This window comes from Eleginops maclovinus, chromosome 9 (genome assembly GCF_036324505.1).
Source record: "Eleginops maclovinus isolate JMC-PN-2008 ecotype Puerto Natales chromosome 9, JC_Emac_rtc_rv5, whole genome shotgun sequence".
Taxonomy (NCBI): Eukaryota; Metazoa; Chordata; class Actinopteri; order Perciformes; family Eleginopidae; genus Eleginops; species Eleginops maclovinus.
The window spans coordinates 297,014-406,317 of record NC_086357.1 but is presented as its reverse complement, the minus strand read 5'-3'; the positions used below and the strand labels follow the sequence as shown (position 1 = coordinate 406,317).

Genomic DNA, 109,304 nt, shown 5'->3' with positions numbered 1-109,304 from the left:
AAGATAACTGCTGTTTACCACCTTCAGGGGGTGGAGTGGGTGAGCAGGGCTGGCCAGTATAGAGCCTAGACTGTTCAGTGTTCTGGCCCCTGCCACCAGCTGGCCTTCCTGATGAGCTTGTCCACTCTGTTTTTGTGAAAAAGCTTCAAATAGCTCCAGACACATCTCTGTTAGCACAAAATAACCATAAATCACGTTCATACCTTTGTAACCATTTATTCGCCTGTCTCACTGATGCCATGTCTTTATAAACAAGATCTGTTAGGGACTCTAACCCGTGGAGGAGGCCCCTTGGTGCTGGAAATCAGGAGAAGGAGACCTTCCTGGCCAGCTCCATGGGTTGGATAGCAGGATGGCAGTTCAGGTAGATCTTCAAAAAATCTAGTGAAAAAGTAAACAAATAAACAAACATGGCACAGACATCCTTTTAACTATATGAACTATTGAAGTATATGAACTATTAATTCTCCCCAAATATTAAACTGATCCCCAACAATTAAACTGATCCCCCTTTCACTCACCACTAAAGGTCCAAGCGCAAACCTCCTTGCCAGAATGGCTTGATCACCACCATCAGGAGCATTCTGTACATTGCAAAGCAATGTACCACAGCTGCTGGCCTGAAATATTTGTGCACCTCCAAGCTCAAACAGGACTGCATTGAGGTAATCCAGTGGATACCTGAACTTAAACATACAACATAATTAAGACCAGAGAGCAGCATTAAGCAATTAAAATCACTAACAACCTTCTCCTTCTGTTGTGAGTAGAACCTTTTCTCTCTGATCCGTGGCAAAGGAGGGCACAAATACAATCCAAGCGCCATGGAATTCACGGCAGCATTAAGGGGGCTGAGTGTGTCGCATATCATGACATCACTGTCGAACACCTCCAACTGTGAGGAAGATGCCGGATTTCCTCTTCTGGCCAACCTTCAACTCGCCGCTCCACCTTCCAGGACCAATGAGGATATGGAGGTGCAGGTCATTGTAGACAACATTGTTATTATGATAACAATAACTATGGGTCAGGAATAATACAAAGTAAAATACAAATATAATGATACAAACTACACTGATATATAACTAAAATATAAATGCACAGGCTACAATGTGCAATACAACCTAAATATGCCCTTGCATGTCTTGCGTGTGAATTAACATTACTTCCACTTACCTCCATAGAGTGAAATGTTACCTCAGCCCACCACTCCATCCCCCGGGGACCACAATCCAGCCACCCTCACTCTCCAGCCCAAAACACTGCCTACAGAGGGGACCACTGAGGAAATGGTGGCGCAGGATATTGTGGAGGACCAGGTCATCTGATTATACAACCAACACACAGTCACTGCATTTCACTTGCATAAAATCCTAACTAACTACATTATCAATACACTGATATATTATTAAAATATAAATGCAAATTGACAAGCTACAATATGCAATACATCCTATATATGCTCTTACATGTAAACTAAGATTTTTTCCGCTTACCTCCATAGACCATTGGTGACTGTATCCTCGAAGAGGGGCTATTTTATGTTGCCGGCTGGTTGGTCAGGATGCTGCAGAAGGATCAAGCCATCCAGGTCTGTCATCACTGTGAAGTGCTGCTGCTGGGCTCCACACTGCATGATCACAGTTACGCGTCTCCACAGGAGCACCCATTTCTGGAAGCCAAACGCTTCACTCCCAACGCGAATTTGATGAGGCCTTCAACCAGGTTCTTTAATGCGGTGAGGGATCTGGAGGAGGCATTTGGAAGAAACATCAATACCTTCTGGCCAAAGAGTGGGGTACGACAGAACCTTGAGAAGACACTGGAGGGAACAGAGGCCTTCAAAGAGTTCCACAGAGACCACCCGGAACATGCCCTTTTAATCGAGGAAATCTCGATTAAAAAATGTACAATGTGTAGGCTGGGGGCAGAGATCCGGATAAGAAACAGGGGCCTCTCTGCCATCAACGAGAAAAAGGTGGCAGAAAAAAAAGTATCTACATTTACAAGTTAATTAATACAGTATAAATAAATGAATGCAGGCTTGTTTTTGACTAGTCTGCAACAAACCATATCAACCTTTCTGTGTCTTTTCTCTTGAAGGTTTTTTTGTTTTAACTGCTTTGATAACAGTAGCTCGTCATGTCTATGACTGGTGTAAGTTACACAGAACTATGAGCATGTACATGAATGATATGTGAATGTGACAGAGATAAAATGATAAGGTCACATGGCGCCGGGAGCACGAAGATCTATGCATCTCGTCAAATATCGTTTAGCTTTAGCCTAGCTCCCATTTCTGATCTCACTTACAACTTTGGATGGATGACTAAAACAATATGTTAACATTATATAATCGACAAACTGTTTTCATACACGCTTGTATTAACTCGTCAGCATCATACTTTCACCAGTTAACCACACACTTTTATTGTCAAAGCTTTTTTTTTCTGCTGACCATATCTAACGTTAGCAAAGTTCCCTCTGGTAATAGTACTCACAGTGCTAATATAGCCAACTGAAGCAACCAAATAACGTATTTTTTCAAAAACGACATATTCACATCAGAAAGTCTTCATTAACACTTAATTGTTTGTTAAGATTTATAAATTATGAGTATCAAATAATGTCACACCTTTTCAAAACATGTAGAGCCGAGTTCAAATCAGTCCCACGGAGCCAAATCAGCTGCGATCGTATGCAGCTGTTGCTGCGAGGGAAAGGAAAGGGAAGGAGAGACACAAGGTGCCGTAAAGCAATTTATCACGCATGACGTCATCCGATTTACAAAAACCTAATTTTAGTCAAAATCAAGCGAATATAAAATACTAGCTATGTGTCGTTTGTGAGGATTATCCATTCCATGTTTAAAAAACTATAGCAGTGATTTAAAAAAAAATTATATCCAAAGAAATGTAGGAATCTATGGGTGGGGCTCCATAGGACCACATTCATTCTGCACTGGCCCACCAGCGCCCCCCAGGTGCAGTACCATACCGGAACGGTTTTGAGAGTGAACGTTCTCGTCAATATTAAAAGTTCTCTGGTATTATTGAAACAAGTAGAAACCAGACACGGGTTGTTTTTTTTTGTTTTTAATTTTGCTCCAAAAAGCTCAAAAGCATCAAAAAAAGATGAATCAGCTGCGATTTTTACTGTTATGCCTCAACTAACTTTGATGAGGGATAGAAATATGTTCTTTTCGCACTTAATAAATATGTTCTTCATAAGACTGATATAGTTGGAATAGTAGTCAGTTGCAATTATCACAAGTACTATGACATACTTGTTGCTGTGTACTTATTGAGTAATCCTCTGTCAGTGGTAGTGACCAGGGTGGGAATTTCACGGCGGCCAATGACAGCCATGGCCGTCGATGCCCCTCGGTCTGGCCGTGATGCCCTGAAAATAATTGTACATCCTACGGCCATCATGGCATTTGTGGCACTGATACTGTTAAATCTCAAAGTTGCTTTAAAAGCGTTAGTGCAGTGGTCTGGTCTCTGAACTGCATTAGTCATTGTAGCTTGGATTGGTTGCGTGCACGTCGCATGTCATACGTCGCATCATTCAAATCTATCTGCATCAGACAACAACTTGAACTTGAAAACGGGAGCGCAACTGAGAACAACTGAGAAGCTAGAAAGATATCGATAGATATATAGCTGACTTATTTAGTGCTTAACTGAATCAAACATTTCTGTTTTTAGTACCACTTAACGTTAACGTAAGACAGGAAGCTGACTAACGTTACGCTGACTAGCTTGGTAGTTAGAAACTTATTAGCTAACGTTACACTTGTCTGGCTCGTGCTTTAGTATTGCCTAAGCTAATTAGCTATCGCGTAGCTAGCTAGCTAACCAACACTGCGCCATCGCCTTTTCAGAACAATGCCATGACTGAAGAGGTTGCAGCAACTGAACGAAAAACGTTTACGAGATGCGGCAGCAAAGTGCATGCGACTGGATGACTTGAGTGAGTGAGTGTGAGACCGAGAGGTGGTCAGCATCAAGTTGATTGAAAATGGCACACCGGTTTCCGGTTCCGCCACCCTCCGAGATGGCAGCCTAGAACACGATCTCCTCCGACAAAACTTTAAAACGTCCTGTTCAGTGCTCGAATTACGTGGGAGCCAGAGGGAGCCGAGCTCCCATAGAGTGATGACTGGCTCCCATGAAAGCAACAAAGTCAAATGTTTGAGGGGGTCTCTCATATCTGAAGGTGTCTGCCATATATTGCATTGTAATTTAATCGTAAACAACACTCATTATCCATCCCTTTGCGGTCTCCAACCATTAAAGACGTTACATTAAAATAGGCTAATACCGGACGTGCTTATACGCTCAAGAGCGCAGCATACTGCACTTCACCACCACACCACTAGGCTACGTGAGCAAACTGGATAAGATCGATTTGACAGCACTCGCAAGTCCGAAGAAGTCACATAAAAATGTGCTTTTGAGGTAAAGACCAACAACACATCTTAAATTTAAATGTAATTGCCAGTTATGCCGCCGAAAAAAAGGCCACCTGCACCGAATTCATATTCGGCCCTGACCAGTTTCGGTTTTACCACTAAAAAAACAAAAATAGTTGCAGATTTAGAATCAGAAAATGGCCTAGCAACAGCTAGTTCTAGCCAGGCGCCTAACTCTACTGAGCCAGAGGACGTTGTGGCTACAACCAGTCATCATGATGTTTTAGCTGGGACACTTACCAATGATGATGAGGACGTTGAGGAGGAATTGGACGGAGAAGAGGCTGCGGAGACGGGGTCGGGGTCCGGGACCGATATGGAACTGAAGCACCTGCGCCACCTGCCTCAGAACTGGGGGCTCACACAGTGGCAATCGTGGAAGGAGAGAAATCCATGGTTGTGTACAAGTGGGGTGCACCTTTCGGATGCATGGGTTAATGGGACCGTCAGTAGCTCATTGCAAAAGCAATTACGTAAGAAGATTTACCTGCACCGGGACAGCCTTGCTCATAAAAGAGCAGTGGAGATAGCAGAATTAAAACAAAAAGATGTTCTGCCCACCAAAGTTGTAGAGCTGAGTTTGGCTGCCATCGACGTTACATCAAGCTCATTTAGGGCGGCGTACACTATAGCCAAAGAGAGATTGCCATACACCAAAATGACGCCGATCATGACAGTTAATGAGCTTAATGGTGCAACAGTGGGCCCTGCACACCGCTCCGATCACTCCTGTGCTGCTATTGTGAAACATATAGCAGATGAAATGAAAAGAAGACTTGTTTCCCATATCTTGAAACTCGACTCACGTATCAGCATAACGTTGGATGAAAGCACTGTGCATGGACGCTCCTATATGATTATCTACATGAGGTGCGATGTAACAGGTAATGGAGACGTAGAGAACGTGTTTTTGGACATTGTTGAGTTGGAAAAAGGAGATGCAGGATCTCTTAACAATGCGTTAAAAGACAGTCTTCAAAATGTGGGGATAGAGGCAGAATTTCTTAAGAGGAACTTCATCAGCATAGCCACAGACGGAGCCGCTGTCCTTACCGGTAGGCATACAGGACTCATTGAGAGACTTAAACAAGACTTCCCTCGACTGCAGGATGTACATTGCCTGGCACACCGATTAGAACTAGCTGTTAATGATTCTTTGAAGGCTGTGGCTGGGTGCAACCATTTTGACATTTTTATTTCAAAGCTTCATAGTCTGTATCACCAATCCACCAAAAACGCACGGGAGCTTGAAAATGCTGCTAGGGAACTAAACATGCAGATTTTAAAAATAGGCAAAGTCTTCACAATCAGGTGGGTGGCAAGCAGTTTCCGGACAGTTAAAGCTGTGGTGAAAGATTTTCCTGTTTTGGCACAGCACTTTACAATGGCCAGCGAAGATGCCTCGCGCAACGGTGTGGAGAGGGCGAAGTATGGTGGCCTACTCAAGCATCTGACATCTACTGGCTTCCTCTCCGATTTGGCAGTGATGAAAGACGTCTCTGGTGGATGGCAGCAGACAAATCCATCAAAACCATCGAGATACTGTCTGCTATGAAAGAAGATGCCGGTAAAACGAAATCCAAGATTCGCGCAGGCATAGCAAGTGGTCGGTTCAAAGGCGTTGTGCTTAGGGAAACGCAGCCTAAGATTAATAAACCCCAGTTTTATCAGTCCATCCTTTATAATCTCAGATCACGTCTTCCTGACAGTGAACTTATTGCCATGCTCAAGCCTCTAGATCAGCACTTTTGGCCTGCAGAGATGTCAGACCTAATGCTATTTGGAGAGCGCGAAGTGGGGAGATTCGCAAAACTCCTCTGTGAATCTTCTACCGAGGCTATCGAGGAATTCCGAGATTGGAAGCTTCAAGGTTCTCAGGGGAATACTCTTAAGAAACTTATCGTCGCATGCCGCACTATACTCCCGACCTCAGCGGAGTGTGAGAGGGGTTTCTCGGCTTGCAATGACACAGACGATAAAACTAGGAACGGACTGCGTGCAGCGAGCCTCACTGCCCTGCTATTCATTGACTTGAATGGACCTCCTATTGAGAAATTCAACCCCGTGCCGTTTGTCCACTCATGGATTAAGAGTGGCCACCGGACATCAGCATCATGGATTCCTGGGCGCAGGCCCCAGCCAGCTGAGAGCAGGGCAGTTTGGTCTCTTTTGTCTCCGTAAAGCCCAACAAACATGATCAGAGCATCGAACTGAATTGTTACATGATGGGTGAGTTTTGTCTATATATGCGTTCATTGGGTTACATTATTTGACAAGTCCTGAGAATGTCATGTTTGCTGTTGAACTTGTGCTTTCTTCTATGTTGTTTGACAAAGCCATAGGCTACATAATGCATAACAGTTCACAGTCTAGCCTGTCCCTAAACTGAAATTCAAAAGAATATGTTTAATCTATTTCCGTAAAGCCCAACACGGTCAAACATGATCAGAGCATCGAACTGAATTGTTAGGCCTACATGATGCGAGTGTTTTGTCTATATATGCGTTCATTGGGTTACATGATTTGACAAGTGCTGAGAATGTCTGTTGAAGTTGCGCTTTCTTCTATGTTGTTTGACAAAGCCAATATAGGCTACATAATGCATAAGTTCACAGTCTAGCTAAACTGAAATTCAAAAGAATATGTTTAATCTATGTATTTGTATGTATTGCGATATTGGAATGAAATAATCAATCAATAATATGTTTAAATTAAATGGAACCGATTTCTGTAAAACAAACCCCAAAAAATCTGTCTGTTGTGTTGTGCGTGTAAGTTGTGTCTACCGTGCGCAAAAGCGCCATTCGCACCTATTCGCGGCTATTTAATTGACATGATAGGTTATGGGGGGGGGGCGGGGAGTCCAACTTGTTTTTATAAAATAGAGAGACCCCCTTGAAGACAAAAACATAATTCGAGCACTGGTCCTGTTAATAAGTGATTAAAACCTGTTCAGTGAGACAGCAGGACAACGAGGGAAAAGAGTAAGAAAAACTCAGCAGAAATAGGAAGAATCTAACGCCGACGGAAAAAGATGGCCGACGGCAGAAAGTTAATGAGAAAGTGAACGTGGAAATTATTCTGGAGGAGATTTTAGCTTTCCGAAAAGAGACCAGCCGCCAGCTGGGCAATAATAAAGACGAGCTTAACAAGACAAACCAGAGAATCGGGGAAGCAGAAGACTGCGTTGACGAGGTGGAAACCAGGCTGCAAACGGTGGGGCAAGTGGTGAGAAACATGCTAAAAATTCAGAGCCAACACGAAGAAAAGCTAGTTGACCAGGAAGGAAGATCGAGAAGGGAAAATATCAGAAGATACAATGTACCTGAAAATGAGGAGGGGAGTTCGGTGAAAACTTTTGTGGAGACTTTTCTCAGAGAAAAACTTGACATTCCCGCGGCCACAGAGCTCCACATTGAGAGAGCGCACAGAGCGCTCGCGCCAAAGCCCACTGACATGAGCAAGCCCAGGTAGATCATTGTCAAATTCCACCGGTATAAAACGAAACATGAATTGCTACTGTAGGAAATGTTCTTTTATTCGAAGCCCAGGAGTCGATTAAAAGAAACGAAGCGAAGCCCCTCATATAAGTTTCAAAAGGAGTATTTAATAAAAGGATGCAGCAGTAGGTTTTAAAAAAGTTTCACAGCTGTGGCTCAATAGCCCGGTACACATGTCCACAGGCCGCTGACTGAGTGGAGCTCATCAGTAGTTACTGTCTGGCGGTCCGGAACAAAAGAGAGCCCGGTTCTATAATACAAACATGTTTTATAGAACCACCCCTTTCCGGCCATAAAATAAACAACTTTGAAATAAGACGTGCTCCGGTCTCGTGCTCTCCTTGGTTGGTAGCGGGGGCTGGATCCTGTCGGCCGCTTGTCACATGGGGTTCTCCGGATTCTTCTATAGGCTGACGTCGTCGGGGGCGGGTCCTCTTATGACGTCGCCATCGCCATCTTGTTAGTGATGTCCTGAAGCTCTCACCTACGATATTCTATTATGCAATCCTTCTGAAGTTTATCAGTTATTAAACACGCAATAGTATCATTGCAGCATCGATGAGTGAGATGTAGAGGCGGCGTGGTTAGTATGTAACGCCACGCGTCCTTCTCCCATCCATCCATCCTTCCATCTTCTCCTGCTTTTCCGTCAGGGTCGCGGAGGTAACAGCTCCAGCAGAGAGCCCCAAACTTCCCTTTCCCTGACCACATCAACCAGCTCTGACTGGGGGATTCCAAGACGCTCCCAGGCCAGCGAAGAGATATAATCCCTCCTCCTGGTCCTAGGTCTACCCCTCGGTCTCTTCCCAGCTGGACGTGCCTGGAACACCTCCCTAGGGAGGCGCCCAGGTGGCATCCTCACTAGGTGCCCGAACCACCTCAACTGGCTCCTTTCAACGCGAAGGAGCAGCGGTTCTACTCCGAGTCCCTCCCGGATGACTGAATTTCTCACCTTATCCCTAAGGGAGATGCCAGCCACCCTGCAGAGAAATCCCCTTTCAGCCGCTTGTATCCGCAATCTCGTTCTTTCGGTCATGACCCTGAGGTATATCTTGTAGCGATGTTTGTGAAGATGATGAAGAAGTCTCCGGAGACACCAGTTTGTATATAATAAGGTTTATTACAACAGCATAGTATCATACCCCAACACGGGCAATACGAGGTTCCCAGAGCCAATTGTGGAAGTCCCCAGAACTATTTTTGTGCATGCCATTTATAGAAGAAAATGAGTGTGCGCAACCAAAGTGCGTGTGCTCACATGAGGTAGTCAATAACAATGTGTGCCCCACTAAGGTGACCTAGGTCAGTTCATAGGGGCCTCCTAACATGTTGTTTTTCACTCTCCTACCACCCAACATTCCTCTTACCCAACCTATGACCTCAGAGAGTATCTACCTTTGTATATCACCAGATTTAATACACCACATATTCCCCCCTTCGAGACTACACAGTGTCTCGAAACTAAAATAATAAACCATACATGACTACAATTCTGATATAGATAACAATTCCTCCAATACATGCTTTCTACAGCATAACTTTAACACTACTACAATTTTATGGAGTGGGGGAGCGAAAAACCCGCCCGGCAGCCATCTTCCCAAGTTACCCTCAAACAAGCTAGACAGGAAAATTCTCCCAGGGCCCCTCTGCCTTAGGCAACCACACAAAGTATTCCAGACCTATCAAAAGGAGGACCTCTAATTATGTATAACAATATGTGTAGAATGTAACTTAAGCATAATACATATGGAAACCCCAGAAACCAAAATCAAAACAATGTCCAAATTCTGGCTGGTCGCCCATCGCACCTTCCAATGGACCTTTCCCTGCCTAGACTCAATTTCCCTAGGCGTTAAAGAAAAAGAAAACATCTGAGGTCCCAATATATCTACTCAATATCAGATAACATCATTCCTCACACATTGGTACAGAGACAATATTATGGACGTTTAAGTATAACTCATACAAATATATGTAAGAAAAAGACACAATAGTGGTTCACACTGCAGCTCCTCTGCAGCAGCGTTGACGACTCTCAGTGTAGTGTCGCTCATATGTCGAATCTGAACACTTTGTCACAGCGTCCTTGTTCAGAATCCTTCAGTCCATTGTAATTGTTCATTTTGAGTGTCTGGATCCCTCCAGTGTAAATTCCCCCCTTGTCTTTATGGAAGGAAAGAAAAACAAAAACCAGTATCTTTGCAGAAAACAACAGATGCAAAGTAAAACATCAAACACTGATTATAATGTCAGATTCACAATATCATATTATTATAGGTTATGATTTCCATATTCCCCCGAAACCTAAAACCCCCAGTATAACTACCAAATGACAACACTCTAATAGATATAAATGTCATGAGTATATCAGAATCAGATGTTCAATATGGATATTTCTCCAGTAGCTTTCCTTCTATCCACACTTCCGCCTCATCGGCATCTATACTAGCCACCTGTAATAATGGCATCTGAGATGGATCACCAGGCATCACAACACCAACCCATCTCAGTATCATAGCCTTTGCAAAGGTTAATAACAGCGTACAGAAACAAAACATCACACATAATGATATGAGAACTGCCACCATGACTTGAACCAATACTGCTCCTAGCGGTCCGAATTTGTCCTGCAACCAAGCATTTGCAGACCATCCTGCTCCTTGTGATGGGCCAAACGCATCCCTTATGTGCTTCAATGCGTCTATCACACTAGTTATATTGTCCGAACTATCTGGAATTAACGTGTAACAAGCTTCTCCGGTTAAATTCAACGCCACACATAGGCCACCTTGTTTGGCCAAAATATAGTCCAGCGCCATATCATGCTTTAACAATGTCAACCTATGGCTCTTTTGAGTATTGGATAAGAAGTCAAACCCCCTTTCATTAGCAAACCCCTGCAAGGTATAAGTGATATTATCAATGTGATCTGCCAAAAGTGTCACACCATACCATGGAAATAGCCCTATACCCCATTTTTCTCCTATACTGATCCTCCAATGGTAGGACTCCAAATTATGAAATTGTGCCAACTCCCTTTTCCTTCTACCTTCGGAGAGACTATTAGATTGATTCCTATCATGTGTTCCCCCCTTCTGCATAGAAAAGATCTCATATGGAAGTTTCAATGTTGCCATGTAACAACATCCTGTCCACCCATATGGCAAAAATACGTATATATATGCCTTCTCGCCGCAGACCCACCAAAAGTCTTTGAACTTCCCTATAGTCACATTACCAGGCAAAAACTGATCCTTCACCAGCACCGTTCTATGCTGTTCGCGGTGTGGGACATACAATTTCAACTCATACTGTCCATTGCTAACCGTACGGTCACGCCTCTCCAAGGTTATCAAATACTCATCACAGTCAGATATTCCCATAACCATGCCTGGTCCATCATAAGTTTTGTTTGAACAAAAACAGGTGCTGGCCCTCAGAGTTTACCTCCATTGCCTCAGGGACCGTTGTTAACCTATTTTCCTGCTGAGCAAGCAGATCCGTATAAGGTAAGTCCCTTAACCAAAAACAATCTGATCTGGGCCAAAATAAACTCTGTCACAATGACATCACCGTATCTGCTTCTGATTGCTGCTTATACAACAACCACGATAAGGCATAAGATTGACATTTAGCAGTTAAAGGTTGAGGCACTGTCTCTAAAATCGAAAGCCATGTGCCTGGTGGAGGAACTCTCACCACACATGGACAATTAAATCCTCTAACCGACCTTATGTAATGGGTCAACTGCTGGAACCATAAGTTCCTACTTGCCCAATTATCTTTCATTTGTAACACTGAAGAATCGAATCCATATGCCTTCCATGTCGCGTCTCTCTTTTGTACTGCATGATATTGATCAGTCCGATCTTCTAGTAACCTATCAAAATCAACAAACTCCTCTTCCAGATATAGACTAACCTCCTGAGCTGTCACTGATGAATCAACTTCCTTCTACTCCCTCATCTGTTCTCCAACTCCAAAAGTCTCATTACCACTGTCCACACCAGACTCTATCTTGAAGAGTAGGTAACTTCTCCATTATGTCTGACATATCCGTATTCTGCCAAGGCTTGTACTCCAAATTCTGTCCACGAACCATTACTGGAAGCATCTTCTTAAGTGTTCCTTTTCTTGGGCGAAGTGAATATCTATTCAAATCTATCTATTAAAAAAAAAAAATAGTCCAGCAGCGGCTCAGTAAGTAGGGTTTGGACTGGGAATCGTAGGGTCGCCGGTTCAAGTCCCTGAACAGACTTGAAATATGGAAGGTGGACTGCTACTTGGAGAGGTCCCAGTTCACCTCCTAGGCCCTGCTGTGGTGCCCTTGAGCAAGGCACCGGACACCTCCAATCCCCCCTCCCCATTGCTCCCCGGGCGCTGCACGATAGCTGCCCACTGCTCCTAGTACTAGGATGGGTTAAATGCAGAGGACTAATTTCACTATGTGTGCTCTGCTGTGTGCATGTATGTGACTAATAAAGAGGGTTTCACCCTCAGATTCTATCTATATCTTGCATTTAATTCTCGGGATTGTTTTCCTTGCAGCTCTTCCTTCTCCGTCCGCAGTTCTTCTATGTGGCATATCAACCTTCTTTTACGTTCTAATGTAGTGGCTAACTCCAAAAACACTACACTTTCGTCGATCATTTCTTCGGTCTGTTTTATAACGTTCTTTCTGTCTTCTTTCCTTGTAGTACTGGATGTTGTAGGATCAAATCCTATGGACGTCGAGGGACCCTCGCCCCTTGAATATTCATCGTTGTCTCCAATCTCACATTCACTAGATTCATCATCTCTCGAGTCCTCTTCGGCCTCTGTGTTATCTCCTCTCTTTTCCGCTTTAGCCAGCATCCGCCTGACTGCAGGGTCATATCCGCCCCTAGCCTCTCCTTGATCACTCTGGTCATCATCCTCGGAGTTCCTTCTCCTGATCCTCAGTTTCCCCCCAGTTTCCAAACGGGTCGTTTTCTTCATACTTTTGGTGCTTGGATACATTCTTATAGTTGTTTTTGTTCATCCCGTTTCTATTACTTGGTCATCTTCATCTCGGATGCGATAACCAGCCCTTTGAATGATCACTGGGAGCTGGGGATAGAGTTCCTCAATGGTTGCCTCCTTCTTATAAGGTGGAGGGCTCTTGATTGGATCCGTATGTGAAAAAGGTGTATTAATTTCCGCTGCCAGTTTTTGTATTTCCTTTGCATTTTTACGAATTACTTCTGCGCCTCTATCATTCTTAACTTTTGTTACTTTTAACCGTTTCTGTCCCTCATTTTCAAACAACTGAAGAATGCAAAGCTCTATCTGTCTCTTTTCTTTACGTTGCCTCCCTTTCTTGCCCTTCTTTTGGTCAGTTTTGTAGGTAGAAACGAGCACCTGCATTGTTTTGATTACATCGAGGTTAAGCGTCCCTTCCACTGGCCATGGTTTTTCAATATCAGGTCAACGTTTGTGCCATTTCTCAGACATCTTTTCAATACCTTTAATTAAAGGATTATTCTTCTGTACTACATCCCCAGGAGAATTACATTTGGATTGGTAGTTTTAATGTTCTTTTTCTTCATTGTGCCGGGTGTTTTACATTCCCAAATCCTAAATTAAACCCAATTGCTGAGACTTTTAAACTACTTAAAGCTATTTAAATCACTTCTCCCTCTCTTTTTATTTATTTTATTATCATCAATTTTTCCATAAATATACCACTCAATCAAACCAATCAACCAATCAATCAATCAATCGATCAATCTACCAAATTAATCAATCAATCAATTAATCGATTAACCAAATCAATCAATCAAACCAATTAATCAATCAGTCCAATCAATCAACCCAATCAATCGACTAAATCAATCAACAAAAATCAATCAATTAACTAAATCAATCAATCAATCTTAAGTGTTGTCCACTTAATTCATTACTCGATTGTACTCTACTATTTCAATATAAAAAGATATAAAAAATGACCCACTTTAAGGGAATGAAGAACTTATCACCATAAAAACAAAACCACCACAGCAAAGCCACTAGTACTATAGTCTGAACCGACAACCAATAATACATGCCCATGCATTCCCAAAAGAGTCAAGCTCCAAAACTTAACACTTGTATAACTATTTCAAATGTGTTTACTCAGTCCGTTGCTAAGCCTCATTCCAAACCAACTACAGCAGGTATACTCGTGAATGCAAATCCTGCATTTTATTAACCCCAATTCGGTTTAGAAGTGTTTAAATACTCATATAATAAAATATATGAAAGTACACCAAAGGTATATCAGTGATGGTAACTATAAATGAACACACTTGAATATAGTCAACAAGCAGGTAAAAAGAGTTGTGGATAAGAACTGCACTGGCCTAGATTCAGACTGGATTGGTGCTGCACCCTCTGTCGTCAGCAATCCTCAGTCCATATCGTATCCTGGCCAGGTTTTCACATCCTCTGCAGCCCCCTGTCTGCGTTTCAGCTCCCCCACATACAGATGATGAGGAGGAAAGAGGAGGCCCCTCTTTCCCAACCAAACTCAAACAGAATAAAATAGAAAAAAGAAATTGAAGTTGCAGCTCTTCGTTTGGCAAAGACAAACTCAATAGATAACCAGCGTCTGTATATTACTTCAAAAAGTTACTTTATAGGCCTGCGTATGCATATAAATATCTCAAATGATCTCTTCATTTTTCTTCAAAATCATAAACCTCTTTTCTGGGGCCTCATACACTTTAACCAATTTAAAATGTTCCCTTAACAGAGACTCATCATTTGTAGCAGATTCGAAAATGTTCCACAGAAAGCTCATCAGTTTTAGCCAAATAGAAAGTCCTCTGAGAAAAAGTTCATATATATATTTACATATATTTTTTAGTGTTTCAAAATGTCCTCTTCTTGGAGGCTCATATCTTTTACTAGTACGAAATCAAAACATCTTCTTCAAAGAGGCTCATATGTTTTAACAGTACACAGAATCATTTTCCTGGATTTTACTGAATCTTTTCTCTCCTCAGTATCTCTCCCTCAGATGCAGCAGAGCCCAGCTCCGTCCAGCACCCCATAAATTCAGTATTATTCCAAACACACAGTAGGCATTCAATCCTAACTCTCACCAAGGCCTCTCATTCATACCTTTCCCTATAGCATGCTTTTCCTTGACGCTCCTATTATCCCTTTATTTCTAAATTTCTGCTACCTTAATAGGTGTAAAATACTCAAATGACTAATCCCAACATTTGTTCGTCAACAAATGCCAAATAGAAACCAATGAATTTTGAATGAATTTCCCGCAGTGTCTACTTTACAAATGTCTTACCGTTAAGAAGCTGGGGGCCCATCTTCGTTAATCTTGCACCGTTGTGTAGCTCCCTTTTTCGCTACTAATTAGGCTTATTCTACCCTTTTGCTTTTAACTTCACTTCCTTTATTTATACCTATATTCCTTCCTATTCCTGTTTCCCTACTTCTTTTACTTCTATAACACTCCCCCCTATTGCGTCGTGCACTATGCAATAAATCCCCAATTTAGAACGGAGTCTCACTCCAACATCAACACAAACATGGCATATCCCCACACATCAGTTCGCCCGGTGCGAACCAGAGCAACACACACTGTGTTGCCTCTCCAGGCATTTAATATTATTACATTTATTTCTTAAATAATTACTTTACAGTTTAAATTAGCTAATGTAAAAATTAATATTATTTTGTTGTTTTAGTTTTTGCGACGACGTCACTTCCGGTTTAGTCACTTCCGGTTCAGTCTCTTCCGGCGATCTTCCTGTTGAACTTAGCTGGGTAGAAAGAATGGCCGACATGTGCATCGGAACATAATCAATCAGCATCCACTTGGAGGCATCAGAGTGGCAATGCCGTGAGTTGTTTGATTGTTAAAGGACATGTTGAAGATGTTATATTATGATGGATTTAGTTCGAAAAACTGTTTGATGTGTTGTATACAAGCTAAAAAGTGATGCAATTGTCAATCAGAATGCCTCATTTCAGTATTGGACAGTTTCTGTTGTTATTTATAACTATGCATAACGTGATGTTAGTCATAAGGTTGTCATAAATAGACACAATATTTTTGTATTATTGTATTTGCAGTTTTCACCGTCTGTTGATGAAGAAGTGAAAGTAAAAGGTCAAGCTTACTACGACTTTGTCTCATTGGCTACGGTTTAACTCAGTGTTTAGTCAGAGTTTCGACACACTGCACGAGAACACTACAGTGAAAAGGCAGCATTGGATGTTTTGAAGTGGTCGCGATGGCAACAAGCAACAGGTCGGCTGTCGGCAGTGCTAGGAGCAGCAAAACATCAGCATCATCAGTAAGGGCAGCCCATGCTCGGGCTGAAGCAGAAGCAGCAAAGGTGAGAGCTTCATATGCCAGCCAGGAGGCTAAGCTAAAATTGGAAAAGGCTGCTAGAGAAGCAGAAAGAGCTACTAGAGACGCTCAAAATAAATTGGAAACTATAAGGTTAGACACAGAGTTGGAAGTGCTAACCCTTCATAGAGAAGCTGACGCAGCCATAGTGACAGCTCGAGTGTTGGAAGACGCAGAGGCGATGCAGTCTGTTATCGAAGACGGGAAATCTGAATCCGAAAAGGGGAAAATCGAACGCACCAGTGAATACGTTCTATCCCAGATCAGCCTTAAAAATCGTTCTCCTTCCTCACCCTTACCCTTTGCTCCCTCACTCAAAGCAAGGTCACATGACAGCTTCATATCATGGCATCCACCTGTGGAAGACGATTCACAATTACAACCTGTCAGCAGGGAAAATGCAGACATCAAGCAACCGTCTCCACCAGAATTATTTGACCCAACTAAAACTGAAACAAAGGCTAAGGTTAGTAGAGCCAACCCCACCATGAATGCTCATGCTCCGTCGTATACTCCACGACATTTCCCTCAAACTGGCACACCCACGTCCAATTTAGGGGAGCCTTTGGCACAGTATTTGGTACGAAGAGACCTTGTGACTTCAGGGCTGTACCAGTTTGATGACAAGCCCGAGAATTATCGTGCATGGTACTCCTCCTTCTCAAGTGCAGCCAACGAAGTCAACCTAACAGCAACCCAACAGTTGGACCTCATGACCAAATGGCTTGGAAAAGAATCTAGTGAACAGGTTAAACGCATGCGATCGGTGCATGTCAACAACCCCAATCTGGCTCTAGACAAAGCATGGGAACGGTTGCGTGAATCTTATGCTGCCCCCGAAGTCATCGAAAAGTCAATGTTCCAGCGCCTGGACAACTTTCCTAAGATTTCAGCCAAGGATCACTTGAAGTTACGTGAGCTTGGGGATCTACTTGCAGAGATCCAAGGTGCTAAAGAAGATGGATATCTGACCGGCTTGTCCTATCTGGACACCTCTCGCGGGATAGGACCAATCGTGGACAAACTCCCTTACGGGCTTCAGGAGAAGTGGGTGTCCGCAGGGTCACGGTACAAAGAAGGAAGCGACGGGCGTTTCCCCCCCTTTGAGTATTTTTGCAACTTTGTTAGCTACGAGGCAAAAAAGCGTAGCGACCCTAGCTTCATTCATCAAGGCAGCACCACAACACCCACCAAACCTGACAAACCATTTTCACGGAACTTTAACACCAACAAACCCATCTCAGTGCACAAAACGGATCTTTCCACAACCAACGACCCTTACAAGAACTGCCCGTTACATAACAAACCCCATCCCCTTAAAAGGTGTAGAACATTCAGGAATAAACTCCTCGATGATAGAAAGGCCTTCCTCAGAGAGAAAGGAATATGTTTTAAGTGTTGCGCCTCCATCTCTCACCTTGCCAAAGACTGCAGGTTCTCTGTGAAGTGCTTTGAATGCAACAGCACCAGTCATGATACAGCCATGCACCCTGGCCCACCTCCTCAAACCGTCAAGGCTCCTTCACCGTCACGAGAGTACGGCGGGGAGGGAGAAGACGATCCCGACATTGCTGTCGTTGGAGCAAGCTGCACAGAAGTTTGCAGTCCAGGCCAGTGGAGCCGCTCATGCTCAAAGATGTGTCTCGCAAAGCTTTACCCCAAGGGTTCAAAGGACATGGCCATCAAAGCCTATGTGATCCTGGATGACCAGAGCAATCGCTCATTAGCAAGACCAGAGTTCTTCAAGCTGTTCAGTGTGAAGAGCAAACCATTCCCGTACCATCTCAGAACTTGCTCCGGCATCATAGAAACATCCGGCAAGAGGGCAGAAGGATTCGAAATCGAGTCACTGGATGGCACAGTGCTCATTTCTCTCCCACCACTCATTGAGTGTCATGAGATCCCGAATAATCGGTCTGAGATTCCAACACCGAACGCTGTTCTTCATCAGCCTCATCTCCATCACATTGCCGAGCACATCCCTGAACTGGACCCAGAGGCAGAAATACTACTGCTGCTCGGAAGAGATGTCCTTAGGGCACACAAGGTAAGGCAGCAGGTCAACGGACCGCATAATGCCCCCTTTGCCCAACGTCTGGATTTAGGTTGGGTAGTGATAGGAGAAGTGTGCTTGGGTAATGTACATAAACCAACAGTCAACACGTTCAAGACAAACGTGCTAGACAGCGGTCGCCACTCAATCTTTCAACCCTGTACAAGCTTCATGCATGTCAAGGAGACGCCCCGTAGCCTTAACAGGTCTGGTACAGCACCAGAGAGTATGCTAGGACAGACAGTGTTCAACCGTACTGAGAACGACAACAAACCTGCTCCATCAGTGGAAGACACCATCTTCATGAAGATAATGGACACAAACGTCTACAGAGACGAAGCTAACAGTTGGGTCGCCCCACTGCCCTTCAGAGAACTACGCCAGCCTTTACCAAATAACAAAGGGCAGGCAGTCAATCGGTTCGCATCCTTGCAACGAACCTTGAAAAGAAAACCAGAAATGGAAGAACAGTACGTGACATTCATGAAGAAGATATTTGCAAATGGACATGCAGAGGAAGCACCATCGCTGACAGAAGGGGAGGAGTGCTGGTATCTCCCAACGTTTGGGGTTTATCACCCACAGAAACCCAATCAGATCAGGGTTGTCTTTGATTCCAGTGCCCAGTACTCCGGCGTCTCCCTCAATGACGTGCTCCTCACTGGACCCGATCTCAACAACTCCCTCCTTGGAGTGCTTTTACGCTTCCGGAAAGAGAGGGTTGCAATTCTTGCAGACATCCAACAGATGTTTCATTGTTTCTTAGTGCACGAAAACCATCGCAACTTCCTCCGGTTTTTGTGGTATAAGGACAGTGATGTGAACAAGGAAGTTGTTGAGTACCGGATGAAGGTCCACGTCTTTGGCAACTCACCATCTCCTGCTGTTGCAACTTATGGGCTACGAAGAGCCATAAGAGAGGGCTCACGAGAGCATGGAGCCGATACTGTCGCGTTTGTAGAAAGACACTTCTACGTGGATGATGGCCTAATATCCCTACCATCTGAAGCCAAAGCCATCGACCTCCTCCAGCGAACACAGGCCTCTCTCGCAGAATCAAACCTGCACTTGCACAAGTTCGTATCAAACAGTCCAGAAGTCACAGAGGCTTTTCCACTGGAAGATTGTGCTCCAGTCGTCAAAGACCTGGATTTAAGTGGAGAAACTGCACCCACACAACGGAGCTTAGGTCTACTGTGGGAGATCACGTCTGACACGTTCACCTACTCTGCATCAACCGTGGATAAACCATTCACTCGACGTGGAGTCCTATCCACAGTCAACAGTATTTTTGATCCCCTGGGTCTACTGGCACCTGTCACGATCCAGGGAAGAGCCCTCCTTAGAGAGCTTACCTCTGAACTATCTGACTGGGAATTCAACCCTCCGCACGCCTCTCATATGGGAGGTTCCTGGGAGCGTATGATCGGCGTTGCCAGAAGAATCCTCGATTCAATGTTTCAACGGCAAAACACTCGCTTGACCCATGAAGTGCTATGCACACTAATGGCGGAGGTCATAGCGATCATGAATGCACGCCCACTCTTACCTGTGTCTACGGATCCCGAGAAGCCCTTCATACTTTCTCCATCCATGATCCTCACACAAAAGTCGGGGGTTCCACCTCCCCCCGGAGACTTTTCCGACAAAGACCTGTACACAAAACAATGGAGGCAAGTCCAGGCCCTTGCAAACCAGTTCTGGACCCGCTGGAGTCGAGAATACCTACCTTCGTTGCAGCACAGACAGAAGTGGACAGTGCCCCGAAGAAACCTTCAGGTTGGAGATCTGGTTCTGCTCAGGGACAAGCAGGCCGCTCGCAACTATTGGCCTATGGCCAGAGTCAATGCCACTTTCCCTGGGAAAGATGGACATGTAAGGAAGGTCGAAGTGAAAACAACTGACCAAGGCAAGGTCAAAACCTTTCTCCGGCCGACTGCAGAAATTGTTCTGCTCCTTCCTAAAGACTGATAGACAGACTATATTTAAGATCTGTACAAGTTCTAAGTGACCTCACATAGGTCAGGCGGGGAGTGTGTTGCCTCTCCAGGCATTTAATATTATTACATTTATTTCTTAAATAATTACTTTACAGTTTAAATTAGCTAATGTAAAAATTAATATTATTTTGTTGTTTTAGTTTTTGCGACGACGTCACTTCCGGTTTAGTCACTTCCGGTTCAGTCTCTTCCGGCGATCTTCCTGTTGAACTTAGCTGGGTAGAAAGAATGGCCGACATGTGCATCGGAACATAATCAATCAGCATCCACTTGGAGGCATCAGAGTGGCAATGCCGTGAGTTGTTTGATTGTTAAAGGACATGTTGAAGATGTTATATTATGATGGATTTAGTTCGAAAAACTGTTTGATGTGTTGTATACAAGCTAAAAAGTGATGCAATTGTCAATCAGAATGCCTCATTTCAGTATTGGACAGTTTCTGTTGTTATTTATAACTATGCATAACGTGATGTTAGTCATAAGGTTGTCATAAATAGACACAATATTTTTGTATTATTGTATTTGCAGTTTTCACCGTCTGTTGATGAAGAAGTGAAAGTAAAAGGTCAAGCTTACTACGACTTTGTCTCATTGGCTACGGTTTAACTCAGTGTTTAGTCAGAGTTTCGACACACTGCACGAGAACACTACACACACACACCCAACCCAACAAATGCTCACCGGACTGTGACGCCTTGGCAGGAGATGTGTTGTAGAGTCGCCTGAAGATCGCAAGACGGCCAAGTTTGTGACGCCAAATCTGATGTATATCTTGTAGCGATGTTTGTGAAGATGATGAAGAAGTGTCCGGAGACACCAGCTTGTATTTAATAAGGTTTATTACAACAGCATAGTGTCATACCCCAACACGGGCAATACGAGGATCCCAGAGCCAATTGTGGAAGTCCCCAGAACAATCTTTGTGCATGCCATTTATAGAAGAAACCAACCAAAGTGCGTGTGCTCACATGAGGTAGTCAATAACAACGTGTGCCCCACTAAGGTGACCAAGGTCAGTTCATAGGGGCCCCCTAACATATTCCAGATGTTATTTTTGACTCTCCTATCACCCAACATTCCTCTTCCCCAACCTATGACCTCAGAGAGTATCTACCTTTGTATATCACCAGATTTAATACACCACAACCCATCTTTCATGACCATAGGTGAGGGTAGGAATGAAAATGGCCCGGTAGACAGAGAGCTTTGCCTTCTGGCTCAGCTCTCTTTTCGTCACAACGGTGCGGTAAAGCGACTGCAGTACCGCTCCCGCTGCTCCGATTCTCCGGCCCATCTCACGCTCCATTGTTCCCTCACTCGAGAACAAGAGGTTTCAAGGTTTCAAGGTTTCAAGGTTTTATTGGTCATATGCACAGCATATACAACGTATATGTTGGCAATGAAAATCTTATATCCCATGCTCCTCCAACAACTCAACATACATGGTGCAAATAAGATAAATAAAAAAGTGCAAAAAGAGAGAAGAATATTTACAATAACAACAATAAAGATTTGAGGATGTGAAATATATACATATGTGGAATATATTGAAAGTATTTAAATACTTTACACTGTTGAATGAGGAGGTATGGACAGATGCATATATTACGTATAACAGATGTATATGGCAGATATGTATAATATATAGATATGTGTACTATAAACAGATGTGTATAATATATATACATATATATATATTATACACATCTGTTTATATTACACACACATATATATATATATATGTGTGTGTAATATAAACAGATGTATATGGCAGATGTGTATAATATATAAATATATGTGTGTGTACTATAAACAGATGTGAGTAGACATTCACAGAGCTCAGGAGTTCAGCAGTCTTATAGACTGTGGTATAAAACTGTCTCTGAGTCTGGTGGTCTTGGTCCGCATGCTGCGGTACCGTCTGCCAGACGGCAGTAGACGGAACGGATTGTTGCTGGGGTGATGGGGGTCCTTTATTATCCTACTGGCCTTCTTCCTACACCGCTGGGTGTAGAGGTCTCCATGGATAGCAGCTCCGTCCTGGTGATGTGCTGAGCAGTTTTCACCACCCTCTGTAGAGTCTTACGGTTGAGGGCGGTGCAACTGCCATACCAGGCGGTGATGCAGCCAGTCAGGATACTCTCGATGGTGCACCTGTAGAAGTTGCAGAGTATCCTGGAATCCAAGTTGAACTTCCGCAGCCTGCGGAGGAAGAAGAGCCGCTGTCGAGTCGTCTTGGATATGACCCTGGTGTGATGTGTCCATGTCAGGTCCTCAGTGATGTTTACCCCGAGGAACCTGAAGCTGCTGACTCTCTCCACAGGAGTCCCGTCGATGGTGATGGGTGTGTGTGCCTCTCTCTGCCTCTTCCTGTAGTCCACAATCAGCTCCTTTGTTTTGCTGACGTTGAGTTGGAGGTTGTTGTCCTGGCACCAAGATGTCAGGACTCTGACCTCCTCTCTGTACGCCGTCTCGTCGCCGTCTGTGATCAGGCCGATGGCGGTCGTGTCGTCAGCAAACTTGATGATGGTGTTGGAGCTGTGTGTGGCCACACAGTCGTGGGTGAACAGGGAGTAGAGGAGAGGGCTGAGCACACAACCCTGAGGAGCTCCGGTGTTGAGGGTCAAGGTGGAGGATGTAATGTTCCCCATCCGCACTGCCTGGGTTCTGCCCATCAGGAAGCTCAGGATCCAGTCACAGAGGGCGCTGTTGAGCCCAAGGTCCCTGAGCTTAATGATGAGCTTGGAGGGCACAATGGTGTTGAATGCTGAACTGTAGTCAATGAACAGCATTCTCACATAAGTGTTCCTCTGGTCCAGGTGGGAGAGGGCAGTGTGGAGGGTGAGGGAGATGGCATCATCCGTGGACCTGTTAGCCCTGTAGACAAACTGCAGGGGGTCCAGTGAGTCAGGAGGGAGGAGGTGATAAAAGTTTTGACTAACCGCTCAAAGCACTTCATGATGATGGAGGTGAGTGCAACTGGGCGGTAGTCATTGAGGCAGATGGGTTTTGTCTTTTTGGGGACAGGGACAATGATGGACTCTTTAAAACATGTGGGGACTACAGACTGGAGCAGTGACCTATTGAAAATGTCTGTGAAACACATCTGCCAGCTGAACTGCACACACCTTGAGAGCACGGCCAGGGATGCCATCAGGTCCAGGAGCTCTGTGTGTGTTGATGCTTTTCAGAGATCTACACACATCTGCACTGGTTAAAACCAGTCAGCAGGGATCCTGGGCCTTCTGTGCCTCCACAGCCGGGGTCTCTCAAAGCGTGCATAAAATGTGTTCAGTTCATCTGGGAGAGATGCAGACACTTCCTCAGCACCACTCGTTGTCCTTTTGTAGTCTGTTATTATTTTTAGTCCAGACCACATATTTGTAGTTAAACTCCACCTTGTCCCTGTATTGTCTTTTCGCACTGCTAATAGCTCTCCGGAGTGCATACCTGGAATTCCTGTACTCATCCAAATCACTGCCGCTGTGCGCGATGGCCCGTGCTTTAAGTTTAGCTCAGACCTCGCCGTTTATCCAGGGCTTCTCATTTTGGAATGTCCGTACAGTAATCTGCGGCACGATGTCATCGATGCATTTGCCGATGTAGCAAATGACCGCGTCAGTGTGTGTGTTTATGTCGTCCTCCTCAAACACACACCACTCCGTGATGCCACCCCGAGATACTTGAACTCCTTCACTTGGGGTACATGTGATGTTATTTCTTTTTTAAATATTGCTTTTTATGCTCAAATATGTACTTTGGCATTCAAAATTCTCCAGGCTTTGGATGTCTGTGAAAAGTAAAAACAAAGGGGTAGAACAGCATCAGCCAACCCTAGCTTCGTTTGGAGTAGCAGACTTTTCATAAACTTGATGTTCTTCACGTTTGAGGTGAGGGGAAAAAGCTGTCTGTTTGTTCCTTTTTGTTTCATACAGTTATTTCATTGTTTTACTGTCAGTTTTATTACAATACATGGTGCAGGTCTATATTAGTTGTCGTAATTTTCTTTAATGAACACAACACTGATTTCACATTGTTATCAAAGATTGTTATCAAAGACTCTGTGATAACAATTATTTTCTTTATTAAGAATAAAACATTTAAAAAATGTTAAAAAGAAAAGTAATAAAGTGCGATGGATCCTGGATTCGTCTCAACAAATCCATTGATTTGCTGACGAGTTCCTGTGGAGACGAGGTAGATCTGTACAGGACCCCTGTGCTGAAGTGGTCATGATGTTCATTAATGACTGTCCCAATCCCAGTCTTGCCATGTCATTCCAGCTGAAGGCACCTGAGCAGTGGACTGCATCCAAGGTCCAGGGGCGTTTGGGTAGTCACACAAGAAATGAGAGGAAGACAGCAGCTTAGTCCCGACAGACTGACTGTTCGTCAGCTTGCAGACAGAGCCCTGTGGCCGATTCCTTCCATCTTTCAAGTCCAGGCAGTGCACAGGCTGCCTTTGGGACATGTCAGTTGAACCACCATCCACCCGCTCTGCCTGCTCCTGTGCAGTACTGCAGTCAGCCTCAGCTGACTAGTGGATCAACATGTACAGTGGGGCAAAAAAGTATTTAGTCAGCCACCAATTGTGCAAGTTCTCCCATTTAAAAAGATGAGAGAGACCTCAACTATGAGAGACAGAATGAGAAAAAAAAATCCAGAAAATCACATTGTAGGATTTTTAATGAATTTATTTTCAAATTATTGTGGAAAATAAGTATTTGGTCAACAACAAAAGTTCATCTCAATACTTTATTATATACCCTTTGTTGGCAATGACAGAGGTCAAACGTTTTCTGTAAGTCTTCACAAGGTTTTCACACACTGTTGCTGGTATTTTGGCCCATTCCTCCATGCAGATCTCCTCTAAAGCAGTGATGTTTTGGGGCTGTCGCTGGGCAACACAGACTTTCAACTCCCTCCAAAGATTTTCTATGGGGTTGAGATCTGGAGACTGGCTAGGCCACTCCAAGACCTTGAAATGCTTCTTACGAAGCCACTCCTTCGTTGCCCTGGCGGTGTGTTTGGGATCATTGTCATGCTGAAAGACCCAGCCACGCTTCATCTTCAGTGCCTTGCTGATGGAAGGAGGTTTTCACTCAAAATCTCACGATACATGGCCCCATTCATTCTTTCCTTTACACGGATCAGTCGTCCTGGTCCCTTTGCAGAAAAACAGCCCCAAAGCATGATGTTTCCACCCCCATGCTTCACAGTAGGTATGGTGTTCTTTGGATGCAACTCTGCATTCTTTCTCCTCCAAACACGACAGGTTGAGTTTTTACCAAAAAGTTCTATTTTGGTTTCATCTGACCATATGACATTCTCCCAATCCTCTTCTGGATCATCCAAATGCCCTCTAGCAAACTTCAGACGGGCCTGGACATGTACTGGCTTAAGCAGGGGGACACGTCTGGAACTGCAGGATTTAAGTCCCTGGCGGCGTAGTGTGTTACTGATGTTAGCCTCTGTTACTTTGGTCCCAGCTCTCTGCAGGTCATTCACTAGGTCCCCCCGTGTGGTTCTGGGATTTTTGCTCACCGTTCTTGTGATCATTTTGACCCCACGGGGTGAGATCTTGCGTGGAGCCCCAGATCGAGGGAGATTAGCAGTGGTCTTGTATGTCTTCCATTTTCTAATAATTGCTCCCACAGTTGATTTCTTCACACCAAGCTGCTTACCTATTGCAGATTCAGTTTTCCCAGCCTGGTGCAGGTCTACAATGTTGTCTCTGGTCTCCTTTGACAGCTCATTGGTCTTGGCCATAGTGGAGTTTGGAGTATGACTGTTTGAGGTTGTGGACAGGTGTCTTTTATACTGATAACGAGTTCAAAAAGGTGCCATTAATACAGGTAACGAGTGGAGGACAGAGGAGCCTCTTAAAGAAGAAGTTACAGGTCTGTGAGAGCCAGAAATCTTGCTTGTTTGTAGGTGACCAAATACTTATTTTACCGAGGAATTTACCAATTAATTCATTAAAAATCCTACAATGTGATTTCCTTGATTGTTTCCCCCATTCTGTCTCTCATAGTTGAGGTATACCTATGATGAAAATTACAGGCATCTCTCATCTTTTTAAATGGGAGAACTTTGGTGGCTGACTAAATACTTTTTTGCCCCACTGTATATTAACTGTACAAAACAACGTATGTTCTCATCAAAAGTGCAACTGAAACTGTGCAACTGTATGATGATGTCTATGTGTATAATGATGCATTTGCATTTTTGCATTCACAATCCGTACATGTTTATTGTCACACCCTCTGTTCTGTTTCGCTCTGCCTACATTTCACTGATGGATACAGTGAGTCTTTAACTTCCCAAAGCTTTTGACAAAGAACTCATATTCAAGCAGGCATTTCTGATATTATATATGAATGCTTACCACATTAGCTGAAACATCCCATTATAATACAACATTTGTGATTTAGTATTTACTGTAGCTTGAGACTCCAGAGTAGCTGGGAGACTGGGTGATAGGCTTCCCTGCGCTTCCTTTTGGTCATTCTTAGGAAGTTTTTCCTTGTACGATGCGAGGGCCCTAGGACAGAAGGGGTCGTATTCGTATTCATATTCTGTACAAACTGTAAAGTCCACTGAGACAAATGTAAAAGGTGTGATATTGGGCTATATAAATAAACTGTGATTGATTGATTTTCTGGGTCAAAAATACACAAAGCAACATGAATTATCAATGTGTGATGTAGAAAGTTCCCTCATTCAAATTAGCTTTTCAGCATGGCCTCTTAATTTCCTGTGAGTTATTACATTGACTATAGCTGGTAACTGATTCAAATACGGCTCATCTGATATAATCTTAGACTCAGCCACAAACACTACAATGGAAAAGTAAAAGGAGCTGAGCATGGATCTGAAAAAGTGGATCATTGACTTCAACAAGTCAGGAAAGTCACTTGTAGCCATTTCAAAGCAGCTACAGGTCCCGATATCAACTGTGCAAACACTTGTTTGTAGGTATAAGGTGCATGGTATTTCATTTTGTTCCTGTTAAATTAAATCCCATCATAAATCATGACCTGGGTCCTTGTTTTACTGGGGGAAACAAACTTTTAAAAACATATCACTTAATGAATCAGGGTCTTTATTTCTTAATGTTCTTAAAATACAGAAACACATTTTCAGTATTTACACAAATCCAAAAGATATCAATGACGGCTGTAAATGATCAGGGATAATCATTAGATTGATCTCTCTCAGATAACGTGAAACACAGAAGGAGGCAGAAGATGAATTGAGTAAAAACATAGTCTCCATACACACTGCTGAGGCTTGAGGGCTTATATCTTAAAGACGAGTTATCCAACATTTAGAATTTAAATTAAAACACTAAAATTCCATCCTTTAGAGGCAAGTTCTCTGTCAGTTTGGAGGTAAAAAATAAAAAGGGAAGATATAACAATAAAAGAAACGTCACTCATTTCCTCTTCGACTCTTCTTGTGACTCTTTTTTGAACTCCTGTGTTGTGAAAAAAAGAAAAGAGTTTGAATGCAGATCATTAAACTAATTGTTCACATTTCCTTAAATAATTCACACTGAAGATATACAAAATGAGGCACAATTATTGAATAATATGTTTGTTTTAAAACAACAATTATTGACTTTGGCTTTCAAAGTATATATAAAAAAATAATGTGTTACATTGGATAAGGTGAGTGTATCAATATATATATCAAAACTCAGACCTGCCCTATGATTGAAAAACTATATCCAGGCCCACAAATGCAGATAGAAAATGTGTTATATTGCGTGAAGACAATAAAAAATAAAAACCAATAGCTCCACTCACCTCTCTGGGGACTTTGAGTGGCTGCGGTGTCTGTGGCTTCTGTGGTGACCTAATAGAAATCAATGAGAGAATAAGTAGCAAAAAACCATCATTTACACTCACAATTATTTTTTCTTTTCACCTAATGAATTAGGTAATATGAACCTCTTCTTCTTTTAATCCCTGTAGAACTTTGAACGTGCCATCCCAATTGAAGGAATAAGGCTCAGCAGAGTTTATAAATACACAAAATCCAAAATGGTGACAAAATGATCAGTTGTGTTTCGAAGCGATTATTAAAAATAATTATTTTTAAAAAGTCCAAATAAGATGTGGCAGAATAAAAAACTTTCCTTATTCCTTAAATATTGCATTAACTGTAGGTCACAGTTTAGTGCAAATACAATTTAAGAAGCATCATTTGCAACGGCACACAATAAAATCCAACACATTCATTTATACGTAAAGATGATGTTCACGTGTTGTTATATGAGATTATATGAAGAGTTCTTTATAATTTGTATCAATTGACAAACATGAGGGAGCAGAATCTTAAAGGTCCCTTATTATGCAAAATCCCCCTTTTGCTGTCTTTTATACATAAATATGTGTCCCCGGTGTGTAAGGAGACTCACAAAGTGTCAGAAAATTACAACCCTCTCTCTTTTCCTCCTTACCCACATCTCTAAAAACAGGGGTACAGACAAGATGATCCAGATTTGCTTTGGTTGTGATGTCATAACCGAAATGTGGGCTGGCTTTACATTGAACTCCTGGCAACGTCCCGCCCACGTGACACGTCCCAACCTATTGTCCGCATTATACATTCACGAGCTGAATCCCCTCTGCAGCACCTCTGTGTGTGTGTGTGCTCAGCAGGATGTCTGTAGGAGGGACTTACAGTTGTTGTATATAATACATATAATGTCTCTGTTCTAGTGGTAAACACTGAGAAGTGTTTCAGAAATAATGCTGGATGTGGTTTGGAACATTTTAAGGCGTTTAATCACGGCACCGCTTAGCTGAGTTTCTCCGTTATAAACTTCTCTCTTCAGACAGAGAGATCTTGATGCTCAAAGGGGCTTGGCCAGCTTCAACTCATTTGCATGAAAGCGACAGTCACAGAATCAGCACTTTCGAAAACGGGGCTAAAACAGAGGGATAGCGGAAATGCTAAAATGCATGATCTGTTTGGTATTTATTTAAATATATTTGAGACCTATAATATATGCCATAAAAAACCATGATAGGAGACCTTTAAAGAAAACTGAGCATATTATGACGTAGTGTTTTTCTCAGTTCCCACACTAGAACCTACCAGGGGATTTGGAGCGGTGGCGGCGGTCTCTGGAGCGGCTGCGGTGGCGGCGGGGGCTCTTGCTGCGATGGCGGTCTCTCCGGGGCGATGGGCTATGTGAGTTCACAACAAAAAAAATATCAGCGTGAGCCTGAGCTTAAAGTATTATATTTAAAAAGGTGACAAAGGTGTTTAGCCAAAAGCAAACATACGTTCGCCTCTTTGGAGATCGGCTCCTCCTGGAAAATAAATCAAACCCACAGACGGATAAGAGCTATATTCACAATTATTAAATCCATTTACAAGAATGTAGTTATTTTTGATCATTGAAACACAAACCGTCTTGGGGAGCGACTGCGTCTGTAACGTGGTGAAGGAGAGCGACGTGGTCGGTCGTCACGGTAACTTTCACGACGTCTGTGGGGTTCAGGGGTCTGGAGTCTCTCTGGCTGCAGCGGGACATAACACACATTTTAGAACATGTGCAAAGTGTATGGTCATACACTTTAACATGCCCAATTGACCCAGGTCAATAGCTGCCAATTGTAATCATTGTTATTGTTGAACTTCCGAGCACACAGGTATGTGCTCAACAAGGCTTATTAAATTTCATTACCTTCTCTTCGTCCTCTTCTTCTTCATCACTGCTCTCTACCTCGTCCAGATCCTCCTCCAGAGCGCTGATACGTGTGTCTAACATCTCAGCCTCCTCGAGAACGTGTCTCTTCTGTTTCTCACAAACAAACATACACCTGAATACTTTAATCAAGCCCTGTGTGCGTGCGTGCATGTGTGAACAGATGTGATGTTAACATACCTGAAGCCGAGGAAGAATGATGTCACACATCCTCTCTGCGTGAAGGAGCTCATCAATGAACTCGTCAACATGCATCAGTTCAAACTCTATCATGATGGGGAAAAACAGAACAATTAAAATGTGTATATAAACAGTACTTAAGTGTCTCTAAACACTACCTAGAATTGTATTTAGGCCCAATCAAAAATTATTTAAACAACCGTGGCAAGACCCAGGTCCAAATGCAATGTGACATCCCTCTGTCTCCCCCTTTCATAGACATCACTGAAATAAAAGGCACTGGTTGCACAAAAACAATCTTGAAAAAAAAATGACAAGCAAAAACTACCGTGGCAAAAAAAAAATATTCTAAAAAGAAAAAAAGGAGAGCATGATTGAGCTTAATTAAAGTTTTCAGAAAACTTTTCCAAAAGTTTGTAGGGATTTATTTCAGGTCAACACAACTGTTTTAGTCTAAAATAGCAATGTGATTCGAGGCAAGTAAAAACAGACAGGAAACACAAAATTGTCCTTTGCCCTGACCTGCTGAACAAATTCAAACTGTTTCAAAACCCTTTTTCTTTCTTTCTTTGAACTGAGGGATGGGAAGCAGCAAATCAAAGTCACAGCGTATTTCTTATTCTGCTCAAACTTCATGGTTTTATTAAAGATGGTGTCAAGATATTTAGACTGGTTAACAACACCCCCTCATCACTGTGTAAACAACTGTGTCTGTCCTAATAGGCTTCGTCCAGAAATCAAAGGACCCCCCTCTTTGACCCAGCAGGGCATTGCCAAAGCACTTCTTAAAACACGGAAAGTGTTCCTGTTGAGACCATGACAGGAGAGCAGTGGGTCAGAATGGATGCTCTTACAGTCAGTGGTGTAGAGAATCCACAGGAAGAGGCATAGGAAACCAGCCTGTTATCCTGTACTGGTGTACAGTGTCTTTAATAAAGAGTCAATGGTTAGGACGATCTTTGGTCTTTCTTTAAAAACATATAATACACAGAAAGAGACTGTGGTCCATTTTCTTGGCATGGATGTTAAACACAGAAATAAATCCACATATAGGAGCCTGTCTCTTTTCAATACAGGTTTATTCAATGTTGTGTAAACTTGCTTTAATTTAGACCCTATATAAAAATACTAAATCAGATGTCTTCTTGGGAGGTTGGATATTTCCTTTTCTTTCATCTAGGCTAGCACTTTTTTACTGATTTCTCTTTTTGTGCTAAGCTAACCAGCTCCCGGTTGGTTTAAAAAAATGTTTAAAAGACAGCAGGAACAAGGAACCACGGGTACACACTTCTAAGGATTTATATGCCTACTGTGAGTTGATAAATCAAAAGCTCACCTCCGTTTCTGTTCTGACTCTTGACCTTTCTGTAATCGTTGTACAGTGGCTCCAAGTATTTGTAGCAATCAACAGCAGTGCCAGTTAACCTCATGTACATCGCTCCCAGTAGACGAACATATCTGAGAACAAAGTGAGAAAAATATTATGACGGTTGTGAAGATACACAGTAAGCTGATTTTTCTTGACCTGTCAGGGCTTTTCGTCTGAGCCTCTGGTCATTTTTAGAATTTGTTCTTTGTACCTAAACTAGTTTACAGAATGATGGTATTCTTAAACCAACACATCGACTAATCACACACGTGTCTCTCGTTGACTGGCATTTCAGATGCAAAAAATAAAAATCACTGATTCAGATTTTTAGTAGTAGGTAGCACATGAAATTAATTTGTCTTTGTGTTTAAGTATAACAAAAACCTTTCATAACAATAGCTTTGCCGTTTTAGCAGGAATATGAAAGACTTTGCCGTTTAGCATAGTGAAAATATGCAATATACAAACATAAACGTGCAAAAGATATGTTTTTATACAAGCCATTAAGACAGATACAACGTGACAATGTGCAGGCATTTCTCCTATGTTTTGTTTTGATGAAGTGAACATAGCACCAGGCATATGTTAAAACTATTCTTTCAATAGATTGTGGTGGAAACTCACTTGAAATCCTCATTTTTAATGAACTCAACGATGATGTCTTTTTCGGGTTGAATCTGCAGCATCTTCAGAGTGAGGCAGAGGAAGGGAGTGGGCTTGATGTTTCCTCCAAACACTCCACCAACATACTTCAACTCCATGGCTTTATCTACAACCAGCTCAGCTGGGAATGACACAACATGCACACATTACATATTTCAATGTATGAAATACAAAAGGAAAAATAAGAAAGTGTTGACACAAACCTGGAGGATAATAAAATACTATTACAAAAATAATCAAAGTATGTGATCGGGGGTGTGTTAATGAAAGAGTGTTGGTCATTCTATGGTAAAAGCAAACTAAAACCACCACCTGTATGAGGCACATGAATCAGAATCAGAATCCCTTTATTCGTCCCACAGAGGGGACATTTAAATTTGATACAGCAGCATATGCATTTAAACAAATTTAAGATAAGAAAAACACACAATTTCATTTCAAAATCATCACTGTAATACAATAGAGAGCCCATGTATATTCACTTCATTATTCATCAGGCAAAATATAAAATAAATGATGGTTATTACTTAAAGAAATGAGGGTTTCTGCATTAATTAGCTGATTTCTTTAGTTAAAAAATTAGTTTTTATTTTGTAACCGCTTTATATCCAGGCAGAAATGGGTAGATTACTTTAGTGATAACTTAGTGTTAGGTTGTGTTACTTTGATGAGCTATTGACATACTTGTTGTATTTTACATTTTAACAGACCTAGAGCATACTATAAGAAACGGTTCCATAGATATTATCGAGATTCCAGACGACAGGAGGCTAACGGTAGCTCTCTGGCTAACATGCCAACGTTCCTCACCGGTGAGACCGAAGCACTCCTCCTTCCAGTACTTTGACTCGTATATTCGAGTCCTGATGATTTTCTCCACCAAATACTGTGGGTTGGTCCCGTGTATACTGTTAGCATCTTTAACAGTTCTGTTGGCCATTGAAATACAATAAGTTACTTTTGCTAACAACGAAACAACAACGCTGTGACTAACCGATATGCATTTCGGCCCGATTTGGACTGCGCAAGCGCCACGTACAGCAACCCAAGTAGGACATTTGACACAGAGGCGTTCCGCAAAGCAGACAAAAAACATTGAAAGAGGGGTGGGGCAGGGCTGCACTCTGTCTATGTTGTATTCTTTAGCCATCGAGCCTCTGCTCCACAAGCTCAGAAAACACCTGAATGGTATCAGTTTCCCCAACTGCAGTGTGTCCTTTGAATGGTCTGGTTATGCAGATGATCAGATTGTGTTGGTCAATACACAAAGGGATATTGACATTTGAATGGACATTGTGAAATACTTTGGTTTTATCTTTTCTGGAAGAGTAAACTTGGGGATAGAGCAAAGCTGTGATTGTGGGGGAGAGGCTGGGTGCCCGGGGGCTTAAAATGGAACAAGGGAGGTCTAAAATATCTCAGGGTCACAAGGCACACACCAATAAAAACTGGGACAATGTCCTGGAGAAGGTTCTCATAATGTCCGACAAAGGCCGTACCTTGATCCCGAACTAGCTCATCTCTTCAGCCCTCTGGCACGGCTGAGCAACCCCCCCTGCCTCTCTCCTGACCCAAATACAACAGATTTAAATTGATTTCTTTTGGGACAAACTACACTGGATCCCACAGAGTTTCTCATTCCTACCCAAAGAAGAGGGAGGAAAGGGCCTGATCCACCTGGCAAGCAGGGGTGCTGTTTTCTGCCTCCAGTTCATCCAGTGGCTGTTGACTCCGTGCACTGGCTACTACAGGAGCCTGTTCTGTGTGGGACTCTCTTTCACTCTGGCAAACGTGGTGGAGCTGTCTGGATCTGGGCTGGATGATCCCACTGAACTGTGATCAACACAGCAGTGGAGGACACATGTCCTTACTGCTCCCACAGAGAGACTGTGTTTCACTGCTTTTATGAGTGTCAACATCTTGTTTCAATCTAAAAAGCTGTTTCTAACAAGTGTTGAGAGGTTTTTAACAAGCATGTTTTTATTTGTGACTTTCATTACACTCAGAAAAAACAAATTTAATGTGAGATGTTCTCATGTAATTAATTAATTAATTAATTTGTGAAGTGTTTTGTGTGTGAGTACACTGAAAAAAGAGTGATAAATAAAGTTGATTTCAAAAATCTTCTTTCTGCACAACTTGGTGCATTGCCGCCTCCCACCGGAGAAGGAAGAAAACTGTTATTTGAGACCTGATATACATGATATACAGTAGATCTGAGGTCTTCAGTTTCATACACGCCATCTCCAAAGTAGCGAAAAATGATTTAAAAAAAACCATAATACGCACATGAGGTATGAAAATGCCAAATCCTACTGTTTTAAATAGTAATTGAAAGTTCTACATCAATCTATGTCCACAGCCAACGAGGGAAAGGATATTTCCTGTTTGGCAGTTTTTCATTCAATTCTCCAAAGGTGAAACTGGATTTAATACATTTTAGGTTTTCCGGATCTTTCAATCTGGTTGTATTGTTGTTAGGGCCCATGTAGGTTTTTATGTGTGTGTGTGTGTGTGTGTGTGTGTGTGTGTGTGTGTGTGTGTGTGTGTGTGTGTGTGTGTGTGTGTGTGTGTGTGTGTGTGTCTGTGTGTCTGTGTGTCTGTGTGTCTGTGTGTCTGTTCTTATCAACTTGATGGTATGTACATATTTACATGTTTTATTATCAGTCTAATTGAGCGCCTGCACTTAATGACTTCTCAGAAAAATATCTAAATGCCTACAGGGAACAGGACATGAACATTTCCATATTCATTTGTATTCTTATTTTAAGCCACAAACTATTTTCTTAAAACTTACTTATAATCTTAAACTGTTATATCTGCACTTTCATCCTAACTTGCAGAGTATACTCTTTACGTCCATGATGGAGATCTTTTAGTCTCCCGTCCGGTAGCTGGCAGTACGCTTTATCTTTGAAGCAGCGAAGAAGAAACAGCAGCCTACGTTTATTTTCGCGGGAAATCTTGTCTGCGGTGGTGTTTTCTTTGGAGGCCGTTTCTTTCACAGCTTAACTTTTTCCTATCCGGTGTTTGAATTAAATCAAACCGAGCTTTTTTACCTATAAATTATTGATTGTATTGTTTTATCTGAACAGCAGCAGACAGCAAGGAAACAGGATGAAGTATTTCACCCGGCTGAGAGTCAGACGAGTCTACAAGTGGCGAGGAGAGCCTATCAGTTTCAACAGGAAGTTAAAAACATGTGAATATGCGTGAGTGTATTTCAGTAGTAACTTCTAAAGGAGAACCCTTCATGGCGGAGGAAGTATCGTATTATCGTAGTATTGAGTATAGTGAAATACTCCGCTACAAGTAAAAGTCGTGCATTGGAAACCCTCGTGAAGTACACGTTTTTTCTTTATGCACTTTTAGTGGTTTAATATATATATGTCTGGAGAAATGTCACTGCAGCATTATAGTGTGTGTTTCATTTCACTGATGTAGAACTTCTTTATATACTGTTGTGTAGTTTGATTTGAAACAGTTCATCATATCGTATAAGATGATCGTACTGTATGTGTGTAGCTCTGCTGTAATGTAAAAACACGTTCCTCTCAGAAGTCCTGTTTCCCGTTTTCACACTGATGTACATTTTCTAGTTGATCTAAAGGCGTTTAGGTTTATATCTTCAGTAGAATTGTCAACACATGAAGGAACATTTCGTATTTTAGTTTATCCAAATCAACATATCTGGAGATAGTTTAATCTGTTTAATGTAATTATTATTACATGTATGCTTCCTAAATGTGTTCATATCTTTAATGTTGAAGGTGATCAATGTGGAGCTGATTTTAATGACATAACTGCTTGTTAGTTTAATATGTGATGATACATCAGCTTTTATTTGGTGGTAATGTTTTTTTAAATTAATAACCTGAATATGTGTATATCCCAGCTCGTTGGACATTAGTGTGGAGGGTCTCCCCCGGGTCACTGTTATTGAAACCGGCCAACACATCCTCATAGAGGGAGAAGATGAAGACAACCCATATGTGGCCAAAGTCATCCGGCTTTATGGAGACGGTAAGAGACTCGATGCTATACTTGACTTTGTCCCCAAAGACGGTACTGAAAATCTTTTTCTATCTCACTTTGGGTTTCAGAGAACGGGAAACAAAAGAAAGTGGTGGTTCAGTGGTTTGCTCGTGTGTCTGAAGTGCCTTTGAGCAAGCTGAAGCTGCTGGGCAGAGAGCCTCACCCTCAGGAGATCTTCTACTACCAGGGCCGCAGCTGTGATGACGAGGTGAACGCCGAGTCCATCCTCAGACCTGTGAAGGTGAGATGCAGTGACCTCCGAGAAGGGTTGGGTATTGTTTCAAATTTATCGATTCCGATTCTGCTTATCGATTCCCCGTTTTGATTCCAAAATGGTAAAAAAAGAGGTCAAATGTTTAGATAACAAAAATATCTTTATTCTTTTAAGCGTGAACTGAAAATTTCACAAACTAAACAGTTTTTACTAAATGCATATAATACAAATGTAGTACGCAGTACCAGTGCTTTATGTTACACTGGGTAGCAGCAGTGACACCTTGTAGTAGACAAGCAACATAACAAAAGGAAACCCACACAACTCCTCTCAGAGCCTTATCAGAAAAGCTCAATGTCTTTAAATACGTAAATTAGTAGTACCTGAGATAGAGGCAATGTTGAAACTTGTCTCGAAAATACTGGTGTTCAAATGACCCAAAGAAAACATAGTCGTATTTGTGTTCTAATTCTCCCTGTAAACTAATGTTACATCATTAATAGTCAACTTTAAGAACTGTAATGAATACTAATCACTCATATTCCAGGACAACACAATGGAAAGCAGTAGCGGTTGAACCATTTATGGATAATAACGTTTTGAGCTGCATGTTGTATGTTTATAGGAAACCTACTGACATAAATCATACAAGTCACATTCGAGAAAAATAAAAGTCGGTCCGAGCAGCAATAGGGCCCACATGCTAGAACTAAAGTGCATTCAGTGCACAGCACCTAGCTGCCTGCAACCAAATAAACAAAGTCAATAAAACAGAGAGTATGTTAAAAATGTATGCAACTCCACAGTTCTTGTTAAGAAAAATCAGCATATCATTCTTTTCTGGTAGTATGTGTGATCTTTCTGGGCAAATAGTGTCTCCAGCAGTCGAGAAAACCCTCTCGCTAGGGGTTGAGGTAGCCTGCACGCACAAATACGGAAAGGCCACTTCTGATAGCAAAGGATATGTGGTTCTTTTGTTCCACCACCACGCAGCAGGGTCATCAGATGTCATGGTTGGTGGCTTCTCTTGGTACATCTTCAGCTCTCTGTCAGTCTGGTGCTGGATGGACATGGTGCTGTTTGATAAGATTTTCATCTTCATCATTCCAACGAGTTCTCACATCAAGAATTAGGGAGTGTTGAGGCAGATCGATAACACAAACAAGACAACCAGATTTAGAAATTAGATTATTTTTTATTTTAGTTGTGTGTGTGTGTTTTTTAAATGTGCATTGTTTGTTTTTGAGCCTTGTCAAATATGTTTTGTCAAATATATATTATTTATATTGGTTTGTGACAGACAATAAAGTTATCTTGTCTTATCTATATAAGAAGATCCAGTTTTTATATGGTGTAGTTCGATAAGACATACTAAGATTTATGTTATGTTACTTGATTTGTGTTAACAAATCAAGACCTTCAAAATGTACATAAGGCACTAATGAGCTGTCCTATAAAAGGGTCAAATGAAGTAAACTGGGGGATGCTTACTTAGGACTTGTTGCTTCTCCCGGAGCACAGTCTTTCCAATGGATGAACACTTCATCCAGACAACAACATCCCTGATCTTCCATCCATTTTGCCACTGATGCCAGAGAATAGAGACTTTGTGCCCCAAGATTGAGTGTGTGTGCAAAACGGCCTAGCTTTATGAAATGTAGCCTTTTTATGGCCACATCCATGTTTACTGCGTTATCAACAGTGACCGCCACTATTTTATTGATTATGCCAAATTCCTGCAGAATTTCACCAATTTCTTCAGCCACCACTTGTCCTGTTGGTGCTTTGTAGGCTGCTTTTGGTTTGAGAACTTTTTGTCTCATCTTTCCCTCAATTATATAGTGTGCGGTCACTGTTAGGTAATGGTCTTGCAAAATGCTTGTTTGCTTACACCACTTAGCTCAGATACAATGTTTGATTTTTCCACCTCATATCAGGCAGGAATCAACACTCATTGGTTAAGCTATCTCTCGAGGGAGGCGTGTACTTTGGATTTAGGGCCTTGGTCATTTCCCTGCAAAAAAAGATTCAACATAACAGTATCTGTTATTGTACAAGTACCCTACAATACCACAAACTTTTTTTTTTAAAGCCTTGCATACCTAAATGACGGAGATTCGACCACAGAGAAGGGATGAAGCCCTTTTACTACAAATGCCATGACCGCTCTGTGACATTCCTCCGTTTTTCTTTGGTCAGCTTTCCTTTTAATGCTAAAGAGAACGGTGTGTCGCGGTCAGCTCTACCTGTCTCTACTGGACATAGCGGGGTGCTACTAGTGCTAGCTGTTGATACCATACTCTGGCTCGGAGACCGCAAGACATCAAAGACGGTACATTCTTTGATATCGATGCCGTGCTGCCTTAAATGTTTGCTCAAATTCGAAGTGCAACCTGACGAACAGCTAATTAACTTCCCACAGGCTGTGCCCTTGTCTTTGTCTTCTTTTTTTTTTAGCGTAGTGAAGCCACACTTTGGAGCGTTTACCGCGTTCCATCTTTGATAGTGTTGTGACTGGGCCATGCTGCATGCTGGTATCGTAACAAATCACACTGTTGCGTTGATGCATGACGTAGTCACGTTACGTATACAGGTCCTGTCAGATAGCCTACGTCCGTGCAGATATGTAGCCTTTCTTTGTAATACTAAAGGATTACCGCGTTTAAGAACCATTAAGCCGAACCAAAATAATATATTTTTTATGGGTACCCGGTACCCAGCATTTTGTTATAGGTTCTCATTTGGAACCGAGTTTCGGTTCCCAACCCTACCGCTCAGTAACATGTCATTTATTCAGAGCTGTTTCTTTATGAGCTGGACACGTGTGCTTTTGTTAACTGCTGTTCAAACAACACCAAATTCTAATAATTAAAGAAATAAAAGCCTAAGCAAATTATCATAAAGCAAGGAATTCACTGATTGTTTTTTTTTCTTTCCCAGAAAGAGTCCTTTACTGGGTCCTTATCAGAGTCAGATGTGATACTCGTGTTTACTCAAAGGTTGATTAAACTTGTTTCAGACTGATGCATCAAAATAATACGTTTAGCCTATTCCATCGGCTGCCTTAAGAACTTTACTGGATAAAGTTCAATCTAACCATAACAGAGGAGTTCAGTACAAAAAGGATTGGACATTGATTGAATTTATTTTACCTCGATCACAACACAATGAATTATTCCCAGGAGGTTCCCAATACGTATTATTCAAAAAGCTTGGGAAAGCTCGATTAGAGCTGTGCATCTTCGCTGGTCTTTCGATTCGATTACGATTATTCTGTCAAAGATTCGATATCTCAATGCATCATGATGCATCTACAATTTTCTTTATTACTGCACATGGCTTCTTTTTCTTCAATGAATACAAGCAGTCAGATAAATATGAACTATTTAGAAAGTGCTTCAGAAATCAATAACATAAATGTCTTGACATTAAATTATAAACCAAAGTAAATAAATTGTATAGGTCTAGCCTCCCTAATTGTGAAATTGTTCTATCCTCAAAAAAAAACCGAATACTTCTGCAGTTCAGCTGCAGCTTCTAGCAGCTGTGTTCAACTCAAAAGGACACGAATGTCCTTAACGTGGCATCACAAACTTGACTTTAGTCGGCAGACAGCAGGAGTATTTACAACAGCATAATGAAACAAAAACACACTTACATTCTCTGTCTTACTGTTACATAAATCCCATGCATTTATGAGATTAAGTTAGACTCATCGTATCTCAAACAGAGATCAACATTTGCGTAAGTAAATAAGTTTTTATTTATATATATTTTTTTTAGATCAAGCACTTTTTGAGTATTTATAATTTGAATTCAGCAATATTTTAATAGTCGGAAAGCCAAGACTTAAAAAAAAAAACCCTGTCACGGACCGTGCCGTGTTACTATGGTTACTATCAACATGTCACTCATTATTTTCAGGGGGGCGGGGACTGAGAGGAGACCGTTAATCGCGGAAGTTTTTCTCCTGCCTTCAAACACTTTACGCAAGTATTTATTGTCGGAAGATCGCGAGAAGACGTTCATACTCCAAGAGTTGGTTATATCCACCAAAAACCTGACATGACGGTAAACGCAAGTTTTTTAAAAAACATAAATCCAAATGTGTCTCTGATGAGCTGCAGCGACACAGACTGATTCATTGCGGGTCATTCTGCCTGTTGATTGTGGGACTGTGTTGCTTCTGTTGGTGGATAAAGCAGACTGCTCGGTGTTTGGTGTCGCTGTGCCGCTGTCACTTCTGTTCCGTGATCTCTGCGTCAGCGTCACCGAGTGACAGACTTTAAGCGTGCATGCTTCCCGTTTAATTCATAAAATCCATAATGTGCCCACTGCCCAGAGGTCCGCTTGGGAATGCACCTTGATGTTTATGTAAAAAAAAGAAACGTTATTGTCCTGCCGCGGCCGGAAAATCAAGAAGCAACGTTGCTACGCTATAATCGATTATGTCCTGTCACTGCATCGGTGCAGAATCGTTCATGTCCGCATCGTAGAAACTATTAATTTCAACACCCATAAGCTGTATATTAAACATGACTGACCTAGACACAAATAAATGATAGACTCAAAAACAATATTATAACGATTATTTTATACAATTTAATTTACTTTAAGTTCTTGAATTTGTAAGAGCTAGGGATGCACCGATACATCGGTGAGACATTGGCATCGGCCGATGTTAGCCCTATTTACCACCATCGGCACATAGGTAAATAAGGTGACATCACCGACGGCAGTCGCGGATGTTTATGTTTTGCTACGTGACCGAGAGAAGTCGCTTTAGTCGTTTTTAAATCTTCAGGACTTCAGGAGGCCGTTGTTTATATTTGTGACTTTGTTATACTTGCTGCTGTTTCCAGAAACTTACTATAATAATAATAATAATAATAAAAAATCACATTTATATAGCGCTTTTTATGGCACTCAAAGACGCTTTACATATTGCCCTATCAAAACTATGCATCAGATAATTTATTCATTTATACTAGGGTTAAAAACAAAACGGGTTAAAACAAGAAGAAGACAGTGGGAGTTAGGTGGGGAAGGCTAGTGTAAAAAGTTGTGTTTTTAGTGCAGACTTGAAAGAAGAGAGGGTTGGGGAGACTTGGAAGTGGGAGGGAAGCGAATTCCATAGGGTGGGGGCAGCAACTGAGAAGGCCCAATCACCTGAGGGATCGGGAGGGGGCATGGTGATGGAGGAGGTCAGCAAGGTAGGGGAGGGCTAAGTTGTTGAGGGCCTTGTAGGTGGTGAGTAAGATTTTGAAGTTGATTTGGTGTTTTATTGGAAGTCAATGAAGTTCACGGAGGACAGGTGTGATGTGTTCTCTGGAGCGGGTAGCGGTGAGGAGGCGTGCAGCAGAGTTCTGGACATATTGGAGTTTATTGAGGACTTTGGTGGTGGTGCCGTAGAGAAGACTGTTGCAATAGTCGAGCCTGGGTGTAATGAATGTATGGATGAGGGTCTCAGCAGCCGTAGTTGACAGGTAGGGGCGGAGGCGGGCGATTTTCGGAGGTGGAAAAAGGCGGTTTTGGTAGTATGGTTGACATGGGGGAGGAAGGAGAGAGTGGGGTCCAGGATAACTCCAAGGTTACGGACTTTGGTGGAGGGGGAGATGGTGGAGCCGTCAATGTTAAGGGAGAAGTTCTGGGTGGAGTGGGTGAGGGAGTCAGGACCAATGATGAAGATTTTGGATTTATTGGAGTTGAGTTTGAGAAAATTATTTTGCATCCAGGTCTTGATGTCAGTCAGACAGTTGGAGAGGGTTGAGAGGGTGGAGGCAGTGATGGTTTTGGAAGGGAGGTAAAGCTGTGTGTCATCGGCGTAGCAGTGGAACCGGAGACCATGGTGACGGAGGATCTGACCAAGTGGAAGCATGTACAGAATGAAGAGGAGTGGACCGAGCACAGAACCCTAGGGGACACCGTGGATGAGAGGAGCAGCGGCTGATTGACAGTTGTTGATGGCGATGAATTGATGTCTGTCGGAGAGAGAAGATCTGAGCCAGGAGAGGGCAGTGCCAGTGATGCCGAGGGTGGATTTGAGACGGGAGATGAGAATGGAGTGGTTGATCATGTCAAAGGCAGCACTGAGGTCGAGGAGGATGAGGATATTGAGGGAGCCAGTGTCAGAGGATAGCAGATGGTCATTAGTCACACCGAGGAGGGCGGTTTCTGTACTGTGTTTTGCAGCGGAAACCGGATTGGAAGAGTTTGAACAGGTCGTTGGAGTCTAGGTAGGTGATGAGTTGTTTGGCAACAACACATTCCAAGATTTTAGACAGAAAAGGTAGATTGGAGATGGGGTGGTAGTTGATAGGGGAATCAGGATCCAGGCCGGGTTTCTTTAGTACGGGGGTGACTGATGCAAGCTTTAGGGAGTAGGGGACATGGCCGGAGGAAAGAGAGGAGTTTACAGTGGTTGTGATGAGGGTGGGGAGATAGGCCTTTCAGAAGTGTGGTGGGGAGCGGGTCCAGGTTGCAGGTTGATGATTTCATGGTTGAGACTGTGGATGAAAGGTCCGAGGAGGTGATCATGGCAAATGTGGAGAATGATCGACCGGTGGGTAGGGGGGCCTCAGGCTCCGGTACTATGGCTCGCTCAACCTCTCTCTAGCTCTTACACATGCACACACTTATCCCCCACTCTCTCTCTTAAAGGGATAGGCTGCCTTAGTCTGCATTATGCTACTATTACAGTTTACATAGTAAAACATCGACATCAGTAAGAGCTGATGTGTTTTCCATGATGGAAAGATAGGAAAGGTTTATGAAGATGAGACTTGGTATTCTCCGTAAGGAAAAAAAGAAAGAAGAAAGTCTGTAAGGTGGACAGCAAAGTAATGTCATGCTAAAGTAGTGTAATTAGTAGTGTGTGAGCGAGTTTATCAACACCACTGAAATAGATGTTTGCTTTTTAACCCTTGAGACATTTTAGACGATCCCTCTATGTCTCTGTCCTGTGCCCACAGGTACAGCGTCTGGATGGAGCCGCTCCGTTCCCAGACTCTGAAGACCAGGACACCCTGTATGTGAAGCTGTCCTGGGACTCAAAGAGCTTTAAGGGGGTTGACTCTGCTCAGGTGGATTCTGATCTTTCTCCAGATTGCTCCTCTTGTCCGCCTCCCTATTCCAGATCCTCCTTCCCCCCATCAACCCCTTGCTCTCCTCCTGCAGCGACTCCAGCGTCCCAAGGCCCGGCTTGGCGCGCCCTACCCACTCCGGACCTCGACATCATGCGCCGGGCAGCTATTGGGGAAGTGAGAAACTACCAGGCCACAATGAGCGCAGGGAAACCCAGACTTGCAGAAGCAGAGTCGATGCACTCTGCCACCAAAAGGTCGGCCTCAAAATGCCTGAGCGCCAAGAGGAGGAACCCCTCTGCAAGAACGCCCGGCATCCGCAAGAAACTAGAGCTTAGCAGTGAGTGTTGCATGCATACACGTTCTTTGCTGGTGTTAGTATTAGCAGATTTGAGTTATTTGCATATACAGTGGGGAGAACAAGTATTTGATACACTGCCGATTTTGCAGTTTCTCCCACTTAGAAAGCATGTAGAAGTCTGTAATTTTTGTCATAGGTACTCTTCAACTGTGAGAGACGGAATCTAAAACAAAAATCCAGAAAATCACATTGTATGATTTTAAAATAATTAATTTGCATTTTACTGCATATCTAAGTATTTGATACATCAGAAAAACAGAACTTAATATTTGGTACAGAAACCTTTGTTTGCAATTACAGTAGGGGTGGGCGATATGAGGTAAAATTCATATCACGATAATTTTCACTGTCCAGACGATATCGATATTATATCACGATATATGAGGGGAAAAAAATCTGAATCACATTTGAATAGCCCTTCTTAGTTACATGACATTAGTTGAGGCAAAATATGTATTTTAACATCATAAATCGACTTGGCTTACTTCGCCGTAAACTCTCTCCCGACATTCCAAGTAAAGTTGAGGCAGGCATTTCTGGCTGAAGTACTTGCGGCTCGGGATCTCGTACCTTGGGTCCAGAGTTTGAAGTAACTTTTTGAAACCCACTTTCTCCACAGTTTGGATGGGTACCATGTCCTTCGCAATGTGATGGGTTATAGCCTCCGTGATGTCTCTCCATTTCTTGCTTGTCCGCTCATAGCGAGTACCGGCAGCGAATGATGTTTGTAGTGATTGCTGAAGCGATTGAGTGGAAGTCTGGCTTGTCTTTGGTCGAGCTCCTGGGCTGATTGCTTCTCGCATTTTGATGCAATCTGCATATTCTCGTACATGCATCGTTTTAAGGTGATTTAATAAATTGGTGGTGTTTCCACCTTTCGCTAAAACAGCACGGCGACACAATTTACATAAGATATTTTTTTGTTCGAGGTCGGAGATCTTAAAACCGAACCAGTTCCACACGACAGAGGTGCCCCCTTTCTTTTTCACCAATTCGTCATCCTGCACCTGGGTATTCTTTTCTGCCTGTTGACTCATCTTTAATTTTCAATGTCTTCTTTTTCTTCAATGTCTTCTTCGTCGTCTTCGTCTTCTTCTTCTTCTTCTTCTTCTTCTTCTTCTTGTTTTGGATCCACTATTGCTAGCACTACTTCCGCGCAGCAAAAAATGCTTGCAACTTCCGCTCATAAAAATAGGTCTACACCGTAAATCCTCAAATTGTGGCCGAGTGCTTTTATTTACTTAGGCTGCACATCGCACTGGCCTTTATTTGGGGCAGGCTTGTATATGGACCAGGCCTTTGTTTCTTGCTTACCTTCTGTTGTATTGTATTACTTAAATCAAATAATGGGCATAATTACAGTAGGCTAATATCACTCACTGCATACGCATTTAGCGTTGTGCGTCTCCTCACTGAAAAACCATTCTGCTCAAGCCAGCCCCTGCTTGCTAGAAGTTACGAAATCAGTCACGGGGGAAAAGATTTCCAAAACTTTGTTCTAAACACGCTATTATGCTTATCGCGGACTAAAAAATTCCGTTTCACATCTACATTCATGATTCTACTAGACATTGTGATGTCCTAAGATAATGTCATGATTTTGATCGTTTAAAATTGCTTTCGCGTTGCCTGTGGAGTCTGGATTGTTCGCACGTCTTGCATGCCCTTATAAGGAGCTCGTGGAGCGTTTTTGTATGGAAATTAGGTGCACAAGCACTCTGTGCACAGCTGTTTTAGGAACAGACAGGCTGTTTAGGAACACGTCCAGGCATTCATTAATCCAGCGGAGATCTGTTGTTAGGTTAATCTTCCGAAGCCCGTTTGAATATACTTCAGAAGACAAAGAATGTTCGACAATGCGACCCACTATGAACACCAATTTATGAATTTATGAATACCGCGGTATCAACGATATCTCAAAATTCATATCATGGCGCAGCACAATACCGGTTTTTACTATCATACCGGTATATCGCCCACCCCTAAATTACAGAGATCAGACGTTTCCTGTGGTTCTTGACCAGGTTTGCACACACTGCAGCAGGGATTTTGGCCTACTCCTTCATCCAGATCTTCTCCAGATCCTTCGGGTTTTGGGGCTGTCGCTGGGCAATACGGACTTTCAACTCCCTCCAAAGATTTTCTATTGGGTTCAGGTCTGGAGACTGGCTAGGCCACTCCAGGACCTTGAGATGCTTCTTACGGAGCTATTCCTTAGTTGCCCTGGCTGTGTGTTTCGGCTCGTTGTCATGCTGGAAGACCCAGCCACGACCCATCTTCAATGCTCTTGCTGAGGGAAAGAGGTTGTTGGCCAAGATCTCGCGATACATGGCCTCATCCATCCTCCCCTCAATACGGTGCAGTCGTCCTGTCCCCTTTGCAGAAAAGCATCCCCCCCCAAAGAATGATGTTTCCACCTCCATGCTTCACGGTTGGGATGGTGTTCTTGGGGTTGTACTCATCCTTCTTCTTACTCCAAACACGGCGAGTGGAGTTTAGACCAAAAAGCTCTATTTTTGTCTCATCAGACCACATGACCTTCTCCCATTCCTACTCTGGATCATCCAGATGGTCATTGGCAAACTTCAGACGGGCCAGGACATGCGCTGGCTTGAACAGGGGGACCTTGCGTGCGCTGCAGGACTTGAATCCATGACGGCGTAGTGTGTTACTAATGGTTTTCTTTGAGACTGTGGTCCCAGCTCTGTTCAGGTCATTGACCAGGTCCTGCCGTGTAGTTCTGGGCTGATCCCTCACCTTCCTCATGATCATTGATGCCCCACGAGGTGAGATCTTGCATGGAGCCCCAGACTGAGGGAGATTGACCGTCATCTTGAACTTCTTCCATTTTCTAATAATTGCGCCAACAGTTGTTGCCTTCTCACCAAGCTGCTTGCCTATTGTCCTGTAGCCCATCCCAGCCTTGTGCAGGTCTACAATTGTATCCCTGATGTCCTTACACAGCTCTCTGGTCTTGGTCATTGTGGAGAGGTTGGAGTCTGTTTGATTGAGTGTGTGGACAGGTCTCTTTTATACAGGTAACGAGTTCAAACAGGTGCAGTTAATACAAGTAATGAGTGGAGAACAGGAGGGCTTCTTAAAGAAACACTAACAGGTCTGTGAGAGCCAGAATTCTTACTGGTTGGTAGGTGATCAAATACTTATGTCATGCAATAAAATGCAAATTAATTATTTAAAAATCATACACTGAGATTTTTGTTTTAGATTTCGTCTCTCACAGTTGAAGAGTACGTATGATAAAAATGACAGACTTCTGCATGGTTTGTAAGTGGGAAAACCTGCAAAATCGGCAGTGTATCAAATACTTGTTCTCCCCACTGTATATCAGTTCTGGCCGATCATTTGGCCAAATGAATCACTGTTGGTAGTCTGGAATTTTTAAACCACAGCTCTGATCAGTATGCACTCTGCGTATCAGTGCTGACAATGACCCATATTTTAGTGTAGCTGTAACATGTGAAAGTTTGCCCTGGCTGGACAGCAGGAGTCTTCACAGTTTTCAACCATTAGCAGCCAGGTCACAAACCTTTTGTTTTCTCCACTGTACACTAAGATAATTCTGGATAACTTTCACATAACTCGAGATAAGAAGTTGGAGGTTCAATCGGAGGAGCTGAAAAGGAAATGCGGAGAAGCCCTAAAGCATAATCCATCCATGTATGAAAAAATAAATGGCCCCATTTTCACCTGTAAAATGTCCCTCATACTGACACAAACCAGACTCAAACTATCCAAAACAAACAGACAACAAAGACAAAGAAACAAAGAGTCAAACACATTTACAAAGAGAGGCAAAACAGCTGCTTTGAGACACAAAACCACAAAATGATGTCTAATTAAAAAGATACATAAAATGACAAAAAAAGAGGCCTAAACAACTCAAAACCGACACATTGATGTGCAACAACTACATAGAAGCATTACTAAAACCAGAAGTGTCTCTGAAACTACACAAAGACACAAAACAATAAATAAAAGTGAATAATAATTAAAGCATATCTGCATTACCGGATGGGTTTAGACAGTTAAGACGGACATATCAATGTACTTTATAAGGTGAAATTACCAGGTATAACTACCTGTAATAACATATCTTTTTTTGCTTTGCTATGATTTTACATACCTTTCAGTGTTACTGCTAAAAAACCACTGTTTTACAACAATAACAATATATATTCAAAACATACATCAAAACTGTTGTGGTAACTACAGGCCTGATTTATGGTACAATAAGTTATGATTACGCAGTTTTGGCATTTTCATTTATGATATGCTCATTTTGTTTTAGAAATCCTGAACTCGTGTATTCTCTGCTGGTTTTGTCAGGTCCAGAGAAGAGGTCTGTGATCGCTGAGGACCTGAACCAGCTGCTGGACGAGGACTCAGAGTCGGAGCTGATGTTGGCTCAGAGACTGTCGTCGTCTCCTCCTCTGGCTGTCATGCTCAAACACAGCCTCACCCCCCCAAGGAAGAACCTGAAGCCATCTGTCCTCCTCAACAAAATGTGTCTGTCTGAAATCAACAGTTCTCCATCATCAGACCACTCCACCAGGTCAGCGTCGCTCTCGAAGCGCCCACAGTATATCAGCAAGAAAACAAATCCCTAATATTTATTTCTCATGCAAAACTCAAACATTATTGAATCGTTATTTGTAGCTGTGCTAGCAGCACAGAGAAATATGTCAGTCTTTATAAAACATATCTCAACAATTGGATGGATTGTGATGAAATGTGGTTCACACGTTCCTATTTCCCCTGGAATTAATTGTAATAACTTTGTGATCCCCTGACTCCTTGATCACCAGGTTGATCTTGGTAGTGATCTTAATATGTCCAATAGTCAAGACAATTTTAATAATCGGCCAGTCTACACTGAATTATTTAATTTTACCTAGACCCAACATAACATCCTCCCAGTGGCCTTCAGAACATTTAGAAACCAGGACCCTGTGGCATCTGAGCAGCTGCTTCAGATAGATCAATGTGAGCCCTGTCCAAAGGTTTAAGAGTGGTTGTAAAATGAAAAAAGTACAAACAATATACCTTGTGTCACTTGGCTGTAAAGTGGTTTAAAAAAGCTGGTTTTCCACAGATTTAAGCAGATATAACTGCTTTAAACTGCTCCTGTGTTTGATAAAAGTCCTCAGCAGGGGGAGTTGGTGATGGACGAAGTGTTACCAAATATCTTTGTTAGGACACCCAGGAGAAGAAATGCCACACCAAAGAAACCCACCAGGGGGCAGAAGTGAGTCCGTCAAGTCCTCAAATCATTTCTATTGGGGCACAACAAAATCATGTCAGAGAAGAAATTACGAAAACTCTTAGTTGTTATTTAATTTGATCAACTTTGATGTCCCTCTGAGGTGTGAGTCAGCACAGCGGGGTAAAGGTTTTGTTTGTGTTTACGGTCACACAAGTGTTTATTTGGGTTCATTGTTCTTTAACTAAACACTATATCCACAACAATGCAATGTGTCTTTGAACAGAGCTACCACTCCCTCAACAAAAAGGCAACTGCAAACACTGAAGGAACCCGCCCTGGAAATGCTGTGAGTACATGTATATATTTAAAATTGCTGTCAGATGGAAGAGACGGTCGTATGTGTTAAACAAAAGTTATTTATTTTAGTTTAGCTGCTGATTCCTACTCAATCTTTGATATAAAGCAGACAACCTGTAGCACACAGGCATATTAAATTCAGTGGGTCCTACACTTTTGCAGGATATCTATCTCTAATGAACATTCTTAATAAATGTCCAAAACCTCATCACATGTATAGAAGGAAAATAATCATGCTCCTTAAAACTGCAGTTTCTGTCTGAGAGGAGATTCCTCCTGTTTTTACAGTATCAATGTATTCCAGTAAAAGGTATCTCTACATCTACAAGTACGCTTTAAACTAGAGAGGATGATGCATAAAATGTCATTCTTTTAATGGCGATAACTTGCCTAACTACATATACAGTAGGCTAAAATTAGCTTCCTACAGCTAAGCCACTGGTTTCATTGCAATGTTATATTTCATGTTTACATCCACAAATGCACAAAGATAGAGATATATATATATATGGTGCTATGGGCCCCCCCTTGGACAATTGAGGTAAAATGTAATTGATTAGTAGTGTAGTTTGCACACAGGGCAAATCTGTGTTTATGAATGATAGGAGAGCGTCAGTCTTCCAGAAACAAAAGAAACTTTGAACGCATAGCTTCTGGGTTATCATCTCTGTACCTGACACATATTGTTGTTTTTTCGTACTGTTACCTTTCGCACATTCCTGCAAACAGCTGTAATGTTTTTCCATTTCAATAACAGATATGTTGTAGTTACTTCTTGGAATATTTCTTCATACTTTTATTGTGAATTTAAAAAAATTACATCTATGTTTTTTGACTATTGTAGTACATCATTCTTTATCGCTGCACCTTGATTCTAAGAGACAAAAAAAATCTACTACACACAACACCTGAAACCTTTGTTAGCGGCTTATTATAAATCTTAGCAAACCATTCAAACATGACCGATTTGACACTGTTGCTGTGTTCAGTGCTGAGGTGGATAATGAATCCTCACCGTTTGTGGCGGTCACCGCCACACCGAGGAGCTCCAAGAGAAAGTCGGCCCAGTTGGTGTCCTCTCGAATCAGAAAACAGCTGTGAGTGCAGAAATCAAGTCCTCCTAATGGATTTCCCAGTGCCCTGATTAATCAATTCATGTTATCCTGGAAACATTCTGAGAACTCAAGCTTCACTCTCTGTTCGATCAGGAATCTTCTGGACAAGCAGGACCTCAACTCAGACGGAGAGGACGAAGACGAGTTTGTTCCATCCAAAAAGGAACTCCAGAGCAGCAGTGAGGATGATGATGATGTGGAAAAGGAGGCAGGGCTAGATAGCGATGAGGAGGTGGTGGTTAAAAAAGGCAGACATACTGCGGCAGGGTCTCGTACTTCTCGCTCCAAGCAGAGAACTCACACCTCCACCAGAACGCCGCGAAGAACCCCAAACAAGAAGGTACAAGTCTTGAAAACATCTGAAACGGATAGGATGGTTTCACTGTGTTCTTGTATTTCCTCACCTTGTTTCTTTTAACTCTGTTGGCAGTTCACACCCGGCACGCCACGGACTCCTCACCACGCCACTCCCAGCATCCCCTGCAGGTTGAGACCAGCACAACAGCCCGCTAATGTTCTAGAAGAGGCCAGACTGAGGTGTGATGTAACTTCAAATCCTGCAGCAATCCTTTGACATGACCAATGTTTAGATTTTTACAATTTATAATATTTGTTTAAATATATTATTACTTGGTTAGTTAAATGTCTGTAAATTATTATTATTAGTATTATTTCAAAATACTAATTCCCCAAATTGTGTAAGGGGATGTCTTTTTAAAATGCGTTATTTTGGCAAAGGCACAAAGTCTTGCCATGAAGCCGAAGTCCATATGTCATTAATTTACCTTTTGTAAAGTTGCTGAGAAAATGTTAAAAAAAAAACAAATGACCATTTATTTTTCCACTTAATCTGCGTATTTAATTCTCAATATTTTTAGTTTAAATGTTTATCTTCAGGCAGAAGGCCTGCACAGTTAACTGAACATGTATCACTTGTTTGTATTGTTAATGTTTATTTTGTAATATTTGTTAATGTGAATCAATGTGTCTGTTCAGGCTGCATGTGTCTTCAGTGCCAGAGTCTCTGCCCTGCAGAGAGCAAGAGTTTCAGGACATCTACAGCTTTGTGGAGAGCAAAGTTGTTGACGGCACGGGGGGGTAAGATTCAGATCCCAATCCTGACTTTTGTCCCACAGTTCACAAAATCTGTCTATAATATCCAAAAATAGTAACAATTGCAAAAGGCTCTGCTTCAAATATCGGCTTTTCTAAGCTCCTGAACTCTGATGGACTATGAAAAAAAAACCTTTCCCCACACCATGGTATATATATTTTTTAAGTATTGTTTTGGTTTTCTTACCGCAACACTTGGCCCAGTCTTATCCTGTGAGTCAGTTTGCATGTGAGCTGATGAGCTGTTTCTGAAGTCCTGAAGAAATGAAACTACCAAAATGAAATAAGAAAACACAATGGAATAACCCCCACATTTAAAAGTATGTCTATCCATTCAGTTTGGATCAGTCAATAATTATCCCAATCAATGGCACTGGAATGTGAAGAAATCCCTCATTACAGTGCCTCTTCTTTAGAATAGCTTTAACAATTTGAACATTTGTATTTACTTGTGTTAATATGTTATTGCTTATTTTTCCGTTTATTTCTTGTGCTCAGGTGTATGTACATCTCTGGTGTGCCAGGCACGGGTAAGACAGCCACAGTTCACGAGGTGATGCGCTGTCTGCAGCATGCCACCGATGTGGACGAGATCCCTCCTTTCCACTTCATCGAGATCAATGGGATGAAGATGACAGATCCTCATCAGGCCTATGTCCAGATCCTTCAGGTGAGGACCGTGACACCACACCAAAAACAAAGAGGCATGCACAAATGATTTGTCGTATATTTTCTAAAGGTCAATCTGGTCAATAACCAGTAAAATGAACAATAATGTTTTTTTGATGGATATTTAAACCTACCAAAATGTTGGTGCTCCATCAGGTCTAACCTTTTTGCTTAGAGTTTTTTTTTTTTTTTTCATCTCTTCACCTCCTCCTCGATTATTTTTTTCAAATTACTCACATTTTTACTTTAATACAACAAAGTAATGTGTCCATAAGAAAATGGAACGGACACATTTTATTTTTCTGAGATCATTTTAGAATGAAAAACGACACTTACCATTGTTTTGCTTGGCCAGCTGGGAGCGCTGCAGCCCAGATATACCAAACTCAGATTTAGGAAGTCAGTACCGTAATTTCCGGACTATTAAGCGCACCTGAATATAAGCCGCACCCACTGAATAAAAAAAAAAAGATGTATTTTGTACATAAATAAGCCGCACATGTCTATAAGCCGCAGGTGCCTACTGGTACATTGAAACGAATGAACTTTACACAGGCTTTAACGAAACACGGCTTGTAACAGAAATGTAAAAAATAGCAGTAAACAGTAGCCTACCAAGAAAGTCATTGGTCACTATCTTCCTCCTCCTGTGCACTGAAACCACTGAAGTCATCTCCTTCGGTGTCGGAGTTGAATAGCTTCAGAATTGCTTCATCCGATGTTGGATCGTCTTCATTGTCGCTCTCGTCACTTTCATCCGGAGGCAAATTCCCCGCTGAGCTCATGCTGCCCTCTTCAACACGCAGCAGTCCAGCCTTTCGAAACCCGTTGATGATAGTGGATTTTTTGATAATGCTCCACGCTGTCAGGACCCACTGGCAGACTTGACCATAAGTTGCTCTTCACATGCGGCCCGTTTTAGTGAAGGATTTCTCCCCACTTGTCATCCAAGCCTCCCACTGAACACGGAGCGCCACCTTAAATGCACGATTTATACTGATGTCGAGTGGCTGCAAATACTTTGTTGTGCCCCCAGGAATCACAGCTGGAATTAGTTTGTCCTCTTGATGGCTTCTTTCACAGTGTTATGTGGGCCCTCATGCTGTCCAACACGAGCAAAGCCTTGTTCTTGTGAAAGAATCCTCCCGGTCGCTTGCCGTAACACTCCGTATGCCATTCATGCATTAGGCCTTCCGTCATCCATCCTTTCTTGTTGACTTTGACAACAATTCCTCTCGAGAATTTTTCTTTTGGCATCGTCATGCGTTTAAAAATCAACATCGGTGGAAGATTTTCTCCCGATGCCGTGCATCTCAGAAAACAGGTGAAGTGCGTTTTTTCATGCCCAGTTGTTTTCAGTGTGACTGATGATTCGCTTCAACTTGAAAGCTGCATCATATGCATTTCTCCGTGTCTTTGCCATGATGAGGGTGACAAAATGACTACTGTAATCAGAATGATGGGAAGTTTGAGCATGCTCGATTTGTGACGGTGCTCAGTTTTTTGTCTATTTTTTTTCAAAATCCCATTTTGGCGGCATGAAGCTTATGAAAGCGGGAAAAATCCATAAATTAGCCGCGTCATTGTATAAGCCGCGAGGTTCAAAGCGTGGGAAAAAAGTAGCGGCTTATAGTCCAGAAATTACGGTACTAAAACACTATATTTTGTCTTTTCCCACATTATTTTCTTTATTCCCTTAACCCAGTGGTTCCCAAACTTTTTCAGTCAGGCCCCCCTTGGGTAATTGGAAATATTTTCAAGCCCCCCCCTACTTACATTGGTAGGATTCATTGTTTTATAGTCGACATGCATTACATTTTCTCTGCTAATAATAACAAGACACAAAGATCCAAGTATAATTATACATTTTATTATGGGTAGAACATAAACAAAACCCACCTTACACGTTACTGGAGTGACAGAGCTGCGAGTTATGGCGGTCGATAACTGTGCATTTCTACACCGCGTTCCAAATTATTATGCAAATTGGATTTAAGTGTCATAAACATTCCTTTAATGGTTTTTCAATTAAACTCATGGATGATATTCTGTCTCAGGGCTCTTTGGATCATTGAAATCAATATCAAACACCTGTGATAATTGGTTTGCCAGGTGAGCCCAATCAAAGGAAAACTACTTAAGAAGGGTAGGCCACAGGTTTCAAGCAATATGGGAAAGAAAAAGGATCTCTCTGTGGCCGAAAAGCATCAAATAGTGCAATACCTTGGACAAGGTATGAAAACATTAGATATTTCACGAAAACTTAAGCGTGATCATCGTACTGTGAAGATATTTGTAGCTGATTCAGAGCAGAGACAGGTTTGTGCAGATAAAGGCATAATGAGGCAGAGCACGGAGCATGCCAATTTGTTTCTGCCAGACAAATTCATCGGATTAAGAGAGCAGCTGCTAAAATGCCATTACAAAGCAGCAAACGGGTATTTGAAGCCGCTTATGCCTCTGAAGTCCCGCGAACCTCAAGGTGTAGGATCCTCCAGAGGTTTGCAGTTGTGTATAAATCTACTATTCGGCCACCCCTAAACAATGCTCACAAGCAGAAACAGTTGCAGTGGGCTCAGAAATACATGAACAGGCTTTTAGGTAGGTGGGCGTCCCCTGTACTAAAAATAATAAGAAATTAGACGCCCTACTTTTAGGCAAGACGCCCTAAAGACGCCCTAATTTTTTCCTCCGCTGTTTTCCCCGGTAACTTCCCTGAATGTGATCAAAATTCGCGTGGACGGGCGCTGTATTGGTGGAATATCTGATATCTCTTTAACCTTTTTCGCGGGAAGAAAGTGCAGGTAAGCTTGAAACTTTTAACAATCTTTACAAACATGACAGAAAGCCTGATAACTGTAGGAGTATTTCAGAGTTTTTCTGGCTTCTTTGGTGGCAATAACTGTCGATGAACCGGGGGAAAAACAACAACAAAAACGTCAGGACGATGCGACCCGTGAGAACTGTAGTGGGGAAGGGGGCGCATGACGGAGATCAAAATGTGTATAATTCCTTTGAATAATAGGGAGCCTTTACTTTTAAACGATCGATAAATGGATGTTGTTTGTGGACAACAGTGTACTTAATTCCCACTATTGACATATTTACAGTTGAGAATGTCCTTTATAATATTTGATTGATTTGATATGAAGGCTAAATGAAAATTATTTCTTCAAGTTACTGTGAAAGATGAGGAAAAGTGGAAGAACACAGACAACGATCTCCAGCTTCTTCCAGCAGAGTAGTCATGTAAGAATTGTTTTGTTGTGCGAATGTTCAAAGGTGTGAAAGTCAGAAAACCATCACAAACACATAGCTAATACAACTGTATGCTAAGTGTCTTGCATAAATATATGATATAGATTAACAAAATTGAATAAGTAGACATACAAGATGTATGTGACAATTAAGTTGTACCTTTTAGTTTCAGTTACACTCACTGTTCTTTGTATTAACTTATGAAACATATTATATTGTATATCAATCAGTGTAATTATAATATTACCAACAAATGATCTGTTCTTCCCCACCCCCCGACACACACACATACCTCCTCCAAGCCTCAGCAGAAAAATAATGTAACAAAGAGATAAAACGTGGCTGTATTCCACAAAATGTGCACCTCAAAATGCAGGAAATAGTGTTTCAGAGAGTTATGAATTTCAAAACATTTCGGGGGGGGGGTGCCCCCTGGCCCCCCTACAATACTCACGCCTGCGGCGCTCGCACGTTGCTAGGCCATTGAAAAAAAATTGGACACCCTGTAAAAAAATCCTAGCTAAAAGCCTGTACATTCAAACAGTCTTGTTTACTGATGAGTGCCGTGCAACCCTGGATGGTCCAGATGGATGGAGTAGTGGATGGTTGGTGGATGGCCACCATGTCCCAACAAGGCTGCGACGGCAGCAAGGAGGTGGCGGAGTCATGTTTTGGGCCAGAATCATGGGGAGAGAGCTGGTAGGCCCGTTTAGGGTCCCTGAAGGTGTGAAAATGACCTCGGCAAAGTATATAGAGTTTCTGACTGACCACTTTCTTCCGTGGTACAAAAAGAAGAACCGTGCCTTCCGTAGTAAAATAATCTTCATGCATGACAATGCACCATCTCATGCTTCAAAGAATACCTCTGTGTCATTGACTGCTATGGGCATAAAAGGAGAGAAACTCATAGTGTGGCCCCCATCTTCCCCTGACCTCAACCCTATTGAGAACATTTGGAGCATCCTCAAGCAAAAGATCTATGAGGGTGGGAGGCAGTTCGCATCAAAACAGCAGCTTAGGGAGGCTATTCTGACATCCTGCAAAGAAAATCAACCATAAAGTCTCCAAAAACTCACAAGTTCAATGGATGCAAGAACTGTGAAGGTGATATCAAAGAAGGGGTCCTATGGTAACTTGGCCTGTTAAGATGTTTTTTGTTTTTTTTCTAATGCCGCAAATTCAACAAATGACCATTTTTAGTTTAGTTTTACAACCTATATGTTGTGCATAATAATTTGGAAGTTTTTTTTAGTTTTTTATTTTTGAAAAAAATACTGTAATCATTGGGAGGTTTTTTCAATAAAAATTGAATTATACTCTAACGGTTGATGACTTGAAAATTATACTGTCATTTGCATCGACTATTTTGGAAAATCTGAGAAAAATATAATTTGCATAATTTGGAACGCGGTGTACGTCTGAATCGGATGCCTTTTGGCCAGGTGTTTGGACAGGTTAGGCAAAAATAATTATGTCCACATTAGTGTTGTCACGATACCAACATTTTTGTTTCAATACCGATACCAAGAATTGCGATTTCGATACTTTTCTCACAAAAGGGGAAACCGTCCTAAATATCAATGGGGTGAAAAAATCAGTCAAACAAACTACTTATAGTAGATGAAGCACATTATTCAAAAGTTTACATTAACTTCGGACAATAACACGGGAGAAATAATTGGAGTGCTCTCCCTCTCCTGACAGCCAGTCGTATCCGTCTCATGCAGCTCGATGATCCAGTAATGAGTGACCCGACAATGAAGAATAAACATATTTATTCTGGGCCCAGGAGCAACATCGCGTGTTTTCAGTCGGTTTATAATTCTTTCTCTTTTGAAAACCTGATTTGTTTCCAGACATTTTGATTTAGCCTAGGCTACCAACTAACCGACCGTCGATCTCACGTCTTGAGCCTGCGATTACTCCCACTGGGGGAGAGGGGGGACTTTTGATACATTTTTTAAAATAAATTGTTAACGGCCAAGTCTTTATGTCCTTGAAAACAACTTTTGATCACAAACAGCAAAGACTGTTTATAGCTATGGCTCTGTAAAGTGAAGCAGTTTTCTTGCTCTTTCTTGGCTGCTAGTTCAGGGAGTTTTGGTCATACAGTGATGAGATAAGTCAAGTCCCAAGTAAAGACAGAGAAGGGCAAGTCGAGTCCGAGTCACCTCAAAGCCAAGTCGAGTCCAAGTCCCGATCTTTTTCAAGTCCTGAACTAGTCAGTGTACTCTTCACTTAATATTGCAATTATTAGACTATCGATCATAATTTTAACATATCAATCTACTCTACAGTCTAATTTTATAAATACAGATTGAAATATGTTCAATGTTTCTGTATTGAAATCTTTTACGATATACACATGCGCCCTAAGACCTTCAAAGTATCGTGAGAGAAGAAGTGAGAGTGAATATTGGGTTTGGATTGTATTAGCACGGAAGGCACCAGTGTGACCATAAAGTTATTAAAGCGCCTTGACCAGTGAGGCATATGAGCTGAGTGGATGTCTGAAAGCAGTGCTTCAGCATGCCAGTTACAGTACGTAAACATTTTCCTTTAATTACAATGAGACTTAATATTTCAATAAGCAATGTTTAATCTGCATTACAAAAACAGCAGAGAGAGAAAAATAGGGGCAGTTATTTTACGGTTCGCATCGGGAAAATGAAAAGTGTGTGTGTGTGTGTGAGTCTGTGTGTCCCAATTGCATCTTTTCCGTAGGTGAAATCAGTGCCGGCGCTATGGGGGGCATTCGAGGGCCGTGCCCCCCCTAGCGCTCATTGATGCCCCCCCCTACCACAGGACTTACCTCGGCAAAAAAAATATCCCTTTTAGTTATTCTTTGAATATTAAATGTGCAAAGTGTAACTTAAATGAAATAAAATAAAATTAACGGTGAGAACGCATAATTTTGGTTGTGCATGCATAGCAGGCTACTAGGCTTGGTCAACGCTCATTGGTCGCTGAATAAACTTGATACATTTGATTTCGCATTCTAAACATAACAGTGAGCTGCAGCGCGCAGAATCCATTTCAAGTTGTTGGTTTGAAATTGAAAAGTTTGTCCGTCTATATCATAATGCAGTTGGCCTAATTATTGACAATGGATTTACGAAAATGGCTTAGACCTCCACCTCCTCCTCTTCACCAGCCTCTTCCAGCAGTAGACTCTGACAATCCAGCCACCAGTACAGCCACGGTCTCTGAGAGTCGACCTGGTCCTGGCCCTTCGGCTAACGCTAGCTTCGGACAACCGCCAACGGTCTTAACCAGCGCAGCGCAACGATCTACAAGCTCGCCTAGCCAGCGGACCGTGGTTGATGATCTGGGGACTGACGGGCCTGTCCAAATTGTGTTAAAACAGTATCCTGTAACTGCTACAATGGTAAGGGGCGATCATTTGTTGAGAAATGGTTTCACAACGGAGAGTGGTTGGAGTATAGTGTCAAGGCAGACACAGCATTTTGTTTTTGCTGTCGGATGTTCAGCTGCACTAGAAAATCTGGAACATTGGATGCCTTCGCTAATGTGGGCTATCGTAACTGGAAACACGCTATGGCCAAAGACCGTGGATTTCATAAACATGAAACTTCGAAGGACCACATGTCTTGTTATGCAATGTGGAAAGAGAGAGAGATGCATCGCAATACAGAGAATGAGGTATCAACCCTTGTCAATGCAAGCCAACTGAAGAAAAACCGGTATTATGTGTCGTCACTAATCGATATAGTTGGGTTCTTGGTTGGAAACCAGTTGCCGCTACGGGGGAAGGTTGATGCTTTGGATGACATGTCGGAGGAGGGGTCTGGACTTTTCCTTTCCATGCTTAATTATACCATCCACAAGGATCCTGAATTGGCTAATGTCGTGAAGACAATCCCTCGCAATGCCACTTACACCTGTCATGATATGCAAAATGAACTAATAAGAACACTCAGTAGTGTCGTGACAGAGGCTATAGGTGACTCCTACTATACTTTGAAAGTTGATGGAACGCGTGACCCCACAGGATGTGAAAATATTTCCATTGTGCTTCGGTTTGTGAATGATTCATACGAAGTTACAGAGCGTCTACTGTGCATCGCTACTTGTCAGAAAGGTGACGCACAGACATTAACTGATACCGTTCTCACAGAGCTGAACAAGGTTGGCCTGGATACCTCAAAAATTCTGAGTCGGGTGTATGATGGAGCTTCGCTTATGTCGGGGAAACGTGGTGGTGGTCAGAAAATTCTACAGGAGAGACTTGGACGTGAAATTCCGTATGTGCACTGCCTCAACCATCAGTTGCATTTGGTTGTGGTCCATGTCATGTCTGCAGAGTCTGCACTTTCAGAGTTTTTTGAGGTTTGCAATTCCCTCTACAAATTCTGTAGGAAGCCAACGGTTGCTATGCATTACAAAGGTGTTCAGCTTAAACGTCTTCTGGAGCAGAGATGGACAGGGCATCTTGCCACTGTCTCAGTCATTCGTAAGTCTTTCAATGACATCAAATCGATTCTGACCGATGCTGACACAGTGCTGAACTATGGCGCAGAGACGAGAATGGAAGCTACTGGCCTACTACGCGAGGTGTCTGAGCCAAGTTTAATGTTCCTTGTCAACTTAACCCACGGGGTCCTTTCTCTATTGGATCCACCGAACAAGCTTCTACAGAGAGAGGACACTGACTTGTTGACGGGTTTAAGTGTTGTGGCGAGTGCAACAGCATGTGTTAAAAAACTGCGTTGTGATGAGGAGTTTAAGCAGGTGCTGGATACTGCCACAGCCACCAGCGAGTCACTGAGACCTGGGCCCAAACGGAGACGCACAGAGAACACACGGATGGATGGTTACATCGTTATGGGGCCTACAGGAGGATACAGAGCCAGAGGTGATGATGACTGCGAAACTGAACTTCGGAGATTGTACTACAACACGATTGATTTGTTGGTTGGGGAACTGGAGCGTAGATTCAGCGAGCGCAACTCACAACTGGCAAGTGCACTTGCAGCACTAAATCCTGAAGGTGATCATTTCCTTGATGTGAAAGCTGTGAAGCATATTCTCGACCTGTCACAATCAGTTTTAATTGACGCTGAGTTCGAAGTTGCTAAAGAGTTTTTAATGTCACAAAAGCAAGCAATGGAGGGAGACTGGACCATACAGCACATCATCTCAAAGTACCACAACCATCTGATTGCCATGCCCAGTGTGCTGACTGCTTTTAAACATGCATTAACATTTGGTGCATCTACAGCTATGTGTGAGAATTCATTCTCCACTCTGAGAAATGTTTTTTCGGAAAACAAACGCTCAATGTTACACGAGAGAAAGGCCCGGTTGGTACAGCTTGCAAGACTTGACTCGCAAATGCACAAGCGAATGGAAGGACACAGTACTTTGAAAGTTCAGCAGCAACACTCGTCGCCTGCAGCTCTTCTGACCGTAAGTTGTTGTTTGTTAATTTCACTTGTTGAAGCCAGCCCTGGCTTTCATGATAAGGCCTAAGCAGGTGAATTGTTGATTAACGTTTACTGGGTCTATCTGCATTTGTGTTTTATACTCGGCTGCCTGTAAAATACATGGGCTTATGACATTTCTGCCTGGTGTGTGGCTTGTCTGTTAGGCTACTTGCTGCCCGAATGCGTGCCTAGGCCATATGTCGTGATGTCAGCCCATAACGTCCGGTCATTTTACCTAGACCTAATATAGCTATGTTGTACAGGGCCCTGTTTATGATGATGAGGTTGTCTAAATGTATATATGTATATAACCAGCCTACCGCCTACTAAATGGTTTTCTGGAGGTGCATTTAAAACTATTTCTGACATGTCAGAGGTGGGTAATCTGTTGTTGTTGTTTTTTAAGTGTCGCGAACGGAACGCTTCAGTTATGTGCCCGGTGTAGCTTCCCTGAGTGACATGATATAGAAATTAGCAACAACAAAAAACGAAATTCGCTAATGAAATTATTATTATTATTATTATTATTATTAATAAAGAAAAACATATTTTGTTTTTAAAATATTTATCAAACGGCAGTGCCCCCCCACTGCTGAACCAATGCCCCTCCTGTAGATCTGCTCTGACGCCGACTCTGGGTGAAATCGTGAATATTAATGAGGGGAGAGCCGGGAATATCCAATCACGTTGGTTAAGTCCCTGATCCAATCCAAAAAGGCCAAAATCCGCCACATGAATCCATCGCTCGCGCTTGCCTGCCTGCTTTCGCACTTCACGTTCTTCGGGGCTTCGCAAGTTCGCATTGCAGGGAAGGATGTCCATGATCAGGAAATTTAGTTTTTGACTCGAGACATGTCAAGTCATTACAAGTAAAAGAGGCAAAGTCCGAGTCAAGTCTCGAGTTAATAGTATTCAGGTCCAAGTCGAGTCGCAAGTCATGCCGAATTTGATCAAGTCTGAAGTCATTAAAATCATGACTCGAGTCTGACTCGAGTCCAAGTCATGTGACTCGAGTCCACATGTCTGACTTATACCAATGGAATCTGTGGAATCTCAGGTTTCATATGATATGTGGTTTGTGTAGATAGCATGAAGTACTGATTTAGACGCTTGGTGTTGGAATTATGTTTCTTTTTGGTAAAAATGGTTAATATGGTCTTGTAGCTGAGTTTCTTCCAGTTAAATGGGTATGCCACATTAATAGGTTGTTAAATGTTAACATGCCCTGAGACGCTGTTTCTTACAAGTCGTTGCGTCTGGGCTTAAGAGGTTAACGTGTTGTGAATGAAAAACCATCGCCGTATTTCTGCACAATTTAGGGAAAGTTAGTGGGCATACAGCCTAAAAGCTTGGTAGCGTAGCGTTAGCTTGCAACTTTGCAGAGGCAAGCAGTTTGCTTGCGGCTCAACTTCCACAACAGCTCCACAATTCAGTGAAGTGTCGAGAACACAACCATAATTTGGGTTTTTGCTCCGGGGGAATAGTGGTAAAAATAAATGCATGCGACTTGTTCTTCACATGTTCTTCCTTTGGTATGGCAAACAAAGAAAGTTTTGGTTCGCAGTGAAACTGGTAGCTTCTCCTCGCCATGGTTCCTCTGCTCGGGTCGGCTTTACGGAGCGGCTTGCACTGCTATTGGCTTATTCAGTTCCGTATCACGGGGAAGTCAGTGAGATATGGAACTGAACCAGGAAGTAAAGAAAGGAATCCAATCGAGGCGTTTCATGCCGGGGGGAGGGATATGGGAGAGAATCTCCCTCTGGCCTGAACTTTGGGATTTTAGCTTTTGCAGACCTATGAATGAAATGGGGGGAATCGTTGTGTTGTTAACGGCAGGATTTCGTGATACCTTTCTATCGGTATCGGTGCATCGTGGAAACACTAGTCCAAATCGAGCCATGCTCTCTGTCAAAAGCCAGATGCATTTTGGGAAATGTAATACCTTTTGGTGTGTTCTTTTGTGTTTACTGACTGAGCCGTCTGGTCCTGCAGAAACTCACAGGTCAGAAGGCCACGGCAGACCACGCAGCAGCTCTGTTGGAGAAGAGATTCAGCAACCCTGCGCCCAGGAAGCAGAGCACCGTGCTGCTGGTGGACGAAGTCAGTTTCATATTAACAAGCTTTTATTTTGTTGCAATTTCCCCAAAACAACTATCTTTATCTCCTAATAAAAATGTATCATGATTCTATCTCTCTATCTGTCTTTCTCTCTATCTCTCTCTCTTTCTCTATCTATCTCTCTCTATCTTTCTCTCTATATCTCTATATAGAGATATATATATATATATATATATCTCTATATATATATATATATATATATATATATCTCTATATATATATATATATATATATATATATATATATATCTCTATATATATATATATAGAGATATATATATATATAGAGATATATATATATATATATCTCTATATATATATATATATATAGAGATATATATATATATATATAGAGATATATATATATATATATAGAGATATATATATATATATATCTATATATATGTATATATACATGTGTATATATATGTATGTATGTACGTACATATTCATCGCACCCATTTTGCCCACCGTAGTATCATTTTGACACAATTCTTTTATGATAGGAATCCAAAAGGCCTAGTTGTTCGACACCAGAAGATCGATGTGATCCCTTGACGGCATGTTAACCATCTATAACCCTTTGTGTGGTATAGTTGGACCTGTTATGGACCAGGAAGCAGAACGTCATGTACAATCTGTTTGACTGGCCGACACGGCGCAACGCCCGCCTGGTTGTGCTGACCATCGCCAACACTATGGACCTGCCGGAGAGGATCATGATTAACAGAGTGGCCAGCAGACTGGTGAGGAAGCTAACCCTGTCCTGAGGAGCACTTTATCATCAGTTCTGGGATCCGTTTACACTGTCACTGCTGTTTTGTTGTCTTGTCTAGAGGAATTAATTCTAGTTTTGTCAAAAATGAACATGGTTCTCAATTTTTTTGTTGAAATAGATGGAAATTCTCATAATTTTTAAAAAGCTGAAGGCTGTATTTATACCACCAGTCGATTAGGTTGCCAGTTTTAATTTCTTTCAGGCAAAAACAGATATTGCATGTGTACCAAAAACACAACAGATCTTGCATTTATATTATGCCCATCAATATTTCCAGGTGCAGACAAAGAAAACTTTTAATTTGACTTGTTTTTGATTTGAACATCACAAGAACAAACATACAAAATTACAAAACCAATACAGAAATGATTGCCAAGATCAAAACAGTGAATACAGCAGACAAAAAAATAATAAAATATAATACAAATAAATGAGAAAGAAACAACAACAAAAAATGCAGTCATAAATAATAACAATTAAGGGAATGAAAGAATAAACAAATGAATGAAGATAACAGGTAGGATAGTTGAGGGCCTTGATCATATGCATTATTGTAGCAGCAGAGCATCACAGGCCTCCAGCTCTTTAAAATGTTCCTGAAGCCGTAAGATATGTGATTTTCTCCATTTCATATAACCCCAAACCTTCAGGATCCCGTTGTTATACAGTGGGGCAAAAAGGTATTTAGTCAGCCACCAATTGTACAAGTTCTCCAATTTAAAAAGATGAGAGAGGCCTGTAATTTGTATCATAGGTATACCTCAACTATGAGAGAGAAAATGAGGGGAAAAAAATCCAGAAAATCACATTGTAGGATTTTTGATGAATTAATTTTCAAATGATTGTGGAAAATAAGTATTTGGTCAATAACAAAAGTTCATCTCAATACTTTGTTATATACCCTTTGTTGGCAATGACAGAGGTCAAACGTTTTCTGTAAGTCTTCACAAGGTTTCACACACTGTTGCTGGTATTTTGGCCCATTCCTCCATGCAGATCTCCTCTAAAGCAGTGATGTTTTGGGGCTGTCGCTGGGCAACACGGACTTTCAACTCCCTCCAAAGATTTTCTATGGGGTTGAGATCTGGAGACTGGCTAGGCCACTCCAGGACCTTGAAATGCTTCTTACGAAGCCACTCCTTCGTTGCCCTGGCGGTGTGTTTGGGATCATTGTCATGCTGAAAGACCCGGCCACGCTTCATCTTCAGTGCCCTTGCTGATGGAAGGAGGTTTTCACTCACAATCTCACGATACATGGCCCCATTCATTCTTTCCTTTACATGGATCAGTCGTCCTGGTCCCTGTGCAGAAAAACAGCCCCAAAGCATGATGTTTCCACCCCCATGCTTCACAGTAGGTATGGTGTTCTTTGGATGCAACTCTGCATTCTTTCTCCTCCAAACATCACGAGTTGAGTTTTTACCAAAAAGTTCTATTTTGGTTTCATCTGACCATATGACATTCTCCCAACCCTCTTCTGGATCATCCAAATGCCCTCTAGCAAACTTCAGACGGGCCTGGACATGTACTGGCATAAGCAGGGGGACACGTCTGGAACTGCAGGATTTAAGTCCCTGGCGGCGTAGTGTGTTACTGATGGTAGCCTCTGTTACTTTGGTCCCAGCTCTCTGCAGGTCATTCACTAGGTCCCCCCGTGTGGTTCTGGGATTTTTGCTCACCGTTCTTGTGATCATTTTGACCCCACGGGGTGAGATCTTGCGTGGAGCCCCAGATCGAGGGAGATTAGCAGTGGTCTTTTATGTCTTCTATTTTCTAATAATTGCTCCCACAGTTGATTTCTTCACACCAAGCTGCTTACCTATTGCAGATTCAGTTTTCCCAGCCTGGTGCAGGTCTACAATTTTGTCTCTGGTCTCCTTTGACAGCTCTTTGGTCTTGGCCATAGTGGAGTTTGGAGTATGACTGTTTGAGGTTGTGGACAGGTGTCTTTTATACTGATAACGAGTTCAAAAAGGTGCCATTAATACAGGTAACGAGTGGAGGACAGAGGAGCCTCTTAAAGAAGAAGTTACAGGTCTGTGAGAGCCAGAAATCTTGCTTGTTTGTAGGTGACCAAATACTTATTTTACTGAGAAATTTACCAATTAATTCATTAAAAATCCTACAATGTGATTTCCTGGATTGTTTCCCCCATTCTGTTTCTCATAGTTGAAGTGTACCTATGATAAAAATTACAGGCATCTCTCATCTTTTTAAATGGGAGAACTTGCACAATTGGTGGCTGACTAAATACTTTTTTGCCCCACTGTATATGTCCCCACTGATCATCTGACATGTTAATCCCGAGGTCCTGGTCCCATACAACTCTAAGGGAGTGTAAGCAAGTAGGATTTATCTTAAAAATGTTATCATATATAATGGAGGTGAGCCTCCTTGAATCGGTCTCTAGTGATAGGAAAGAATCAATCATCGAATCAGGGGGTCTGCCTGGAAATTGTGGGTATTTCTTTCCCACAAAGTGCCTGATCTTAAAAAATCTGAACAAATGGGAGCTTGGAAGATCAAATCTGCTGGCTAAATCCGCAAACGATGAGAAGAGACCACCAGCATAACGATCATTAATAGACCGCATATTCGCTTTTCTGGAGGTTGAGTTTGTAGCCGGATAGCTTCTTAAATTGCGCTAAACTGCTTAGAATTATAGGACGATGGACTGGAAATATACAGTAAAAGGTCATCTGCATACAAAGAGAGCTTATGCGAAAAACCGAAACGTGTGATGCCCCTAAATCCTTCTTCACTACGCAGTCATATAGCTAGAGGCTCGACGGCGAGCGCAAATAATGACGGAGATCGAGGGCAACCCTGTCTATTTCCGCGAGAGAGCGAGAACAAACCCGACCTAACACCATTGACGTTGACTGAAGCTACGGGAGCCGTATAGAGGAGTTGAATCCATGAAACAAAGTCCTTGCTGAAACCGAATTTGTCAAGTATATAAAACTGATGTCCCCACTCTACTCTGTCGAAAGCCTTTTCCGCATCCAAAGAGAGAACAACTTCAGGGGAATTAGTAGAGGGAGAATAAATAATGTTAAACAACCTCCTGGTATTAAAAAATGACTGTCGTCCCGAGATAAAGCCTGTCTGGTTGGGATTGATTAGGCCTGGCATCACCCTCTGGAGACGGCTAGATAGAACCTTAGACAGGATCTTAAAGTCTACGTTTAAAAGGGATATCGGCCTGTAGCTGCCACACAAGAGTGGGTCCTTATCCTTCTTCAACAACAGAGTGATTGAGGCCTCCGACAAAGTAGGCGGTAACTGGCATTTCAGAAAGGCATCATTGAATACTCTCACCAGGATAGGGGCAAGTACAGAACAAAACGTTTTTTTAAAACTCTGTGGTGTAGCCATCAGGGCCAGGCGATATACCACTCTGTAAAGATTTGATAGCCTCTGTAACTTCAGAGATGGTTAATGGAGATCCCAGATCACCGGAACCACTCCCATCGACTTGGGGATAAACTAGAGTGTCCAAGGGGTTAGGGCTGTCCCAATCCTGTAGAGAACACCCTGAGGTGTATAATTCAGAATGGTATTTTGAAAAGATATTACTGATTTCAGCAGGGTCTGTAGTAATATCACCTGTTGGCGATTTCACTCTTGGGATCAACCTGGAGGCACCTGCCACTCGCGATTGATATGCAAGCAGTTTGCCTGCCTTATCTCCCTGCTCAAAAAATTGTTGCCTGGTTTGCAGAAGTTGCCCCTCAATCTTTCCAATTGACAACAGATCATATTGAGATTGAAGCTGAAGCCGTTTTTTATACAAAATAGAGGTGGGATTAACCGAGTATTGGATGTCTAAATTACGGACATCAGCTGAAATTTCTGTCAATTTGGATTGCTCTGATTTCCTGAAATGGGAGACAAAAGAAATTATCTGACCATGAAGATAAGCCTTAAAGGATTCCCAAAGTATATCACCGCCAATATTCGGAGTATCGTTTATCTCGAAGAAAAATGTGATTTGTGTTGCAAGGAAAGCCTTAAATTTGGGTTCGGACAACAAATGAGGACTAAATCTCCAGAATTTAGAGGGTGGTCTACCATGGGGAAATTTGATTACCACAGAAGTGGGTGCATGGTCGGAGATAACTATGCTATGATACTCACAGGAGAGATCGTTATGTAATAGTTTATTGTCAAGTAAAAAGAAGTCTATCCGTGAGTAAGTGTGGTGGACATGTGAAAAGAAAGAAAAAACTTTACTGGTGGGAAACTTAGTCCTCCACGGGTCCCTCAAGCCCAGCTGGTCGGCGTGAAATTTTAGGACTTTAGTCAATTTGGATAGAGTAGACTGCTTGGCGGATGACCTATCAAGTTCTATATCCTGGACCAGGTTAAAGTCACCTCCAATTATAATTTGATGGTCATTGAGATTAGGTATAGAAGTAAAGAATTTGGATATAAATTTGTCATCATCCCAAGTCTGTGCATATAGTGAGGCCAGGACCACAGGAGTATTTTGTAGTTTGCCAGATACTATGACGTATCGGCCGTTTGGATCAGATATAGTAGTGTAGCCCCTCTAGCCCTCTCGGAAAAACCTTGAATGAAACAGGTGACCCATCCATGGCCTCTTGACGCGAGACATTTCCGCCGTACGGAGGTGCGTCTCCTGTAAAAAGCAGATGTCCCCTCTAAGGTGTTGCACCCCTAAATCATCATGTATTGGAAAAATATTTTGCATGTGTTGTTTCTACATATATTGGAACACTTTTAGCACCCAGCCATATCAAAATTCAAGAATTGTGTTTTTTAACACACCACCACCCAGTAACGTGGCAAGCTAGCAGATGGGCCAACTATCATTACTGTGTTCTATAGCAGAGTATGTTACTTCTGTTTAGCGGCAAGATATTCCTTAGCTTCCTTGACAGATGACAGCCGAACTTTGTCTCCATCCTCCGTCGTAATCATCAGCTTGGCCGGGTATTGGAGAGTGGGTCTGAGTCCGAGCTTATACAGCTGCGCCATCACCTCTCGGTACAGAGCTCGCTACGCTACCAACTCGAGTGCGGCGATAGCGGTTTTAAACTCTGCCGAAAGTGACACTTTATGGCTCTCCAACAAACTTGTTAGCGCCGCCATGCTAACGTCGCCCACAGCGACGTCTTCCTTAGGCACAGAGTCTTTCCTGGAATGCTTTGTAGCTTTAGATGCCATGTCTTATCAACTTGATACGTCTTATCAACGTATCAAGTTGCTCAGCTATTTTATACAGATTTGCAAAGTGTCAAGTGAATAACGGGGTTTTTACATACCAAAAAGTTGGAAACGAGGGAGCGGGAGGAAAACACGTCTACTCCTCACTCTTAATACCGGAAGTCCGTTATGAAACAATTCAAGCAAATGTGTGACTCTATATTGGGACCACCTTTTTTGAGCCCTACATCTCTGAAAGATGGTACAAAATCTCCAAGGTAACCCATATCAGTAGGAGATGATACTCTCTCAGTTAAATATAAAAATGTCTGTATGGTATTCCACATTTGTAATGTCCATTCACCCATTTGGAACTTCTTTAAGGGTTGATCTGAAAAAGGAATTACCTTAATGGGCAGTGAGCATAGACTCTAATGAATATTAGTCCATCTTATATATGTATGGTCCTACATACATGAAATAAGGGGCCGCAACTGTGCAGCCCAGGAATAATACGGACATTTGGGAGAACAAGCAATTGATAGTGATCAGGTAGTCACCTGCTCGCTACCCATCATTTTTTTTAAAGAGCAGCTCACTGCTTCAGCGGCATAATCTGCTTTTCTGTTGTTAAACAGTGTCAATTACATTTAAAAAAAACATTTACTTATTTGGAAATATACACCATGGGACGTTGCTTGTGACAGTGAATTACTCCCGTGAGGAGAGGGCAGGCTGAATGCCGGTGGACGGACAGTGTGTCACTCCAGCGGCTGAACCATAGTGGCAAACTATTAACCCCTGCACTCTGGATAACAGTATAATCTTGGAAAAGTCATGCTTCCCTTTTGTCTGGCCTCTTAAAAATAAGAGCAACTTGAACAGCACTGACGCGGTTCTACTTTGTTATTGTGAGCGGTGTTACCGAGAAAATCAGCGATGTATCAGGGATTTCATGACGTTGCACAACTTGGGCTCTGGGCGGTGGTAAACCAAACTGAACTGATTTTCTGGAAATAGAGAAGCAATAATTCTCGCTCAATTGAATCCCCCCCAAAAAAGAATGTTCTACAATAATTTCAGTTCAAAAATGATTTAAAAGCTATGGGGAATCAAAACAAAGGTTATTGCTGAAAGGGTTTACTTGCAAGTCACACAAGTCAACTCATGGAACTCCAAGTGAACAAACAGTGGTGTTACAACCTTCATTTAGTTGAATCAAATTCCCAGTTTGAACACTTAAATCTCTTTTTTAAATGATTAGGTCCTTTTTAATATGTAAAATGCACTAATGGCTGAATCAAGAGTTATTTTCCCATCTCCCTTCATGTGGCGTGACATGGTACTGGGAGGGGGTTTTTAGATGAAAGCCGGATGATCCAGTGATTTTTGTCCTGAAAGTTGGAGATGATTATCTAAATAAAGAATGACAGGTAACCTGACTCTTTGCTTGTCTGAATGTTTCTAGGGTTTAACAAGGCTGTCTTTCCAGCCGTACAGCTTTAAACAGCTTCAGCAGATCATCACGTCCCGGCTGAACAAGGTGAAGGCCTTTGAGGAGGACGCACTGCAGCTGGCGTCCAGGAAGGTAAACAATCTTACGGTCCTGACTTGAGCTCATTCAAAGGCACGTTCACTAAACTTCTCCTCTCCCCTCTCCCAGGTGGCCGCTCTGTCGGGCGATGCTCGCCGATGTTTGGACATCTGCCGCAGGGCGACAGAGATTTGCGAACACTCTGCTGCAGACACAGGATTGGTGGGAATGAGTGACGTGATGGATGCTCTGAATGAAATGTTTTCCTCCGCTTACATCACTGCCATCAAGTGAGACTCTTCCCTTGGTCACATTTATGACAGAATTATAGCGGGCCGATGAGGTGACTATTGTGTGTCTTCAGGTGTGTGTCGGTGCAGGAGCAGCTCTTCCTCAGGGCCATCATTGCAGAGTTTCGGCGGCTGGGATTGGAGGAGGCCACTTTCCAACAGGTAAAAATCTAACAAATGGTTGGTATGCTTATTTTATATTTTGAAACTGTAAAATGCTGTTTTGACGTTGTTCGACTCCAATCTTTTTTTTACTAATTTCAAGAAACATTTACATTTTTCAGAGGTGCTAGTAGGTTGATATATATTTTTTATTTTGGTTAGAGCCAGGCAGGTGGTCAATTCGATGAGGACCACCATACTGTGACCTCACAAAACACTTTTTGGGCCCTAACTTCAGAGCGTTTATGTTTATCACATATTTACAATGTTCAATAGGATGAAATGATGAAGTTATGTACAGTGGGGCAAAAAAGTATTTAGTCAGCCACCAATTGTGCAAGTTTCCCATTTAAAAAGATGAGAGAGGCCTGTAATTTTTATCATAGGTACACTTCAACTATGAGAGACAGAATGGGGGAAACAATCCAGGAAATCACATTGTAGGATTTTTCATGAATTAATTGGTAAATTCCTCGGTAAAATAAGTATTTGGTCACCTACAAACAAGCAAGATTTCTGGCTCTCACAGACCTGTAACTTCTTCTTTAAGAGGCTCCTCTGTCCTCCACTCGTTACCTGTATTAATGGCACCTTTTTGAACTCGTTATCAGTATAAAAGACACCTGTCCACAACCTCAAACAGTCATACTCCAAACTCCACTATGGCCAAGACCAAAGAGCTGTCAAAGGAGACCAGAGACAAAATTGTAGACCTGCACCAGGCTGGGAAAACTGAATCTGCAATAGGTAAGCAGCTTGGTGTGAAGAAATCAACTGTGGGAGCAATTATTAGAAAATGGAAGACATACAAGACCACTGCTAATCTCCCTCGATCTGGGGCTCCACGCAAGATCTCACCCCGTGGGGTCAAAATGATCACAAGAACGGTGAGCAAAAATCCCAGAACCACACGGGGGGACCTAGTGAATGACCTGCAGAGAGCTGGGACCAAAGTAACAGAGGCTACCATCAGTAACACACTACGCCGCCAGGGACTTAAATCCTGCAGTTCCAGACGTGTCCCCCTGCTTAAGCCAGTACATGTCCAGGCCCGTCTGAAGTTTGCTAGAGGGCATTTGGATGATCCAGAAGAGGATTGGGAGAATGTCATATGGTCAGATGAAACCAAAATAGAACTTTTTGGTAAAAACTCAACTCGTCGTGTTTGGAGGAGAAAGAATGCAGAGTTGCATCCAAAGAACACCATACCTACTGTGAAGCATGGGGGTGGAAACATCATGCTTTGGGGCTGTTTTTCTGCAAAGGGACCAGGACGACTGATCCGTGTAAAGGAAAGAATGAATGGGGCCATGTATCGTGAGATTTTGAGTGAAAACCTCCTTCCATCAGCAAGGGCACTGAAGATGAAGCGTGGCTGGGTCTTTCAGCATGACAATGATCCCAAACACACCGCCAGGGCAACGAAGGAGTGGCTTCGTAAGAAGCATTTCAAGGTCCTGGAGTGGCCTAGCCAGTCTCCAGATCTCAACCCCATAGAAAATCTTTGGAGGGAGTTGAAAGTCCGTGTTGCCCAGCGACAGCCCCAACACATCACTGCTTTAGAGGAGATCTCCATGGAGGAATGGGCCAAAATACCAGCAACAGTGTGTGAAAACCTTGTGAAGACTTACAGAAAACGTTTGACCTCTGTCATTGCCAACAAAGGGTATATAACAAAGTATTGAGATGAACTTTTGTTATTGACCAAATACTTATTTTCCACAATCATTTGAAAATTAATTCATCAAAAATCCTACAATGTGATTTCCTGGATTTTTTTTCTCATTCTGTCTCTCATAGTTGAGGTATACCTATGATGAAAATTACAGGCCTCTCTCATCTTTTTAAATGGGAGAACTTGCACAATTGGTGGCTGACTAAATACTTTTTTGCCCCACTGTATTCATTTTAGACAGACATGGATTTAAACATTCTCCTTTTCTTTAACCAAAACTGCCACAGAAATGCCCTGTCACAATCCGTCAATATTATAAAAATTATGTTATGTCAAGTTAATGGTGTTCCTGGACTTTACCCTCCATATTAAGAGACAAATAAGCACCGCTTTAGTGGCTGGATATTTGACTTTTTAACCTTTTCTGATGTTCTCAAAGTTGCACGAAAAATATAAACAGCTCCCAGGAAAATGTTATAAGTGCCCATGTCAACAAAACATCAGCAATCATTTTATGCATGCTTCTTAATTATATTAAGATATCTTTGGCTCTCGACTTGCTGTAACAATGTAAACGGATAAAGGTGTTCTGATTCTGAAGTATTTGTCCTATGCTCTTGTGGGAGGTATCGATGTACTCGGCAGAGAATTCCGCTTTTGATAATGATGATTTGCCCCACCCCTAATATTTAGCCACACCCTTTTTCAAAACTCATAAATCCCTTTATCTTAGACTCTTGTGGAAGGCATCATTGTACTCAGCAGTCATGTATGGTTTAATTGGTGACACTATGCCCCACCCTCATAGTTCAGCCCTGCCCCTCCCTTTACTCATGGACCATATCATAGCACTCAGCAGGGAGGTTCTGTTTCATTTAATTTAAAGATGAATACGTAAAATCAGTTCTTAAAACATTTTCTCCTCCAGTTTCAATAGATAGATGTCCTGATCCTAAAGCAAAGAGTAAATATCTGCCCCTCTGTTTTTCTGTTTCCAAGGTGTTTGTGCAGCATCAGGCCCTTTGTCGGGTGGAGGGCCTGCAGCCTGTCAGCGTTTCCGAAGGTCTCGCTGTATGTCAGCGTCTGGGGGCATGCAGGTTACTGCTGTTGGAGCCCAGCCGCCTTGGGGTTCTGCAGCGAGTCCGCCTCAATGTAAGCCAAGATGACGTGCTCTACGCCCTCAAGGCCGACTAAAAGAGATTACTTCTCACTCATTTATCTAAACTACGTTACATAAATAAGTTAAACACACTAATATACTGAATCCAGTTTCTAAACCTAAAGACTTTTTTGCAGTTGTCTTTATTTTAAATGTGTCAATTCCCCAGTTTAATTTTAGATTTTTCTCACTCTGCAATTATTTTTAACATTGTAACTGCATCTTTTTTTATTTCTCAATACCTGAATATGCAATAAAAGTATTATTATTAGCAACTCTTTATTATTTTCTTTTTTGGAATGTTAGTAATCAGTTGGGCCAGCAAGGCCTTCTCTGCTCCACTATCACAATAACATGTATTAAATTATTTCCTAAAGTCTATTCTCCTCATGTTATAGCTTTGCTCTGTGTTGTGCTCAGTTGCGCTGTGTCCAGTAATGGTTGTTAATGTTGGAGCTTTTATCCAATCCTATTTCAGTCAGAATGTGTGTCAAAGTACACTTCGGCATTTTCACGTCCTTTGCTTTTCAGCGCTAGCAACACTAGCGTGTGTAGCGGTAGCAACCTGCTGGCAAACTGCAACTGTAGCGGCCTTTGCAACCTGTAAACATGTAAAATATGTCCGTTTGGATTTTACAAGTCTCCTATTATGCTATATTTGAACAATATGTTGTAGGGCCATATCTATACAAAACATGTCTGAAGTGTTTTGCTCAAAATACCAACCAGATCCCCCATAGTAGCATGCCTCATCCTCCTCTATTTCAGCCCTGTTCCTGAAGTGTTGATTCTGTGACTGTCGCTTTAAATTTGAGCTGACCTGAAGCTAACTACGCCCCTTTTGAGCGTCATGATCTCTCCTCTGTGAAGAGAGAAGTTACTAACGGAGATACTCAGCTAAATTGATTAAACGCCCTATTATGCTCCAAACCACATCAAGCATTATTTCTGAAACACCAGCCCGGCCAAAAAAAAGGTCACAAGCCTGTGGGGGCAGTGCTATGATCTGGGGTTACTGCAGTTCGTCTGGTGTAGGTTCAGCAACGTTGTGCCCAAAGAATGAGGTCAGCTGACTACCTGAATATACTGAAGGACCAGGTTATTCCATCAATGGATTTTTTCTTCCCTGATGGCACGGGCATGTTCCAAGATGACAATGCCAGGATCCATCGGGCTCAAATTGTGAAAGAGTTGTTCAGGGAGCATGAGACATCATTTTCACACATGGATTTGCCACCACAGAGTCCAGACCTGAACCCGATTGAGAATCTTTGGGATGTGCTGGAGAAGACTTTGTGCAGTGGTCCGAATCTCCCATCATCAATACCAAACATCTTGGTGAAAAATTAATGCAACTCTGGACAGAAATAAATGTTGTGACATTGCAGAAGCTTTTGGAAACGATGCCACAGCGAATGCGAGCCGTAATCAAAGCTAAAGGCGGTCCAACGAATATTAAAGTGTGACCTTTTTTTTTGGCCAGGCAGTGTAAATACAAAAACTTTAAGTCCCTCCTGCAGACATCCTGCTACACACACAGACACACAGAGGTGCTGCGGAGGGGATTCAGCTCGCTACTGTACATGGGGGATGATAGGTTGGGACATGTCACGTGGGTGGGACGTTGCTAGGAGTTCAATGTAAAACCTGCCCACATTTCCAATATGAAGGCATAACCGAATCAAATCTGGATCAGCTCGTTTGTACCCCCGTTTTTAGAGATGTGTGTAAGGAGGAAAAGAGGGTCGTATTTTCTGTATTTCTCCTTACACACCGGGGACACATTTATGTATAAAAGAAATCAAAAAGTGCATTTTGCATAATTGGGTACCTTTTAAGAGGTCACTCCTAAACTTCGGTTTTGCTTCAGCAGTCCTTACCCTGACCTATCTACTGTGAATCTATTCCTTCTTTTTCTTTAAGGTAAATGGACGCTTTTGTCATGTATTATTAGCCCACTCTTAGCACTGTTTTCCATGACATTTGAAAAATATATTGTCGATCAATGTACAATTTGATGTTATTCTACTTGATGTGGGATAAAGTCCCCTGCTATACAATACACCCAGGAAATCAGAAGTCGTTTTGTGTTTATATAAAAGGTCGATATTAAACAGTTTCAAAAAACACTACAACATTTCACAAACACTACGACATTTCCAAACACAACACAGACAACACTTCTTCTGTTATTGGTTGTTTGACGCTTTGTGATTGGTCTCAACCCAACAGCGCTACATCCTTCCTGTTTGGTACTATTCTGCTGTGTCAGCAAACATTTTAAACTGAGTTGGAAAAATGGAAGAACAGATTCAAATCTTAAGGGAATATTTTAAAAAAAATGGATATTAAGTCATCCTCGACATGCTGTCAACCCATCACAACATCAACATGTCCCTTAGAACCCTGAAAGTGTGGTTCAAGGAGTTCAGACTGAGGAGACGAGTCAACAAGTGAAGTCAGGAGGGCCATCTTACCGGAGCTGCTGGGACCTGGACAGATGTTTGGCTATAGAACTATGTGGCTGACATTAAAGCAGAAACATTTTTAAAATAAATAAAAAATCCCAGTTAGGGAGAAATAAAGTACTTCTGATGTTAAAAGGGAGAGTAATGAGGATGCTTCGTGAACTCTACCCACGGAACATTGTCGCGGACATGGGGTCCAAATTATGTGTGGCACGTAGATGGATATGACAAATTAAAGCCATTTGGCATTGGGATATCTGGCTGTATAGACGGCTTCTACCTCAAAATCATGTAGCTCAAGTGTGGACCAACAAACAACAACCGAAAGAATACAAGCAACTTCGTTGACTATCAGAAATCACCTTTGGAACAGGCACAGAATCCGGCCCTCCAGACTTGCCTCTTTTCCGGGTAGAATTCCTGATGAGCTGTATTCACTACCTGACAGGTATATTATTTGTATTTTGTAGTTAATAAAAATGTCATGAAAATAATTGTATTACATACAGTAAGCTTATTTCTGCCACACCAGAAAAAGTAAAAAAAAACCTTCAGTGTCATGTTATGATTGACTTATTTTTATTAACTTAATTTCATGTGGGCTTACATCATATAGGCTTACCACAATAATAATAATAATAATAATAATAATAATAATAGTAATAGTAACCAAGATGGCCACAAGACACATGAGGACACACAACAAAGAACATTACAGAGCATTTAGTTTACATCACAGAAGTGTGCTGTTATGATACAGTATTCTCCTACTTGGCTGCCAAGCATCTCCTCTCAAGCATCATTATAATACTAACTGTTTTATAGGCTTTGATCACGAGACTGGCTTTGCTCTGGATGAAGCATCAACCCACAAGACGGGCATCAGACAGCAGATCAATGTGGTGATCCAGACATCAATGACTATTTTCAGCAGGCAATGCAACAACAAGGACTTCAACATCCAGATACCTGGCAAGCAGCATCCCAGCTGTGAATTACACTGCACGGAACAGCTGGGATGTGAATGGGATAGTCCCCTTCAGTTGGGCAGCCATGAGCCCTAACAGAGTTGGCAGGACTTTGCATCTTGGGCACAAGACCTTTGAGGATTTTGCCTTGGGCGATGGGAAACAGTGACTTTTTTTATTACTAATACTTTTCTTTTTGACATTTTTTAAATGTTTTATTCTTAATAAAGAAAATAATTGTTATCACAGAGTTCATAAATCTGTGATAACAATGTGAAACAGTGTTCATTCAGTGTTCATTAAAGAAATTACGACAACTAATATAGACCTGCACCATGTATCATAATAAAACTGACAGGAAAACAGTGAAATAACTATGAAACAAAAAGGAACAAACAGACAGCTTTTTCCCCTTACCTCAAACGAGAAGAACATCAAGTTTATGAAAAGTCTGCTACTCCAAACGAAGCTAGGGTTGGCTGATGCTGTTCTACCCCTTTGTTTTTACTTTTCACAGACATCCAAAGCCTGGAGAATTTTGAATGCCAAAGTACATATTTGAGCATAAAAAGCAATATTTAAAAAACAACTAACATCACATGTACCCCAAGTTAAGGAGTTCAAGTATCTCGGGGTCTTGTTCTCGAGTGAGGGAACAATGGAGCGTGAGATGGGCCGGAGAATCGGAGCAGCAGGAGCGGTACTGCAGTCGCTTTACCGCACCGTTGTGACGAAAAGAGAGCTGAGCCAGAAGGCAAAGCTCTCTGTCTACCGGGCCATCTTCGTTCCTACCCTCACCTATAGTCATGAAGGATGGGTAATGACCGAAAGAACGAGATCGCGGATACAAGCGGCCGAAATGGGATTTCTCCCCAGGGTTGCTGGCATCTCCCTTAGGGATAAGGTGAGAAGTTCAGTCATCCGGGAGGGACTCGGAGTAGAACCGCTGCTCCTTCGCGCTGAAAGGAGCCAGTTGAGGTGGTTTGGGCAACTACACTCACAGAAATAATTTATAGGATTTATGTAATTGAATTACATGACAAAGTTCCATTTAATTTTTTGAACATAAACCTACCTAATAAACTTCACATGATGCATATACATCAGTGTAATAAAGCCTATTCATTTGAAATGCATGATCACCAGGTTTATGTATTCAGTATTAGTATAATTTATTGAATTTAAATGCATATTCATCAGATTATGTATTCAGAATACATTTAGTATATTTGTTTGAATTACATAGTAATTAAGTTACTTATTCAAGATGATTCATGTTTATGTGTTTGAAATGCATAACAATTAAGCTTAAATTCAATTAAAATGCATTAGATTTATGTATTTTTGTGATTAATATCTAATTATTTTTTCTATTCAACAATATCTCAATGATGCATACAATCAGACCACCTTGTTGATTCAACACATTTATTAACATTAAAGCACACCTCTTCTTTTCACACATGGTACAGACACAGTACTCTGCAGGTAGTGTAGCTCTTCAACTTAGTCAACTACTGCTGCAGATGGAACATGTCAAATGTTTTCCAACTTTGATAGAACAGAGGCAAGTTAGGAAGGCTAAACAAAGTTTTAACTCATCACCTGACAGGAACGTAGTTAACTGAGCACCTGCCGTTTCTAACTTTCTGTGTGTTCGTTATGTGTGAATCACAAAAGCAATTTGAGTTTGAGTGCTTGTACTTTGGGGGAAAGCTTGGACGATTCCAGGTCCATCAGGATCTTCTGGTAAACTTCAAAAGTATTCTTCAAGCTTTTTGGATAGCTTAAATTAAGTGCGTAGATCAACCCATAAAGCATCACGCATGCATGGTTGATACTCTGGAGGTTGTGGAGAACTTCGACCCCTTCCAGGACCAAACCGACATCTGCAAAGCGTCCACCAGGACCATCAGGATCATCACTCTCAGCTTGAACGGTGTAGATTGCCATGGTCGTCCCTGCGACATCTGCCTCAGCCTCACGGCATTCGATGTACTGAAAGATGGAGGGAACAGAGAACAATGAGCTGTGTCACCCTAACCTTGACCTTTGACCACCACATTCTAAGCAGCTTATTATTGAGGCCAAGTGCGTGTTAATTTGAAGAAATTCCCTGAAGGCACTGTAGATATAGCATTCATGAGAATGAGATGGACACAAGTTCAAGGTCACAACGACCTCAAGATCTTTGACTCCCTAATAGCCTGAAACAAAACAAAAAGTCCAAAAGTTACATTATGTATAAATGGAGTTGTACATTCAATGATCATCAACTATTTAAATATGATAAAAAGTGGTCACAATGAGGGTCGCGTTAAAGAATTTCAATACCATTTTTACCGTGTTTGTGGGTCTGTGTCATAATGAACAGCATGCCGTGTCACATTGCATAAAAGTAATACTCTTAATCCTTTAATTTTGTGAATTTGTTATGGTGCAAATGAAACATAAGATAGTAACTTACATGTTCATAGGTTAGTCCTCCTCTGAGGTTAAGTTTCCGAGCTTCTTTAGGATGTAAGGATTTCCGGGGAGACAAAAGAGACTGCACTTTATCCGATGAAGCCTTTGACCTGCCACAATACAAATTGAGTCAACAAATCATCCCAACTTAAAATGTAAAAAAAGGAAAAATACAGGACCAGGAACCCATTTTATTCAGAGATATGTGAACTAATTGAAAACATTCTCATCAGTAACCAATATCTGAAAAAGCCAAATAAGAAACTGTTCTTTGATACAATGTAGGGGAGAAAGGACAGTAGGACAGAGGCAAAACTCTTCTGTCCACTCATTATTTCTCTCCACTGACATAATGCGCAAACACATAGTTCGAATATCTGTGTTTTTTTTTAGGGAATATTCGAATGTCATTTTTCAGCAATTTTGACAGCCCTAATGGATATCAGCCCTAAATACACCACAAGGTAGGGTAAAGGAGGAATACAGGAATGGCATTATCTTTGTTAACTACGGGCCAATCACAGAAAGAGGGAGGGAGAGAGACAGAAAGGAGAGAGTAGGGGGAGAGAGACAAAGTGTGATAGGATAGAGAGAGAGAGACCGGTTGATCAGTCTTGTGCTGGTTAGAGTTCCAGTCAACATGTCCACTTACTGGCAATAACTTCAAGGAAGACAAGAAAGCTTCCCTCTCTCTGATCAAAGGCCTTTGAGTTCGTAAGCAGACAGTCCACAACATGCATCCTAGTGACACACACACACACACACCCATAAGAATCAAGCTGTTCAGAATCAAGAATCAAAACCAACCTGACATAATCTGAAAGGCCTTTCTTACTAAATAACATTTCCAAAACAGTTGTCAATTACATAACTGCTACTTTATGAGAACTGTCAAGTTTCTGTGTCCTTACCTTCTTGTTTGGGGCAGAATTATCGTCACTGGCATATTGGAGACGCTTAGGTGCCAGGACCTGACCCTTAACCTCAAGCTCTTCCGGACCATGTGGATTTACTTCCTACAAGTCACAGCAGTACCACCATTGCCTTGATGGAGTTTCTTTCTCAAAACAAACAACCCATTGGACTCAATGACAAACTATTGGTGGTCAAGGTCAATGTGACCTAATGTCCATCCCATTGTCATGAATGCCACATGTTATCAGGCACGCCTGGAGGTAAATTAATTACATCTGGCACAAAGGACAGAAGGATGACATACTTACCACATATTCTTTGACCAGTGTGTCCAGGTCTTCATTGAGATAGATGCTCAGACAGCTCAGCACACAATCACGCCTCACGTTGATGTCTTCACTCTGAAACAAATGTTAAATGTGTCCGAGACGCATATGCTGAGGCCAGCCAAGCCACTGACATTTCCCACCTTGACCATCCTGAACTCGCCTGATTTCACCCCACTCAGTCGAAACTCACACAGGTCTGAGCCCGTTCACAACACAGTAATTTTGAAAGTGCCTATCCTTTTCCAAACCGTTAACAAAGGAGCTTTCCCATATGGCTGAGTCAAACAAACCATATATGTATTAGGTTAGACCAAAAAATACTTATATCAGCCGTTTTTGCCCTCACAGCTCTGATCTTTCTTCCTGCAGCTCCACCTTTGGTATGGAAAACTCTGATCAGGTCGTCGGTCAGGCGGTCCAGTTCTCCAAGGAATTTGGAGGTCAGAGGTATAGTCGTCAGCCGCATAAACTCCAAGTTGATCTGTAAAAGACAGCACAGACAGGATACACACTTAAACAGGGGCAAATGTTGCTCAGTTGGTAGAGAGGTCATTCATACACCGAAGGTCCGTGGTTTTGAATCCCGGCTCTGACATGAGTTACTTCAGATTCACACTTACCTCACTGACGTCAAAGAGTGCTGGCCATTTGTTCAGGAACTCTGGAATCTTCGGCTCCTGGAGAATCTGCTGCCTCCTAAGCGAGAAGGTACGCTGCATCTTCTCCTTGATCACGGCCTCGTCCTTTTTCTTCTTTTTTACCTGAAATGGAATGAAACTTCATTGTCATTATACAGTACAGATACTTGTAAAATGAAATTTGGTTAGAAACTCTCCTCAAGGGTACACAATAAATTGAGAAACAGATAATACAAAGGGAAACGCTAAGCTAGATGCTAGACAATATGATTAGGGAGTAAGAATATTATACAAACAGTTCATTTTTCTTTATCTAATAAAGAAAAATGAACTGTGCAAAGTAACCAGAAAACAGCTGAGGTGTCCAGTGCTGTGCAAATTGAACTGTTGGGCTGTTTGAGCTGAGCTGGACAGGAAGTATAGTGCCAAAAACATGACGGGTGAAAAGCTGTGATCATCATGTGATCATGTACATACTGGCCATGCTGTGAACAGAGTGAAATCATGGATAGGTAAGATACAAAGTATTGCACATTATACCTCAGTCAGTAGAGCCACCCTCTCCACCTCCAACCCGTCTCGTTTCACCACTAGGGATGTTTGGACAGAAATTGACTTCTCCCTTCCTGGGCTTCTTGATGTTGGCCGCTGGAGTCTGCTGGCCACTTCGCTTGTTTTTTAGAGAGTTGATGGCAACCTCGGGGTGTCCAGCTCGGCTGAGGAGAATAATTATATTTTATTAGCAGCTTTCACTGACCAGGATCACAAATTGCTTCACAATTTAAACACAATGGGCTCTATTTTGGTTTTGTCCTAAACGCCATGTCTTTAATACACTATTCAACACTTCAGTAGAATCAAGTATCTGCTGCAACAATCGCAATAATGGGATATATTGAAAGGACCTGCTCTTTTTTTGATCTAGAACAAACTCTAAAGGCTCAACAACATTTAACACTTTTTTTAAAGTATTCTTTTCTTTTATACGCTGTAGCAAGTGCACCATCTTTCCCCAGTGCATTCACCAAAGGATTAGATTTACATAGTAAATCAGCTAATTCATTGACAACGACACCATCAACCTCAATGTCTCAGCCTAAAATGTTTTATCAACTCATACCTGGAAGATAGTGAACTGTCACACAATTTGCACGGCCACATTCACATAGCACCTGTGAATGAATACAAAGAACAATTGTCTGTTATGTTATTAACACACAAACAACAAGCTACAAAAACATCAGTTTTCAAAGTGCATGTATAATCTGCAACACTACTGAAAAACCCACACATAATCGGTCAACTTGGGCCAAAAGAAAAAAATAAAGGCCACTTAAACTGATGCAAAGAGATTGCCATCTGAAAAAGTGCATTCCAGAAGTTTAAAAAAAACAAACTATATATATCAAATTAATGCACTGACACAAGTTAGATTCAAACACTTCTATTGAAACAAACAAAAAAACCCACATCTTTCTATAATAAACCGTTTTGGAGATACACAGACATGTAAAACTTTAGACTTTTTGTCTAAATCTAAAAAAGTGTCTAAAAAAATGCACCCCTACCCGAAAAGCTTTGAATAAAATGCATTTAAATTTGCTAATCATTGATTATTTTCCTACTTAGCATAGGGCGCCAAGTTTAGTGAATTGCTAGCTAACGTTAGCTAGCAATTCACTCCTAAATATAAAACTACTTACAATCATCACAAACTACGTAAAATTGATCATCAATTAATTGATATTAATATAATATGATAAAAACTGCACGAATAATACACAGATGGATGTAAGTAGACAATGGATGAGTCGGATTACTCACCATTAAGCCTGATGTACCACATGGCAGATGATGGCATCCAGCAGAAAATAAGGATGTAATTTCCTGTGTCCCGATTTCACTTCCCCCGAGTTGTATGTAAACCAATCTCATACATTTTAAATAGAAGAATCTTGTTTGTTTCACAGCTTTGATTATTTAAACCATGTAGCTACATATGTATAAAGTAATCACATTTAATATATTTCAGAATTGACACAATTATACAGATCATATATATATAATTTCAATACATATATTTAAAACATATGAGTATTTAAATAAAATCAAATAGATTTATATGCTTAAAAATCAACTCTGCCATGATTCATATCTGTGAGTGTCCTGCTATTGTTTAACCTTTAAGTAATTACATTTAATATATTTTAGAATTGACCGGAATTATACAGTCTAATTAATTTTAATACATATATTTACAAAATATGAGTATTTAAATAATATCAAATAGATTTATATGCTTAAAAATCAACTCTACCATGATTCATTTCTGTGAGTGTAGTAACGATGCCACCTGGGCGCCTCCCTAGGGAGGTGTTCCAGGCACGTCCAGCTGGGAAGAGACCGAGGGGTAGACCTAGGACCAGGTGGAGGGATTATATCTCTTCGCTGGCCTGGGAGCGCCTTGCAATCCCCCAGTCAGAGCTGGCTGATTTGACCAGGGAAAGGAAAGTTTGGGGCTCTCTGCTGGAGCTGTTACCTCCGCGACCCTGACAGATAAGCGGGAGACGATGGATGGATATTTTTCCTTCCCTTGACATAGTAACTATTTGCATACTTGAGCTTTGTCACATAATATATAGAAAATAAGCAGGATTAAATCGAGTGGAGCTGTGACTTTAATACCTAAGCCCTCTGACCCCCCTTCCCTCGTGGAAAAAAAACTGAAGCCCTCCATTCTTAAGATGCTAGTGGAGCCTTGTCAATGTAAAAGAGAAGTTATTACAAAAAAATGACTGATTTATTAAGTGTATGTAACTGGTGTACTAATGTATCAGGTATATATTTCACCAATAATCCTTTTCTGTTCATGTTTTGTTGTTTTCACCTGTTTTGTATTAATTTCTCTTGAAGGAGCTTTTTTTTTTTAAATTAAGTGACCTCACTTCCTAGTGAGTTCGCGGCATTCTTCTCAGTCAGCGTTGTGCTCCCAGAGGGGAGGTAAGGTTATACACTGCCTTATCAATAATTTGTTAAAATTGGATGAAATGCACCAAACAGCAGTTCAGAGTATTCGGCCTTCTTGGAGACCCTGAAAGAAGTCCTGTATGGGGCTCCTGAAGGGGACTCCTTAGTATTGCTGGGAGACTTCAACGCACACGTGGGCAATGATGGAGACCCTTGGAGGGGCGTGATTGGGAGGAACGCCCCCCCTGATCTGAACTGGAGTGGTGGTTTGTTACTGGACATCTGTGCTAGTCATGGATTGGCCATAACAAACACCATGTGGGAACATAAGGATGCTCATAAGTGTACATGGTACCAGAGCACCCTAGGCAGAAGGTCCATGATCGATTTTGTTATCGTATCATCGGACCTGAGGCCGCATGTTTTGGACACTCGGGTGAAGAGAGGGGCGGAGTTGTCAACTGATCACCATCTGGTGGTGAGTTGGGTCGAGTGGCAGGGGAAGCCTCTGGACAGACCTGGTAAGCCCAAACGTGTAGTGCGGGTGAACTGGGAACGTCTGGAGGAGTCCCAACTCCAGGAGGCCTTCAACTCACACCTCCGGCGGAGCTTTTCAGGCATCCCTGTGGAGGCTGGGGACATTGAACCAGAGTGGGCGTTGTTCAAAGCCTCCATTGCCGAAGCTGCGGCATGGAGCTGTGGTCTCAAGGTTTTAGGTGCCTCAAGGGCGGTAACCCTCGAACCTCCTGGTGGACACCGGTGGTCAGGGAAGCCGACCGACTGAAGAAGGAGGCCTTCCGGGATATGTTATCCCTGGTACTCCTGACGCAGTTGCAACGTATCGACGGGCCCGAAGGGCAGCAGCCTCAGCCGTGGCCGAGGCAAAGCAGCAGGTCGTGGAACGACGGACCAGCTTTTCACTCTCGCAAGGATCCTGGAGGGGGCCTGGGAGTACGCTCATCCGTTCTACATGTGCTTTGTGGATTTGGAGAAGGCGTATGACCGGGTTCCCAGGGAGATACTGTGGAGGTGCTGCGGGAGTATGGGGTGAGGGGGTCTCTACTCAGGGCCATCCAATCTCTGTACTCTCAAAGCGAGTCCGAGTCCTCGGTAGCACGTCGTACCGATTTGCGGTGAGGGTTGGCCTTCGCCAGGGCTGCGCTTTGTCACCAATCCTGTTTGTGATATTCATGGACAGGATTTCGAGGCGTAGTCGTGGGGGAGGGGGTCTGCAGTTCGGTGGGCTAAGGATTGCACCACTGCTTTTTGCAGATGATGTGGTCCTAATGGCTTCATCGGTCTGTGACCTTCAGCACTCACTGGATCGGTTCGCGGCCGAGTGTGAAGCGGCTGGGATGAGGATCAGCACCTCCAAATCTGAGGCCATGGTTCTCAGCAGGAAACCGATGGACTGTCCACTCCAGGTAGGGAATGAAGCCTTACCCCAAGTGAAGGAGTTCAAGTATCTCGGGGTCTTGTTCTCAAGTGAGGGAACAATAGAGCGTGAGATGGGCTGGAGAATCGGAGCAGCGGGAGCGGTACTGCAGTCGCTTTACCGCACCGTTGTGACGAAAAGAGAGCTGAGCCAGAAGGCAAAGCTCTCTGTCTACCGGGCCATCTTCGTTCCTACCCTCACCTATGGTTATGAAGGATGGGTCATGACCGAAAGAACGAGATCGCGGATACAAGCGGCCGAAATGGGATTTCTCCGCAGGGTGGCTGGCATCTCCCTTAGGGATAAGGTGAGAAGTTTAGTCATCCGGGAGGGACTCGGAGTAGAACCGCTGCTCCTTCGCGTTGAAAGGACCAGTTGAGGTGGTTCGGGCACCTAGTGAGGATGCCACCTGGGCGCCTCCCTAGGGAGGTGTTCAAGGCACGTCCAGCTGGGAAGAGACCGAGGGGTAGACCTAGGACCAGGTGGAGGGATTATATCTCTTCGCTGGCCTGGGAGCGTCTTGGAATCCCCCAGTCAGAGCTGATTGATGTGGCCAGGGAAAGAGAACTTTGGGGCTCTCTCCTGGAGCTGTTACCTCCGCGACCCTGACTGAAAAGCGGGAGAAGATGGATGGATGGATGGGATGAAATGCTAGACAGAATTGCAGTTTTTTTGTTGTAACGGTTCACAAATGATGTCCTTTACTTTCATGTTATATATTAGAGTGTGTATGTAATTATTTATCGAGTACAGCACTTTTGTGCAACAGGCTAGGCTACCATTCTCAAGCTATGCTTAAGAGCATGGTAAGGTTTCTCATGCAGTCTGCTGTTGTCTGATTTTCCCCTTTAAAGATGTGCATGAGATTAACCTGGCTTGTGAAGTTGCTTGCTGTACCGATATTTGATGTTTCACACAGGTATGTGAGCTACTCCATTATGTTTGTTTATGTACATTTGTGTATGGATGATTTCGTTTTTTTCCCCGGGTTAAGCAGCATGAATGCTAATGTATGTTCCTGTTCATTTATACTTAATATAATTCATAAAATACTAAATATTGCAGTTGTGAGTGGATAAATTCTCAAATAATGTTTTATCAGAGATATATTTTGTTTTGGTTATTCAACCGATTGTTTTGACAATTTTATTGTCATTTTAAGATGATTTGATATGTATTTTATTTCTCATGGTATTTTATGTTGTTTTAGAAACAGAATTGTAATGACATGCAGTCAGAGTTGCGCTCCCAGAGGAATGAGATCAACCTGGCTTGTGAAGTTGCTTGCTGTAACGATATTTGATGTTTCACACAGAGAATAAATTCCCCAGGCTGGCAAAGTGAGCAGTTGTCCACGTCTTCTTCAACCATTCAAACACAACGCAGAGTTCGGTAGCAGGGTCAGGCCAGACCGGCTACATGTAGATCATCCTTATGTCATTAAAGTGTGTCCTTTGCAGACCACTGTATCTAGTGCGCCACCCGGTGATGTGTTAAGGTAATAGATTTTTAGACACCCAGTGGGTAGTCGGCATGCAGTGCACATGTTCGCTGTACATGCTGTGGTTCTCAATAAAGTAACCACTTTCCAATGCATTGTGTATTCCTTGTACATACATAAATGTATGTTTCAAGAAGTAACAAGAAGTTGTACATTAAGCAAAACGTTTTATTTACACATTACAAATACAAATAATCATATCATCATCACACAAGCTGCGTGTACAGGACAACAACCTCCATCTCAACGTCAACAAAACGAAGGAGCTGATTGTGGACTACAGGAAGAGGCAGAGAGAGGCACACACACCCATCACCATCGACGGGACTCCTGTGGAGAGAGTCAGCAGCTTCAGGTTCCTCGGGGTAAACATCACTGAGGACCTGACATGGACACATCACACCAGGGTCATATCCAAGACAGTGGCTCTTCTTCCTCCGCAGGCCGCGGAAGTTCAACTTGGATTCCAGGATACTCTGCAACTTCTACAGGTGCACCATCGAGAGTATCCTGACTGGCTGCATCACTGCCTGGTATGGCAGTTGCACCACCCTCAACCGTAAGACTCTACAGAGGGTGGTGAAAACTGCTCAGCACATCACCAGGACGGAGCTGCTATCCATGGAGACCTCTACACCCAGCGGTGTAGGAAGAAGGCCGGTAGGATATTAAAGGACCCCCATCACCCCAGCAACAATCTGTTCCGTCTGCTGCCGTCTGGCAGACGGTACCGCAGCATCCGGACCAAGACCACCAGACTCAGAGACAGTTTTATACCACAGGCTATAAGACTGCTGAACTCCTGAGCTCTGTGAATGTCTACTCACATCCGTTTATAGTACACACATATATTTATATATTATACACATCTGCCACACACATCTGTTTATATTACACACATATATATATCTGTTTATAGTACACATATCTATATATTATACATATCTGCCATATACATCTGTTATACGTAATATATGCATCTGTCCATACCTCCTCATTCAACAGTGTAAAGTGTTTAAATACTCTCAATGTATTCCACATATGTATATATTTCACATCCTCAAATCTTTATTGTTGTTATTGTAAATATTTTTCTCTCTTTTTGCACTATTTTATTTATCTTATTTGCACCATGTATGTTGAGTTGTTGGAGTAGCATGGGATATAACATTTTCATTGCCAACATATACGTTGTATATGCTGTGCATATGACAAATAAAACCTTGAAACCGTGTACTTCAGCGGAATATCAAAATAATGGCCCAGGGTGCAAAACGCATGAAACAGCTATCATGACAAGGCGCCCACAACCAGGTAACAATGAACAGAGATCCTTGCATTTTGGAACACAACAAAGGCAATTTTGTTAAAACCGGCAACAAATTAGGTCGACACAACGGCCTACATTGAAAATAACTTTCGTTTACCCTACTTGATCCTGTCATACAGTTGTATCGGGTATAATTGCTGATATCAAAATGCCTCACAAAAATTCCACGGTTTTCTTAATTTTGTGATACTTCAGAATTTGTATTTACCACTGTTCAATCACGGTACAAAAAAAAAGGAAAACAAATAAGAAGGAAAAAAAGAACAGAGTTAAACGAAGGCTGGTCTCATAGATGGATAACTGAGGCGGAAAAACCTTGACAAACAGATGTGTTTTCAGTGCTTTTTTGAATATGTCAACAGTCAGTGGTCCTGATTTCAAGGGGGAGGGCATTCCAGAGGGTGGGGGCTGCAACACTGAAGGCTCTGTTTCCAAAGGTTCTTAGTTTGGTGCTGGGGATGGAGAGCAGACCTGTATCAGAGGACCACAGCTGTCGAGAGGGCTAATGCATGGAGAGATGAGGTGAGGTGGAGGAGTTTGTAGAGCATGTGGGACTTGACCGGGAGCCAGTGGAGCTGAAGAAGGGGTTAGGGTGATGTGCTGCCAGGGCTTGGTGTGGGTGAGAACACTAGCAGCAGAGTTCTGCACGTACTGGAATCTGTCCAGGGCGTGGTTGGTCATCCCGATCAAGACCCCATTGCATTAGTCCAAATGGTAGGTGATGAAAATCAGAATAAGGGTTTCTGCTACCGGGTCGGGAAGTGAGGGTCGTAGTCTTGATATATATTTTTGAGGTGGAAGAAGACACATTTTGTAATAGAATGGATGTGGGAGTTGAAAGAGAGGGTAGAAACCAGAATAACACACAGGTTCCTGGCTTCAGGGGAGAAATAGGATGGTGTATCCATCAATAACTAGGAGGAGATCTCCAACCTTCCGGAGTATTGCTTTGGGGGCCATAAACACAAGCTCGGTCTTGTTGCTGTTTAGTTGGAGAAGGTTAGTAGACATCCAGGTTTCAATGTCGTGGAGGCAGTTGACTAGTGAAAGGGGGGGAGTTGAATTCTATGGGTGGGTGCTAAAGAAGATTTGCGTGTCGTCGGCGTAGGAATGAAAATTGAGACCATGTTGGCGAATGATTTGGCTAAGAAGGAGCATGTAGATGGTGAAGAGAAGGAGATTGGCTGGTAGTTATGGGGGATCTCAGGGTCCAAACCTGCCTTTTTGAGGATGGGTGTGAAAGATAATTTACACTACTGGCTATAAAGGTAGAAAGACAAAGCCTTGCACATTTTCTAAATGCTCAACAGTGCATGAATAAGGGTTTCTACTACCAGGTCTGGAAATGAGGGTCATAGTCTTGACATATTTTTGAGGTGGAAAAGGTGGATTTTGTAAGGGACCAGATGTGGGCGTTAATTCCTTTAATGAAGGATGGAAGGACAGGTCTGAAATGTCTCCTCCTGGCTCGCAGCTTTGCCATGGCATGGCATCCCCTTCTCCGCTCGCGGGGAATATAGGGTGTTTGGCCAGTTAGCATTGCCATGCTACGATAGGCCAACAGACACCAAAAATACATTTTTGGTTATTTGGAATATGAGAGTACACGGGAACAGAGAGATGGAATAAAGAAGTAAGGTGTCCCCCAACAGTCTAATCCTGTAGCAGCAAAACTAGGGGCTGAATCTAAGCACATGAAGGCACATGGGCAGAAGCAGTTGTGCACCATGAGTGGCTGTGGCCTTCCTATAAAATAAACCGTCTTTTCCAGGATGCGACCCCATTGCTGAACAAGACGCTTGACTTCCTTTGAGAGTTGTAACCTCTCTTCCTTATTTGGTGGCTTTCCTCTTTTCCAGAATGAAAGAAATAATTCAATGATGGGGTCTTGCAGTATTGCCAGATCATCTGGTGATCTGCTTGGGAAGACTCCAATTCGCCGCTTTGTCACTACCACAGGTTGACTGACATGATGACGGAGCTGCCCTTAGCTTGCCATTCTAGCTAGACCCGCCAAATGAGCAGCAACAGGTTTCCTCTTCTCATAATTCCTCCTGTTCTACAGGTATATTAGCTATTTACGCGCCCTGCATAGCCGGGCCTGTTACAAATTCATGGGGGCTCGCCCGGGACTGGCATCGTTTGAGACAACCATACGCTGATCAAGTGATCTTGGACCCAAAGGACCGGACTGATGACGTGTTGGCAAAGTGAAGGTGTTAGCGACTCAAGAGGTAGAGAGACCAGGTTCAAGGGGATCTACGCCTAGGAGTGCAGAACTGTTTGCCATAGTTGCCCACAACACACAGGATGTCTGACAATGAGAGGAAGAGACTAAGCTGGTCCATCAAGAAAATACTTTATCAGTTAACAGTAGATGAAGCGTATGAACTTGCCACCCACCTCGATCAAGTGAAAGGACTTTATTCATCGGAGCTGAACACGGATGACGAGGAGGGCTGTGTTGAGTATATTACTTTGTATATGAACAGTATGACTCTACTAGACATAGAGGATGATGGTATTTCAATGTTGATATGTCTACAAGATACCGTTAATTTGATTATTACAAACCGTAGCAGGGGTACAATGTGTTTAAAAGAAGGCGAGATTGATATTTCTGTTAAGTCACCTGTGATGTTATCTGCTACTGTTAATGCTAACCAACCACATGAGCCATTAGACAACACAACCAGTGGTGGTGCGTCAATAGTGGGCGCTTGGGCGCCGCCCACCCTGACTTTTTGAGTTAAAAAACGTTATATATACAACATAATTGAAATAAGAAATGTACCGTGTTTATGGGTTAAATGTGTATGGGAGACCACTGTCAAGAACCGCTAAAATGTGTCCGGACATAATATATTGCCATTCGCCTTTTCTGAGAATAGGCAGGTCGGCTACCGTCCGTGGGCGCCGATAACATGGGAGTCTATAGGAGAGCTTATACTTTTCTCAGTCATTTTAGCAAGGATAGCTTTTCATTGGGGGATGAAACTTAGATCTGTGGGCGCAAATCTTTGCGCCCACAGCCAATGGCATTGTTTCTTAGTTCAATGTGACATTCTTAGATACGCGATTGGACTATTTCGGCGAATCAGCATCGTTATCATTCCCTAACCACAAGCGTAAAGAGCAGCACCGTAGCTAGCTGAAACTTAGATTGAGTGAATATGGCGACATCGATGGCTGAGAACTCCGTGCAAGCTCTACTTAAAACACTGTTTCATCGACTATCAGATGTCGAAAAGAAGAAATTGAAAGACTTGGTACCCGAGCGTCCGGATTTAAACATTCAACAGACGACCACTGATCGCGGGAGAACCTACACTCGGACTTTCTCCTCAAACTTGTATGCTAAGCGGAATTGGTTAGCTGGTTGTACAGTGAGCAATGCCGTTTTTTGTTTCCCTTGTCTGTTATTTCAAAGTCCTGGGACTGAAACACTTTGGACTACAACCGGGATGAAGGATCTAAAGCACTTCACACAAAAATGTAAGAAGCACGAATGTGGCCGCAGCCACCTAACCAACTGTCTTAAGCTAAACCTCTAAAAAAGTGCTATTTAAACCGTGCCGCCCAACTGCGCCCCCCCAAAAAAAATGTTCACCAGCCGCCACTGAACACAACTGAAACTGAAACTGCTAAGGGGCAAACTTCAATACAGTGTCACCACACCTAGGTCAAATACACCACAACCTCACTATAAGCCAACCCAGTATGCCGCACAAACCTAACTCATGCCATACATCTGCAGAAGGATTGTCTGCTCCCACTAGAGAGCATGATTTCCCTTAAAGACCTTCCACTACTGCAAATAAGGCAGTTTAAGATATGTGGAGGGCAGATAACTGACACTACATCAGACATCATCTTTAACAGCTTATGTAAAGAGAATAAGGAAGGCTGCAGCACAGAGCAGCAAGCAGCACAGAGCTCTTCCAGGAACTGATGTGTGCTAGACAGCTTGAAAATGAAGATCCACAGCAATTCCTATACCACATGATAGGACTGCAACAAAACATTATGTTCACCTCCAGGCAAGCAAATGCATGTATTAAGTATGATGCTTCTACACCGCAGAGTGTCTGACTCAGGAACTTGTGAGCGTTGCAAAACACAGGAAGTTGAGAGCGTTGCAATATACAGGTACTTGATAGCGTTTGCAATACAGGACCTTAAAGCCGACCCGTTGATCAGCTGCTGGCAGTCGTACAGTGGATCGCAGTGCAGCGGCTCGCTCCCTCGTCTCTCCCCCGCTTCCTCATTGATCCGTCTGAAGTCCAGCTTCCTGTGCACTCTTCCGCCTCGCCGCATCACATCTCAGAACTCCCGGGGCCTGCCGGTAAGTGTCCCGGCCCCTCGTCTTAAGCTGGCATCAGCTAATCATGCCGCCCTTATCCAGCTGATTCACACCAACTGTTTTGCACAAGCTGTCACACACAAATCATCACACAAAATACAACCCCCCGTAACAGGACACACTTAACCCTGGTTGTACATACAACTGCAACAGGCATGAGGCAACAGGCTTCTCACCCCACTATCTCATGTTTGGACAGCACCCATGTCTCCCAGTAGACTTACTGTTTGTTTGGTCTGTCAGCTAAAAGTCAGACTGAAACAACACAGGGCTATGCTAAGAAATAGGCTCTGCGAATGAAAGAGGCTTACTGAATTCCAGCAGAAAACAGTCGAAACTCCACCGCAAGAAACAAGAAGTACTACGACTGTCACGTTATGGGAGTTGTGGTCCAACCCGGTGATAGAGTCCTAGTCCGCAACAGGAGTGAGAGAGGTGGACCTGGGAAATTAAGGTCCTACTGGGAGCAAACTGTGTATGTCGTCAAAGAAGAAGTTGGTGACATTCCTGTGTACAAAGTGTGCGCTGGAACAGGTGGTAATAAAATCTGTATCCTCAAATGAAATCTTCTACACATTGTCAACGACTGTCCTGTAGACTTGCCAAGTCCTCCAGGAAATCCGCTGCCACCTAGAGGGAAGCAGAGGACCAGGAGTCCTCATTTTGAGGAACAAGGACAGAGAGAGACATCATAAATCATTGACTCAGAAAACTGATAATGAGACACCTAGAGCACGATACTGGCTAAGAGATCCCCTACAAGCTAAACTTAACTCACAGAATGTGGAACCTACATCTCAATCTCAGCGAAACAGCGGTACCTTTGATGGTACCTAAAGTGCCATCAAGATATCATACACCAGAACAACCTCAAGTTGTTACACCTGAGACAGAAACCAGACAAAAAACACCAGAAGAACGGACTGATGAGGTATACTTGTCTGTGGAGTTTGAACAACCTGAAGAGCATGAATATGTGCAAGTCACCTATGACTATGACCAACCTGTAACACCTCAAAATGAGCCAGTCAGGAAATCCACATGAGACAGGAGACGCCTTCAAATGCTGCCATATGACTCTCTTGGTCAGCCATCCTTCAGATCATATTGGCCTACAGACAAAGCTGGACTATATCCTGTACAAGCCCTGCCATTCTGGGGAATGCAGGTCGTTCCTATGACACATTGCACTACATACCAGACACTGTGTTAGAGCCATTTCACTTTAGAACATTTAGATTTTAACACTTAGCTTACTAATATAAAGCTTTAAAGTAAAACTCTTTACTATTTCAGTGAAACAATACCGTTTAAAATATGTTAATTTATGAGTAATAAATTATTGAAAGTCTGTATTTGTTTTATGTCAAATGTGCGCTGTCAGGGGTTATGATGCGCATGTCTGTGTGCCCTTATTTAGAAGGACAATCGGACACAGCTGTGTGAGTTATTTGACGGGATGTGGTATAATCTTTTGACCGTGTTCTTTTTGTTATAGTTTTGAGACGGAGAAATACCTTTAATTACGTTAAAGCAAGAAAGTTTATGTTCCTGTTTGTATGCCGTATCAATCAATAAATCTGATGTTTGATCATTGTTAAAGCTCCTGTGCACTTCATTCAACCACAGATTTTCTGTGTTTGTACCCAAATGTGTGTTCTGTTTATTATCTATGAAAATAAATGCTTGTTGGATTTGTTTATGAAGAACTTTGTTTATTTTGAATGTTTAAACCATGTAACATATTTATTTTGAGGGCATATAAACATGACTTAATTTTGCAAATATCAACAACCTTATTAATCCCACAAGGGGCAATTGGTTATGAGCAATACAGTCAGTGTTCACATCAAATTTGAGGTGGTCATCAAAAATGGTGCCCAAGTATTTATGTGATGTGACAATTTCAATTTTTCCATTGTGTATGATGTACTCCTTAGGAACATCCTTGTGATAATATTAATGATAGCAGAAGCATTGTAAATGGAAGAAGGGCAAGGACCATTGTTTGTTTTGTGCTATTGGTTAATAAATTCTGGCAAGACCCGCCAAACGAGCAACAACAGGTTTCCTCTGCTCATCATTTCTCCTGTTTTACAGGTATATTATTTATTTACACGCCCTGCCTAGCGGGGACTGTTACAACAACGCCAAAAATGTGGTAACCGTGACTGGGGTTATCTTTAAATTTAAACTGACTACGCCTCCTCCAAACGCGTTGACACTCAATTCAAGTTGATAGTGTAAACCGATTTTAAGGCTTCCCTTAACAGGTACAATAAGGACAGAGGCCTTCTCAGGTGGGCAGGTCTGGTCCACTGGGTCACAGTGCGAGCTAACTGTGAAGGACGAAAGCAACAAGAAAAGCCACACAAAAGACTTAAACCACAACCTTTAGAAAATAATAACAGTGAGATATTTAGCATATACACCCTTATAAAGTATCACACTGAAAGCAGACAGCGTTCCAAACGGGCCCAGGCCTGTGCTGCAGTGGAAGAGTATCGTAACCAAATCACAAATTTAAAATTAATTTATTTTACCACAAGCTGCACACAGAAACACAATTGACAAAAATATAGACCTGCCATATTTTCTAACACCAGCTCTCCATGTTTTCCAGGGGAATCTGACAGCCCGTTCTACTCCTCCAGCCAGCCTGCCCACTCCTCCCCGGATTCCCTTTCCCCCCTCCCTACAACTTACCTCAGCCTACCATTTTGTTCAATAAAACCACTTACCTTTCCACCATCTGCCTTTCCCAGTGTCGGCTCTTGAGTTCAGAAGCCTGACACACCAATTCAATTCAGAGTTCAAAACAAGGCATACTTTCACAGAGTTATTTCATACTTTCAGCTCAATTCAGCCGGGGAAATGGTCACTGAGCTCTATTGATTAAAAAAATCAAAGAGAGTTTATAAACTTACAATAAAAGTTATAATAAAATAATAAAAACCGTGCAAGTGACCATTACCAGTATCCTGGGTTGCTTGGCCGGTTATAACAATTACATTTTCTGTTAAAACACCATTTAAAAACAAATTGCTCGTAACAGACCAGATCTCTTGCTTTGACTGTTGGAGAGTTTCCCTCAGTGATTAGGAACTGAACTTTAAAAACTGACCTATTCTCGAGGAAAGAAAGGAGGGTGTATCTTCTGGACAAATAATCAAAGATATGGGTGAGTATAGGCTATAATTAATTTTGTTTACATTTTTCAATATTTTCTTGTCATTTTATTAAGTAAATATTGATGATTCTGCTAAAGATGATGTATGAGGCACAGCTGGGGCTGCAGTGAAAGGATCGGTGATAGTGAAGGTCCCGCTACAGACAGGATAGCAGTCATCTAGTGCACATATGTGTAATTTAACCCATATTAAAATCTCACTCCAGCCAGGTACCCAAAGTTGGCAACCCTTGTTTAGTTTGTGTTTCTATTATTCTTCTACTTTCCGCTTTACATCTGACACCATGTTATGTTATGTACACCGTGTGTGCATAATGAGTAATGACATTCACATAACTTTTTCAGCGAGTTACTCAGGTGAGTACCAGGAGATGGTGTTTGGTACTCACCCCATATGTAGCGTGGTCTTAACAAGTGCAGTCTTCATCACTGTCCTCCTCAGTGTGTCCCCCACTGTCCTCTGCTTCAGCTCCCTGCATGGTAGATGATGAAGATGCTGCAGATCCCTGTCCTTAGTCAACAGTCATCAACAGCTTGCTTTGGGTCAAATGTCTCTGTGGTGTCCTTTGACAGGTGAATGTGCATCAGGGCTGAGAGACGAGCATGTGACAGACGAGATCTGTCCTTGGTTTTTATTATGTTGAGATGTGAGAATCCCCTCTCACAAGCTGCACTGCTTCAAGGCAGTGTAAGAGACAGCTTAACCACCTTGTTGATGTTGGAGTAAGCATCTGGGTTACTTGTATTTACTATTTGGACGAAGTCATACACAGAAGAGGCTCCCAGGCGTTGTCCTGCCTGCTTTAAGCGCATCCATCCTGTCACAGTGGTGTCTTTGTCAAGTTGTGAGTTGGCCTCATATTTCTTGAGAATGCTGCAAACTGTTGAGTTTCTAAAACTGTGCATTTCCTGAGGCCATGTTGAAGGATCAAATACTAAGAAATGATCACATGACTTGAGGGAGTCATATCTGATTTCAAACTCTTGAATTAATCCCCTGAGTAAGTTTGTCTTGCCTTTGTCAGCATCAGCATTAGAAACAGTGTGTGCCCTGTGGCCTTCACCATCAAGCAGAAGTGTGAACTGTCCAGTGGCCACCATGAGTTCATCCTTACAATCTGCAATGGTCAGCTTTTCCTTCTGAAACCTAATGGATGTGGTCTTCAAAATGTTGCCAATGTCAAGCCTGTTTGACTGAAAGCACTGAAAACGCTCTGTGCAGACATGCTGCAAGTCAGTCTTATCACTAGTAGCAAGTTGCATTTTAATGGCTGGCAATAGTCTTGATATTTTCAACAGTATTTCATGCCTCCATGAAGACCATCTTATATTATGAAACAAAGGAGATCCCATTTTCTTCACACAGCTTCTTCAGTGCAGCAGGGTTTTTTTTTGCTCCACCTTTTTATACATAAAACTACAGCAGCCTGACCACAGAGCGATTAAATGTCTCACAGTAAGGAACGTCGCGATCAGCTGATTTTGTGCAATTCTCCAGTGTGTGTGTGGTGCACAGAATGTGCACAAAGGGAGTTTCCAATGCAGCAAGTTGCCGGAGTTTTGGCACTACGCCGTTGTACACACAGACATTGACATCAGCCCCGTTTGTGCACACAGCGACCAACTTTGTTGTCCAGTCATCCAAGCCTGTGTCCTGGAAAAGTCTCACAAGTCCGTCTGTTATGGCCTGAGCGGTTCGGTCAGCACCCAGTTCAATCAGTCCAATAAAGTCTGAGGTAAACTCTCCGTTGCTGGACACAGACACAATGTAAACGATTTCCTGCTCAGTTTTTGTGATGTCCTCAGATCCATCAAAAAGCAGCCCCCAAATTCAGCAGACTGCAACTTGGCTCGTAACTCCCCGCTGATGGTGTGAGCGAGGCTCTGCATGATCCATTTACTTCTAGCCGCTTCAGTAAAGGAACATCCTCAGAATAGGAAGACATGGGACGTGCATGTTTAGCTTTATGGAAGAACAGAGCTTGCCACTGTTCTTCATTCAGCTTGTCCCGCCATCTGATAAGTGGGCGACTGGACATTTCTTCTCGTCTAGCTTGTTTATTATCAATGGCTTGCGCCACATTCGTGTGCTCGTTGCTCTTTTCATGTTTGTCAAATAAAGGATGGTTGAAATTCCTTGAGCCTTTATAAAACGCACCTTGTGAGCGGCAAATCTTGGTTTCAAGGTTTATTTGTCAAAAGACGGGCATATACAACTATATTTTTTGGTTTAAATAAAATTTATATCCCATGCTCTCCAACAAAATCAACCCCCTAGGCTACATTGAAATAAGTTTTAAATAAAATAGTCCCAACAAGAGAAAAAATTTCTCCTTTTAATAAATAACAAGTAAATTCTTTTTGAAGTTAAAAATTTTACAGTTTTAAAAAACAATATTACCCCTATAACCTTAAGCCATCTTTAAAATTGTCCCCCCCCCATCCTCAAAAACCGGGGGGGTTCTTTCCAAAAACAACGTTTTTTCAAAAAAACCCCCCAAACCCCCCCCCCCCCCCCCCTCTTCCAAGGGGGCCCCCCGGCCCCCCCCCTTTTTCCCCCCGCCCACTACTCAGAGACCAGAACCAGGTTCCAACATCTTTTATTAACTGACATTCCTTAGCAGTTCTTCTCTCCCCCCGGGCCACCCCCTCCCCCCCCCCCCCCCCCTCCCCCCTCCCTACCCCCCCCCCCCCCCCCCCCCCGGGGGGTCCCCCCCCCTGCTCCCCCCCCCCACCCGCCGAGGGGAAAGAGGAAATCGCCACGCCATCCTTTCCCCGCCTGGGTCACCTTGAAGTTAAACGGCTGTAACGCCAATCCCAACGAGTGATTGGGTTGGCATCCTTCATGCGGGGAGCCACGGGAGCGGGCTGGTCCGAAAGGGGGGAAAGGGCGCCCCAGGGGTAGTAACGCAGGGCGCCGGGGCCCCACCGTTGGGAGGCACTCTTTTTTCCACCGTCTGTAGTTAATTTTCCGGTCGACCCCCTCTACCTGCTGGGACAAAACGGCCCCCACCCCACTGTTCGAGGCGTCTGTCTGCAAAACAAAAGGTAGAGAGAAGTTAGGGGTGAACAGAAGCGGCTTTCCACAGAGGGCTTTCTTAAACCTCTCAAACGCCAGCTGACATTGCTCCGTCCACTGGACCGGATCTGAAGCACCCTTTGGTCAGGTCGGCAGAGGGCCCGGTCAGCTCCGAAAAGGGGGGGGAGAACCCCCCGTAGTAACCGGCCCCCCCCACCCCCCTCCGCCTCTTTTTTCGTCGGGGGCCTGGACAGGCAGAAATGGCGGCAGTTTTTCTACTGTGCCCACCTCCCCGCCCCCCAAGGGTACCCCGATACCGTCCCAACCCACTTTTCGGTTTGGCCCTGACCCCGCCTGCCCAGGCCGGCACTGCCCCCCCGCTGATAGCGCCCATGTCTCACTGTGGTGATAACATCACCCAAGTAGCACAGCTACCAAGTGGGGACGCGCACTCGGTCCATGAGCCGTTGGGAAGGGGGGGGCGGGACCCGAAAAACCCCGAAAGGAGTGTGAAAAATTGGTAAAACCGTAGGGAGGGGAAAAGGGCCCGTTTTTTCCTTCGACTCTGGAAAAGGGGAATTGCCGGGGACCCTTGGTTAATCCGGCGTAAAAAACGACAGTGCCTAGCGTCCAGGGTTCGTCGACCCGGGGCTTTGGTAAGACAAATTTTGGGACACCTCGAAACCCTGCGGTGTCCACCAGAACCCGGATTGACCCCAGGCTTATGTCCACACGACGGGGGAAAACACCGTCACGGGGGGACTCTTCTATTACCCCATCCTCATACCCTAAAAGCTCCCCCTAACAATTTTCCTCTGTGTTCGGCACCCCAAAGGGCCGTGAACGAATGGCCCCCCGGGGGGGGCGTTTCTTGTTGGTTTTTGAGAGAGGGGGCCCCCTGGAGGGGGAGAACCATCGGCAAACCCCCCTTGCAACGCGGCAATTTCCCTCTGACCGGGGAAGATGGTCGCCGCAACAGCCCGGGGGCAACCCGCCCCCAACTCATCTCCTCTTCACCGGGGTGGCCAAGAAGCGACGCCACTTCCCCCTCCATTTTTTAAGGGGGTTTACGGGGTGATCTGTGTTCTCCCCCCCTGTCGCGCCCCAGCTCTAATCTACGCCCCCCCCCACTGTGTTCCCGAAGGCCCCCTTGCCACTTGGGGGTAATTTGGACTAGAATGGGGGAAGTAAACAAGCACTTTTTTCCCCCCGGTGAAAATTGTCTCGTTTGCCCCCGTTGTACAGGCGTCCCTGACGTTCCGGGCCCTGCAGCAAATTCTCCGTGATAACTCCCCCATAAAGGATTTTTGTCGCAGGTCCATAAGTACTGAATTCGTTTTTTACTTGTGCTCGGACCCCCCCCAGTTTTTCTTTAAAATGGGTCCAAACACCCCGTGGTTTTCCTGCCAAACGCAGTTCAAAAGGGAGAAAATCCCGTGGAGGACTGAGGCCCTCCCGCCCTGCAACCCAACAGAGGGTCTAGCCATTTATCCAATTACGGCACCTCGGAACAAAATTTACAACCAGTTCTTTAGGTTTTTTTAAACCGCTCCACCAGGCCATGGGTTTGGTGGTAAACGTAGTCACGGCGGACGCCCAAAGTTCAACAGCTCGGTATGTGCTGACATAAAACGGCCCGGTCATCAGGTCTCTTTGGGGCCCCCCGACTCGGGGTTTTATAAACAGGCCGTGCAACGCTCTTTGCAGGAGATTTGCGCAAGGCACTGCCCGGGATATGTGTTGAAATAATCCACAGGGACGAGTACAAAGCGATACCCCCGTGCACTCCGTCTAATGGCCCGGAGGTCCATCCCACCTCTCAAAAGGCCCTAAATTTAAGGGGAGTGGGCGAGGGGCCCTTTGGGGGGGCCGGGGTTTTACCAAACTGACATTCGCTGAGGATGCACACCCCGCTTCACATCCGGGAATGCCCGGCCCAAATAAAATGGGGGCCATGTCCGGTGTATTTTTTATCGACCCTTGGGCCCCTGACAGGGGTTGTGATACCCGGGGTTTTAATCTTCCTTTTGTGTGTCACGGTCACACGATACAGCCTCCCCTAATAACAAAAAAAGTGGGGGTGTGTGGTGCGTGTTGGGGTGTGGGCCCCGTAAATACTCACAACCTGACGAAAGCGGCTGAAGGGTCCCGTCCCTAACTGTTCGGGGGGAAATCCCCCGGGGAACACTGGGGGGGGCAGAGGGGCCTCCCCCCCGGCACCCCCGGGGGAAAGGGACCCCCCCGGGCCCCTCCGTTCTGTTCCCCCTTCGTCGCTGTTGCCGCCTCCGATCCCCACTAAACCAGCACACAACCCACTTTTCCTGACCCCCGTAACGCCCCCCATACCCCCCCGTAGCTTAGAAAACCCCGGGCCAATTTGTTCCCAAATCAGAGGGTGGGGGAGGCGAGTACAAACTCCAGCCCTGCTCTATGCTTTTACCGCTAAAAGATATTTCCAGACCCCTCTGTTACTGGTAAATACCCCATACCTCCCTTCACCCGATGTTTCAATAAAATGCCCCCCCCCAAACCCCCAAGCGTGATGGATCCTCTGATTACAGCCCGTGCCCTAAAAAGCCTGGTGGTACCCCCCTGTAACATCCCGGGTATACGGTACGCCCCTTCAAACCCCGGGGGGGAAAACGGGCGGTCCAAAAACCGGCCAAAGGGGGCCGGGCGCCCGCACCGCCAGCACCCCTTTGCCCTGGCGCCTGAGGAGCCCCCGTGGTGCCAAAAGGTGTCACAAAAGGGGAGTTGTGGTTTTGTGAAAGGTAAGAAAATCAGGTGGGGGGAGAAAAACAAATAAAAAAATAAAAAGGGGTGAAAAAAAACCAAGAAAAACGAGATAACGAAAAAAGGGTAGAGACGGGGGAAGTCTGGCCCCAAACACAGGGGGGAAAATAGGAAAAAAACGGGACGGGAAGGGGGAGGGGAAACAGGGTGAGCGGTGGGTTTGCAATGGGGATAAGGGGGGCAACAGCAATGCAAAAAAAAAAAAAGACGCTAAAAAAACGCAGAAAACGGGGAAAAGCACCTACTCTTAAAAGAGCAAAAAGTGGTGAGCGGGGGAAAGAAAGGAAAGAGAGAAAAGGCAGAAAATGAGAGGGGGGGGGGTGGGTGGACGGCATGACGTAAAAGGGTTCAGGGGGACGAAAAAAGGGAAAAAAAAGTACACAGGGGAAAATTTTAAAAACTATCTACCCCCGACAAAGAACCACAGGGGGTGTTGGGAAGGTATTTCCCTGTTTTGGTCTTTTTTTTGTTCTTCGGCAATTTTCCTCTTAGTCAAAAAGGGGGAGTCTGTCTTAAAAGAACAGGAATTTGGGAGACAAAAACGGTGTAAAAGTACGAAAACAAATAAGCGCAATAAATTTTAAAAACCCCCTAATTGTGTTTTATTTAACTTTTTGTTTTTATTATTGTATGCATACCCCCCTAACAATAGACATTTTTGAGGGGGACCCCGAACGCAATGGAGCCGAGAGTAAAAAAGGGGGGTTTTTAATTTATAAAACAGCAAGTTAAAACGTCGACGTGCTTTTTTTTTTTACAGGAACCACGGACTTTGGGTAACGAAATGACTGGAAAAAAAGGGGGGGGGGAAGTCATTTAAGCCACACCCCCTCCTCAGTGGAGGGGTGGGTTTCCTTCTCTCCAAGTCTTTTAATCCTGTTCACTGGAGGTCGGCGTTTATCAAGGGAGTTGCTTTTAAAAGCAAGTTTGCCTTTTTTCGGCTGTTTTTTTGAATGTGTAGCTCCCAAAAAACTGCAGAGAGGAAGCGTTTTTACAAAAAAGTGAATGATGTTTTAAACGGGGTGTGCCACGAGGATTTTTTATTCTTGGGGGGGGTTTTAATTGTAGGGAAAAAGCATTTTGACGCAACCCTGCGAGCCGCATCCCGCATCCCAGCATGCTCGCGGGGTGGGCCCCCCCCACGGGCCCGGGGATGTATGGAGAAGGATGCACCAGACGAAAGGCTACACCCGGTCCCCCCAGAGAATAGGGGTTTTATTTAGCCAGATAGATCGATTTAATTTCTTTAAGATATTTTAATACTTTTAAAATGTCAGTATACTCCCCCCTGGTTTTACAGATCAATCTTTGCTTTTTTTATGTAATGTTTTTTTAGAAAGTTTTTTTCCCAGAATGCTTATTGGCATTTTTAAATTTAAGTTTTAACATTTTATAAAATTTTTTAAAAGGCCCCTTTCTTATTTCTGGTGTTTTTAACAGAGAGGGGAGTTTAGCAGTCTTAGGCTGGTGGGTTTATGTAAGACTGAGATAAAATGCTCTGTCAAAGCACACCCTCATGAAAACAGGAAACATCAATCGAAAGACCTGGGGATGTTAGTGGAACTAGAAAAAATAGCGGTCCACAGGGGTCGAGGAAAATTGAAATCCTCAAAGGAAAAAGATGGCTCTAGCCAGCCTTTTGGAGTTAAAGTTCGGGCGCACTGGTCAGGTCCCGGGTTTTTAAAAAAAATAACGAGATGGGTGCTCCCACTAGTTTCTTTTCGGGCCCGGAAAAAAGAATGGCCCAAGCGGGTAACCCCTCACGCTGTCAGACACAGGGCGGGAAATTCAAGCCCCAAACCAGACAGGAGGCAGCTTGATTTTTATTCCACCCTCTACACGAGCGAGTATAATGGGACGAACGCTCTCAAGGAGTTTTGTGCAAACTACCTCAGTCCGAAAAAGGGCCAACTCACAGCTCGCGGGCCGTTAAACGCAGGAGTTGCAGCCGCACTCAAGGCATGCGGGCGGCGGGTCCTGGTACGACGGCCTCTCGGGTTGAGCTTTTTAAAGCGTATTGGGACACTTGTCTCATGACCTGTTTTTGACGTTTTTAATGAGGTCGGGCCCCTGGGGTCTGCCAAGTCCGCAGCAAAACGGGGATCCGCTGCTGCCCAAAAAAAGGGGAAATTTCAGGCATCAAAAACTGGCGCCCTGTTCTTTGCTTGTGTGGTACAAGCTTCTTCCAAGCTTTGGCCCCCAGGGGTTTGGGGGAAACTTTGGCAAAATCTTTCCCTCGGGACCCAAAACCCACTGTGGGCCGGGAGGGCCATGGTGGGCAATGTTCCCTTTCGAGATGTTTTGGAGGTCTCCAGCTCTGGGTTGATCTGGTCTGATTTCCTAGATCAAGAAAAAAGGGTTTTTACCGCGTTTACACAGCTTCCTCTGGAAATGGGGAAGTTTGGGTTTTAGCGCTGGTTTTAAAAGCTAAGATCAAAAGGGTTTTACAATAAGATTGAGACGTGTGAAGTTTAACGGGGGGCTGTGGCTCCTTTTAGGTGTGTAGAGGGGGCGGCGGGCTGTGCTCTGCGGGATGCTCTAGCACTCTCCCTAAAACCCCCCCTCTAAAAAAACGCCAAAAAGGGAAGGGTTTTTTTCCTGGTTTTAATGGAAACCGGTTTTATCTGCGTAGCGGGCGACACGCTTTTTTTTTTTAGGACCAGAGGGGTGCGACTTTTAACTAATAGTGCAGTTTTTTTTCAGCACCCCAGCGAGGGTCAATTGGATGAAGATGAGGCCCTCGCTGTCGTGAGTGGGTGGCGGGCTCCCCGCTCTTCCCGGGAATGACATGGAAAAGAATGGGAAAAGACCCGGGGGTGTTTTTAGGGGAAACCCAAAAATAGTCCCCAAGAAATGGGAGAAGTCACAGGAAGATTGAGGAAAAAACTGTCCAAAAAGGAATGGGTGCTCCCGCGATGTTTTTAAGTAGATCTTGGTTTTAAACAACCTTTTTGGCATCCCAACTGTGGAAAAAACCCCCCCCAGGCCTAGGCCCCCCAAAACAAAAGAATTGTAAATTTTTGGGGTGGGGCTACACGGGGGGCCACAGGGGTGCTTTTTTACCTGAGAGGAGGGGGGCATGGCCTTTCCCCCTGGCCAGCCGAACACCCTTTGAGGCAGTTTTGCAAAGGGATCTTACGGCCCCGGGTTTATTTTGGTTTTGGAAGTTTTGGCAGCTGCTCTAAAAACGTGAGTTCTGGGCGGGTGTGCCTGTTTTTAACGATTAAAACCCTTTTAAATAAGTGGTTACCTCCCCTTTTTTCGTGTTTTTTAAAATTTGGGGCCCTTTTTAACCATAAAGGGTCCAAAGACTGACTTCGCCCTGGTTGTTAAAAGACCCTTTTTCCATGGACCAGGCTGGAGTTTGCTGCAACGAGACCCAGGATGGGGGGGGCTGCGCAGTTGGGAACCCCCGACCTTCGCAGTTTTGGAGCGCGGGGGGGGAGCTGAGCGATGCCCGGGCTTTGGGCTTCTGCTGGGTCACACCTGTCCGGGTGGCCCAAGGATCCTGCAACCTGGAGCCCGGGGCCTCTGCGCTGAGGAACAGAGACTGTTAAGGAGCTACGGACAGGGCAGAGCCAAACCAGACCCAACAGACCTTTCCCGGAGATATACCTGAGCCCAGGGCTCGGAGAGCTTACGGGCCCCCTGCTCAAGGTTGCAAACCCAGAGAAAATGACCATACACAAAGCGGACAAAAAGACGATATACATGAACATTGTAAAAACCATTAACAAAAATGGACTGAAGGACAGGGCCTCCACGTGGTGGGAGCACTAGACTGGGTGCCGGAAACGGACCAGGCCCACAGTGGAGGATTCTGTACAAACCCCCCTTAAAGAAACGTACTGCCGACCTCCAGTGGAGAATTTTACACGGCGCTATCGCCTCCAATTCTTTTATCTCTGTCATTAATCCTGCAGTCAGTAACAACTGTCCATTTTGTAGTTTAAGAGAGACTGTTTTCCATGTTTTTACAGAGTGCCAGAGACTCACGGGTTTCTTCTCTCTTTTAACATTGGTTTGTAGTCTTTTTAGTATAACTTTTACCGAGAGCGTGTTTATCATGGGGGCTCCATACAGAAAGACAGGCAAAGAAAAGTGGCAGCTCCTAAACTACCTCTCTGGTGAAGCTAAATGGCTATCTACCTAAGTAGGAAGAACAGAGTGGGAAAACAGAAAGGGGACAAGAAGCAAAAGCGATCTGGCTGTGCAACATCAGAGCCAGACTCTGGCTAGAGCATCGTTTTTATAAAAACATCGGGGACTTGGAATCTTTTAAGCAACGGTGGGTGTTAGGAAGACATTGTATGTTCTGTGGTGAATGAAGATTTGCACTTTACACAAGTTTTTAAGGCTTAGCTGTTTTATTAATCTATTCTAGGTAAATTGAGTTGTGTTGTACTTGATGTAAATGTACATTTACTAAATCTGTAATAAAGTGTTTTTGTAAAAATAAAAAAAAAGTCTTCTTCTTCTTTGGGTGTAATGGTGGATCGCAACGAACTTTAAGGTGCATACCGCAACCTACTTTACAAGAGTGTGTAACATTATGTCATTTACCCTTTCTTAAATTCTACTCACCAGCCTTGTGTTATTTAAAAAAGTAAAGAGAGCCTTCCTGTGACTCTTACCCCCTCTACCTCTGTTCCCAGTATCCCCATTAAATCCCAGTCCCTCCCCGCCTCTTGGACTTTATCATGTAACCTTTCTCTTTCTACTGCATACATGGCACAGTGAAATATGATATGTTCAACGTTTTCTTTCACTCCCAGTTCCCACATTTGTCACTATTCCTTTTCCCCAGTACAAACATGGTGCCATTTAAACCTGTGTGATCCAATCTGAGTCTTGTTATGATGATTTCCTCCCTTCTGTTCCTTTCTTTGTAGTTCTTCGTTATCACTGACTTTTGTATTTTTTGGTACCCCTTTCCTTTATGGTCTTCCTCCCACCTTTTCTGCCATATCTCCATTCCTTTCTTCTTAATCACTGCTTTTCCTTCTCCTTTTCCGAGTGGAACTGGTACTGTTATTTCCTTTTGTAGTGCCCCTTTTGCTAGTTTATCAGCACACTCCATTCCCTTTCAGCCCCTCATGCGCTGGTACCCAACAGAACTGTACATCCATGCCACCTCTGTGAAGTCTTAGCAAACTATGGTACAGTTCAATGATTAAATCTTCTCTGACAGATGTTGACTGTATGCTTTCCAACACGGCCATTGAATCTGTGCATACCACCACCCTATCTGGTCTGACCTCTTCCACCCACTGTAACCCAATAATGACTGCCACTATTTCGGCTGTATACACTGATAACTGATCAGATAATCTTTTGGAAATAGATATTTGGAACTCAGGGATATACACACCAATTCCACACACTCCTGGTTGTTCTTAGAACCATCTGTATATATTTTGAGATACCTGTAGTAGTTGCACCTCAGGTAAATACTTGTTTTAACTCCTACTTCATTCATTTGCCATTGTCTTTTCTTTTGCAGAATACTCATATCGATCTTTACTTCTGGGAATAGCCAAGGTGGAACGCTACTCACTGGGGTGGTCCTGGTGAACCCTAAGGCCTCCATTCCATATGTCTTCATTTGTTCATCCCTTGTCCACCCAAACCCTAACCCCTGGAACTTTGAATATTCCCAGCATTCCTGTATAGTCTTTTTTGCAGGGTTTTCTTCTCCACTTCCTTTTAGCCTGACCCAATATGCGAGTGCCAGTTTCTCCCTTCTTAACTCAAGCGGTGTTTCTCCTGCTTCTATAAGTACTGCGTTAATGGGGGTTGATTTAATAGCTCCTATACATAATCGCAGTGCTCTGTACTGTAGTCTGTCCACTTTTTCCAATGATGTCCTTGCTGCTGCTCCATACACTATACTACCATAATGAAATTTATTTTGCCCTCATAATAGCCCTATAAATGTCAATTAATGCCTGTTTATCTGCCCCCCAGTTGCATCCGGCCACCGCTCTTAATAGGTTAATGACTTTTTTGCATTTTGTTTCCAGATGTTTGATATGTGTTTTCCATGTATATTTGCTATCCAGCCATAACCCCAGATACTTAAATTCAGCCACCCTCTCATCGGCTGCCCATATAATGTTAACTTTTCTGTACCAACCTTTCTCTTATTTGAAAACATCATGTAACATGACTTGCTTGTTGACAGCTTGAACCCCCACTCATATGACCACTTCTCCACTTTCTCTATTGCTTTTCTTATACTATACCACATATGGCACATTTCTTCCCCTCGTCCATATGGCCCCGTCGTCTGCATAAAGTGCTGATTTGATGCATCCATCTAAATTTATAAATATGTCATTTATCATGATGTTAAACAATATAGGGCTAATTGCACTCCCCTGTGGGATACTATTTTTAATTTCCAAATCCTTGGATACTTCTGCTCCAACCTTGACTCTAAATTTCCTACCTGTTAAAAATTCCATTATCCAATTATACATCCTCCCTCCAATACCCATTTTAATTCATTTAATTAGCAGCCCTTCCCTCCACATATCCACATATTTTTCAATGTCAAAATATACTATTGCCATCAACTCTTTCATTTTCTTCTCCACCTCGTTACTTACTCTAACTAGAGCATCTATTGAGGATCTTCCTTTTCTAAATCCATTCTGGAAATGACTCATTAACCCTCTCTGTTCCATTACATGCGAAAGCCTACGAACTATAATCTTCTCCATCCATTTGCGTAAGTGGGATGTCAGCACTATGGGCCTATAGTTACTAGGATTAGCAGGATCCTTCCCTGGCTTGTTAAATGGTAGAATTAC

General features: G+C 42.9%; 3 protein-coding genes and 4 long non-coding RNA genes across 11 annotated transcripts in view; 3 read left to right on the top strand and 4 right to left on the bottom strand.

Annotated features, from left to right (window-relative positions):
• The window catches only part of LOC134869899 (uncharacterized), a 968-nt gene extending 333 nt beyond the window's left edge, over positions 1 to 635 (top strand). Inside the window, exons 3-4 of the long non-coding RNA XR_010166467.1 lie at positions 257 to 364; positions 530 to 635. This is a non-coding gene — a long non-coding RNA (uncharacterized LOC134869899). The remainder of the gene's footprint in view (positions 1 to 256; positions 365 to 529) is intronic.
• The window catches only part of LOC134869898 (uncharacterized), a 989-nt gene extending 311 nt beyond the window's left edge, over positions 1 to 678 (bottom strand). The window contains exons 1-2 of the long non-coding RNA XR_010166466.1: positions 522 to 678; positions 1 to 381 (exon numbers count right to left, since the gene is read on the bottom strand). The exon at positions 1 to 381 is cut by the window's left edge and continues 138 nt beyond it. This is a non-coding gene — a long non-coding RNA (uncharacterized LOC134869898). The remainder of the gene's footprint in view (positions 382 to 521) is intronic.
• A 10-nt stretch (positions 679 to 688) lies between these two features.
• On the bottom strand, positions 689 to 2,953 carry LOC134869897 (uncharacterized). Of its 2 annotated transcripts, XR_010166465.1 has the most exons (4): positions 2,636 to 2,953; positions 1,497 to 1,747; positions 1,177 to 1,324; positions 689 to 951 (listed from the first exon to the last, which is right to left on the bottom strand). It is a non-coding gene; the product is annotated as an uncharacterized LOC134869897 (long non-coding RNA). The 2 variants fall into 2 exon arrangements; XR_010166464.1 differs by having other exon boundaries at positions 689 to 1,324.
• LOC134869896 (uncharacterized) lies at positions 699 to 2,557 on the top strand. Of its 2 annotated transcripts, none has more exons than XM_063891851.1 (3): positions 699 to 977; positions 1,185 to 1,319; positions 1,505 to 2,557. In XM_063891851.1, exons 1-3 carry the CDS (start codon positions 825 to 827, stop codon positions 2,012 to 2,014), a joined length of 798 nt encoding a protein of 265 aa, XP_063747921.1. In that variant the 5' UTR covers positions 699 to 824; the 3' UTR covers positions 2,015 to 2,557. The 2 variants fall into 2 exon arrangements, with proteins under 2 accessions (XP_063747921.1, XP_063747919.1); XM_063891849.1 differs by having other exon boundaries at positions 699 to 983.
• Positions 2,954 to 27,497: 24,544 nt separating the features above from the next.
• On the bottom strand, positions 27,498 to 33,395 carry prpf38a (pre-mRNA processing factor 38A). Its single transcript, XM_063890459.1, has 10 exons — positions 33,156 to 33,395; positions 32,307 to 32,466; positions 31,650 to 31,771; positions 30,314 to 30,399; positions 30,113 to 30,223; positions 29,836 to 29,945; positions 29,709 to 29,735; positions 29,518 to 29,609; positions 28,221 to 28,269; positions 27,498 to 27,889 (listed from the first exon to the last, which is right to left on the bottom strand). Exons 1-10 carry the CDS (start codon positions 33,283 to 33,285, stop codon positions 27,844 to 27,846), a joined length of 933 nt encoding a protein of 310 aa, XP_063746529.1. The 5' UTR covers positions 33,286 to 33,395; the 3' UTR covers positions 27,498 to 27,843.
• Positions 33,396 to 35,277: 1,882 nt separating this feature from the next.
• Positions 35,278 to 74,486, top strand: orc1 (origin recognition complex, subunit 1). Of its 2 annotated transcripts, XM_063892336.1 has the most exons (18): positions 35,278 to 35,557; positions 36,241 to 36,368; positions 36,449 to 36,621; positions 43,566 to 44,016; positions 48,385 to 48,610; positions 49,199 to 49,303; positions 49,545 to 49,607; positions 50,608 to 50,715; positions 50,827 to 51,073; positions 51,164 to 51,270; positions 51,730 to 51,831; positions 52,345 to 52,516; positions 63,213 to 63,320; positions 63,934 to 64,083; positions 70,756 to 70,875; positions 70,951 to 71,111; positions 71,186 to 71,273; positions 73,948 to 74,486. In XM_063892336.1, the coding sequence occupies exons 1-18, from the start codon at positions 35,463 to 35,465 to the stop codon at positions 74,140 to 74,142; spliced, it is 2,799 nt and encodes a 932-aa protein (XP_063748406.1). In that variant the 5' UTR covers positions 35,278 to 35,462; the 3' UTR covers positions 74,143 to 74,486. The 2 variants fall into 2 exon arrangements, with proteins under 2 accessions (XP_063748406.1, XP_063748407.1); XM_063892337.1 differs by lacking the exon at positions 49,199 to 49,303.
• Positions 74,487 to 80,708: 6,222 nt separating this feature from the next.
• On the bottom strand, positions 80,709 to 82,016 carry LOC134870076 (uncharacterized). 2 transcript variants are annotated; one of them, XR_010166496.1, is made up of 3 exons: positions 81,874 to 82,016; positions 81,233 to 81,734; positions 80,709 to 80,750 (listed from the first exon to the last, which is right to left on the bottom strand). It is a non-coding gene; the product is annotated as an uncharacterized LOC134870076 (long non-coding RNA). The 2 variants fall into 2 exon arrangements; XR_010166495.1 differs by lacking the exon at positions 80,709 to 80,750 and adding an exon at positions 80,873 to 81,025.
• Positions 82,017 to 109,304: the final 27,288 nt, after the last annotated feature.

Excerpts from the sequence above, each read along its gene's own strand:
- LOC134869896 (XM_063891849.1), top strand. The coding sequence starts at position 825 with ATGGAATTCACGGCAGCATTAAGGGGGCTGAGTGTGTCGCATATCATG. Across the intron at positions 984-1,184 it reads ATGAGGATATGGAGGTGCAG|AGTGAAATGTTACCTCAGCC; the intron begins GTCATTGTAGAC and ends TTACCTCCATAG. Across the intron at positions 1,320-1,504 it reads AGGATATTGTGGAGGACCAG|ACCATTGGTGACTGTATCCT; the intron begins GTCATCTGATTA and ends TTACCTCCATAG.
- orc1 (XM_063892336.1), top strand. The coding sequence starts at position 35,463 with ATGAAGTATTTCACCCGGCTGAGAGTCAGACGAGTCTACAAGTGGCGA. Across the intron at positions 36,622-43,565 it reads CCATCCTCAGACCTGTGAAG|GTACAGCGTCTGGATGGAGC; the intron begins GTGAGATGCAGT and ends CTGTGCCCACAG. Across the intron at positions 71,274-73,947 it reads AGGAGGCCACTTTCCAACAG|GTGTTTGTGCAGCATCAGGC; the intron begins GTAAAAATCTAA and ends TCTGTTTCCAAG.
- prpf38a (XM_063890459.1), bottom strand. The coding sequence starts at position 33,285 with ATGGCCAACAGAACTGTTAAAGATGCTAACAGTATACACGGGACCAAC. Across the intron at positions 31,772-32,306 it reads ATTAAAAATGAGGATTTCAA|ATATGTTCGTCTACTGGGAG; the intron begins GTGAGTTTCCAC and ends CTTTGTTCTCAG. Across the intron at positions 30,400-31,649 it reads GAGTCAGAACAGAAACGGAG|AGTTTGAACTGATGCATGTT; the intron begins GTGAGCTTTTGA and ends CCATCATGATAG.